The 144179-nt window shown below is 41.3% G+C and overlaps 5 protein-coding genes across 8 annotated transcripts; 2 read left to right on the top strand and 3 right to left on the bottom strand.

The window, feature by feature from the left end:
- The first annotated feature begins 11819 nt into the window (after positions 1-11819).
- CACNB3 (calcium voltage-gated channel auxiliary subunit beta 3) lies at positions 11820-50819 on the top strand. Its single transcript, XM_039330571.1, has 13 exons — positions 11820-12066; positions 24344-24466; positions 27698-27820; positions 31310-31425; positions 32908-32960; positions 34060-34079; positions 34567-34647; positions 34783-34841; positions 35051-35160; positions 42527-42678; positions 45142-45237; positions 46543-46701; positions 48340-50819. Exons 1-13 carry the CDS (start codon positions 12025-12027, stop codon positions 48652-48654), a joined length of 1449 nt encoding a protein of 482 aa, XP_039186505.1. The 5' UTR covers positions 11820-12024; the 3' UTR covers positions 48655-50819.
- Positions 50820-52828: 2009 nt separating this feature from the next.
- DDX23 (DEAD-box helicase 23) lies at positions 52829-66798 on the bottom strand. The gene is made up of 17 exons (XM_039330566.1): positions 66649-66798; positions 64605-64813; positions 64023-64127; positions 63125-63221; positions 62436-62501; positions 61992-62130; positions 61740-61873; positions 60920-61032; positions 59917-60060; positions 59170-59395; positions 58762-58907; positions 57703-57880; positions 57189-57431; positions 56615-56766; positions 55206-55314; positions 54562-54736; positions 52829-53764 (listed from the first exon to the last, which is right to left on the bottom strand). The coding sequence occupies exons 2-17, from the start codon at positions 64811-64813 to the stop codon at positions 53541-53543; spliced, it is 2460 nt and encodes an 819-aa protein (XP_039186500.1). The 5' UTR covers positions 66649-66798; the 3' UTR covers positions 52829-53540.
- Positions 66799-73382: 6584 nt separating this feature from the next.
- RND1 (Rho family GTPase 1) lies at positions 73383-80142 on the bottom strand. Its single transcript, XM_039330595.1, has 5 exons — positions 79921-80142; positions 79168-79255; positions 77362-77471; positions 76456-76590; positions 73383-75314 (listed from the first exon to the last, which is right to left on the bottom strand). The coding sequence occupies exons 1-5, from the start codon at positions 80038-80040 to the stop codon at positions 75066-75068; spliced, it is 702 nt and encodes a 233-aa protein (XP_039186529.1). The 5' UTR covers positions 80041-80142; the 3' UTR covers positions 73383-75065.
- Positions 80143-80288: 146 nt separating this feature from the next.
- Positions 80289-121277, top strand: CCDC65 (coiled-coil domain containing 65). 3 transcript variants are annotated; one of them, XM_039330558.1, is made up of 11 exons: positions 80289-80669; positions 103084-103144; positions 103652-104024; positions 108361-108517; positions 109722-109889; positions 111345-111514; positions 111619-111757; positions 113103-113300; positions 114421-114639; positions 119229-119381; positions 120084-121277. In XM_039330558.1, the coding sequence occupies exons 3-11, from the start codon at positions 103960-103962 to the stop codon at positions 120396-120398; spliced, it is 1584 nt and encodes a 527-aa protein (XP_039186492.1). In that variant the 5' UTR covers positions 80289-80669; positions 103084-103144; positions 103652-103959; the 3' UTR covers positions 120399-121277. The 3 variants fall into 3 exon arrangements, with proteins under 3 accessions (XP_039186492.1, XP_039186491.1, XP_039186493.1); XM_039330557.1 differs by lacking the exon at positions 103084-103144; XM_039330559.1 differs by lacking the exons at positions 80289-80669; positions 103084-103144; positions 103652-104024 and adding an exon at positions 105334-105727.
- Positions 121278-121634: 357 nt separating this feature from the next.
- On the bottom strand, positions 121635-128568 carry FKBP11 (FKBP prolyl isomerase 11). Of its 2 annotated transcripts, none has more exons than XM_039330560.1 (6): positions 128347-128568; positions 127942-128007; positions 125463-125550; positions 124239-124272; positions 122292-122377; positions 121635-121874 (listed from the first exon to the last, which is right to left on the bottom strand). In XM_039330560.1, exons 1-6 carry the CDS (start codon positions 128470-128472, stop codon positions 121657-121659), a joined length of 618 nt encoding a protein of 205 aa, XP_039186494.1. In that variant the 5' UTR covers positions 128473-128568; the 3' UTR covers positions 121635-121656. The 2 variants fall into 2 exon arrangements, with proteins under 2 accessions (XP_039186494.1, XP_039186497.1); XM_039330563.1 differs by having other exon boundaries at positions 122292-122362; positions 128347-128561.
- Positions 128569-144179: the final 15611 nt, after the last annotated feature.

Below are 144179 nucleotides of genomic sequence, written 5' to 3'. Positions count from 1 at the left end.
ATGGGAATTATACTCCAGCAGAACAAGGAGCACCAGGTGGGAAGTTTGGGGTACAGAATTCCCAGACACTAGATATTATTCAAGGACATTCTGTTACCTCTCATTGATCTTAATTGGCTTTCTTGCACATTGCAGAGCATCAGACTAGATCAGGGGTGTCAAACTGCCGGCCTTTGGGCTGGATGCATCATAGCGAAACCGCACCCACCCCATTGCCCGGCAATGGCAAAAAAGTCGCGATACGTCACAACATGTCACATAACGTTGCGAGTTTGACACCCCTGGACTAGATGATCCTTGCAGATCCTTCCTGTACTATAATGCTCCTTTCCTTAGAACAGGGCTAGCTCAAATGATTTTTCTCTGCAATATCAAGAAACATTTCCCCAGCTCTTTATTTACACCTGCATATTATATACAGATGCGATGGGGGACAAGGATTATTATATATTTTCTTTGTTATCTCCTGGCAACAGTTGTTTTCCACCTCTTCCAAAGGGAGTGGGCTTTTGCCTCCTCCAAATGACTAGAAAACCCTAAGGAAGGCTGTAACACTGGGAAAGATGGTAGGAAAGAAGAGGAAGACCAACCCAAGATAGATGGACTCATCTACAGCTGTGATAGGTACCCCACTGGAAGATTTGAAGGAACAGCTGGGGACAGGTTATTCTGGAAAAAATAGAGTTGATACCAACTTGATGGCACTTATAATCATTCAGAAAAATGCAGAGGCATGGCCTCCATATCACTGAAAGTAAAGTGGAAACATCTGAATATTTTTCTTATCAATCTAGCTTGGAACCCCATGAAGTTTGTCACCAAATCACCACCTCTGCAGTTGATCTGGAGAACCAAGTTAGAGAGGGTGCTGCAGCCCTCTTGATGGCAGAAGCAAAAATATCCTCTTTCTCTCTTGTTTTGTTTTGCTCTGCTGCTTCTCTGCTTCTGCCGCCTGACTCTTTGCCTGTGTCCACCCCCCAGCATTTCTGAATCCACCTGGATTCCTCTCAGCAGTATTCAATAATTCATATGCTGTCTGGAGCTGTTTGCAAGCTGTCCTTAATTTTTGAGATGATCTTGGTTTGAGGAGCGGCCTCTCCCTGCTTGTCTCTTTCCATAGCCCAATCTGCTCTGTGGCAAAAATGCAGGGGATTCTGAAGAACACACGAAGAACGAAAAGGAGCTCTCAAGCATTGTGTACTAGGCCACTCCATTTTGTAACAAGGAAGTGTATACCACCATTCATTTTAGCCTTTGATTATGGTTGGTTTCTTATTCTTGGAAAACCCAAAGTCTTCCTTATTGCATGAATACAGGGATACCTCTGAAGAGTGGGTAAGTTTTCCTTTTGCCCAGTCTACATGCAAAAAAGTACTGAAAAATAGCAATAGCAATAGTACTTAGATTTATATACTACTTCACAGTGTTTTATAGCATTCTCTAAGCGGGTTACAAAGTCAGCATATTGCCAAGAGTCTGGGTCCTCATTTTACTGACCTGGGAAGGGTGGAAGGCTGAATAAACCTTGTGCTGGTGAGGACTGAACTCCTGCTTCTGTGGGCAGAATTAGCCTGCAATACTGCATTCTAACCACTGTGTCACCACACCACCATAGTAGAACCACATTAACCACTTTCCAAACAAGTCTTTTTTAAAAATAAATATTTATTTTACAAAACTTGTACCCCACCTGATTCCACTGAGCCTGGGCAGTTTGCATAAACTATACCTTATTACTTATCGACTTGAAATCTCTTTCCAGTTGTCAGAGGTTAGCTTTATATTAGATCACTAACTGTCCCCCTTCAAAGAATATAAAGACAGAGGGTCTTTCTATGCTATATAATTGAATCATATAGGATTATATTAAATTTACCAGATTAAAGCAAAGAAAATACATTGACATTGGCAATCCAGATGTAGCACTCTCTTTCAATCTTGTACCCTCCTGGTATATTGCAACAGTGATTTCCAGAATTCTGAACTATTATAGATATTGACTTGGAAATCTGGGAGCTGTAGTCTTTAATGCCCTCCTGAACGAGCATTCTCACACTTCCCAAGGAAGAAAAATGGTAATGCAAACAAGAAGTGAAGCACATTCTTATACACGTATCATTAAAAGAGGACTCTATGTTGTTTGATGGAAGTTTGTCCAAATAAGTTAGGTGTAAAATTTAGACAATTAAATAACATTGAATTCAGTGTCTTACTTTCAAGATTCAGATGTTTTGTTTGTTTGTAAAACTCTCTTCCACTTAGATGTAATCTGAAGTAAAACCGGTCAACCTTCCAGATTATTCCTGTCCGTTCTTTGCGAGGAGGAAACTTAATTTGTAGTAATTTCTATTTGCTGGATCACATTTCATACTAGGGCTGTAATGTAGCATATCTTAAAAGTCCTGGTCCCCTACTGAGGGAACAGAACTTTTAAGGTATGTGTAGAAGAAGAAATTTCTGCAAGTATTTGACAAAATGCACTTTCCAGAATTCAAATTGGATTCGCACACTGCACAAAATCATAGTTTGCTTAACTAAGGGTCTTACAAAACCAGTTACAAACACACCAAGCTATTGTTTGTAAATCATAGGGTCGGGGTTCATGCAACTGCTAAGAGCCAACCCACAGTATGGTTTAGTGTGATATTTGAACCTGGTGTCTATACTGCTCTGTAAGTTACAGAAGCCCGTTCCTTTTTTGTAGGACTACTCTTCCAGTTCCAATCCTGTTTCACTACACCACTGAAGATGTTCAATATAATAGACGGATGCCCTTCCATAAAAGTTTTGGGACAGAGTGGAAGCCAGAGGAGTCTTGTATGAATATCAAGGTGGAAGAGACAAGAGTTGGTTTTGCTAAGTACACAATGGTGCTAAGCAGGACTTCATGGCATCTGTCAAAGCTTCTGGGAGTCAGCAGGAAGCATGCAGGCTTGATAGTGCTGCCTGGATCTGTTGCGCTATTTTTATATCTAGCAAATGCTTTGTCAGAGGACAGCATCCGGAGATGCTGAGCCTTTTGAAATACCAGCTGGCAATGTGACAAGATGGTCAATGGCTCCCAGACCAGTTAGAAGCAAAAAAAAGGGGCTTTGTTTCTATGCCAGGCCTCCAATTTGGGGGTCATGGTAAAAAGTCTGTTTTCTAAGCACCAGTGGAGTCCTTGCATTCAGTAATAGAAAAACAGCCCTTCCTCTCCTGCTCAAGTCTTACAGTGTTGCCTTAAACTGAGTCATAGCCTGGCTCTCCATTCTTATATCTCCTTCTCAAAAGATTATTTTTAGGGGAACTACAAGAAGGCTTTTACGTCACTTAGTTTTTGATGCTTTTTGAAATTTCCGGTGTTGATGTTCTGAATCAATTCACTTACTCTCTATTTTTGAGATATTTTATTTTCTAAATTAAAAGACCTAGAAGGACTTTCTAGGCCAGTGATGGAGAATCTATGACACATGGGTCAAAGGTGACATGCAGCAACATTTTGGATGACACACCACATTCACCAATAGTCGAGAACAACTATTTTTGAAAGCACAAGTCCAAAAGTGAGTTTGTTTTACTCATTTCATTTTTGTAATTATTTAACATTTCTTTATATAGTACTTAGCACAACACGTGATTGGACTATATTTTAAAAAATAAACAAATCTGTAAAGAATTGTTTCTCTTTTGTTGCCAGGGGCTGGGTAACAAACCAGCTGAGTCAAATTAGGTATTTTCTGAATATTTGACATGTGAAGCTCAAAAGGTTCACCATTACTGTTCTAGGATTTTTTAAAAATAGACTTTTTATAGAAAAAAATCCTTCAGTTAAGCTGGTGACTTCATGAACCACCAAGTAGTTTTCTTATCAGCAATACAAAAAATGATTTAGCATTGCCATCCTCCCAGATGCTTAAAATAATTTTAATACATTAATTTTATTAATAGATACATATTACTGTCACAACTTTGAGATTTCCTGGTAGTTATCCATCCAAGTACTAATCAATTAATATTCTTTAAATTTCTGGGGATCAGTCCAGGTGATCAAGGTCACATGCCTTACACATATAATTCCCTGTTCCCACAAAAAACTACTTCTAAGTTAGACCTATTCTAACTGATAACAGTTCTTCTAGGCCCTAAGAGGATATTAGGAAAACAAACCTAGTATCAGAAGGATCAAATTCCTTTTTCCCTGGTTCGTTTCCAAGCTGAGAATTTTAATAAAAGTCATCAGTGGAGGTCAAAGATATTATATTTATTCACCCAAAGTTGTCAAGTTGATCAGTGGAGGTCAAGAGTGTTATAGTTATGTTAGAAGTAAAGTCTTCATCCTGGTTCATCCAAGCCGGGAATAAATAAGCAACATGGCAACTGCTTTGGGAAGATGGATACAGTTTATTGAAGAAACAGAAAGAGCAGAGGAGAGAAGGAGGGCTGAGCACACGGGCAAGGGTTTTTTAAATACCCTCTCGAGCCTTTTGTTTGGAAGTTTCCTGTTCCTGTGGCATGAACTTTGAGGCTATTTCCTGTGTCACATATTCTGACCTGAGTTTAGGTGTGCCTCTATGGTATACTTGATGGTAATGAGTTAGTCCTATTATATCCCAAAAATCATCTCCTGCTTCCCTGGGGCTGGGCTAATGACTCTTAAATTTCTTTAAACTCTTACATTTCTTTGTCTTGAGTTCCCTGCTCCAACCTTCCTGATGGTTTTACATCTGCATTTGTATAGGGCTGGCTCTTGCTTGGGGCAGAGATTTGAGGCCAGAGAGATTTGGTTTCTGCTTTTCAAAAAAAATGCTTTTAAAAATCCTTTTGGAGAAAAATATATATTTTCCTGCCCTTTTAATATTTCCTTCTCTGGGCTAACTTCCCTCAGTTATTCACCCAAAGTTGTCAAATTGCTTTGAGTAGACAGCTGCAAAGGAATACCTCTCCATTTTCCCTTTTATAGATCTTAAAGATTTAGCCAATCATTATCAACACAATGGAATGCATCAGCTTATTGCAAACAAATGTTTCCTTATCTTAGAATGAAAGCAGATGCTTCTTTATTTAGAATTAAGCAATTGTCTCCTTATCTAGGGCTAAAATATATGTTTTTCTATGCATAAATTATATGACTGTCTTTACATGGGTTTTGCTACATCATATCTGTTCCATTTATACTGTCGGAACCAGCTTTTACAAAATTTAAACTTTTTGTAAACGTATCAGAAAAATATTCCAGCACTAGGATTTCATGTAGAAGAGCTTGTGAAATGGAACTTCTGTGTCATTGCCCAGTCCTTCTCCTGAAAAAAAGACAGCATCTTCAAAAATCCCATTATTACATCTTTGTCAATCAACTACCCTTTCCCTAAGAAGACAGGCCACTGGACCATCACTAAAATTATAATTTGATACAAGGCCTATCCATACAATAAGACGAATTCAGGACATTTTTTTAAAGGTTTGCTGGTAGCCCATTTAACAAAAAATGTAAAGCTTTACTCTTGAACAAGATCAAGATTAAGCTGCTCCAAAAGTGTGCCTTCACGTGCATGCACGCGTGCACACACGCACACATACAGGCACACATATACATGCTGATGCCACTGCAGAAAAACCACATGGGGTGAAACAAAATGAGAAAATACTTTCTACTCTCCTTAAAGGTCTCTGCTGCTCAAGCACAGTATTTGCCCATAAGAATGGAAAGAGCTAATGGACAGAAACAATGGAAGGATGTTCTTTGGCTCAGAGGTTATTTTTTGGTAAGGATTCTTTTGCCAGCTACCCATCCCGAGTGCCGGCATCCAGCCATCTCTAAATCAAAGTGGGAAACAGGAGAGAAAAGTTGGTGCTTGGTCCTCCCCCACCTCTTGATTCCAGAAGTGACCAGAGTGGACTGCACTCTCCCCCAAATGTTAAAAGTGGGAGAAGGCTTTGGCAGCCCCACAACGCCCCCCCTCTCCTTCCTTCTTTTTCCCCCTTCTTTCTTCAGACAACAAAGAGGCTTCTAACATCCCTAGGGTGTTCTTGGCGGCTGAGAACATCCATTAACAGGCATTCTGGTCTCCCCGACCACTCCTCTGGTCCTTTCAAGGAGAGTGTTTTCTTATTTATGAAGCCACTCTGAAGCAGCCAAATGGAAGGATTCCCCAGTACACAGATACTCCCACTTCTACCTACCCTCCCCCACCTTCCAAACTGAGTGCCTGCTTACAAGGGGAGGGGAGGGGGGAGCTGATCTTGTAAAAGCATTTCAGAGAAATGCTCCTCAAGCTTTTATGTCTTCAGGGCAGCAATCCTCTGCAGTGTAGGAGGAGGGGCAAGGGAGAAGAGGTGTAAAAGGGGAGAGATGAAAACTACTCTGTGTGGGAGACATGGCCTCAGCCCCTCTTGGCAAGGCATGGGTGGATGTGGGTGTGGGTATCTCTTCCTTGCCCTACAGTTTCCAGGGCAGGAGGCAAGTCTTTGCAAACAGATCTTCGGCTTTTAGAATTAAATCTGTTTTCAGCAAGATGCTGAAAGATGCTAATCAGGGTCCAGGCTCAAAAAGGATGGTCCAAGGAACTGAGGGGTGAAGTCAATGAACTACTGAACTGCATGGCCCATAAATTAATCTTGAATCCATTTATGCATTTCAAGAGATCAAGGATTCCAACCCCACTAAAACTGAACAACAGTTAATAAATACCCCTCAACGGCAACCAATGAATGTACCTTTCTTAGAAAGGAGAAATATTGAGGTGGCGGGATAATAAATTAACAGTAGTAGATATTTCTTTGTATTAAGTTTTTGTTCCAATTAAAGAAGTGAGAGTCATGCAGGAACATTTGAAGAATTACTGTAAGTTATCAGAAGATTTAAGGCAGGGGTCTTCAAACTTGGCCCTTTTATGACTTGGCTGAGGAGTTCTGGGAGTTGAAGTCCACAAGTCATAAAAAGGCCAAGTTTGAAGACCCCTGATTTAAGGAAAGATCCCTACTTTTTGCCTACTTGTGCTCCATTAATTCTTCCATTCCATTCCATCCACCTTCCTCAACTTCTACTTTACCTTCACCAGATATTTACTTTGTCTCAAGGTAAGTCATTGCCCACTGCATGCCACCTAAACAAGATTTCTACTGCCCAATGAGAAACAGTGTTTGTGTTCACAAAATGCATTAACTCATGTTGAACTAAACCACTGTTTGCAGAAATAGGCAAATTTTCTGGGTCCAGATGACACATGGAATCCTAAACTAGCCACATGGGAAGCTGAATTTGCTCAACACATTAAGCTAAAATGTGGTTGGCTAATTCATAGCTCCACATGTGGTACGTATAGAGTTAGTATGCAGTCCAAGAAGTTTCTTCAGTTCTCCAGAATGAAGAAGCTTCTTGGATAAGAAGCAAAACGTTTTCAGGATAAAACCAAGGAAGTCCATTGCCTTTTGAAGAAAAGCATCTTTGGGACAAACATGACCTGGATAATTGAGAATCTGTATAGACATTCAGGCCAGTGCATGGGCTTTTCTTCAATTGCAACAGTGCACCATAGTTTTTTTAATATTTTTATCAAATGTTTGAATGACCAAGGATCTAGGAAAGGGAATTTGCAGAGAGAAGCAAATCAGCAATTGGCAGGAGTCCTATGAACTCGGAAAAAACTGAGTCCACCCCAGGGTCATGAATAAAAAATGAAAGAGGAAAAACTCACTCAGGTTAACTTCTAATGACTACATCCATATCACTCTCTTGGCAATAGTATAGATATGGTTTATCATTGTCTTCTTCCACAATGTTTTTTATTCCTTTTAGCTCCCCAAAATGTTGAAAGAAAAGTATGCAAAAGGAATCAGGGTTCTGTTTGTCTGTCCATCTATCAGCAGGATAATTTTGAAATTCAAATGGGATAGTTCAGATGATTCTGAAAATGGGCCAGATCTGGCCGGGGGCTGTATGAAAAACATTCCAGAAGAAAAAAACTCCAATCCTTCCCATAGGAGCAGCAGTTGGGGAGTGACTTGGGATGTTGTTGATTGTTCTGTTCTAAGCCTTCCCACCTCAATCCTGGTCTTGAGACACAGAGCCACCCACACAAATAAAACACAACAGGAGATCGGAAGCACACATGCAAACATATATGCAAAAGAAATGTATATTTTTTATGTCGGTAAAAGGGTTGGAAAGAATCTCTGCATGTTTTTGCTGCCTTGTTGACTTCCCACTCTACCTGAAGTTTCCTAGTCATATCTCATCTACATGCCAACCATGATCTATGGTACTTAGTCAACACAGCTGAACTTTTGAGATTGGCTAGGTATTTTATTTTATCCCCGAAGAACTGCTAAATTTTCTTATGGGGAAAAAAAATCACTTGGGATGAAAAAAAAGAGGAAACCACTGGGTTTTCTGAGCCAAAAAATTGTGAAAGTGACTCGTGAAGCAGATAAGGAAGGCAAGCATCTAAAGCAGTGGGGAGGCTAACAGCTGAGAAATGTTACAGAGGAGAGGAAAATAAGCCTGGGTCCTCAAATTCTCCTTTTTGGCAATGAGTCAGGTTTGACCAACTAAATGTGATGCTGAACACAGATCAGTGTGAAGATAGCACCTGTTAGGAACACTTTAAATCAAATGTGCTTTTCCCAGGATCATGCAGGAGAGACACCTTTTGTTTCAAGGTGTTTCCAACTAGTGCTACATTCTCACTTTCTCCTACACATCATATTTTGCCCCTCAAATCTGGCTTGCTACCTACACCAGCTAAAGAATTTGGTCTGACCTCCCTAGCTGGATTCTTCTTGGGTTTGGATCCTACTAGACTAGAGAGGATGTTTTTGGTAAAGAAGAATGAAAAACATAAGACAAGGCATTCACACATGGATCTGTAATGCTTCTAAGATTCAGGATGCAAAATGGGGGCTAGGCACTGCACATTTGGAAGAACCCTCATAGTATAGGGTTTCCTGCCTGAGTAGAGGGTTGGACTAGAAGACCTCCAATGTCCCAATAACAACAACAATAATATTGTGGATGCCAAGGGCATCTGGGGCAAGAGTAAAAAAGAAGTTAACACTATGTCCTGCTGGATTCTCTCATAAAAAGTTGCCCTGATGGATTCTGTATTCACAAAATGGCTGCCAGGAAGAATGTGGCTTCCTGAAACATTATTTTACTGGAAGACAAGCAGGCAGGATTACTTCCAGCAATCCCTTTTTAGCTCTCAGAGATGCTCTTTACCTCTCTATCTTTTGTTGTCCCTCCTTCACGTGCTACTTGATTTTTGGTGACTGAATATTATCACACTGAAGGTGAGCACATCCTGGTCTGCCCATTGAGGACATGATGAAGAGAATATACATTCCAGTAAACTGAGGAAAGCAGATATGGGTCTTGATTGCTGCCCTCATAGGTTTGCCATTTTGGTACTTGCTGGTAAAAAGGACAACTTTCAAAATCAAAAGAGATCCTCACAAAAGATTTAATCTCTTCTTGGGTTTAATTTCAATCCTTCTCTGAGGACCAATTGCTCCACTGTATCATCCTTCCCAGCAGCCACTTTGGTCAGCTTAAGGATCCAGGAAACAAGCTGCAGTTAGAACAAGCACCATTCTTGGGGAACCATTCCTTCCAGAAGCCAAAATGCTGAGTCTTTTTTTTACAGCTTTCTTATAGTCTCAGAATTGTCAGTGAATAGCGTGGATAAATCTGTAGTGCTGGATGCTAAAAGAGGATGCACAGCTGACTTTGCAATGACACATGAGATCCTGTAAGAGCCTATCAGCTAACGAGATATTTCTGCATGGTGTCAGAAGGCAAAGAGCAGCAATAGAAAGCATCTCTGAGAATTAGAAGAGTTCGCTGAGGGGAAAAAAATCCTGCCTGTTTGTCTTCTAGTAAATAGGTTTTTGCAGCTGGCCATATTCTTCCTGGCAGCCAGGTACACAATTTGTTAGTGGCCCTGATTTTTGGAAACTGCACCCTCCCTGTCGCATAATAGTCCCTGTGAACTGGATTTCACACCTGCCTTATGAACTACTAGGTTGAATTTATGAGGAAGTTAGAGGTGGGGGTGCAGCAATCAGTGTTGTTTTCATCCAGCAAAGAGGCAGCCACTTCTGCATCTCTCCATATCCAGCATCTTTCTGCTCAACGAGGCAATGTGCCATGGTCTCTTGGGTTGAATTGGAAATGAGGAGGAAGACTGGAAGGAATAATCCAGAGCCTGGGTTGGGGCTGGGGAGTGTGTGTGTGTGTGTAGACTGGAAACCCAAACCCTGAGAAAAGAATTCAAGAGAGGCAGAATGAACTGGGCCCTGAGGTAACTGGCAGATTCAAGCAGGCAGATGGCCTTGGCTACCACTGTGGCTCACAGCTTCTTCAGCAGCAGAGAACCCAAACAGATGCTCTGCCTTTCCAGTTTGTTTGCCAGGACAACATCCAAGGCTTATCTATTGCAATGCTCTTTTTCAAATGAAGTCATTTGAGGGAAGAGCTCCCCATGAATTCAACAGTTTAGCTGCACAAAATGCCGAAACTGCTAAATTCTTTGTCTGCCACTCATGTTCCAGCTTCTGGCATTATTGCCCTCCCACAAGTCTGGAACATCTAGCCTCCTTGCCACTTGTGTCACCTCCAGATGTGTTGTCCCTTCACTCCCAGCCACAGCCATGCAGATGGGGATAGTTGTAGCCCCACAAGACTCAAAGGGCAGAAGATCAGAACAGTTGTTTTTGCATCTTTCTTTTTCCCCCTTCAGATTGTGCCAGGGTAGTGACAAAGCTAATTGCTTCCTTCTCTCCCCCCTCCCCCAAAAGGAAACAGTACTATAGAGACTTTGCTTGTATAGCTATGCTTTCCACTTAGATTCACTTGTCTCACATCTGCTCCTCTCTCAAGAGAATCAGGAGTATGATGCCTCCTATTCCTGTCCATCTTTCTCCAATCTAGCTGTTCATTCCAAACCGGTGTCAAAAATCCCACCTGATTTTCAAACCAGCTTCTGAGACAGGCCAACAAAAGGAGCGGGAGACTGGCAGAAAAGAGGTTGAAGGAATGGGCACCGAAGGAACTCAGGAAGGAGAGAATTATACGGGACATTTCAGAGTGATCACTTTACCGGTCCAAAGCAGGATTCAGAAAAGAAAACATCATTACTTCGGGGGGGGGGGGTGGAAAGGGAAAACTCTCCGGCAGGTCCAAGTAATCTGAAAATGTATTTCTCTGACTAACGGGAGCAGCTTTCCCCCATTCCCTATCATGTGGAGATTCTTAGCAGTCATTCAGTGGACATACATACCCCTCTGCACTTACTTTCAGTAAATGGCATCTTATTTTATCCCCGCCTAAGATTTTCTGGATCCCTGGAAGTCCAAGTTGGTTGAGCTCCAGGGATCCCAGACCAACCCGATGCCTGAGAAAATGCGTCGGGGATCGGAGCGAGGGGGAGGGAGGAGGGAGGAATGAAAGGAGGGTGGGTGAGCCGCTTGTGCCGCCACAATCTTGTCTCCCGGTTGGTAAGGTGCCCGCCCTCTCACTATTTCTACTGGATGAGCATCTGGGAAGCACGGCGAAAGAAGAAGCCGCCCGAAGAGTCAACTGCAGCTTCTCCCGACAGTCCCGGCTGAGGTGTTTTGCGAAGACGTGGCGGCGGTGGGGAAGACGGCGGGAAAAGGCGTGGGGCTGGGAGAGCGAGGAAGCCGGCCGCCTCCGCCGCCGCCGCGCGAAGTGAGCTCACGGGCTCGGTTGGGCGCACCCCTGCCCCTCCCCCTCCCCGAGTAATGTGATTATTTAGCGCTTGGCACGTCCCCCATTCTCCGAGCGGCGCGTAACGGGAGGAGGGGGAAGCGAAAAGGGGCGGAGAGGGATGCGCGGCGGCGGCGCGCGCGGCGCTGGACCTGGAGAAGGAGAACGAGAGAAGAAGGCGAGGGCGAGGAAGGCGCTTGGGAGCGGCGCGGCGGGGAAAGCAGCGGGGGCGGGGGGCGCCTCCCTCCCTCCTTCCTTCTTTCCCAGCTGGCACCGCACTCCGGGCCTCGCCGGCTGGCCGGCTCCCTCCCCGTCTGTCTATGTCTTTTTCTGACTCCAGCGCTACCTTCCTGCTCAACGAGGTAACTTAACAGGCACCGCGCCGCCGCCGCCGCCGCCGCCGCCGTTGCCATCGCCTATCACCACGCTGTTCTCCAACCCTCTTACCTTCTTCTCCTCCTCCTCCTCCCTGACTGCCTCCCTGCTCCGTTCTCTCCTGCTGCTAAGCACCAGGACCAGCCCGGGCGCTCTTTCCTAGCTCTCTTCCCAGATTCCCCGCCCGCCCTGAATGCAACTCCTGGCAGAACCGGAGCCTTTGCCTGGTAGAATTATGGACAGGAGACGTCGGGGAGCAGGAAAAGAGGGACTGGGTGTTTTTTGTTTGTTTGTTTGCTTGTTTCTTCTTACGGTCATGGTTCCCCTTTCCGGCATTCCGATGATGTTTTTTTTTTTAACATCTCAGCCGGGAATAGAGTGAAAATTCCTATTAGAAAACAGTGTGAAGAGATGATGAGATTGGGTCTGGTTTTTGCAAAAGCTGGTGTTAACCCCTCCTCCGCCAAATATATTGGACAGCTCCCCAACTTTGGGTGGGAAATAAGCGTGGGGCGGAGATTAGATTGTGCTAGCAGCTCTGGCACTGAAGTAAGAGAGGCAGATGGAACCAGCGCCTGGGGGATTGCAGGGGGAAAATCCCCATCTGGCTCACTTCTTGCAAAGTCCTCCCCTCCCTGTTCATTTCTGTCAGCCCAGTGCAGGTGGGTAGGCATCATCTATCCCAGAGTTGGTAGGGTCAGACGTAGGTAAGGATGGAAATTTGGTTGGATCTGGGGCATGTGCACGCAAAGTTGAAGACCTCAGCAAAAGTAGAATGGGTTGTACAGAAGTACTGGACTATAGCTCCCATCGCCTAGGGAATGGCAGAAGTTCTCCAACGCAGCGAGGGAGAAAAAGTAGGTTGGTGAAGTATGAATCAAGGCATCTGTCCAAGAATGCCTCTCAAGATTGTGAGAGGTTACAGAAAAGACTGTCTTGGCACGAGGACTAGTGTGCAGGAAATTAGGATTTTTGGTACCTGGGTAAAAGCTGGTATGAAGGAAACTGGTGTATGATCGAAGGATAGCCCTCTGTGATTCCTTGTCCATGTGACTTTGCTTGTCCCATGTTGCTATGCCCATTCCAGCCCACCTTGCATTTTCGTGGCAGGTAACTCAATGAGAGGTCACCACCCATCCGCAGGTTGGATGTCTCAGTAGGCTTTCCTGCATCTCACTTAACTCTTGGGAAGCCGTCTAATGGGGGATGCGTTGGTTGGAAAGTGTGGTTATACTTCTTGTTCTCCTCCCATCCGGTGGGGTTGTTCCACACTTCCAAGAACTCTCTTGATGACCAGTTCTTCCCTTGTTGTGTCCTGCTGCTTCATGTCCCCTGGCACCCCAATCCTACATCTTCCGTGTCGCTATAAGGAGGTGCAGATAGAGCTGCACTGTCCAGATGCCACTGCCTGCCTCGCCTCCCTCCTTACTTGCCTGTCTCTGTGCCTGCCCCCAAGGGAGGGCTGGTGGGTGGGCGCTATTGTTTTTGCTGTTGCTGCTCAGCTGAGAATGAGAGCATCCAGGGTGGGGAATCAGATCGATAGCAGGCTGAATTGCTTTACCACTGTGTGCCACCTGCTGCCCCCAACCCAGCTAGGGCAGGGGGCACGGCAGTAGACCACTGTCCATTTGGAAGAGCTCCTATTTTTCTTCCCTCTTGGCTTGGCTTCCTCAACGATTCTTTCCTTCCCTCATGTATGACGACTCCTATCTCCATGGATTCGAAGACTCTGAAGTGGTGAGTCGACAGGCTGAGAGAAAGGGTCTATTTTAAGCTAGGAGACACCCACTTCCTGACCACTTCCTAGTTGATTGTTTGGGGGGGGGGTGATGATCTCTGGGGTAATCGAGAAGGACTGTTGGAAAGTTGGGGCTGAGCAACCTCGGGGGTGCCAGGCTTTGCCATCAGTTCATTGCACAGTTGCAGGGGATTGGGTTAAATGGGCATCTGGGAGGAGAAGCAGTGTTTCCTTATTTATTGGGATAATATTGACTGGCTTCCCAAATCAAGGGACAATATCTTATAATGGAGAGATCTGTGGTGAAGAATCCCTGTGAAATGGATGGGGACTGAAGAGATTGCATTCCTCGGTTGGAACAAGGCTGGTAGATACCATAGCTTTGGTCTCAAAGTCTTCCTCAAGGAGCAGAAGAGGGATCTGTGGGTAGATGAGCCATTTGGAGATTCCAGTGCATTAACAGCTCCCTCCAAACAGCTCCACCTGCTGGCTGGTGAGCCTAATGTACAGTATATACTCCAGTCCTTTCAGAAGAGTGGCAGACATTGAATAGATCCCACCTATTCCCATTCGGACATTTTCTACATCCTACCTTTGTGAAGGAGGTGCTTTATGCCTTTCTAAAGCTGAGAGCAGAAGGGGAGGTAGCGTAGTCCATATAAATAGGCATCCCAGTTGAGGTTCTTTTACCCTGTTTTGGGGAAGCATGCGTTGTTGCTCAAGTGGCTCCCTTAAGACAATCCCTTTCTGAAAGAGGGAGCTTAAGCAGTAGCTTCGGAAATCCTGGCTGGGAGTGCGCGAATGATAGATATGGTTAAGAAGAGAGGTTATTTGGGAACAACAATAGGAGGGGGAGAGAGATTCCCAGGGAAGTCTCAACCAATATGCCAGTTCAGCAGTGTCAGTCACCAGGGGAGCCTTCAGGATTTGGGGTTTCCTGCAGGGGGCCAGGGCACTTCTTGTCATCTCCAGGTCTGGGGCTTCCTGCCTGCTAGGTTGGGGTCAGGCAGCCACAGTAGGCACATCTGCTTTGCTTTCAGATGTGTGGGTGGGAGCCAGTGGGGGAGGTGGATGATCAGATGGCATGACGGAACTGGGTCCGGAACTGGGTCGTGGGGGGGCTGTGGCATTTCCCAAAGGCTCTGCCTGAGCTGGAGGGAAGGGAAAGATGCCCTGCACATTCAGAGGGTGAGTTCTCTTCTCCCCCACCCCCACTTTCCATTTTTAAGAAGTCTTGTCGAAATCAAAAACTGTTTCTGAAGATTGTATTGAGTTATTATTTCCCTTCTTCCCCTTGATTGTGATCCATCTAAAGAAAAAGAGAGAAATGGAAGGGGGGTGTCTTTTTTTTTTTTTAGATAGAAACTGGGCAGATGATGCAAGGTCAAAAGACAATTGAGGGTCATCCCCTTTTCCTTCTCTAAAGGTATCGTGGTTTCTGCCAGATATTTTGGGGTGCAACTGTTGTAAATTCTAAGCAGCAAGACCATGAGTCAGAGATCATGGGAACTATAGTAAAAAAAAAAAAACACAAAACATCTGAGAGGCACCATATTATTAGAGAAAAGAACTCCTAAATGCTAATGTCAGGTTTCTAAGTTCTCAGAAATTTTGGCATTCTGTTTATTCTCTTTATAAACTTGTTGATTGTATAAGTTTTGTTATTAGGTTTATGATGATTGTGTATAGTGCTTATATGCCACTCAAATAAGATTTAGATTTTTGCTGAGCTCGGTTGTTTTCTTGCAGATGTTTCATTGCCCAAACTACATAACTTCAGTGTTAGTGTTACCTAGTTAGTTACGTAGATTTTACCTGGTTAGTGTTACCTAGTTAGTTACGTAGATTTTACCTGGTTTGGGTAATGAAACACCTGCAAGTAAATGTCTGTGGAGATTCTCAGTCATGCAGGTCCTGGTTGTCCCAAAGATGCTTTTTCAAAAGGCAATTGGATTTTCTTCATTTTTTCCTGAAGATGTTTTTTCTACAGAACTGCTAAAAAAGCTTCTTAGATGAGAAGCGAAATGTCTTCAAGGAAAAACAAAGAGAATCCAATTGCCTTTTGAAAAAAAAACCACACCTTTGGGTTTCCTCCAAAAAGCTGAAGGCAGACTATATGATTTTCTTCTGCTTCTTTGATCTTGCAGAATCCCAATATTGCAGGGCAAATTAGGCTGAGAAAGAATGACTGGACCCAAAAACCCTTTCAGGCCCTGGGACTGGATTGGTAGTTCAGTGGGAGTTTTCAGTAATAGACCCATATTCTTATCTTGCTTTCCATCGATCCTGGTTTCTCTGGTAATTGGGAGTACGTTAAAACCTGGAAGACCCTTAATTTGCGAAGATTTCTGGATCCACTACACTAGCCAAATGTGTACTGTGTTCTTGTTTGAGGAGTTGAGCCAGAAACAGGACAAACAGCCCTGATGATAAATTGAATTTGAGTGCCTTGGATCACAATCACAGCCGTTCCTCCTGTCATTTTGAATGTACCAAGTGTAATGGTAAATTAAATAAAATGGCTGGTACAGGAGCAGAAGATGGGCCAAGTTCATGACTCTGGATATGAATACTTTGAAAATGGTTTGTTATCTTCCTGTGTTTGTCTCCTCCTGTCCAAATATCAGTGCTCAGGAAAAAAACAAACCCATAGATTAAAAAAGAGCCCAATCCTGCCTTCTCAGTTTCTGTTCCTTGTTGTAATCCATAACCCCTCATTTATAGTATTTGCTTTTAGTATTCTCTGGAGAAAGCAGGTGGTTGGCTGCCATTTGCATTTGCCTTCAAAATAAGGAATCTTCCTTTCATTTTATACATAATATGAGTGATGGTGAATCTAAGGATTGTCAAGACAGTGGAAAACAAAATAAAGCTCAGCTAAGTGGCAAGATAAAAGGAGAGAAAAAGAGTTTGCATCTCTTTGATAGCGTGCCTTTTAAGCTCTTTGGCCCACATTCACTGTTTTCTTAGGGTTGCTCGTAGTTGCAGTCCTGACAACACAACTGGAACCAGAGTTAACCCTTCTCTCCTGTTACTGCATAGGTATGGGCATTAAAGATTTTAGATTGGGGGCTTTTAAATCTAAAGGCACCTCTAGAAGGAGAAAACATCCTTAATTCTGAGCACAGGCTTTCAGGGGACTCTTTGAAGTTCAAGAACTAAGTTTCCAGAAACAGGGAAGAGCAAGCTTCTGACCATGCTTGCTATGGAAGCCCTGAGAATTATCCCAGCCACCCAACATTATGAGCATGGACTGAAGGCTAAAACATATAAAGAACAGTTGCTGGAATTGGATATGTCTCATTCTCTGAAAAGAAGGACTGGGGGGTGACATGACAGCAGTGTTCCAATATCTAAGGGGCTGCCACAAAGAGAAGGCAGTCGACCTATTTTCCCAGGCACCTGAAGGCAGGACAAGATTCAAAGGATGGAAACTAATCAAGAGAGAAGCAACCTAGAACTAAGGAGAGATTTCCTGGTAGTTAGAACAATTAATCAGTGGAACTTGCCTCCAGAAGCTGTGGATGCTCCAACACTAGAAGTTTTAAAGAACAGATTGGACAACCATTTGTCTGAAATGGTATAGGGTCTCCTTCTTGAGCAGGGGTTTGGACTAGAAGGCATCAAAGGTCCCTTCCAACTCTGTTATTCTGTTATTCAGGACATGCTGTTAAGTTCCAGTTAAGCTGATTTATTGGTCATGCCTATACACAAGAATCTATCAATTAACTAGATAAGAGTTAATGAAATTCAACAGGGGCTGTACATGGACCACTTGTGGGAAGGTAAGGACAGCTTCAGCACAACTTTGTTTTTAAGGAATTATTTTCAACTCATCGTTTCCTCCTCCTCCTTTGCTGTGCTGATGGCCAGACCTGAACATATGAAAAGGAGGCTGGTTATTCCCATTAAGGTCTTGTTTGCAACAAACAAGATTGGGTAAAGCTCCAAGAGATGCATTCACACAACATGTTAAGTTTGATTAGCCTTAACCTTGGTTGTTTGTCCATATAATTAAGACTTAGTGTGTTTTAATGCATTGTATCAAGCACTTTATGCAAAGCAGAAAGAAGATGGATTCAATAACTAGCTTAAATGCCTAAAAATGTCCAGTGTTGGAGTATCCACAACTTCTGAAGGCAAGTTCCTCTGATTAATTGTTCTCACTGTCAGGAAATTTCTCCTCAGTTCTAGGTTGCTTCTCTCCTTGATTAGTTTCCATCCATTGATTCTTGTCCTGCCTTCAAGTGCCTTGGAGAATAGGGCTTTTTGAATTTTCACATTCTCCATATGTCCAAGTGACAGAATATCCAGTGGGGAAGAAAAAGATAATTTTGGGGGAAAAAACAGTTCTGGGTCTTCACCACGCTATATTTGCACAAACAGAGATTGAGCAGACGCTTGTGAAAAAAGGAAAAAGCATACTGACAGAGACGGTGAGGAACCAAAGGAAACAGGAGCACTCTACTATGTCCTACAGCATTCCAAAATAGGCTTTTATCAAGCCTTTGCAAAACATGGTGGGCAGAAGCATTTTGTTGCTGAAGGGGAGTAAAAAATGATCTTTCCCCAACACAGCAAGCTTCTTTGGACCTGAAGCATAAATGTCCATAAGCAAATATTTCCTTCATTGGGTGGGAATACAAATACAGTATGATCACCAGACTATGTATCCACTCACTGTAGTAAGGTAAACTGCCTGCCTTCATGATACTCAGCTGCCTTGACATATGACAATTTTGATCATCTTTAAATAAGATGCCCCAAACAATAAGTACTGGCATCTGCCTTCTTTGCTATAGGATTTGTTGTAACATTTGCAAATTATATGTTTTCTTTTCTCAACTTTTTTTGAAACTTGGAGTTCCTTACAGAGACCAGGAAGCTTCTAGCAACTTGTGGTTTGTTGTTTTTGTTACTGTCTGGTTATTGTAGTCTGGTTGAGGCTGTTGAGACATGGAATCCTACAATAACTAGAAGGCTCCAAGTTCTCTACTTTTTAAAAAAAATAAAATACATCCATTAAACCAGAGCATATTTCCAAAACATATGTTCCATTTACAGCCCAGTTCATTATTGAAATAAAGTATATCCTTTAAGATGCTTTGAGTATTTTAAAATGGCCCTATAAATTATTACTACTATTTTTCAAATGCTTTGAATATTTTAAATATCCCATATGCATGGTTTATTAATGTTGTCAGATAGAATTTTGGGATGCCAATTGTAAAGTTTTTCCTGGTGGCCTCACCGTTGGTGTCTGGTCTCAAATTCATCTATTGCAAAAACACTCCTGACTTTCAAGATCAGCAAACACTCCTTAAATCTGATCCCCCTGATAAGTGGCGCTTACAAAAAAAAATCTGTCCAAGTGGATCCTTGGCATTTTTGTTGGTTTAACATACACCTATAGGTCAAAAATTTCATTTATAAATACTCGCTGACTCCTTTCCTGTAAGAAAGGAAAACTCCACAAAAGAGAGATTACCCTTAGAAGGGAAAGGAAACTGAAGGGTTGTGAGGAATGAAGTTGTTGTAATTAGCATAGGGTGTTACATGAATTAATGTGGGAACTGTCATAAAAGAGCCGAGGTGGCGCAGCAGTTAGAGTGCAGTACTGCAGGCCACTTTAGCTGACTGTGTTCAGCAGGTCAGCGGTTCAAATCTCACCGGCTCAAGGTTGACTCAGCCTTCCATCCTTCCCGGGTAGGTAAAATGAGGACCCAGATTGTTGGGGGCAATGTAAATATATATATACATTGCTTACTGGTGTACACTGCTTAGAGAGTGCTTGCACTTAAAGCGGTATATAAGTCTCATAAATAAATAAATAAACAAACTGGAGTCTGGGGCTTGGCCAAATGGTGGGATGGGGGCAAATAGGTTTTGAGGAGGATTTTGTAGATAGAGAATGCTTTAATAATACCCAAATGCTGTAGTATGGTGGAAAGATTAGCTGTTTAATCATAGGAACATGATTGTTAGCAAATTAATAAAATCACGGACAGAATTTAATGCTGAGCTTGTCAGCTAGAGAGCTGACAGCCCAGATTCGAGACCTGAGCTCCGTGCAATAGGGTGAGCTCCCGTTCCTTGCCTCAGCTCTTGCCCATCTAGCAGTTCAAAAGCATGCAAATACAAGTAGATAAATAGGTACAACTTCAGTGGGAATGTAACAGTGTTCTGTACCCCTTTGGCATGTAGCCATGCTAGCCACATAACCACAAAAAATGTCTTCGGACAACGCTGCCTCCCTTGGCTAAGAAACGGCTGAGATAAACACCGTTCCATAGAGTCGGACATGACTGATAGGGAAACCTTTATCTTTACTTTACCTAGTCCTAGTGGATCCTTCAAGTGTTCAAAGTGTTTCATCCAGATTACTTTAGCAATCCTTTACATAACGTTCATAGAAGGCAAGCCAATACTGTTATATACTGATTGCAAATCAAAAGAATGGAGGGCATGGAGGCCACTGTTGAGTCAGTCTTTGGGGCATATTGAATTAGGACTTCTGAGTATTTTGGTCCTAGCATTTTGTTTGTGTGTAACAGAAGCCTCCTTGGTCCACATCAACACAGAAGGTTGAGCTGTTCTTGTGCTGGCTGAGAAAAACTTCAGTCACTCCAGTTACAAAATAGAATAGGAATAAAGCTGTACCAATCCAGCAATTACTACACTATTCCAGGGGTTGTATGCAATGTTACACCACAAGATAAATTACTTGACTTTAATGTTTCTCCCTTTCTCTGTCTTATTTTGCCTTCAGTATTGTTAGTACTGACATCTGAGACAATTGCAGGCTTTCCATTCAAGGCAGCCATGGTGAATGTGGCTGCAAATGGGTTTGACTGTAGCCGTTCCACAAATATAACTATATCACTTGCAAGTCGCTGCTTTATTATAGGGTAGGAGTGAGTCTGTTTTCTCCTAAGAGCCAATCTGACTCTGAGTAAAATGGTCAGGGAGGGGTGAGGAGGCACCTGAAACAAATGGGACAAAATAATCTAAATATGGGGGTCTGTCTCACTGCAGGCATACCATGTTTAAGTATTGATCTTCTTGAGTGCAGTATATACAACATACATAGATGTGTGTGTGGATAAGAATATCAACCTTGCTGTCAAGCAAAATCAAGTGAGTGCCCCAGTGCACTAATCAAATAGGTGGTAAGGAAATAGGGGAACTCAGGCACCACACAGGCTATGTAGAAAGTAAACACAAGGTCAGTCATAAAGGACTCAAATGTCTATACACTAACGCACAGAGTATGAGTAATAAACAGGGTGAATTAGAAATTCAGGTAAATGAGGACAGATATGATATTGTTGCCATTACGGAAACTTGGTGGGATGAAACCCACAAATGGAACATACAGCTAGAGGGATTTAGAATAGAATAGAGCTGGAAGGGACCTTGGAGGTCTTCTAGTCCAGCCCCTTGCTCAATCAGGAAAACCTATACCATCTCAGGCAAGTGACTGTCTAGCCTCTTCTTAAAAATCTCCAGTTTAAATTTAAATTATTTAAAAGAAACAGACCACATAAAAGAGGTGGTGAAGTTGCTCTTTATATAAGAAATAACTACATCTCTACAGAAATAGAGCACAACAATGATGAAAACTGTCTTGAATGCATTTGGGTCAATATAAAAGGGGGGAAATGACATTGCCATAGAGAGAGTTTGATAAGATAGAAAAATGTGGATTAGACAGCATCACCACCAGATGGATTCATAGCTGGCTGACCAACTGTACTCAGCGTGTGGTCCTAAATGGAACTGGATCTACATGGAGGGAAGTGTGTAGTGGGGTGCCCAAAGGCTCTGCTCTGGGCCCAGTGCTCTTCAACATCTTCATCAATGATTTGGATGAGGGGATAGATGGGGAACTCATCAAATTTGCAGACGACACCAAGCTGGCAGGAATAACCAACATTCCACAAGATAGGCTTAAGATACAGGAAGATCTTGACAGACTTGAACATTGGGCGCTATCTAACAAAATGAAATTCAATGGTGAAAAAAGTAAGGTTATGTTGAGACTCTAGAAAGAGTACAGAGAAGAGCTATAAAGAACGGTTGCTGAATTGGGTATGTCTAGTTTAACAAAGAGAAGGACAAGTGGGGACATGATAGCAGTGTTCCAATATCTCAGGGGATGCCACAAAGAAGAGGGAGTCAAGCTATTCTCCAAAGCACCTGAAGGCAGGACAAGAAGCAACGGGTGGAAACTAATCAAGGGGAGAAGCAACCTGGAACTAAGGAGAAACTTCCTGACAGTTAGAACAATTAACCAGTGGAACAACCTGCCTCCAGAAGCTGTGAATGCTCCAACACTGGAAGTCTTTAAGAAGAGACTGGACAGCCATTTGTCTGAAATGGTATAGGGTTTCCTGCCTGAGCAAGGGGTTGGACTAGAAAACCTCTAAGGTCCCTTCCAACATCATCATCATTATCATCATCATCAGAAGCCAGCATAGGACAAAGATAGTACAGGTACTTCTTGACTTATAACCACAATTCAGCCCAAAATTTCTGTTGCTAGGTGAGACAGTTATTAAGTGAATTTTGCCCCATTTTATAGCTTTTCTTGCCACAGTTGTTAAGTGAATTAAGTTGTCCACTTACAACTGTTCATTTATTGACCATTCAAAGTTACAATGGCACTGCAAAATGTGTCTTATGACCATTTTTCACAGTCATGACCTTTGCAGCATCCCCATGATCCTGTGATCAAAATTCAGATGCTTGGTAACTGGTTCATACTTATGACCGTTGCTGTGTCCCAGGGTCATGTGATCCCCTTTTGCAACCTTCTGACAAGCAAAGTCAGTGGGGAAGCCAGATTCACTTAACAACCGGGTTACTAACTTATCAACTGCAATGATTCATGTAACAACTGTGCCAAGAAAGGTTGTAAAATGGGGCAAAACTCACTGAAATGTCTCACTTAGCAATAGAAATTTTGGGCTCAATTGTGGTCGTAAGTCGAGGACTACCAGTCTTGCACTTGTTAAGTTAGTAACATGGCTGTTAAGTGAAACTGGCTTCCCCATTGACCAGCTTGTCAGAAAGTCGTAAAAGGGGATTACATGACCCTGGGACACTGCAACCGTCATAACTGTGAGTCAGTTTCTAAGTCTCTGAATTTTTTCATATGACCGTGGGGATGCTACATGAGTCGTAAGTGTGAAAAATGGTCATAAGTCACTTTTTTCAGTACCTTTGTAATTTCAAATGGTCACTGAATGAACTGTTGTAACTCGAGGACTACCTGTAGTAAGTATATCCCAGAGGAAAGGCCTCCAATGCTTTCTATATTATAGAAGATGGAATGTTTTTTGACAATAAACTTTAGTATGAAGAGAGGCCTGTTCTAAACATACAAAAGTGCCTTCTTTTTATCTGGGAATGAAACCTTGAGGAAACACAGTATTCATACTATATATTTAACTTTGTTGCTGTGTTAACAAGTTTTCTGTATTTATACTATATACTAAAGCATGAAATAATGCTGAGGGTCTTCAAACGTGGCCCTTTTATGACTCCCAGAATTCCTCAACCAGGCACTCTGCCTGAGGAATTCTGGGAATTGAAGTCCACAAATCACAAAAGGGCCAAGTTTGAAGACCCCTGAACTAATTAAATAAGCTGGGTTCTCAAAAATGGCATTTCCCCAAAATTCCCACAACAAATGAAGCAAAGTTAACTCTAAGCTTAACATGTTGAGGAAAAGTACTTGCTAGGTCCTGGCATGCCCTGGTTAAACATATAGTATTGTAAATAATATGTAATTTGCTTTATAAGTATGAAGTGGAAGACCATGGACTGAATAAATACTAAATTATGCTGAAACATACTGCAGCAATTCAGATTTAATATTTTTCTTTCAGTATTTTGAAGTGAATCCAGTTTACATAGATGCAGATTTCAACATTTTAATCACTTTCATCACTTGTTGGTGTTCAAGTGACCAATTGTAACCCCATAACTCCACTCCAGAATATTATAACCTAATCAAAACCCAAATCCTTCATTTATCCAGTAGCCTCTAAGGTTTGGCATTAGAAATTGCAGCATAAATCACAGTGGGGATGTAACTTATGGATGATTGTTCTGAGACTCTTGGTTCTTGGAGTTAGTAACAGAGGTTTGAGATTAATTTCAAAGTGTAAAATATCTCCACTGCTGAGATGTCCTTCAGCTGTGTTACTTGATAGTGTAATAGTATGTGGGAGTGACTTTGGGTGATAGGAGAGACAGGCACAGACTGGACAACCAGGTGTGAAAGAAGTTTTAGCCCAGAGAGGAAGGAACAGAATGGGAAACATTTCAGAAGGGACTCTCCCTAGTTTTCCAAAGAATGAAAGGAAAAAAGGAAGAAATCCCTTTAGTCTTGCAATATTCTGCTGATGTAACCTTACAATAAAGTCAGAGCTAGCACTTCTGGTTTTTCTTTTTGCTTGGCCTTAAATCACTGGGCTACACACATACACACACATATATATTTCTTACATTTGCCCCAGGGCTCTGCTGATTCCTACACTAGCCGCCCATCATTGGACTCCGACGTGTCGCTAGAGGAGGATCGTGAAGGTGTGAAGCGCGAAGTGGAGAACCAGGCCCAGCAGCAGCTTGAAAAAGCCAAGGTAATGGATGGGTCTTGGTTTTTTCCAGGACAGATAGAGGGTTGCATCATGTGAGAATGATTGCCCCTGCAACAGTCCAGTTTTTTATTGTTCAGTTGCTCTGCTTCAATTATGGAATTCCCCAGCTGGTTAGAACACTTGTCATCTTTCTCTGTTTTCCCATTCTTTCTGCCTTATTTTTCCTTTAAGCCACAGAGGATCAGCTAAACAGAGGAAGTTGTAACAGCTACACAGTAGCATATTATTGGCAATGCAAGAAGCTGCTGTTTGGAAGCACAGATTAATTCCTGGTAGCCCTAATGAATCTGAATTACAATTTGGTTAAAAGAAAAATAACGTAAGCAGTAGAGCTGAGATCATGTGACAACTATGAGGAGAAGCGGCAGGATTGCAGAAAAAGACAGCATCTTTAAAGTGTATGCAGGTGCTATATTTATACTTATTGTTGGAATAAAACCTGAATTAGTGCAGAGACCTGATAAGGAGAGGAGAAAAGCAACTACCAATACTGATCTGAGTTCTCTAAAATTACTTATGTAGCCAAAAAAGGCACCATCCTTGTTCAAAAGTTGATATCATCAAGTTTGAGGGAACTTTTTAAGATTTTCAAAACTACAAACTGCCTTGTGAAGAGATGGCATTATGACTATTACTAAGATGTCAGATTGCAGATTATAGACTCATGGTCCACATCCCCATGAGTGAGAGAAGGTTCTTTGTCTCTCATACACACCCAGCCCTTCCTTTTGGTAAATACTATATAGAAAGTGGTTTGATCTTCTTAAAACATGGAAGAAAATGTCCAGGGAAAGAAGCTGGCTGGGTAAGACACAAGATACCCATCTCCTGCAATTTGTAATGAATATTTGGAAACACAGACCCATTTGCTTCAGATGTATGGAAATAGATAACTGTATAGCCAAGTAACAGCTTTTAAAAAATTATTTCTATTTCTCTTTAGTACAATGGTTCTCAACCTTTTTAATGCCGCGACCCCAACCGGTCGTACGTCGAGGACTACTCAACTGATGCAGCACCGTTTGCAGAATGGGACTTTTGGTGGGCTCAGCAGGGCAGAGACAGCCTGGACAATTCCTACTGGCTTTTGAAAGCCAATAGAATTAAATTCTATTCAAGAGAGTCTATTCTATTGGCTTTCAAAAGCCAATAGAATAAAAGGGAGTAGCACAGCTAAGGAAAAGGGGAAAAAAATGGCGGACTGCGTTGTTTGGCGACCCCCGTGAAATGGTCGTTCGACCCCAAATGGGGTCCCAACCCACAGGTTGAGAACCACTGCTTTAGTATGTTGTGCTAGGTCATTTTCTTTAATTTGGTGCACCAGTTGTGGAATTTCAGCTATGTACATGAAAATATTTTTTTCTTTAGAATATTCCTGTGCTTTATAGTAATAATTATAAATCTTATCATCGGGGCGATGTTACATGATTTTTAGATAGAGAATTCTTTGTATGTAGTAGGCCAGTATCAACATGTGGTCTATCTGGAATGTTTGCATTTTCATTTGAGTGCTTCATTAACTACTTCGCAAGTATTACTGTGATCTGGGCAGTTCTGTTTTTATTTTACTTTATATGGAAGGTTTGCAGTTTGGTACTTAACATTTTTTATGTAAAAAAAACCTTGAAATAAAGTTTCATTTTCTTTATCTCCAGTGAGATTTGTCCATCTTCCAGGACACAGTTGAGGGGAGGGGGAAAAAAGGGATGAATTTTCCAGTCTTCATGCCTATATGCCACACGGCCAGGAGGTAGCACTATGGAAATTATTTCAACATTTGCCTTTTTAATTATTAGAAAGGCATTAGAGAATGTGAAAACCCCATTTCTAATGCCTACTGGGTTTAGGGACTGTGAATAGTAAGTGAAGTACCCTCTGCGATAGCTGAGCTACCGAGCTACAATGACAAAACTGGAGGTGGGAACCAGGTGTGAAGAACCAGGAAGCTTCTGGGAGAAGAATTTTGGAACCTCAAGCTTTCTTCTCTGCAGGCCTCCGCATTTACTAGATAGGGAGATATACTAAAAGGGAAAGCTTTCCTTTTTCTATTCAGGTTTCCATCTATCCATTCCATCTCTTCTCTCCACTTTTACTTTTTCCCCATCAATATTCAGCCAGCATTCCATATGCCCTGCCTTGTTTGTTTGTTTGTTTGTTTGCAATGAAAAGGATTGTCATAAAGCAGTTTAAAGCATGGTTCTGGGAACAGGAAAAGGATGATGGAACTTTGGGATGGCCAGAGCATGTTCCTGCAGGAGAGAGAGATGGACAACCCAGAAACTATCCCACCACACTTTAGGGCAGCGGTTCTCAACCTATGGGTCGCGACCCCATTTGGGGTCGATCGACCACTTTTCGGGGGTCGCCAAAGGCGGCGATCCGCCATTTTGTCCCCTCCGGGGGCGCCGCCGCGCATGCGCGCCGCACATGGGGGCGGCGGCATGCCTCCGGGGGGGTGGCGCTGTGCATGCGCGCCGCGCATGGGGGCGGTGGCGCGCCTCTGGGGGCGGCACCGCGCATGCGCGCCGCACATGGGGCGGCAGCACGCCTCCGGGGGCGGCACCGCGCATGCGTGCCGCGCATGGGGTGGCCCTGCGCATGCACGCCGCGCACGGGGGGCGCCCCCCATGCGCACCGCATCGCGCATGCGCATAACGTTTGTGTGACGGGGGTCGCCGTCACACAAATGTTGAGAACCGCTGCTTTAGGGATATATTAGAAAAAACATAGTCCATGTATCCATCTCATTACAGAAAGGCAGTGGAAACTGAAGAAGAATTTTAAACTCCTATGCTTAGACCCCTGTAACATATAGGTGAATCCTGCTTAGATATAGGTAATTTCCAAGCAGTGTTGTGCCAAAAGGATCAGCAATGACCAGGTAGTGTCTTCCCTTGAAGGCACGGTCTATCTTTCTGAGTCCCTGTAACTGTGCTTGGGTGTTCTTTGAGCCAATCAAGGTTACAAAAATAGAAGAAAGAGGAGGATAGACCTTTGATCTAAGGCAGTGTTTCTCAACCTTGACAATTTTAAGGCATGTGGACTTCAACTCCCAGAATTCCACAGCCAGCAATGCTGGCTGTGGAATTCTGGGAGTTGAAGTCCACATGCCTTAAAATTGTCAAGGTTGAGAAACACTGATCTAAGGTGTTATTTTACATGGGGGGCTGACCTGGCACTGATAACTCATATCTGATTTCTTCTGCTCCTCAGAGCAAACCGGTTGCATTTGCTGTCCGTACTAATGTCAGCTACTGTGGTGCATTGGATGAAGAATGTCCTGTGCAGGGATCTGCCATCAACTTTGAAGCCAAAGACTTCTTGCATATTAAAGAGGTGGGGCACTGGCAGTACCAGAGATGTGCAGAAGGAGAACCTGCATTTCAATTTGCGAGGAAAGACGTCGCATTACTGCTGCTAGGGATAGGGGTGGGTGGTTTACTGGTGGTCCTTGACTTATATGACCACAATTGAGACTAGAATTACTGTTCTAAGCAAGGCAGTTCTAAGTGAATCGTGCCTGATTTTACGGCTGTTTTTGGCATAGTTGTTAAGCAAGTCACTATAGTTAAGTGAGTCATTCAGTTGTTAAGTGAGTCTGGCTTTCCCCACTGACTTCAGAAGCCAGCTGGGAAGGTTGGAAATACCGTGATCACATAATTCCAGGATGCGGCAACTGTTGTAAATATATGCTGGTGCAAGCACCTGAGCTTTGATCATGTGACTGTGGGCATAAGTGTGAGGACTAGTTGTGAGTCATTTTTTTCAGGACCATTGTAACTTCAAATGGTCACCAAATGAACTGTTGTAAGTTGAGGACTATCTGTACAGCGGTGAGTTTAGCCCAATGTTTCTCAACCTCGGCAGCTTTTAAGAGTGTGAATTTAAAAGTCCCAGAACTCTGGTTTGAAAGTTGCTTCTCAAAAAATGTTCTCAAACTTCCCATGTGTGTGCAAGGTAAGCAATACCTGTACAAAAGGGGTGGAGCTTATGTTATGACATTGCAAATCGCTTTGCTCAATACCCCCCAGATGCCAATCTGCTCTGTGGATGTCTCTGGGTGCAGGCTAGGAAGGCAGATTGTACAACCCAGGAAAAGGCAAAGCTGAAGAACTTGTGTACTATTGCCAAGAAGACAACATAGGTGTATTGATGGAGATTCCAGGAGCTGATTCATTTTGTCTTTTTTGAATAGCCTAGAAAATATGGATTGGGTTGCAATATGTGAACACCTTTCAAAATCTTACCTGAAGTGCAAGTAATCCTTGATTTATAATTGTTGGAGTTACAATGGCCTTGCAAAGGATACTTTATGGCGGGGTCCTCAAACTTGGCCACTTTAAGACTTGTGGACTTCAACCCCCAGAATTCCCCAGCCAGACATTCTGGGAGTTGAAGTCCACAAGTCTTAAAGTGGCCAGGTTTGAGGACCCCTGCTTTATGGCCTGTAAGACATTTCCAGCTGTCATAAAATGTAACACACACACACACACACACACACACACACACACACACACACTGCAACTGGTTTACATCTACGATCGGTGGCAGCACCCCTTAGTTACGTGATTGCAATTTGCAATCTTTTTTGTCAGTTTCTGGAAATCCCAGTCCCAGTTGTGGTTGTAAAACAAGGATTACCTACATGGTAAATATGAACATATTTATTTACGGCTGTAATTTATGTGCTGCTCAGTTCCAAAAAGGCTTCCACTTGATTGCAGACAAAAATAGGAAAAGAGTAAAAGAAAATATAATACTAACCCCACTCCAATAATAGCAATTAATCTCCCATCCCTTAACATACCCGGTCAGTTCTTACTATCAAACTTGCAAAGATTTTCTGAAAGAGCAAAGTCATAGTGGCTTTTCTTGATCTCCAACAGGTTTGGGACTAACTGCTTCAAAGATATTATCTTGTTAAACAATTCCCTATTTAACTGGATATTTCAACCAAACCCAGTACAAGTTGAGGAAGAAAAAGAGGAAAAAGTAGTTATCCAGTAAAGGGTAAGAAAGAGAAGAAACAAAAGTCAGGTTTTTAAGAAACCTAAAAATGTAGACATGATATAGTTTAATTTAGACCTAGCATCTCATTCCTTGTTGCTGTATCCAGAAGATCAACTGTTTAATTTTAAACAATTTTTATTCCAGGGACGTAGCTTTCGAATATTGGAGGAACAGATGTTTAGCTATAATGGCTACCCACCAAATGCTATGTTTAATGTATTAATACTCATACTAAAATATATATAATTAGAAAAAAAAGCACCTTCTACTTTGATCGGAATAGCTTAAGAAGACAAAAGAGAAAGATATACGAGCAGATAGACAGACAGATCATATCCTCTCTTCTTTTTTTTTTAACAGAAAGGTTGAATTCACTATCTGGCTTGCACGTGACTTACCTAGCCAAGACAAGGGTTCACACATCATGCTAAACCTTAAATCATGTTCTGCAAACCACAAAGGCTCAAACAAATTAAATCACATTATGATTGTGTGTGATGCATGACCTTAGCCCAGTGTTTCTCAACCTTGGCAATTTATAATTTATTTATTAATTAAGCAAATTTATATAGCAGCCCAACTCACACCTGCTCTGGGTGGCTTACAACATTTAATTTAAAAAATCCATTGTATAATAAAACCATTAAAAAAAACACTTCCCCACTCCCGATGGCAGCCACAATACAGTCAGATTAGCCACATGATCAGCTCCATTTCCATTTGTAGTTGCTATGCCTGTGGACAAAGCCATGTCTTTAGGGCCTTTCAGAAAAACAGCAGGATGGGGACCAACTACACCTCAGGGGCAATGAAGTTCCATAAAGAAGGGGCCACTAACAAGGCCTTTTTTGTGTTTCCACCAGATCACAATCCCTAATTGATGGGACCCATATCATGCCCTGCATTCCTGCCCTGGTGGGCAGATGTCATAGGGCAGTGGTTCTCAACCTTTTTAATGCCGCGACCCCCAACCGGTCATAAGTCGAGGACTACTCAACCGGTCGTAAGTCGAGGACTATTCAGCTGGTGCAGCACCGTTTGCAGAATGGGACTTTTGGCGGGCTCAGCAGGGCAGAGACAGCCTGGACAATTCCTATTGGCTTTTGAAAGCCAATAGAATTAGACTCTATTCAAGACTCTCTTGAACAGAGTCTAATTCTATTGGCTTTCAAAAGCCAATAGAATAAAAGGGAGTAGCACAGCTAAGGAAAAGGGGGAAAAAATGGCGGATTGCGTTGTTTGGCGACACCCGTGAAATGGTCGTTCGACCCCAAATGGGGTCCTGACCCACAGGCTGAGAACCACTGTCATAGGGAGAGATGTTGCTTCAAATAAACTGGCCCCAAGCCAGGTTATAAGTTGTAGGAGCTGTGGTGGCACAGTGGTTAGAATGTAGTATTGCAGGTAAACTCAGTCCATAGCCACTAGTTCAATCCTGACCATTTCAAGGTTTACTCAGCCTTACGTCCTTCCAAGGTCAGTAAAATGAAGACCCAGATGGTTGGGAGCAATATGCTGACTCCGTAATCCACCCAGAGAGTGCTGTGAAGCGCTGTAGGATGGTAGATAAGTTTAAGTGCTATTGCTATTTAAAGGTGATAACCAGCACCTTGAACTATACCTAAACTTGTACATACAATTTTTGCATGTGTGGGCTTCAGCCCCTAGAATTCTCTGCAATGATTGTGTTGTTAAGTCCACACATTTCGAAGCTGTCAAGGTTAAAAACACTAGTCTAGCTTACATGAATAAAGGTGAAATGGAGATTAAGTTGGAAATCAAGCTTGTGGCCTTCTCCTGTGATATTCTCTCCAGAAATACAGCAATGACTGGTGGATCGGGCGGCTAGTGAAGGAGGGGGGAGACATCGCCTTCATCCCCAGCCCACAGAGGCTGGAGGCCATACGGCTGAAACAGGAGCAAAAAGCCAGGTGAGATGGGACAAGCATATACAGCGTTTAATTCTGGCAACAGAAGGAGATATAGAAAGTGTCTCTGGCCATAAATTTGGGAGTAGATCATGTGCCCTCCCACATTGAAGCTCTTGACTAACTAAACTCAGCCTCCAGTGTATAGAATTCTATGTGTATGCAAATATTCAGGATACTTTGATGCTTCTTTTAAGGGCAATATCAATGGAAAATAATTTGGAAGGTCAACAGTCATGTCAATATTTATTAATAAAAGTGGACCTTGGGAGGGGATGTGTCATATACAGTGTGCTGCAGCTGCCAAAAAAGCCAATGCAGTGCTGGGCTGCATTAACAGAGGGATAGAATCAAAATCACGTGAAGTATTAATACCACTTTACAATGCCTTGGTAAGGCCACACTTGGAATACTGCATCCAGTTTTGATAACCACGATAAAAAAAGATGTTGAGACTTTAGAAAGAGTACAGAGAAGAGCAACAAAGATGATTAGGGGACTGGAGGCTAAACATATAAGGAACGGTTGTTGGAATTGGGTATGTCTAGTTTAACAAAGAGAAGGATGAGGGGGGACATGATAGCAGTGTTCCAATATCTCAGGGGCTGCCACAAAGAAGAGGGAGTCAGGCTATTCTCCAAAGTGCCTGAAGGCAGGACAAGAAGCAATGGAAGGAACTAAGCAAGGAGAGAAGCAACCTAGAACTAAGGAGAAACTTCCTGACAGTTAGAACAATTAATCAGTGTAACAACCTGCCTCCAGAAGCGGTGAATGCTCCAATACTGGAAGTTTTTAAGAAAAGACTGGACAGCCATTTGACCAAAATGGTGTAGGGTTTTCTGCCTGAGCAGGGGGTTGGACTCGATGACCTCCAAGGTCCCTTCCAACTTTATTATTATTATTATGAATCATCGCACAGTCAGCCAGATGTTCAGACTGGATTTGGCATTTTGTCTACCTATCGAGTCCTTACCCAGGACCTGGGATAGGCAGATGTGGATGTTTGATGGTATTACAGATATTGTCACAGGATGGAAGCAGTTCCTAATAAGGCCGCCTTTTGCAATTGACTAATAGCGAATTTGTCAATGCCAATGGGGTTCAAGTGGTGCTCCAGTTGTTTTGGGATTGCACCTAAGGAGCCTATTACTATTGGTACTACCCTTGCTTGCTTTTGCCACAGTTTTTCTATTTCTATTTGTAGGTCTTTGTATTTTGTTATCTTCTCCAGTTCTTTCTCGTCTATTCTGCTGTCTCCAGGCACTGCCACGTCCACTATTCAGACTTTTTTGTCTTTCTTATCGACAGTTGTTAAGTCTGGGGTGTTATGTTGCAGGTGCTTGTCTGTTGTTGTTGTTGCTGCTGCTGTTGTTGTTGTTGTTATTATTATTATTATTATAGATGGATTCTGAATCTTATATACACAACACCACTTTTTAAATCCTAGGTTCTTACCATGTATTTGCTTTCCTCTCCTCCCACTAGGCAATCTGGGAATCCTGCCATCAGCAACCGGCGATCGCCTCCCCCGTCATTAGGTAAAGACATAAGTAGAACTAACTTGTAGAAATCTCTGCTGATTTTTTGTTTTGCAATTTTTTTTAACCTGAGAAAAGGTGTGTCGAATCGGGCCGCATATCATTATTTAGAAAAATCCAAACAGGTCATAAGTTGGAACTGATCCACCTGTGTGTTGGAAATGGGGTGGTGGTGGAAAAAGAGGGAACAGCTACTAAAGGAAGGAGGGGTCACCAGATGCGAGATGACTGTTATCAGGATTCTCAGAAAAAAATGTGTGGTGTGAAGTTGGTAACGGCTTTTAGGATTAAAGCAGTTGCAAAACAAAATCTTCAGTGGCTAAGAGTCTTTCCCCATAATTATCAAAATAAAAAAATGATAGCAGTTAATTTAAATAGTGCAGAAAAAGGGATATCTTAGTTCTTAGATTTTGCTTACCTTGGCTTGTCTCATATGTAATATTTTCAGTGAAGTTCTGAGTGCAAACAATGACTTCCAATGCTGTAACTTAAATACAGGTGGTTCTTGGCTTAAAATAATTCATTTAGTGACTGGTCAAAGTTACAACGGCATTGAAAAAAAGAGACTGATGACCATTTTTCCCCTTTATGACCACTGCAGCATCTCCAGGGTCACATGGTCAAAATTCAGAGGCTTGGCACCTGACTCATATTTATGACGGTTGCAGTTTCCCAGGGTGTGTGTGTCATGTGATCTCCTTTTGTGAACTTCTGATAAGCAGAGTCAATGGGGAAATCAGATTGACTTATCAACAGTGTTACTAGTTTAACAACTGCAGTGGTTCACTTAACAACTATGGCAAGAAAGGTCATAAAGATGGGCAAAACTCATTTAACAACTGCCTCGCTTAGCATCAGAAATTTTGGGCTCAGTTGTGGTCATAAGTCAAGGACTACCTGTATGTGTGTACATGTGGTGCTACATTTGGGAAATAACATGACATATTTTTCTGGGAGAAACTTCCTGGTCCTGTTGCAATTCCGGGAGATCAAGTCTCCAGCCCTGCAGAACTCCAGCCTTTCCCATAGTTTTTTTTTTTTTTTTCTTGCTATCTCATGACTATTGACAACCCTGTATCTCTTTTTCTCTTCCAACAAGCCAAGCAGAAGCAAAAGCAGGTAAGGCCTTAATGCTGGGGTTACCTTCTTGGATGCCACTCCTTTCTTCTCCAGAAAGAAAAAGGCAGGATGACTTCTGAGGCTTATCTTGTCTAACTTCATGTTGAGCAGGTTGGATGCTAGGACAAATCTGAGAGCAGAGCTTCCCAGAGGCAAAATAGCTGTTCAGCAGTGGTAGAATTTCCTGTATCACAGGACTTTCAAAAGGCTGAATGGGGCTGGAGTCTATTTGTCTTATAGAGAACCTGAAGCCTCCTCACCACCTGGGGTGTGATATTGTAGCAAAAGCAAAACAAAATGGATCCCAGAGGTTCAGGGTGGTCTTGATGTTTGTGTCACACGTGTATGATATTAGGTGAAATATGTGGCTTGGAGGAACCCTCTTTATCTTTACTACGTCCCCTTTTTCTCCTTACAATTAGCAGCAGACTTTTGGCTGCAGAATAGGGGAGAAGTCACTTCCTATGACACATTCTCCTTTTTACAGACAGAGCACATCCCTCCATATGATGTGGTTCCTTCCATGCGGCCAGTGGTGCTGGTGGGGCCCTCACTGAAAGGATACGAGGTATGGGGGATATGGAAGGGATGAAATTCTCCCCTATATCTCTTTTAAACCAGATATGCTAGTACTGACTGTGACCATCAGCTGACCACTGTCTCTGCTCACCTCCCAACTCACCTGTTCTTCTTTTTCTTCCAGGTGACAGACATGATGCAGAAAGCTCTTTTTGATTTCTTGAAGCACAGATTTGATGGCAGGTGAGGCATTAAAAAAAATCTATTTCTCTCTCTCTCTCCTCTCCAATCTCCCACCCACCATCTCTTAAAGCAGAGGTGGGGAATCATGGACACTTTATGACTTGTGGACTTCAACTCCCAGAATTCTAGGGAAGTCCACAAGTCATAAAAGGGCCACTATTCCCTACACCTGTCCTAAGGGCGTTTAGCAGAGCCATCCTATCTTTCAGAATCTCCATCACACGTGTTACAGCAGACCTGTCCCTGGCCCAGCGCTCGGTGCTCAACAATCCTGGGAAACGGGCCATCATTGAGCGATCTACAACCCGTTCCAGTATTGGTGAGTCCTAATTAATTGGGATTCATTTCCAGAAGAACTTTAGTTTGGAGAGTGTCTCTGCCACGTAGAAGCTTTATATCTTCAGCGATCAACACAACCTTTTAAAAATTGGGTTTACTATTGCTTTATAGATACTGTATAGAGATAAAAACTGGAGTTAGCATGAAATTTGTCTGGAAAATTTTATCTCCTAGAAAATAAGGGCAAGCTACATTTTCTTTTCTAAATTATTTTTTGGGTTCAGCTTCAGATTTTCATAATCCACTTGAGACCTGGCTACAGGAATTGCAAACAGAAACAGTTCAAAAGTGGCAAAGTGTTTATGAAAAATTAGCAATAGTACGGAAGTAGTTTTGTAAGCATTACACCTTGAAAGGCAAGGGAAATCCCTCTTTCCCATTTGTATTGTTGCTGCAACTATTTAATTAGTTAGTTGTGTGGAACCAGAGTAACTGTTTCAAATCTCCTGGGCAGAGATCTGTTCTTCTCTTCTTCTCCTTTGGGACTTCCCTTGTTGCTCAGGCAACTATTCCTAAAATGATATTTCCCATCTTATTTTTGTCATTTCAGCATAGGCATTTCACATCTATGTAGTTGAATGGGTTATATAAACTCATTTTCCCTAGATTTCAGGAAAGACATGGAGGAACTATTTCGTATCAGCTGTAATGTAAAGCATGTTTATTGGAATTTAAAGGCACATAGCCCAAAATAGGCATGAGTGGGAAGAAATAGGGGTATTGCTAAGTGAGTATAAATAGACAAAGAGGAGGGAGGGAAGATTTGGGAATAAGACCAGTACTAAAGTATTGCAATTTGAATCATCAATAGGGGCTTAGGACTAAATGACATTGCAACACTGAATCTTAAACAATAAGCCATGCGTGCATTTAACCCTGCTGTTGTGGGGAATGAGAATGTCATTTGGGCTTTTGAATTGTGCAAAGGAGTTTTAATTTTTCCCATTCTGCGAGCATCCCAGAAAAAAATAATCTCAGCTTGTTATCAGTTTAAGATGTTTAACACTCCTTTGTTCCTCTGCTTGTATTGACCAGCTACCTTTCAGATATACATTTGGAGAGAAACCTGATGCTGACAGTATATATATATATATGTATGTATGTATGTATGTATGTATGTATGTATGTATGTATGTGTATGTATATGTATATGTATATATATATACTGGAGCCCATTCTCTGTGTGAGGCACCCTGTTGATGGTATTTTTGCAAAATATAGGAGCTGCAAGTAATTACTATAACATTGTATATATTATGCTGAAAACCAGAGGGTAAGGCCCATGCTAATACATAGGAAGTAAAATATAGGTAAAGTAGTGTTTGCACAGGTCACAAATTTTACAACATGGAGCACTGCAGTTGAAGGTTCAAATTGCTGCAGTGTTTTTGTAATTCTAAAGTCTGTTTGTCCTCTCTTTGCATGCTGATCTATGCAGAAATTAAGTTTAAAATTGTCAATAATTCATTTTAAAATCTTTATGCACTGATATAATGGAAATAACTTTTAGCTTTTGAAGCACATTACCTTAGAAATGCACCCAAAAGAACCACTTTAAAAACAATCTGTGGGCAAAATGGAAGATTGATGGAAAATCTGTCTGGAGGATAAATAGGAATATATACCACAGTTCTGGTGAATGATTCAGATGTCACAGTAAGGGGATAAAATATTTGTAGACACTAATACCTTGTTGAAAGCAGCTACTACCCCAGATTAAGGCATGTCACAATATTAGTATTATTTATTAAATGTCTGTGTGTGGTATAAAATCTCCTGCAGTTTTTCCATGGTTATTCATGGAATCAACAACCTGTTCTAATACTTCTTGCTGATATCCATGTAGTTACAAATGTGGCAGGTGTGAGCAGCCCATAGATCTTTATGCCAAGTGCACCTCTTTTGAGGGCGCACTTAACTGCAAAATTATATTGGTGGGATTTTTAGCTTAAATTTGAAAAAGAAGAAGAAATGAACAGGCTTATAATAACTTTTCCCCTCCTCTTTCCTAATGGCCTCACTGCTATACCTTCTGTGGCTCTTCCAAATTGGGAAAAAAATATACAAACTTTTAGTTACAAAATGGTTATCCTTCCCTAACATGTGGGCATGGATTTCCATTCGATGAAGTAAAAGCAAAATTGGAAAATTGTAGAGATTTTACTTTCATTTGACATTGCATTTGCAAACATGAATCAGATAACCTCACCGGATCTCTCTTAAACAGCCATCTAATCATTCTCCTTGAATACACTTGCTAGCTCAATTTTCTCAATTTTCTGCTGTAGTCAACACATTGTATTTATATTCCTTTTATGTTCCATCAGTGCAAACTGCACTTTCTACGCATCCCAAGCATTGACTGAAGAGCAGGGATGATCCCAAATTCCATCAACAATGCAGTCTATGCAAGCCTATTCAAAAAGTAATCTTGAGTTCAAGGTGATTAACTCTGAAATTTGCACAAAACCAACCTTTGGAAATATCCAACCATATACCTTAAGCCAGGCACTGGAAGTTTATGTGTTGTTTCAGCACCTTGCCCAGTTGAGCTGCTTGCTAACATGGGACAAAAACAATATGCCAATATATGAATATTCTGCATTCAATTAGTTTCAGCATGTTTGTTTTGCTGTACTTTTACAATCACTGTATTATATAGGCCACCATTTAAGGTACTGTAATCCCCAAATTGCAAATTAGTTGTTTAGGAAAAATTGGTTGGTTACCTCTTGCTACAGTTGTGAAAAATGAATAAATAGAAAGTTTTTAGAAGTGTGTGTGTGTGTGTGTGTGTGTGTGTGTGTGTGTGTGAATAGATTCCAAGATTTTTAGAATCAACTAACGATATTATTTTCAGGTAGCAGTTCCCAAATAAATATTTTAAACGTTCTCAATTTTAATTTCTGATATAGTAAATATGGATAAATATAACCCACATAAACCAATTTTTTTAATGTTCTCAATATTTTTTAAGAATGGAAAGGATTCCTGAGGCCAAAATAATTGAAAAATGCTGTTGTAATATTAGCCTTGGTAGATGGCAACATCTGGCTGACATTTCTTGGTTCAGAAACTATATTTAGTATTAGGGTTCGTGGCACAGTCAGCCGGATGTTCAGACTGGATTTGGCATTTTTGTCTGCCTATCGAGTTTCTTCGCAAGGACTTGGGATAGGGAGATGTGGATGTTTGATGATATTACAGGTATTGTCACAGAATGTAAGCTGTTTTGAGTAAACTGTCTTTTGCAATTGATTGATGGTGGATTTGTATTCAAGTGGTGCTCCAGTTATTTTGGGATTACACCCAAGGCACCTCTTACTATTGGTATTCTCTTTGCTTTCTTTTGCCATAGTCATTCTGCTTCTATTTCCAGGTCTTTGTATTAGTATCAGTATTAGTACATCAATATTAGTGTCAGTATTAGGACGAGAGACCAACAGAGAATCTCAGTGCTATAGGCAGAGACTGGGAAATTGAAAAACATCCAAGAAAAGGGAATGTCAAATTAGTCCTTTACAGTTGCCAAGGCAGCTCCACGTATATATCCAGATCATCACCAAGAGTTGAGCTTCGCTTGACAGCATCTGTTTAATGTAGACTGAAGACAATTCCTATACAACAACTCTTCCCCCGGCGTAAAATGCTGCCTTCTGTACCCTTGTGTGAACATCCCCTTGCCTGCTTTCTGGGGATGGGAAATGGGTTTTCCTGTTGACCAATAGAGAAAAGGGGGAAAAAAAACCACTGGTGTTCCATCCAATGCCCTATCTCTTCGGCTCATTTATTTTCCTCCAGCGAAGACAAAATGCAGGGAAACAGCAAAGCCACTTTTCCAAGCATTCTTGAAAGGAGGCAGAGGAACAAGCCACAATTCTTTTCAGATGAAAGGAGGCAAATCTCTGGAAACAATGAAAAGAGAAGGAGGGAGAAACTTTCTCCTTCAGAGCTCAGGAGGAGATATTGCGAAACTAACTTTTCTCAAAGCATTTCGTCCTGGAAAAGGAGCCAAAGAAGTTCAGCCTGTGAAATACCTTTCCCCGCCCCCACCCCGGTGAAGCCCTAGGGCAGTGGTTCTCAACCTGTGGGTCAGGACCCCATTTGGGGTTGAACGACCATTTCACGGGGGTCACCAAACAACGCAGTCCGCCATTTTTTCCCCCTTTTCCTTAGCTGTGCTACTCCCTTTTATTCTATTGGCTTTTGAAAGCCAATAGAATAGACTCTCTTGAATAGAGTCTAATTCTATTTGCTTTCAAAAGGCAATAGGAATTGTCCAGGCTGTCTCTGCCCTGCTGAGCCCGCCAAAAGTCCCATTCTGCAAACGGTGCTGCACCAGTTGAGTAGTCCTCGACTTACGACCGGTTGGGGGTTGCGGCATTAAAAAGATTGAGAACCACTGCCCTAGGGAGATGCAATGAGTTGGCACCAGGATCTCACATTGGCACTTCCTCAGTGTATGGAAATGGCTCAAGAGAAAATTAAACTCATTGATCAGTTGTGAATTATTTTTAGGAAAGCATCAGTTCTATAACTAAATTCAGCTCTCTGAATAAAATATATGTTCATTGCAATGTCCTTAATTTACTTGGGTTAGTTCTCAAGAATCAGAGAAGGCAAAACCTCGGCTGTCACTTGAAATGGCTCTTTCATTTCTTGAGCTTTCTCCTGAAAGTTAACTCCATTTTCTGCTTAAATCTTCCTTCTGATTGAGAAAGAGGAGGCAAGTCAAGACATCATCATTACCTTCTCTGAAAGTGACTTCTGCTGACTCTGCCCAAAAGTTCTTCCATGGAACCATCTCTAAAGACTTCCTCCTGGAGTAGTTCTTGCAGCTTTTACTCTAGGAGATCGCAGATAATTTTCAGCCTTTTCCCAGACTTTGTTAGATACTATCTCTGCAGACATGCTACTCTATGTGTAAACCCAGAACTGTTTAGAGTTACCCCTTTAATACAGGTAGTCCTTGACCTATGAGTACAATTGAGCCCAAAAGCTAAGCAAGACAGTTTTAAAATGAGTTTTGTCCTACTTTATGACTTTTCTTGCCACAATTAATAAGTGAATACTGCATTGTCAAGTTAGTAACATGATTGTTAAGTGAATCTGATTTCTCCATTGACTTTACTTGTCAGAAGTTGCCAATATGATTCTGGGGACATTGCAATTGTCATAAATACATGCCAGTAGCCAAGAATCTGAATTTTGACCACATGACCATGGGGATGCTGCAATGGTCATTGGTGTGAAAAATGGTCATATGTCACTTTTTTCAGGGCTATTGTAACTTCAAATGGACACTTAATGAATGCTTGTAAGTCATACAAGTGTTACTGGTACTGTTCTTGATAGGCTCCTTCTCCACGAAGGGATATGAAGGCTGGATTGATGCCTTATCCAAAGACAAGATTTATTAAACACGACTGATTGAATAAGTAAAATATTGATTAAATAAAAGTCATTCAATGCAGTAAGCAATTAACAACAATACCTGGATTTAGACATCACATTAAGCATAGGCAAAACAAACCACATTGTAACTTAGTCTGGTATGTGAATTCAGTCACTCATAGTTTTATAATTTCTGTCCTTTCCGTGGCCTCTGGCTTGGAACCAATTCAAACTAATTGTAAATTCTTAACTGATTTGTTTAACCAGGAATTTTGATTGTGTTTAATTTATAACCTTTTAAATATGCAATTGTGAGTTACTAGGAAGCAGAAGCAGCACTAGTGGAATTTGGCAAATGGTCAGCAACAGGCCATCATCATAAAGTGTCTTATTAGTAATCTTTTCTGCAACTCCCCAATAATATTATCATAACAGTCAAAATATATTTATGAATCACGCCCCATACTTTAATCGCTTTTTACCTCAGAATTGGTGATTAAAAATTCCTATTATTTGCCTTAACCTTTCCGTGCAACTCAAGAGATATTCATTAGATTCACATGACATTAGATTTAAATGGGAATTTAAACTCATGACAAATCCTGATCATAAAATCAATTTTTCACAAAAGGAAAAAAAAGATAGGAAGGAAGAACAGAAAAGAAAGCAAACTTGAACACAAATTCTGAATCATAAAGCTCTTGTACTGATTCTTATACTGGATTCAAATGGCTTAAGAGCTGAACATGGCTGTTTTATTGGCAGAGAGATGGAGTAGACCTGCTTCCTTTCTCAGTCTCTGCAAGGGAGGCAGAGTAGTGAAACCGGGAGTCCAGGATTGTCAGTTTGGAGATCGGAGAGGTTCACTATCAAACAGGAAGAGAAAAGGAAACATGAGGGGTCCCTCTTTCCTTGCCCTGAAATTCAAGGGGGGCAATTATGAGGCATATGAAACACCCCTCCCCCCCAAGATTAGAGAGGTGCCTAAGACCAGCAGCAGCCATCACAGAAGCTATGCACACAGGGAGGAAGTCAACGTGCCCTCAGAACAGGACAGGGGAGTGAATAACCTTCGGCCGGTGATCCGCTGGCTGACCCCCCCCCCCCGCACTGAGTACTCGCAGCTTGCACAGCTCCTCCAGAGTCAATAGAGTGATCCAAGCGGGTATTGCGACTGGCAGGACAGCAAGCTAGGATCTGGCAGGAGCCGATTTGGTGTGCACTGGGGAGGGAGGGGATGGTTACTGGATGAGCAGGAGGGGCAAAGCCTGATGGGATGGCTCCCCATTAAAACCAAGGGAAGAAGCTTCCACTTCGTGTTACCTCATCATGGCAGCTTTTGCGATTGCAAGTGGATGTCCCTCTTCGGGACTTCTCCTGGGAAGATGGTTTCCAGGTGTGTAGTAGAAGAGAGAGGAGGAGGAAGACAAGGAGGATCTCTGGAGGTGAGAAACAGATAGTCCTTGACTAACAACCATTTGTTTACTGAGTGTTCAAAGTTAACAACAGCACTCAAAATAGTGACTTATAATCAGTCCTTTCACTTACAATCATTGCAGCTTCCCCATAATCAAAATTTGAATGCTTGGCAACTGGCATGTATTTACAATGGCTGCGGTGTCCCAGGGTCACATGATCACCATTTGCAACCTTCCCAGCTGGCTTCCGACAAGCAGAGTCAGTGGGAGAAGCTGAATTCACTGAACAACCCTGAGATTCATTTAACAACTGCAGTGATTTGCTTAACAGCCATGGGGGAAAAAAGGTTGCAAAAGCAGCAAGACTCACTTAGCAATGGTATTGCCAAGTAATGGAAATTCTAGTTCCAGTTGTGGTCTAAACGTCAAGGATTACCCGTATCTGAGATGTACAGAGGGAAGGAAGCTGAGAAAATGGCCTGTCCTCTTGGGGAGAAGAATGTCCAAGTCACAGTCTTTCTGTTGCTTTCACAGCTGAAGTCCAAAGCGAGATTGAGCGGATCTTTGAATTGGCTAAGTCCTTGCAATTGGTAGTGCTGGATGCAGACACCATCAACCACCCAGCCCAGCTGGCCAAAACCTCTCTGGCTCCCATCATTGTCTATGTCAAAGTTTCTTCCCCAAAGGTGAGCTGGGAATACAGGAATACAGCTTTGCTCACATCCAACACCAGCCTTCTCGGTGGTGCTTCCTTCTGCCCCCTTGTGGTGTTCCCTTGTGATGCTCCTGGGATTACAAAGCTCTAAGCCAGTGTTTCCCAACCTTAGCCATTTTAAGATGTGTGGACTTCAACTCCCAGAATACCCCAACCAGCAATGCTGGCTGGGAAGTGGTGGGATTCATCCAGTTCGCACCACTTCGGCAGAACCAGTAGCTAATATTTTGTTGCCCAGTCCCAGAATGGACTTCTGGAAGCGGCATCCACACAGAGAACCGGTTGTTCACATATTTGAATCCCACCACTGTGGCTGGGGTGTTCTGGGAGTTGAAGTCCACACATCTTAAAATGGCTAAGGTTGGGAAACACTGCTCTAAGCCTTATTTAACAAATCTTTAGAACAGCCCTCACAACAGAGAAACAGTTGCTATCCAAATAAAGTTAGCAAGTCAGAACAATCTTTGAATACCACACACAGAGAAAAAGTCCCCTCCCATTCCTTCTCTGAATTCTGCCTGTCACGTCCATTCTCTGCTTGAAAAGATTCCAGGTGCCTGTTCCATAGTTGATGGTGATGGAAAATACTTCAGTGTTTTATGCTAAAGCTGCTTGTAACAGGGTGACCTGGATTGCTCTGCCATTCTGTTTTTAAGGGAATTTTATTGGAAATGGTTATTTTCCATGATAAGAAGAAAAGGCAGAGTGATGCCAGCCTTGATCTCTGAGTGAATACACAGCCTGGTAGTCTCAAAGATGCTTTTTCTTGAGAAAGTCCAGTTGCCTTTTGTAAAAAGCACCTTTAGGATTACCAGGCTCTATATTTTGTAAAAAACACCTTTGGGACAACCATGACCTGGATGATTGAGAATCTCCATAGACATAGAGCCTGATAGCTCCATAACTAGCTGGTCTTCACAGCTACCATATCAGAAGAAGAAGCCACATTAGTTAAGAGAGCCCCCTCTCCTTAGGAAGCCCTTGTTCATTTCCCACAAGGGCAATCAACCTTTGGGTGATTGTGGGCTATATATCCTAGTTAGGAATAGCCGAGACTACAGTGCATGAGGGAGGGAGTCAAAGGGATGTGGACCAGACTGTTGCTTGAGGGGCAGACTTTGGAGATGTCTGTTTTTCAAGTTATTTTAGCCAACTCATATTGACTATGTAACTTTTTCACACACACCTTGCCTCAGAATAGCTGAAAACTGTAACACCAACATTGTATATTTGTACAGAGGAATATTTGACTTTCTGTGGACCAAGGAAAAGGGGCTAAGGACACATATGAGGTGGAGCTGCAGCCATATGGCTCAGCAGATCCATAGTTTTCTTAGTCGCAAGCAGCAATTGGCTGAGGCTGAGGAAAGGACTTGAATGTTCTCGAATGAATGGTCCTATCAAGAAGGCCACATTCATTCTTCGGCCATGGTCTTTCTTATGTACAGCAATAGCTCTAGATGAGCTCTTCCTAATGGAGGCACCTACCAGATGTTGGAGTTAAAGACTCCCAAGACAAGCAAGTAAGACTATTCTTGAGAATTAGTTAACCCACTTGGAGTTTCTTAAGTTTGGGTAAGGGTGCTCTAGATAAAGATAAAGATAAGATAACCTTTATCATTTTTTTTACTGTGGGCACAACGGCACACATCAAAAATGAAATTTAGTTGCCAGCTCTCAAAGTGAAACACATACATGACACACACCTAAATATACTATGTATAACGTATGTATAGACCCACATCCCTACATATACATAACAAATAAATATTAAACACTGTCCATCTTGAATATATAACGGAAGGAGGAAGCTTGAGAGTTCACAAGGTTAATGCTATATGGAATGAAACTATGGCTGAATCTGGATATTCTGCTGTGGATACCACAAAGCCTCCTCCCAGAAATTAACAAGGAAAACAGGTTGTGAAGAGGATGTGTAGTGTCCCAGATAATCTTACAGACCCTGCTTAAGCAACGCTTCTCTACTATGTCCTGGATGGGAGGGAGGGAACTGCCAATGATCTTTTCGGCCATCCTCACCACTCTGCACCGCCTTCCTGTCTGAAGCAGTGATGCTTCCAACCAGACTGTGATGCTGTATGACAGGATGGTCTTGATCGTCCGTGTAGAAAGTGGTAAGGATAGGAAAAAGAAGATGTGCTTTTCTCATGCAATGCAGAAAATGCAGGCGCTGCTGTCAAACTTGCGACGTCACGTGACATCACGCGATGTATTGTGACTTTTTCCCGATTGCTGGCAATGGGGTGGGCATGGTTTTGGTGTGATGCATTTGGCCCGTGGGCCGGCAGTTTGACATGCCTGCTCTAGATGTATTCTAATCCTTAACCCAGTCTGTTACTAAGACATTATAGCAGCCCTAGCTTTCATGTGGTGACTTTGAGCTCTTTGCCTGTATCTTCTTTTTCTGTGGAAGGTGTTGCAACGCCTTATTAAGTCCAGAGGGAAATCACAGGTGAAGCATCTTAATGTTCAAATGATGGCTGCTGACAAACTTGTCCAATGTCCTCCGGTGAGTCTTTTATGCATAATATTTTCGATTCCTCTCCATCCTCCTGGTCCTGGCTCTGCTTGTGTCCACTTTGATGGCATAAATTTGGTGACTGTTCAAAATGACAACATCACTGAAAAAAGTAACTTATGACCAATTTTCACACGACCATTGCAGCATCCCCATGGTCACACGATTAAAATTCAGCCAGTTGGCAACTGGCTTCTATTTATGACTGTTGCTGTGTCCCATGGTCATCTGATCCCCTTTTGCGACAAGCAAAGTCAATGGGGAAGCCAGATTTGCTTAACAACTGTGTTACTGACTTAGCAACTGCAGTGATTCAGTGATAACAACTGTGGCAAAAAAGGTCATAAAACGGGGCAAAACTCCCTTAACAAATGTCTCACTTAGCAATGGAAATGTTGGGTTCGATTGTGGTCGTAAGTCGAGGACTACCTGTAGTTTGCAATGTCTAGCATCCATACAGGGAATATATACGCAAGTTCTCAGTTAATAGATTTGTTTACTCAGGAATCCAGGCTGCCCATGAATTTTGGGGAACCATCGAAGTGTTAAATTTACAGTGATAGTTCTGTACCTGTTTTAAGAGAGATGTCATTTTCCAGGACTTAATCATGGTCACTACTGAACACTGGTACGATGCCTCAGCAGTTGCTGCCTCTGTTCCAGTCCTCCTTTGCCTACTGCCTTAAAGATGTGTGGGACCAGAATTTCGATTCTTCCCCTGCCATTGTTGTTCAGGTTTGAGATGATGGGAGCAGGAATACAAGGCAGGTAGTCTTCAACTTAGGACAGCAATGGAAACTTCCCATTGTGTTTGTAAGTTAAAAAGTAGGTCATTAAGTGACCGTCCCAATTTTATGACCTTTTTCACAGCGGTCCTGAAGCAGGTTCGTTAAGTAAATCTGCAGTTGTAAAGCAGATGTTGTGGTTGCCAAGCAAATCCATTGTTCGCCATGAGGTGCTTTTGTCAAAAACTAGAAGAAAATGCTGGTTTTTGGCAAAAACATAAAATTGCAGTCAGAGAATTGCGGGATGCTACAAGTGGCTGTAAAGTCAGGCCAGTTGTCAAGTGCCCGAAATGCGGTCATGTGACTTCAGGGGAGGGCAGCCAGTGAGAATTTTACCAGCGGGTTGTAAATACCTTTTGGGAGTCTGTTGTAACTTTGAACAGTTGCTAAGTGACTGGTTGTAAGTTGCGGACTAAGCCAGATAGAGATGGCAGCAAGACAGATTGTAGTGCAGTTTTTAACTCTTACTCCTTCCTCTTCCTTTTTATCTTTGCTGTTTGTTGCCCCCAAGGAACTCTTTGATGTGATCCTAGATGAGAACCAGCTGGAGGATGCTTGTGAACATCTGGCTGAGTATCTGGAGGTTTACTGGCGAGCAACCCACCACCCTGCACACAGCCTAGGGAGCCAAAATCTCCTGACTCCTTCCACTGCCATTCCTGGCCTGCAGGTACGACAAATTGCCTTCTTGCCCCAGCTGAAAAGTCTCCCTAGTACAACATCCAGTTTCTAGCAGTGAGTGAGACAGACATTTTGAAGCTTCTATGGGGACTCCAAAGGCAATAGGCTATCTTTGTTTCCAACCATTGGGTATTGCTCTTATATTGCCCCCAAACTAATCTTCAAGTGGTGCAGTGAACCTTGGCCCCTCCAGGCTTTGGACACCAGATGCCATTAGCCATTGCCGGCATTGCTAGTGGTAATTCTTTGTGTCCAAAAATATTTTGACTGGCAGAGGCTTTCTTTGAGTTATTCTCTTAGAGCAGTGGTTCTCAACCAGTGGGTCGGGACCCCATTTGGGATCGAACGAGCATTTCACGGGGGTCGCCAAACAACGCAGTCTGCCATTTTTTTCCCCCTTTTCCTTAGCTGTGTTACTCCGTTTTATTCTATTGGCTTTTGAAAGCCAATAGAATAGACTCTCTTGAATAGAGTCTAATTCTATTGGCTTTCAAAAGCCAATAGGAATTGTCCAGGCTGTCTCTGCCCTGCTGAGCCCGCCAAAAGTCCCATTATGCAAACGGTGCTGCACCAGTTGAGTAGTCCTCGACTTACGACCGGTTGAGTAGTCCTTGACTTACGACCGGTTGGGGGTCGTGGCATTAAAAAGGTTGAGAACCACTGTCTTAGAGAATGTCTATGGAGATTCTCAGTCATCCAGGTCATCTCTTAGAGAATCTTCAACTAGCTGCACTTCATTCCAAAAAGCTAACTTTGGGTGAAGATGAGGAGACCAGTATAGAGGTTGTTCTTGATTTAGGAACACATTTGGGACCAAAACTTCTGTTGCTAAACAAGCCGATTGTTGAGTGAACCAGGATCGATTTTATTAACCCTTTTTTGCTGCAGTTGTTAAGCAAATCACTGTGGTTAAGTGAATCACATGGTTGTTAAGTGAATCTGGCTACCTCCGTTGACTTTGCTTGTTGGACGTTGGCTAGGAATCTTGCAAATGGTTTCAGAATTTTGATCATGTGACCATGAGGACACTGCACTGGTTGTAAATGTGCGAGGATCAGTTTTAAGTTACTTTTTTTCAGTACAATTGTAACTTTGTAGGGTCACTAAATGAATGGCTATAAATCAAGGACTACCTATACAGCTAAAAAAAACCAAACCAACAACAACATCCAGCCTCATTAACTCGTGAAGAAATATAAGCAAATTTATTCTGTTTCTCCTAGCTGATTGATTTGATTAAAATGTTTGTAGGGAGACTAATTAGTGTTGAAGCAAAGAATCAGGTAGTCCTAATCCAATTGAAATGTCTTGATCATAAATCCTTGGAATTGGAAATAGAATGTATGAGCCATAACCCTATCCTGTACAAATAAAGAATAAATTGCAGGGCACTGGTAGAATTTATTTCTGGTCCACTTGCAAGGTTTCAGTAGTTTTGGTGAAAGTGTAAGTGCAATGAACAATACTATAGATGGATGGGGATCCTCAGTCTAGTCTACTCATATAGAAGCTCTTCGAGGGAGCAAATTAAGGGCTGAATTCCAGCCCAGCTCTGTCTGTCATGTTGGGAGAGCACCAGGCAGCGGAAGGCTTGCTAATGCCTTCTTTCTGTGGTTCCTTCCCACAGAGCCAGGCCCCAATGGGTGAGCACGAGAGTGAGCGCTCCCCGGTGGAGCATGATAGTTTGATGCAACCTGACGAAGTGAGTGATGCCTCGCGCAAGACATGGACGGCATCCTCTCAGCGCAGCTCCCGGCACCTGGAGGATGAATACTCTGACGCCTACACTGACCTGTACCAGCCTCATCGCAACCACAACAGTGGCCTCCGCAGCACCAACGGCCATGACTCGCAGGACCGTCTTCTGGAGCGCGACTCTGAGCACAATCACAATGACAGAAACTGGCAACGCAACCGGCCCTGGGCCAAAGATAGTTATTGAAACTTCCTGGCCAGGCATCCAGGGACACAAGACACAGCTGCTGCTGTCTTTGCCATCTCCCAAACTGAATTAATCTCAAGCCTTTGTCTCTTTCACTTTGTAGCTGAGCCCCACAGAGTGCAGGTCCTGCCCCAATACACAGGTGCTATCTAGGGAAGCCCAGACGTAGCCATGGCTGCCTAAAAGAGCTTGGGTGATTTGTCTGGTCCTCCTTCACTTTGGATTATGAAGGCCATGGTAATATCTTTGCAGGGTAAACTTCATATCCCGGTTCCATTTTGGGTGGGGTGGGGAGGTTAGGAGTAGCATTGGGCTTCTGAGGAAGAAAATTTTTCCAAAAGAGAAGCTGATTGCAGCTCCTTTTTTAACTGAGCAGGAGATCAGAGCTGAAGATTACAAGGGAGAGAGTAAGCCAAGCATGTAGAGACCTTAGGATGAGTTTACTTCTTCCAAGCGGGAGGCCCAGAGCCCCACTTTTTGCCTAGCTATACGGTTAGACTTGCGTGCACATGTCCCAAGATCTGTCCGGAAATTGAGGTTGGTGTAGATAACTAAGATTTCTAATTAAGAGGGATGCGCTCTAGAAATTGATATGAACAGCTAATGCTGACTCAATTACAGGGCGTGATCTTTATGGCATTGGCAACCATTTTGCACAAATGCTTTGGTGAATCATGTGCAATAAGCAGCAGGCGAAACTGAGCTACACTATTTCAGCCTGCGTAAAAAGAAGTAATACATCAGGAAGAAGGTAGAACTAAAATGCTCCCTGACATTGAACGTTCTGCATTTGGGGGACTTAGTTTCATTTAAAGTTGAAATGATGAAAAAATCATTCAGCTATGGCAGGGTGATCTAAGAGATTATTGATAAAGTTATCAGCTGCTAATTTGGATATAATCCAGGTGTCACAAGGCCAAAAGACATCTATGTGGCAGTGGCTTTTCTACAAGAATATTATAAATGTTTATGAATATCACTGAGAGGGCTACACAGCTTCCATCTTCTGTTACCCTTGCAACTATCGATAGATGAATAGGGCCAGATACAAAAGAAACAAAAATTGCTTCAGATTTACCTAAGGTTCTCTTGGTTTCCATATTCTTTTATGTAATTCTCATGACCTTGAAGCAAAGTTATTGAGTCTAAGGAAGTTGAGATGCAAACTGTACTGTGCACTAGCACATGTAATAAAGCCTCAAGGCTTTAGCAAGAACATTTGGTAGAGCAGCAGCACAAGAGAGGGTTAGCCCTTTCCATCCTAGCTCCAGAGTATTCTCTGTCCAACATATCCCAGCCAGCTGGCTGCCTTTTCTAGGTGGAGTGTTAGATCCAAAGGGGGAGCCTTCAGCAGAGAAAGTTATTTTGCACAGAAAATAGCCAATGGGGAAGGATTTAAATAGGCCTTTTCCTAACCTTTGCTGGCCTTCGAATCTAGTTCATCCCCAAAAGAGTGAAAGCCTTGAAACCCTTGTTTCTTTGCAACCACAACCCAACGCTCAGCCTTGTTCCTCTTGTCCTGTTAGGTCCTCTCCTGCACAGTCACTTCTGTTAGAGGACTAGGGGAAGACATTTTTAAAGCCACAGTATGAGATGCTTAAGTCTGTATCCGCCTCACTTTTTCCAAAACTCCTTGCTAATTGCATGCAACCTTGATCTTCCACCTTCCACTTGTGTTGCGGGAAGTGGAAGGAAGATGAGGTACCTAGTATCGGTGGCTCCTGCTCTTTCATGGTGACTCCTACCCTCAGCACTTTGGGCTTCCATCTTGTGGAAGTGGCCTACGGCTATAGCCATCCTACTTCCTGCTTTTTCTAACGCGCAAACCCTGCTCTTCCATTCCCCTCTTCCATTCTCTGGGCAGTGGGTGGCAACCCCTTCCTTTTCAAAAGCACGTACAGCTATCAGAAATCAGCCTGTAAATATTGCCCACTAGCATTGGGAGTTGTGTTGAGTGTCTGTTGTACCCCTGGATGGTCCAGAGCCAAAGGGGAAATGCTCATCCCTCTTGTGGCTTAGGTGGTTTGAGGACAGGGAAATGTTTCTATCCCTGTGGTGGTGGTTTGATGGGCTGCTGCAACAGCTTTGTTACTCTTCTTTTGTAGAGAGCACTTATTTCCCCAAAAACTTGTAAGCCGTTTGAAACAACAAGCATTTGCTATTTATAACATGTGGCTGAGTGGTTATTATTTTGAGTACAGATGTGAGGACATTGGAATGGAGAGAACTCAAGATGGTGTTTTGATTGGTATGAACACCCATCCCTGATGCAACATTAAACCCAGTGTGGTTCTGAGCCAAAGGTTGGGATGAACAGATACCCTATGACTTGAGTGTTCAGAATTGATCTACCACAATTTTCAGTTGGCTCCAGAGCTACTCTTTTCTGGGGCAGGAGTAAGACTTGGACTCCTCTAATTTGTAGGACTTTGGGCTATAGTTCTCAGAGTTCCTTGGGGAAAATCTATTAACAATTACATGGGATACATAAGCCACCCATTAGCAGTATAATTAATTGTCTCAAGAGTTTAGGCACAAGCAGCTTTCGTGTTAAAGTGGCAAAGGTTCAAATACCATAGCCAGAATAAATAAGGCCCTCTTGGTTCAAATGGCACTTGTGCAAAGGAGAGTAAAAACCAGGTAGGTCAATGAATGGGTTGCAATCAAGCTCTTGATTGATTTACCCATCCATTGCATTCAACCTAGGAAAAGTGCAGATTGAGTAGCATCTAACCTTCCTCAAATAATAACTGAAACACTGTAATTGCCTTTTAATTAAAATGTCAGATATCTGCCTATTAACCACCATATAAATAGCATTTCTGCTTGTTCTCTATGTATCAGTTCTCACTTTCAGAAATATTAGAACAAACCTAGCCTAACATCAACTTTTCCCTACGATAGGTATCCGTCAGAAGTCATCTTCTGAAGGGCTACTCCTTTCCATTCACAAAATTCATTTTGATGATTCTCACTTTGAACATTATCATTTTGAGGAGTGGGCACCTATAGAAAAGCTCACCATTTCTGGCTTTCAAGAAATGTTTTTAAAAGCGATGGTCTGGAAAGTTAGCTTGTTGCAATACTAGGTAGCCTGTAAAGCCACCCCTTTGCCCCCCCCCCCTTTTGGTACAAATTGCCTTTAAAGTGCAAACCTAAATAAAGGTACTTAACTAAAACACATCAGTTGCAACAAGACAAGCTCATTCTAGAATGCACTGTTGCTTAACAAATATCTGTTCTAGTTTTAGTCCCGCCGTAGCCATGGAAGCCAATTGGGTGACCTTGGGACAGTCATTCTCTCAGCCCAACCTACCTCAGGGGGTTGCTGTTGTGGGGATAATAGGAGGAAGATGCATTGAAGATTTTGCTTGAGTTATTTGTAAAAATAATAAAGGTGGGACATAACTAAATAAATACATTGGGGATGAAAATTGAGAACAATCATGCTCATAAGTATAGATACTTAAGTTTCAGGTTGTGCAATTTTGCATAGTTGGAGATTCAGTACAAGAAGCTTTTCCAAGACATTTCTCAAGCTTGTGCTGCTGAGTTGATGAACAGCCAGGAATATCACCTTAAGAGCATGAAAGTGTACATAAACAGGAGGCTCTATAGTAGCACTAATATAACGTACGGCACAATTGAAAACCTTCATCCTCAAACTCCTGGTATAATAGTAACACTAGTTTGTTGTAATAATGCAACAAGAGAACCCAACATTTGTCTCAACTACAGGTAAATTTTCCTGAGACTTTTGAAACCGATGTTGAAACGTAGCTATTTTGCACATGGTTATCACCGATAATCATTAAATGAGAATTGGTCAAGGGAGTTTTCCCAAATTCAATTTACAACCTATCTCAGAAGAAAACTCTAGCAACTACTGCAGAAGAAATTATTGGCTTTTCAGGAAACAAGACCTTTCCTTGATTTCTCCAGACTTCTCAGTTTAAGTATTATTTTGCTACAAGCAATGCTGCTTGTAAAATAGCATAGCATTAAGCAGCCAACTTATTCTTAGTCTAATTGATAGTCCTTTTAGTAGAACTGCTTCATTTAGTAGAACTGCTTCATTTAGTAGAAAGCAGCAGCACAGCTATGGCAGCAGTATTACAGCTCTTTACGACGTACATATTTCTACTTGTGAAAAACCAAGAATAAACAGGCAGAACAATGTTTCATATGGATTTATAGTAATTGTTTTTCAGATCATTGAAAAAAAATAGGAGTCTTTCTGTACATTACCTGCCCTTTCTATGTGGGCAGGGGGGCAGTTCTAGATAAAACAAAAACACAATTGAATAGAAACATAACAGCTTAGGTTTAGAAATGAAGAGAAGTCCTCATTGGAGCAGGAAAAGAGGATCTGGAGAAGTAGATGATCACAAACAGAATTCCCCTCTTCATTGGGCCAAGCCCCCAAAGTCCTTCTTGTCTGATTTATGGAGAAGATGGCAAATGTAGAAGTCGACAGCTGAATTCCCTCTCCCTTCAAATATGTTTGGAAGAATCAATCAAGAAGGCAAGATTGCTAGCCATTCTCAATCACCACAACAAAAAGAAATATAAGTTTTCTATAGACATCTTCAAGAAGAAGAACATTAAACGATTTGTGGAGATCAAGATTTGCAAGATGATACCCTATCTCTTGGAGAAATGTTCCCATTGTTCAGTCTTCAATGCAGGGTTATCATATATATAGTGAGAGAAGTGTATTTACGTTCACAGAAAGTGAGAAAATGAAACAGCCACTTCACTGTTAAAGACTGGAAGAGCCACTATGCTTTACCCTGTGTCATTCTCTAGACCTCAAATGGTGGTCAAAGGGTGCCCCCGATTATAATACCAGGGGGGGGAGGGCTCTTTGTAGATTAGCTGCACACTCAGGCAAAGATAGTCTCCTCCCGACGCTTCTTTGTGAGGATGGTTCCTGGTTTGTGTTGGGCATCTGGATGGTTGGCCAGTTCTGGGGGGCATGAAGACACTGGACTCTCAAGGATAGCTTGCTTAAGGTCATAGAAGACAGCAGAGTCCTCTTTGGTTACAAAAGAAATAGCTACCCCGCTTTTCCCAGCTCGTCCTGTTCGACCAATGCGGTGGATGTAATCTACAACAAAGAAGAATTAAGTTGTCAAGGCACAGACACTGCTGGTATATCAGATGCAATTTGGAGACCTAGCACAGAGTTCCCCAACCTATCCAGCCTTGCGGACAGCGCGGGGGGGGGGGGGGATGGTTCCATGCGAGCGGCTAGCAAGTTCACACGTGCAGCTCCATTTGCACGAGTGGTATGCATGTGTGCCCGCTGCTCACGCAAATGAAGTATGCATGCATGCGCTTGTCTATTGCTCGTACAAGTGGGGATGCGTGTGGACACGCTCGCCTGGTATTTCTTTGGCCTGGTTGCAAACGCCTCATGACCCACTAGTGGGCTACGGTCCAGAGATCAGGGACCCCTGACCTATCAAATTCTGGAGAATCATAAGGCTAAGAGAAGCATAACGTTTAAGAAAGCAATAAGCAATATATAGAGCACTTCAGGGCTCAAAGTGCTTTCCATACATTATTTCAACAATCCTGGTACTAGCTTGTAAGACAAAGTGTCGAGTGGTACTGCTTTGTAAAATCTGTCTAATAAGAATGCAACCGGAAGATGATTTAAATTACATATTTTATGGCTTATGTATTTTTCCATAATTCACCATCAGCAATGTACTGCTAGAAGAATTCACATCTCTATGGGAGTGACTGGGGGTAAATCTAATATTCCAATCCCCCTGCCTTACTGGTATTCCCACATGCTCACAAGCACTAGTTTGTCCAGATTTCATTCAGAGAAAAGAACTAAAGAATCTTCCACAGAGGGGGGAACTTGAATGAAAGGAAAAATAAAGCATAGCTTACCTTCGATGTTTTTAGCCATATCATAATTCACCACCATGGACACATCCTGAATGTCAATACCACGACCGGCTACATCTGTGGCCACCAAAATGTCCTTGGCACCAGCCTTCAAATTGGAGAGGGCAAATTCACGCTGCTCCTGGCCTTTACCACCATGAAGGGTGCAAGCATTGTACTGTAGAAATAGGGAGAACAACACATTAAGAAAAGCCAAATCGTTGTAGCAGGGGTGGTGGTGAAGAGAAGTGAGCGGGAACTAATACTGATTATTTCAAAGGCACAGATATTTGAAAGGGGGACTGCAGCGGAATTAGTTCCATCAATTTCCATATGATTTTAGAGCTATCTTGCAAGTTATGTTAGGAATAAAAATAATTGGCAATCAGCAGAGACAGTTCGTCTTTTAATAACAAATTTCCTAGATGAAAAGACAAAGAGTTGCCTATGAAATTCATGAAAACATACTGCAAATTATTTACTCAACAACCGACAGCAACAGAACAGAAGAGAGAGATGTCCAAAAAATAAAGAAGACTCCATTCTGGGAGCCTGAATGCCTCAAAAGATGGCCCAGGAAACCCTAACAAGCCTTGATCTCAACAAACATTTGCAATTTTGTAACTCTAAATAGGATTGTGACTCACCCCCATTTTCTCCAAAGATTTGGCCAATACATCACAGCCCTTCTTCTGGTTGACAAAGATGATAATGGGTGGATCAAAACCTTGCTCCAAAATAGCCAGCAGTTTCTTTCTGCGTAAATGAAAGGGGAAAAATGGTAAGGAATACACAGGAAGTAGGATCTTTCAGTTGAGACTGGACGGTATCACGTATTAAACCGAAATGTCCTGCTGCATTCTAGCTTTCTGCTCTAGTACTACATTTATGTCACAGTATGCTGAAGCCTTTTTCATCCCTGGGCCACCATTTCAGGAACAGTTTAATACCCTGTCACGTGGAAGCACAACAGACATAAACCTGCCTTGGAATATGCCCACATCATTTATTTCAAATGGAGACACAAAGAGCAGACATGAAGAAAAACCCTAAGGCAATTAACGACAGAATACTCATCTGTTGGTACATGTTAAAAATGTCTTCAAAATATTTTAATTTGTAATGGGGAGATTTTTATCTAAAATATCAGAGGAATGCATGTCGTGTAAGCAGAGGGTAAGCAGCACAGGACTGCTCTCCAATGAGTGAGAAAGATGCATTTCTGCTCCATTAGGGGCAGGGCACGGGGATTTTCACTCAAGAAGGTAGAGTGCTTATGGACATGTTGAACTAGAGATCAATGGGTCTCCTCTGGACCAGCCCTCAGGGGATGCCAATTAAACTTTAAAAACATTTTGAAGTAAACTTGACTAGTAAATGCAGTAAGTGTTCAAACTAACTAGCTTTCCATTGAATAAATATACAAATTATAAGTGTATGAGTAAACCAAATTATCCATACAGGTAATGCTCTCTTAACAAACCATTTGAATTAATGATGGCTCCAGAGAAGGACCTGTAAAGCACTTCTCACTGTTGCAAAATATTGCATACACCCTACGCAGTCATGTGATGGCGATCTCAATGCTTACCAATCTATTTGCATTTACGACTGGATTTAATCTCCACATGGAGCTGAAATTCTTTGGCAGGCAGGTCTTTTGCACCATCCACTTAATGACCCAGGAGACTGCTTAATGACCAAAACTGGGAGTGCCAGGATTGCGGTAATTCAACAGCAGTCATGTGGGTGTCTCACTTAACAATCATTTCGTTCAATGACCAGGATTCTGGCCTCAATTGTGATTGTTAAGCAAGGACTATCTGTAATGCAGTTTAATTTCTTAAAATAGGGAAGCAAATTTAGTTTAATAAATGGTGGCAGAAATGAATATTGGATATATTTCTTTTTTTTTCCCCAGTCCTGTTTTTTTCTTTAAAAAAAAGAAGAAAGAAATGGAACAAAACTCAATTGTTTTACCTTTAAAATTTCTGGAAAATTTATGTCTTTAAACAAGCTCAAGTTCCCATCCTTCACCTCCCATATTAATATTTACCTTTTCTCTGATTCCGACATGAGGAAGACCTTTTGCTCCACACGCTCATGTGGCTTGCCAGCTGAGCCAATATACACCACAGCTGGCCGGCGCAAGTAACTGCGTGCCAGACGTTCCACAGCAGGTGGCATGGTTGCTGTGAACATCACAGTCTATCATGGAAGCAGACACAGAGAGAAAGAAATAATATGCACAAAGATTCTTACTCGGTAGTACTTTTCTTCCTCTTATTCTACAGAACAAAAACCCCTTTTCTAAAAAACACTCTTGAGAGGTTTTCCCTATTCAGAAAGCCTTTTTCCTTTGTACTAAGACGTTTGAATTCTCAAGTGAAAAAAGCTTCCTAAGCATTATAGACTGCAATTAGCAAAAATAGTTCCATAATTACCACGACCATTCAACTCCCAGCCCGAAGAAAACTCCTTTTAATCATGGGTAGTTCTCATTTACATTTGAAAGCTGATCATATGAGATTAAGGGGAGGATTCTGGGTCAAAAGATACAACTCAGTTTAAATTGCTTAAAAAAAAAAAGAAACCCAGAGTTGGTAACAAGACATTCAAGCGCCACCAACCTGTCGGTATTTATGCTTGCCCGATTCAAAATTGGCCAGCATCTTCTCTGGGTCCTCAGCCTCATCGGTATCTGGTTTCTGATTAGTAACAGGCATGTGCTCCAGAATCTTTTGCACATCAGGTTCAAAACCCATGTCAATCATACGGTCAGCCTCATCCAATACCACATAGGTACAACGGCTCAGCACCAGGTAGCGGTTCTCCAACACATCAATCAATCGGCCAGGTGTGGCAATCACAATCTGGAATTCAGAGGGAGAAAGGCACTTGTGTCTGCCCTGCCACTCAAGGCCCAAACCAATCCTTCCCTTCCCTCCTCTAACAAGTTCTGGAAGCAAAGTACTTCTCAAGAGTTTGGTCTAGTCAGGATATGGAGCCAGGCTGGGGAGTTAAGGAAATATTAAGCTATGCATAGTTGTCATTTATTTATTTTTATAAGGGTGCACTTTGCCAATCTATAAAGCAAGCGCTTGTGACCAGGAAATGTGATGAATTTTACTACTGCAATCTCACCTCGCAACCCATGCGGAGGCGGAAGCCTTGGTCCTCACGGGAGATACCACCAATCACAGCCACGGTGCGGATGCCCAGGGGCTTTCCAAACTTAATGGTTTCTTCCTCAATTTGCTGAGCCAACTCACGAGTGGGAGCTAAGATGATAGCGTAGGGACCTTGGTCTGACTCCTCAATCCTGCAGCGATGAAAAATGGCAAGCTGAGTGGTAAACGGTGTCAAACTGAACTGTGAAAACTTGAATTTCTTTTTAACTTCAACATCTTTGCAGTCTAGAGCCAGCTGAATCATCTTGAAACATATTAAAGCACGGTTCTTGTCATTTTCACTCCTGCTTTAACAATGGACTTCCTAGAGTACTGGACTATCAAATTTAATGCGCTCCCATTGGACCAGATTGTTTCTAACCTGCTGTATCTAGTGACAATTGTTGAATGAAGTCATGCAGTTTTTTTACATAGATTGTTTCAATGTTTGTCCTATTGGGGCTTCTTCCAAGTGTACAGAAGTCTACTTATCCAGATGGTGTCCAGTTGGTGAATCATATAAAACAGGAACTCTAATAAGGTCATGGCAGTGAAGGGGGAGGAGGGGAAAGTAGGGGGATTATTTATGCACCGCAATCTGGTTTATATCTAACATGCCTTGTTTGTGAGCTTCCCCAAAGCATCCTGCTGATCTCTGTGGACAACCTTAATGCTGGATTAGATTTTGTCTGACCAAATCTTAACTTCTGTATCAAATTGTGACTATAGTCCTGCACATTCTGCACTATAATCTGGGAAGTGTCATTGATTGTGGAAAAAGCTTCATTCATACACAAAACACTTTTACAGCATTGAATCCCTTAGTGAAATTCTCTATTTTGCCATAACACAAGAGCTAAAAATTCAAGGAAAAGATTTGAGTTTTCCTAGAATGGCCAATAGAACATTGTTTATTGTTTCAGTACTTGATATACATGACAACTATCAACCCCTTAATATTTACTGCTTGCCCAATCTCCAACCTCCTCTATCGAGTTTTCTCCTCCTCCTCCTCTAGAAAGATGTCTCTTACCTATCAATCTTGGGAAGAGTGGTGATCCATACCAGAAGTGGAATAAGGAAGGCAGCTGTTTTACCACTCCCAGTTTCTGCTACACCGATGATATCACGATTCTGCAAACCAATGGGGATGGCTTGACGCTGGATAGGAGTAGGTTCCTGTGCAAAACAAGGAAGAGTTTGTCAAGATACATTTGAGCTCAAGGCACCATTAGCAGAATCCAGGAAATGCAATGTTCAGTTGTAGCTGCCGCCAATCACCACTATCATCCTACTACTTAAATTAAATGTCTTGGATTCTATGTCCATCTGCAATAGTAAGATGAAATTATTTGAAACCCTGTGCAGATTCTAGTTTTAAATTAACATCATATAATAAATCAAAGAACCCATCTGCTTCACAAACTGAACAGTCTCTCACCTTATAGCCACATTTGTCAATAACCTCCAAGATGTGAGGAGGCAATGAGGAGTCTTTCCAGGAACGAATGGGATTGGGAATCTTGCCTCCCTTGGTGGTGATGCTGTAATCTTCACGGAAGATACGCCAGTCCCTGTCTGTCATTTCATCAAGTTTCTTTTGAGACCAGTGCCGATCATCCCATCGCTGCTTAGCCTCCTTTTTACGTAGCTTGCGCAAACGCGCCCTGGCAAAGCAAGGAAGTTTAATCAAGAAATCAGGCAAAATTATTGCAAAAACCAATAAACACAAAAGCAGAAGGAAACACCCCACAAAAATACTCATGGGGAAAATCTTCTTAATTTTCTCCCAAATTAAGAGGGTTTGGTTATCAATACAGCATACAACATACGACAAAATTCATAACATTTCCATCAGTAAAGTTCTTTTAAATTTCTTAGATGAAGGGTGGGGTTTGTTGGGTTTGCAAAACTGTGGCAGAAAAAGAAATTCTGGCTGTTTGATCTTTCCAGTTCTCTGCCTTAGCCTAAGTTCTATTATTTTCTAATAGTAAGTAACTTCTCCACCATTTATTGCAACTGTAATATTTTGCAAAGCATTGCACTAGAATGCATTTACCACTTTCATTTGAACATCAAAATCCAATGAAGCTGTACAAGCATAAACCAGTATCAGCCATAGAGTGAGGATGCTTGTTTTCATCCTTTCAATTCCCAACATCTTTCATCAACCCTGCACGAAACCTACTCTTCTTGTTCCTTCTCTTCCAGCGTTCGCCGCTTCTCCATCAGATCTCCATAGAAACGTGACTGTTCCCGCTTCTGCTGTTTCAAGTCAATGCCAGCGATGAAACCACGCCCCAGCAACTGAACCTGGTGTCGCTCCTTGTACCTTTTAAAGAACATATCAAAAAGCCATGACACATCCTATCATGTAAGCCCTTACTTTTTAAAGAAATTTTCAGAAAGTTAGAAACCTCTAATCTGAAGTTTTGGTTAAACGGTGGAATAAAATTCCATCCTTGAGCTACATAAAATGTATAGGCAGCTTCAATGATGAAAAATGCTCTCTTTTGGTGGCCAGTGCCTTCTGTGCACATATTGTACAATTTGCTGTTTGATTTCTACCAAGCTATCTCACAGCAAATCTAACTTTCTGCTCTCTGTTCCGCATGCTAAATATTTATCCAGGCCTCATGCATATTTTGAATGCCAGCTGGACAGAGCCAAGTGAGATGAGTGGGATAACATCTTGCACTTCAACCCCTGAATCTTTTAAGCTTGTCAAATTTGACGACAAGGCTGGTTCTATTGTAGGAGCTCTGCCACCTTTTTGTTTATATATATGTTCCTCCTGGCTCCTTTGAGTACCTGGGAGGGATCTGTGCAGCTGGGTTTGGGAACAAATTTAACAATCAAATGCAAATGGCCTGCTGACGCAAGTAGACAAAGCAATTTTCCACCAACTACTTAACCTGCACAATTTATATCGATGGGAAATTCTAAATATTTGCAGACCGTCTAGTAAATCTAAATCCTTAAGACTTCCTTATACATTCCTTCCTCACAAAGGTACGTCTGTCCTTGTTCTTTTGCATTATATCAAAATCTGTTTACATGTTCCCTTCATTGGATTCTTCCCAGAAGAAAGAAAGCAGGCATAAATACTTTTTCACTCATAGCTGAGCTGAGACCGATCCATATTATGAAGCAGCATACCCTTCTGAGGCTCTCCTTGAAGAAATACTCACAAAGGATTATAGTCAATAGAAGTATCTTCTGAAGCATCCCATTCAAAGACAAATTTGCGGTCGTTCAAATGTCGAGTGCGTCTCCGCTTCTTGATCCCACCCAAATATCGCTCCTGGCGGGATGAAACATTTTAACATTCCATTTTGGTCCTATTCTATTTTCTCTATGAAGAAACAGTATAGCTAACAGGATCAAACAATGTGTTCATTTCTCTTTCCTATACTGCCAATAGGTAATGGTTGGAAGTGAGAGCTTAATAAATTTGAATAAGACTACTTATGGAGATTCTCAGTCGTCCAGGTCACGGTTGTCCCAAAGGTGCTTTTTAAAGGGCAATTGGACTTTCTTTGTTTTTTTCCCTGAAGATGTTTTGTTTCTCGAAGAGGTTTCTTCAGTTCTGTCAGAATGGTGGGGAATGGGAAGATTTATATGCAATCCTTCTATTCCCCACCATTTAATCAGAACTGAAGAAGCTTCTTGGATAAGAAGCGAAACATCTTCAAGAAAAAAAAACAAAGCAAGCCCAGTTGTCTTTAAAAAGCATTTTTGGGACATCTTGTGGCAGGTATGCAAAATTAAGATTTCCTAATTCACAGTTCAAACCCTTTATCAGTAGCTTTATTCATCTAGAGGTAATCTCTAAGCTGTGTTTATCTTGGGACTCATATATGGTACATATAAGAAGAATGGACTTTAGAAGCCAAGATTCATGAGAGAGTTGAAAGAACTACTCAGAACCAACTTGAATTTAAAGATATTCCACTGAACCCTATTCCCTTTTGAACAAAGGCTGCAACTGCTCAAGCCAGCAAGCATTACTTTGATGGCATGCAGCTCCTTGGTCTTGTCTTTCTCCTCACGGATTTTTTGCCGTCCTTCCTCATCTTCATTGCCATTGGTCTCTCGTTCCATGCGCTCCCTGCGCTCACGCCGCTCTCTCTCCTGAGGGTCTTCTGCAAGTAGGGAAAATAGGAAGATTTTCACAAAATTAATACTGTATCAGAGACACTAACTCTGAGCATATAATGGGCTGATAAATTACACAACACCCAAGGGAAAAAATATATATACCCAGCATTTTTCTTCCCATTTCTTGGAATTGCTTTCTCTTTTTTCTCTCTTCTTCCAGGAACCGCTGTCGTTCCTCGACTTCCTGCTGCCGACGCTTTAAGGCCTCAGCCTCTCGCTCGGTCTTAGAAAGGAACTTGGGCTGCAACGAATCACAAGCAGGTGAATACAAAGAAACATCTTTTTGTTGAAGTCGTAAAAAAAACAACCCCAAAAATAATGCTGAGACACATTTAGACTGCTACAATCTGTTTTTCTCTAACTTGGTGCTCTTTAGGAACGCTAGACTATAAGCCCCACCCTACCCCCAAATTTTCCCTGAGGTAAATACCACATCAGACTGGTCTGCAATAGTCTGCTGGAATCCAATATGTCTTCCAACAGGCTTTCCAAAAGTTAATTGATATCTGGAAACAGAGAAAGTGCAGATATGCTCCTTGGACTAACCTTAGCTTCAGCCTCTTCTTCAGCTTTCTTCTTGGCCAGCAGCTCCTCCAGAGAAAGTGGCTGAGCCTGTGAACAACATTGGCACTCACTGAGGCACCAAGAAAACTCACTAAAAAGAGGAGCTGCTATTATAAAAGCTAAGTGGCTTTCGACATGACGAGAAAAGAGCAGCCCACAAAATTGAGAAAAGAAATATCAGAAGAATACAGGTAATCCTCGTATTCAAATGAACGGCCAGTTCATTTGATGGCCGTTCAAAATTACAACTGCACTGAAAAAAGTGACTTATGACCGTTTTTCACATTTACAACCATTGCAGCATCCCCGTGGTCATGTGATCAAAATTCAAACGTTTGGCAAGTAACTCATATTTATGATTGTTGCAATGGCCTGAGGTCATGTGATCACCTTTTGCAACCTTCTGACAAGCAAAGTCAATGGGGAAGCCAGGTTCACATCACAACTGCAGTGATTCACTTAACATCTATGGCAAGAAAGGTTGTAAAATGGGGTATTTTGAAAATTCACTTAACTGTTTCACCTAGCAGCATAAATTTTGGTCTGAATTGTTGTCATAAGTTGAGGACTATCCATATATTCTTTTTAAGCAGATCACAGAAAAGAATTATTCTTTTAAATCAGAATGCATTTTTGACCATTATTATGAACGATCAAGATGCATGCAGTACCTTTTCCTTCTTGGACAATGAATCATCATCTTCATCTTTGCGAGCATCTCTATCTTTCCTTGACTTGGAATCTTTGTTCCGACTTGGGGAGGTGCTCCTGAAGCAGAGAGAGAAAAGGGTCAAGAGGGAACATCCTTGCTCCGCTACAGTCAGAATACATACATTTCACCTGGCACTGATAAAACAAAAATATTTATGTGTCAGTGTCAGGCCTCTCTCTCCCTTGGGAAGAATGTCATTCTGTTTCTGATATCACATACTTGTAAAATTTAATGCTTCTAAGTACTCATCTATCAGAAAATACCCAGAATGAAAATATGTTTCACCCTTTCCCAGCTGCAATTGTGCTTTTTATTGCAGGGTTTAGAGACTTGAAAATTATCCCCATATTGTCACAAAATTGGAAAGAATTTGACACCATGTCAATAAAGGAAGGCATGTGACAAACAAAATTATGGAGCCACACTATTAAAATATACTCCACAGACTTCCTAAATGCATTTTTCAATTATGACTTCATTTTAAAGGCAAACCTTGGGCCAAGACAAGATACAGTAGATGCCTCTCAGTGTCCTATGCAAAATATATGTACTAGAAGACCACTAACAGTATTTTTTAAAAAATCATTCAGCAAGAGATATTGGTCCATTTAATCAAAGCTGATTTCTGAATAGTGAGGAGCCAGCAAGACAACTTACTTAACAAATTTTCTAGTCTTATCATAGCTGGAATACAATTTCAGCAAGTGTTCTCTCTTAAATCTTGAATAAAATGTATTTGATTTCTTAATTCTTGTAAACCAGTGACGGTTATCTCTAGGCCTCTAGATATTGTTGCATTACTCTAAGCATCCCTCTAGAATTACTGCAACATCTCTTTCTTTCTCTCAATGTTTTACCTGGATCGTTTTCTGTCTCTTCGATGCCCATCTTTGTCCCGGTCTCGATCTTTCTTATTGCGTTCTCGTTCTTTGTCTCTTTCCCTCTCTTTATATCGCCGTTCTCTACAAAGATATGATTTGCAAGAAAAGTGCCTCTTAATACATGTCGCTCCAACCAATGCTTCTCGTTCCATTAAGCAGCAGAAGCCTGATGCCTTTTGCTTAAATTCTGGAGAGTTTATTTACCAAACAAATCAAATTCTGAAAGCAACCTTCTCTATGATCTTCTCATACCCACCAAACCAGCTTCTGTAGAAATACAGTTGTTGAATTTACACAGGAGACAAAAAAGCAGAAATTGTCAACAAATACATAGTCTCTCTCTCTCTCTCACACACACACACACAGAGGGAGAAAGATGCCAATTTCGATGCCACTGTGATAGAACTTAATTTGACAATGAATATAAAAACCACACTCTTATCTGAGCAATCAAATTAAAGTACATTTCCTATTATCATTCAAAATGGATCAAATCAAGTTATCCTAATGACAAAACAGACTGAAAAAGCCACCTCTCCATATAATGATGCATGTTACCTCTCAGCTGATTTGGATCTAGATCGGGATCTTGATCGACTGCCTCTCCTCCTGTCACGAGAGCGGTGTCGTTTTCTATCCTTTGCAACAGGAGAGGCTTTTCTATCACGCTCCCGTTCACGATCTCGTTCTGCTGACCGTGAGCGCCTCCGCTCTTCTTTGATGGGTGAAGAATCTCGCTCTCTCTTTTCAATAGTTTCCCCAGCCATCTAGATTAGGAAGATAATATTAATTTGTGGGAGAAAAGGAAAAAAAGTGGAAAGACAGAATGCAATTGTCTATTCTTGCATGCAATTGTTAACGATTTTCCATGCCTGTAATCCTAAACAAGAATCCATGGTATCTTCTTTATAAAGAAGGCAAGACAAGGAACCAAGAAAGTTAGTTAATATCAAACAATCCCATCTGACTGGCAGCAACTTTCCAAAATTTGAGATAACTATCTTTTCCAATTTAACTTTGAGATTCTGGGGACATAAGTTAGGGCAGAGATGCACAACATGAGACCCTCAAGATGTTGCTCAAGATCTCTTAAAATCTCTAATGATACATCAAGCTGGTTGAGAAGTTACATTTCAGCAATATCTAGAGAACTGCATGCTATATATTTTATATATTTTGCAAGTGTTCTTCTCAATACGACTAGCTTGCCTTCTGAGATGTTCATAGACTCAATGACTCAATTTTAGTCCTACTGTTTTAAAAAAACATTTTTCTGCTAAAAATAAATAAATCATTATGACATTATTTCAAATTAATTACCTCTACAGTATTTGTTTGTTCCATATACACTGGTAGTGGAACTTTGTTACAAATATTTTCATTTGTGAATCTGGGAAGTTATATGAGCATAAAGCCTACACATAGATCATGTTCTTGAGCACAGTTCAATATTTCATGTAATGAGAAATCATGATTTTCAGTCACTTAATTCCAGTATTATGCACATTCTGTATCCACAGTGCAAAACATGAAAATCTATTTCTCAATATACATTCATACTCCATAAAAATTACACTGTTTCCTGAAAGGATGTGATAATGGATGCTATTGTGAATTTTTGAGAGGAAAAGCCCAGCAAGAAGAGCAAAATTGAAAAATAAAAAAGTTCTCAAAGGAGTTCTATGCAGAAAAAAATGTGCAGTGTGCAAAGCAATAAAAATTGTAGTTGTCTGTTGATTTCTGAGGTAAACTGAACCATAGATTTTTCCTGTAAAATCAATTAGATCACTAAGGGTTCAGTTTTCTCTCAGAAATTGGACAGAAACCAGAAATATTGAATCTTATCATCATTTTAGGATTTTCCCACTATCTCACTCTAAAAAAACAAAACAAATATTGGAGGGGAGGGGATACATTATAGTCTGTCAAGAAACTTTTTCTGTTCCTGGAAATCTGTCCTTCCAATTCCAGAAGCAAGGGGCTGTATTAGATTTATATAAAATTTTTACACAGTAAGATAAATACTACAAAATACATCCATTCGCTTAGCATTAACTTGCTTAGTTTTGTACAGTGCTTTTTTCTAAAAAAAAAAAAAAAAAAGGTGCTGGAACTCACACACGTCATACAACCCGCCTTGCCTACCCTACAAGGTTCCATCCAAAAAAGGTGCCGGAACTCCGTTTTGGGCGTTCTGTGAGAAAAAAAAAGCCCTGGTTTTGTTGTATAAATGGGTGGATTAACCTGTTTTACAAATCGAGCCCATTTTGTTACGGTTCCATGTACTCTGTGGATATATAAAGACGTAAATTCAACAAGCCGCTTAAGCTGAAAACTGAAAGAAAACCATAAAAATGCAAGATACGTTTTGGGCTTCCTTGATGGCCCTTTTCGCTTTTCCTCCTCTTGCAGAAATACCGACAAACAAAAAAGAGAGAGACTAATCATCGGCACCCACTTCCCTAGGACTGCTGCGCTGGTCATCGATAACAAACTAATCCCCTCCCACACTCCCAATTTTCCCTTTCCCGATCTTAAAAACCCTCCTCTGCTTCTAGCCTCTAACAGAAAAAGATTCCTGGAAAAAAGAAATATAATTCACCTGTAACGTTTCTGGACGTCGGTAAACACTCACAGCGTTTCTATAGCCCCGCCATTTTAGCCAACCTCATTCCGATCCCAATAACCCCTTGCCAGGAAGCATGATGGGAAAGCGAGTCCATCCAGTCTAATGATCTACTCTTCATGCACTGGGTTGAAACTACAACTGCTAAGAGGCCTCACGAGAAAGGTTAACGTTCCAGCATGCACCGCACCAAATCAGCTTCTGAAGTTTGGAGAACTACAGTTCCCAGAAGGCCTATGTACGAGAAAGGAGGAAGAGGCGCGTCGTAGGGCGATATGTTGTTCTGCGCAGAGGCTTGAGCTTTTGCTCACTTTTTTTTGGCCTCGTGCTGGATGTGGCGTTTCCGCATGGGAACAGATGAGGGTGATGAGCGTTGACTGGACGGATGTAGGGCTGGACGACCGCAATGCGTTATAGAAGATTTTTTTCTAGTGAATTTCCAGATTTTTGCAGATCAGCTTTGGTAGTCCTAGTTGAATAGGTCACCAAAAAGAAAACAGCTCAACTAGCATGGATATGCCCATTTACGTTACATTTGTACATTTTCTGTCCCTTGGGGAACAATAGTAACGGCTGAGAACGCCACTAAATACTGTGGGAAGAATCCAGAGAAAGATATTTTGGGGAATATTAAAAAGGCAAAATATATTTCCCCATAGGAATAATGGAGAACTTTAAAAAAAAAAAAAGACAGAAACCAGCCCCAGCACCTCTCCCCCAAACAGTAAACTCAGCAGAGGCCAGTTTTTAGAAATGCAAATTCAATAATATTTTCAGAAAGCCTTCCAGCTAGAAACTGAAGAAATTAGGAAGACAAAGACAACTAAAATCTACATACCCCCACCCAAATTCTAAGGACAGGAAACAATAGGATTAACCCACCAATACAAAAAGGGCACACTCAGACCCAAATTAAAGTATATGACACAGGAAATACAAAGCCTCAAGCAGGAAGAACTCCAAAGAAAAGCTTAAGAAAAAAACCCCACCATGCCCAGCTATATATAGTCAGCTTTCCCAGAGCTATCTTTCTGTCTGGCTCTACTCTTTAATAAACTACAATCTTCTTTCTAAAGCAGTCTCCATTTTGTTTATTCCCAGCTTGGACTGGACCCTGATGAAGATTTTTCTTTCAACAACACATAAAATGAAAAATAGTTTAAGCTATGTAGAAGTTTGATCCTTATCTGCTTTGTTTACCAATCAACTCAGCTTTTCTTACTTTTGGCCAACAAAGTAGCATGTAGTTATCTCACAGCATTAATATTTCAACTTCCTCTTTTAATTCCAGCTCTCCTATCTTTCTGTCATTCCTTATATTGGTTGTATACATAGAAATGGAACAATAGGTCCCCTTATCTCACTGTGTTTCTTGTTCTAAACCCCTTTGTTTCTCCAAACTCATTTTTTAAAAGAAACCTCCATTGCAAAGGTTCTTCAAAAGAATGATCTGGTTTAGGCACACCCATTAGCTTTACAGTAATATATTCTAAATTCTGGTGTAATGATTTGAGCAATTTCTTGTCTGGTTTCTTGTATATACATGCACCAATATTTTCAACTCTCTGAGCGTCACAGTTTTGTTTCATGTTTCTTGATAAGGTCAGCTAGCACTTTATCTACCACTTCCCCAAGCTCTTATTTCATCTGTATCTAGGTAGTTTTCTATTTGATAGCTATAAGCTACCTATTATAAGTATCCAGTGGAATCTTCTGCTGAGCATATTCTTTCTCTGTAAATGAACTTATGTTGTAAATACTATGTGAACTCTTTTTCCTTCTCATTTAAGCAAAACCTCGATATAAAACAGTATATTTGCTCTAAAATAACAGGCACCATTTCTGCATTTTATTCTCTATGCCATTTCTCTTATTCCAAAGTCCTTGTGCACCTGTTCTTACTAAATGTGTTCTAAAACAGACCTATTGGCAGAGTGGAAAAATAAACTTATAAGATTAAGAGAAATATCTTCACATAACATTGAATTTGATCCTTTTCTGAGAGAAAATTTCTGATTTATAGCTTCCTTGACTGTTCATTAATCACACTGGCATTTCCTGAGATTTGTCTTCATGGTTCCTAATGCAATGTATGAATTCCAGTTTCTTCTATTCCTCTTATTTTAAATGATTACATCATCATCATCATTATTATTAATCTTGTATAAAAAACTGGTTTTCTTGATTTACTTTTACAACTCTTTTGACTAAAGATTTGAAGATTTCTTTTTTTGAAAATTAAATGCACATGCTAAATTCCTTTCTTTTGAAAATTAAAGGGAAGCACTAGACTTTCCTAACTATTTGCCAGATTATATCAGAATAATTCTGATTAACAGTATGTGATTGACCAAAAATTCTGAAAAGTTTAGTTCCTACACATTTAGGAACTATACACAATATACCTTATTGTCCATCAAAGTATATAGTCCTTGACTTATGACCTTTCATTTAATGATGGTCCACAGTTTCAATGCCTTGGAAAAAGTTATGATCTGTCCTTGCACTTACAACCATTACACCAAACTTGAGGTCACCTGGTCACAATTTGGGTGCTTGGTAACTGGCTTGCATTTACAACCAGTTTTGGCATCCCATGATCATGTGATCATAATCTGCAACTTTCCCAGTCAGCTTCTGACAGGTAGCATCAATTGGGGAAGCTGGATTCACTTAACATCCATGGGATCTTAGCCACATGATTTGCTTAATGTCCATGATAAAAATGGTTGTAAAACCAGATCCAGTCATGTTGGATACACTGTATCACTGAACTGCATTGCGTAGCAACCAAAATTCCAATCCCAATTGTTATAAATCGAGGATTACTTGTAATCATCTAATGTTATGCAATTAGCCCTGACTAACAGCAGGGAACAAAATCTCATCAAGGGAAGATCTTTTTCAGTCCCATTAATTATTGTCTTAAACTAGAAGAAGTCAGAGGCTACATCTTCTGAACATTAACTAGTACTCTGCTGCTAAATATTGTTTGGATCAGTGAAAAGACAATTTTTATCTTTTAAGAAATTACAACTGATATTAAACTACTTTACATCTCTGCTTGATCTAAGAAACGTGAGTCACACACTGCAAGCCATAATGTGCTTTGCCTCTTGCCACCTATTTTGCATATTTGTTGTATCCCTGATAACGGACAGCAGGCTATTCTCTTACTAGTGCAGAGTTACAATATTGCGCAAGTGTTTTTCAGAAATAGCTAGTGACTCAATTTTCATGGGAGAAAGTGAAGAAGTGAATTTTATTTAATAAAAATTAAGTAATGAAAATCATGTATCCTCCATCCCTATGTTTAAACTCACGGCTTTTTAAAAGGATGTCAAGGATGGATCTCACCACCTTCCCCAGTGAGTGCTGGAGGAAATAAAATCCTTATCTTGTTTTCCATAACCCTAGTCAAGCTTATACATTTACACTGCCACATTCAGGTTATTCCTTGTACTAGCCACAAAATTGTTTTAGATGCCTGTTGTTTCTCTGTGTTCCAACAAAACATGCTAGAGCATCCGTTGTCTGGAAATTAGGATCTCTCCAATTTTGCTGGCCACCTGGGCTGGAATAAGAAACTTTGCTGCCTGAAGCAAAAGTCAAGCAAATAGGCTGGTATCAAGACAGAATCCTCTTTATGTCCAATAGGAGCAAACTAACTTAGGAGATGAAAAGCAGGTCATATAAATCAGATGCATCACCTTCTTGCTACTCCCTATGTTCAAAAATCCAGCTGATCTACTAATTAATCTAGCACAGTTCATAACATGGGACTGTTTGATGAATTTAACTCAGGGTAAAGTTACACCCATGGAAACTGGTATGATCAGTCTTTTTTCCCACAATCCACTTGTGTACATCCATTTTGTGAACTAAACTAAATCCACATGAACGTTTCATAGGGAGGATGTTATTGCAGGCACCTGCTTACTCAGGGGATAAAGTCCAGGATGCTTTGTGTTAACGCCTAGCTGCAGTGTAGTATAGGACAAGCCAGCAAAGGTGTAGATCAGGGATGTTAAGCTGCCAGCCCGTGGGACGGATGTGTCACTAGGAAACCACGTCCACCCCATTGCCGGCAATGGAGAAAAAGCTCTGATATGTTGCGCGATGTCATGAGTTTGACATGTCTGGTATAGATGATTAGGACCTTGGATCTGAGGCAAGATGAAGTCTTCAGACTTTTTTTTGGGTCATCTTTAATTCCCTCTTAGAGGTAAGAATATGTTCCATTCCTACCCAAGAAAATACTTGTCATTGTCACTGATAGAATTTTAGATTTTTTTCTTTCCAATGAAAGAATTGTGTCAGCTTCCTGGAAAATGTCTCAAAGCTTTTACAAAATGAGGATGTATATTAAATACAATATATTCTGATTTCAAATAAAATATACTTTTATTTACCAAGCACAACTCTGCAACAGCAAGAAGATAATTCAAATGTAATTCAGATGTGGTGCTGTGTCCCAACAGCAGATTAATTGTGCTGCAGAAAGAAAAATATATATTCAGCTTGTAAGTACGATGGAAGCCAGGGGAATTAATAGGTTTAAACTCCAGCTTCTAAAAATGTAATAAAGGTGGCTACATTTTATTACTGTCTGCAAGAAGGCTAAAATAAACCCACTATTTTATTGGGCATGGTAGAATTCAGATTCTCCTAGTCACCCTGTCTATTTTCTCAAAACTTACAGTTACAATATGGCACAACCATACAGTAATACAAAGGTTACAAAATACAGGTGAGAAAAAATAGCTGCCTTCAAAGGCTAGCTTGAGGGAAGGTGACTACTAGTGATTTCGACAGTAGGAGCATCATTCAACTCACTTAGGCTTCTGTGATCTAATGGCTTTTCTAGATGTGCTAGGACTGCAGAATTACCTTTGGTTCTACTATTTTAAAATACTCAGCTGGTTGGAAAAACCAGGAACAGGTTCTCAGGTTCAAAGTATTTCAAAGTACTTGTTCTTCTATATTGCATTTTGCAAACAAAGTCAATGTAATAAGAGAAGCAGAATTCAAGGCTTGGTCTTTTAGTTGCATAGCTTTTAGCAATATTAAATAGATTTTATTTATCAAGCAGATTCTTTAGCTGGGCCAGCCTTCCTCAACTTGAGCAACCTTTAGTTGAATGGATTTTGAGTACTGCTATTTCCAGCCAACCCAGGCATTGCTGAGAGTTCTAGGATCTGAAGTTCAGACGTCTAGAAGGTAGTAGATGGGGGAAGACTAATGAATTCAAAGATCACTAGAAAACATGCACCTTCTAGTATTATTGTTGCCTGGAACTGCTATAACCTAAGCCTACAAGTGATGCTCAAAAGGTAACCTTTTTATAGTGCCCTCGCATATGGAGATCTGAGGTTCTCAATGTGTAACTGCAGTTTGTCTGCCTGAACCACCTTATATTAGCTAGGAAAGGGATCTTCTAATGAAGGAGTATGCTCTTGCCACCAACATTCAACTATATTTTTGACCTCTTCTGAACTTGTCTGGGTGAGCTAGGATTAGAATTCCAGATTTACAAGTTAGCCCAGTGCTCTCAATTTTGGCAATTTTAAGGTCTGTAGACCTTCACTCCTCAAATCCTCCACCACCTTGCTGGCTGGAAAATTCTGGGGTCTGAATTGCACACTTCATAAAGTTGTCATGGTTGAGAAACACTGGGCTGGATTCAAAAATTTAAAAAGTATCCTGGAAGGCATTGGCAATCTATCATGTAATTGTCATGGGAACTGCATGGCCATGTCATAAATTGAGCATAATTCAGCAAGTTTACATAAGCTTTATATATGCATTCAAGTTAGGAGACACCTTCAGTCTAGCAATAACATCTTCTGCCAAGTTTGATCTGCTTAATAACAGCAAAGCACTTGTCCTACTGTCAGGGGCACTTTCTATTTGAGCAGGGAATCACTGAAATCGGACAGATTTGGCCAACAGACTTTGCACCTACTACAATGAAGAAATGTGTAACATCTTTGTGAAAATGACCTCATCAAACTGTAAAGTTAAAAAACCCCAACAACACTGCTCTTCTGTGACACATTCATTTCTACCCTTTTCAGTCTGCAGGTATGTTGCAAAACGTTTCTAATGGATAATGAAGCTTAACCATTGGCAGATGAGTATCAGGCATCAGCAGCTGGTTTTAAACAAAAGAAAAATAATAAGAATCCATGAGAGAGAGAGAGAGAGAGAGAGAGAGAGAGAGGGAAAGACCTGGTCCCACATCCAAATAAGCAACCATTTTAGATCAGCTCGCCAAGGAGAACCACAGGTAGTCCTCAAAGGCAGTGCTATTCTCTTTCTGTTGCTTTCTACTTTCCCAGGGCTAAGTAATCTTTCCATTCCTCTTCCCTGCTTCCTTTCCAAGGCCAGAGCTAAATTCCCCTGAAAGCTACATAAGCTTTTCAATTACAGGTAGTCTCCGACTTACAACAGTTCATTTTGTGACCATTCAAAGTTACAACGGCACTGGAAAAAGTGACTTATGAACATTTTTCACACTTCCAATCATTGCAGCATCCTCGTGGTCATGTGATCAAAACTCAGACCCTTGGCAGTTGACTCATATTTATGACCAGCTGCAGTGTCCTGAAGACGTGATCCCCTTTTGCAACCTTCTGATGAGCCAAGTCAATGGGGAGGCCAGATTTGCTTAACAACCGCAGTACTAATTTAACAATTGCAGTGATTCACTTAACAACTCTGGCAAGAAAGGTTATAAATTGGGGCAAAGCTCATTTAACAAATGTCTCATTTAGCAACATAAATTTTGGGTTCAATGGTGGTCGTAAGTTGAGGACTACCTATACTTGTCAAACAAAAGTGGCCTCTTCCATGACAATTCCATTCAGGATTGTCTTGGGGAAATATAGAGGTGTGTGTGTGTGTGTGTGCTAGATATGTTCTGAACTCAACAAAATAAAATCTAAATAAATATATAATTAGTAGATAGGCTGATATGATAGAAGCAGCAATGTGTTTTTTCCAGAACCAAAGGATTTGTCCTACTGTGGTGGTTGTATCAATTTGACATTTTAAAGTCTTCAGATTCCATGGGGCCCTTAGCATTCACAGGATCACTGCAACCAGAAACATAATTCAGATGCTACTGGATAAAGGCTCAGTTTGTCCATTAAAACCAGGCCACAACCAGCCCACAAGAGCTACTGGGGCAGTTTATGATCACCATACTGAAAGGACATGCAGTTTAAATTAAAGATCACTATTTAAAGTCACGGACCTTCAGCATAGCAGCGTTTGCAGAATAGATCTCCAAATCTAATCCTGGCCTGGGAATACAAGGCTGAAATAAAAAGCTTGTTTCAGGAACCAAAACAAAGCAGCCTCCCAAAAGCTATTAATTGTAACTGTCAGCATCCTCTGTTGGCCAAAAAGACTAGGATTGATGGGTATTGGAATTTAATTAAAAGTTATATGTATTGCCTATCCTAGATCCAGCTGATTTCCTTTTCTTTGATTGACTAAAAGGTAGCTCCCAGAGTTTCTTGCTAGAGTCATCTGGAAATGCTAAAGATTACTTTAAGACTTTGACCCAAAGCTAGAAGAGGAACCAACCCCTCTGCCTTTGGAGATGAGGGAACGGAATCAAATTTGAAGTTTTGTAAAATAGTTTTGTCTTTGTTCCTTCTATCATGGGGAGAGCAGAAGAGAGGTGGTGACAAAGAAGAAAGCCCTTTGAATAAGACCGTTAATCTGTATTATATTTTCATTAATAAATAGGTTCTCTTTTAATAACACTGAACATTTCACAGACTCCCCCGCCCCCCCATTTTCTTTCTTTCAACACACATAAGATCAATAGAAGGTCATTCTCTCCTCCCACCCCTAGCTTTATCTCCACAAGGAAGGGTGCCTGGGCACCTAGATACAGAGAGGGATTCATGTGTTGGCATAGAGGGAGAAAGGAGAGACGCTTGCACTTAGTCCGCATCAGACAGGCAAATGACAAGCAGCAGATGGATGTGATAACCTAGGGCCAAAGGAAGATATTAACTGTGCATCGGCGAGGCAGGATAATGGCGGTGGCGATTCTTTTTCAGTTCCTTCTAATATGCACAATAGTCCCCAGAGCTGCTACGGTCCAAGATGTTGCTGTGCCAAGCCCCAAGACCTTGCAGAGCAGGCACGTCTTGCGCCAATCTTCATTCAAGCAGTCCAGCCACGTTTTGCTGTTTCCCTCTCCTCCCTGGACAGCAGGTCTGCTCAAAATGGGAAGAGAGGGAAACTGGATCTTTCTTTAACTTTCCAGCTCTGGCTTGGAAAAGGCAATCCATTCTCTGAATCCCACCCTGGAGGGGCCACCTGGAGGCCCAGAGTCCACAGCGGTTCCATCACCACCCTCTGCAGCCGGCCCTTCACATGACGGAACAACTTTTTGCTTTCTCCTTCTTAAAAGTGGAAGAAATGAGCTCTGATCGGCTGGGAAGATGGAGAAGTCTCTTGGGAAAACTTCGGGCAGGGCTCTTGGGGGGCCCTGGGAGGCCAGACTTGGTGAGGCAGAGGGATGCCACTGTCCGGAAGATGCTGTGGACGCTCTTCTCTGATGTGAAGGCAGAGCATTCTAGGTAACTTTCTGCTCCCAGCTGCTTGGCTACAGAACAACCCTGGAAAGGAAAGGAGGCATTAGGACTCCCTTTAGGGCTGTTGCAGAATATCCATCGGTCTCACAGTAGGGTCTTCAGGGGCCGTAAACCAATAAGGGGTCCCCATGAGGACTTTTATCCTCATCCTTCTGGAGCTGACCAAGTAAAATGACCTTTTGCTTTCTATGAAAGAGCATTTTTCTCACTCGATCGGGGGTCTTTTAAAGTTCCTTTCACAAATAAGAGAACAGTAGCCACAAATGCTGATGCAATGCAGTTTAGAATAGAAATCTAGGGTCCTCTAGGATTTTAGACTCCAGTTCTCAGAATAGCAATAGCACTTAGATTTATAGACCTCTTCACAGTGCTTTACAGTCCTCTCTAAGCAGTTTGCAGAATCAGCATATTACCCCCAACAATCTGGATCCTCATTTTACCGACCTCAGAAGGACAGAAGGCTGAGTCAACCTTGAGCCAGCCAGTGAGCAGAATTAACCTGCAATACTGCATTCTAACTGCTGCCCTGCCATGGCTCTTAGTTTTCAGTTTTCCTGATTAATTTTAGTAAAACTACCGGTCCAAAACCATTTAGAGGAGGGGTAGGCAACCTTGGCTCTTTTCTGACTTGTGGACTTCAACTCCCAGAATTCCCGAGCCAGCATGGCTCAGCTTGGAAACCTCTCACTTTCCCCTCAGCGTGGCTGGCTCAGGAATTCTGGGAGTTGAAGTCCACGAGACATAAAAGAGCCAAGGTTGCCTACCCCTGATTTAGAGTATAACTATGTTTCTACCTCTGGCCTAGAATCATCATCACTGGACTAATTTTATGGATTTAGATTTTACATGGCAACCCATCTCAAGTATGTGACTTTGACAACAGTGTGTTTGCAGGAATTGCGATCCAGCAAAGGTCTTATATTCTTATTCATTCCAGGCAGTTTCAACAACACAGCAATACTTGAAGGTGAAAGATGACAAGCTCATTAGCATATGCAAATCTAAGTCTAGCATTCCTGATACTATTTTAATCATCTTAGGAAAAATAAAAAAAGGTAAACTAGAGCAAGTTTGAAAATGAGGAAGCCTGATACTCCAGGAAGGGTCTGGGTTGAAAGAATGAATTGCAATAGATATCCAGACCCAGCATCATGCATTTCCTCACCTGTTCATAAGAGACTGGGGCTTGCTTTTGGTGGGACAACTCCATCAGGGTGCTGAAGTCGGTACGCAGGTCTATCTTGCATCCTATCAGCAGCACACGGGTATTGTGACAATAGTCCAAGATTTCAGTCTTCCACTGGAAAGAAAAAGCACAGTGAAGAAATGTTAAAGTCATTTAATACAAGTCTTAAAAGCACATCTTGGTAGAGAAACTGCCCTACTTTGTCATTGCAATGTCCTTCTATCCAAGCCCAGTTTTTAAAAAATACATCATAAAGCAAAGTAATTAAACCATTGGGTGCCGCCATTTTCCTTTTTGCCACAGTGAATGCAGGCTTTTTAAAATATCAAATGTCCTATGTGAAATATTAAGATCTTTTCAAATATACACAGAAGAACTCACTATAGCTTCCTTGATCTCAACAGTTCTAATTCTGAACTGAGTTGCACTGAACACAAACCCATTCTTCTAAAATTAGGGAAAGAAACTTACGGGGTGACATTTCTTACAAATGTAGCATTGAAAGTACCTAATAGGAAAACCTCAGAGTCTGAAACTTAGTTGTGATATTGTTTGCAGTGAGGCACATTAAAAAAAAAAAGTGTAGAATTTTCTTCTCAAAATATGATAAGCAGTTCTTCCTGCAATCCTTTTAGAGGCCTACATACAAGTTCCAGAGTATTCAAAATGCTTGCTACCACAATGAAATTTATTCTGTGGCAAAAAAGCAAAATGGTGCCATACAAAGTGAGCACTTATATGAACTGTATGTAAAACTACTGTATGTAAATTACATTTAAAGTAGGGTTTTAAAAACTGGAGCTACTTCTTTGTCCTGGTCCGCCCTACATTTGGCGATGTAGCTTCTCCTCCTCAGCGCCTCAAAGTCACTAATATTTCCCTTACCTTCTTCATTGCACTATCCATGGTCTCGGGGCGACTAACATCAAAGCAGAGCAGGACAGCATCTGAGTCACTGTAGCATAGGGGGCGCACGTTGTCATAGTATGGGGATCCTATGAGAAGCAGCAAGAAAAGCCATGAAGCGACTCAACACATCCTCTCTTCCCCTTTGCCAATATCGTTGAGAAAAAAAGTTGCTTGCTCTAATGCCAGATGATAGAACTGCCCAATGCACTGCCAGGTTTTGTGCTTTTAACAGCCTCCCCCCCCCCCCCAAAGGACTAACATGAAAAAGTAACAGGAACCAAATCTGCAGGGCTTTGCTTACTCATTCCCATCCTTAATATCCTCAGGAAATAGTTTGACCATGTTTTACATAACAAAGGCCATATCCTCTTTTCGCACCTGTCATGTAAGCAATACTGAATGTGAAAAAGGGGTACAGGCTTTTCCATTTATAGAGATTTATGAGGAGGGTATGCAGCTTATGGGGAAGAATGGAGTTGCCTAGTAACATTTCTCATTAAACATGGAGAAAAATTGAGTTGTGCGTGTTCCAGGCATGCCATAGAATGGACTACGGCAATGTATTATTGGATGGCTGCAAAATGGGGGAGATGAGATGAATAATATACACAGGCTATTCTCTCTCCCCCCCCCCCAGGAACCGCAGCATCCAAAATGTTTCTGCAGCCCAGACACTTCGTGCCTAGAATAGCAATCAGCCCCTGGTTCCCTGCACCAGCACGGTCACCATGGCAACAAGGGGATCCAAATAGCCAGGGTCCCCCACTTACAGTCCCCTTCAAAAGAGGGGATGATGCCCATTCCTAGTTGCTAGGAGAACTCTTTACTTGGCACCTCCTCCACCACCCGTAGAATACTTTCAAGAGCCCCTTATTGTAAAGGATTGCTTTCCCCTCTTGATTTCTCTTGCAGAATCCCCTGAACCCCCTTGCCCCAGGATTCTTCCTCAATGTGTCTAAACAATGGGCAAATCAACTTCCCCCCTCCCAAATTCCAGGAGAGAAGAAATGAAGGGATGAAGAAAATAGATGGGAGGGGGCTCAGCAGCCTTCACAAGATTTATCAGGACTGGGGAAAAAGCAGGTGTGAGCGGTAGAAGGGGTGGGACTGCTGCATTTTTACTTAAAGCCTGGGATACCAGAGCATCTTATTTAAGGAGCTAGAGAAAGTCTCTAGCCAAGGTTTGAAATCTCAAAATAAATGTTTAGAGCCACTTCCCTGGGATATTTGGTCAAGACGCAAGCCCTACAAATCTTACTCTTACCAATCTCTTCTAGTTCCCCATCACCCCCACACCCCAATACAAATCCTTAAGGAGACAGATTTGTTTCTGCATATATATGCAAAAATGTCTCCTTCCATTCCAAGATTGCAACACTACAATGTGCAAAACGCATTCTTTCTTTGTGCTAAAGCTTTGAAATACACATATACATTCTGACTTGCCTCAAAACTACCTACAGCCAGGCCATGTATTGTTCCTTCCTAGTTATGACAGAAAGTATCTTCTACCTGCAGTATAGTCTCCATGACCTCAAAACTAAATAGACTATAATGTCTTCTACCTCCCCTACCTCCATTGGAATCAGACAAAGATCTCCTTCTCATTTCATTCACCAAGCAGTATCCATAGCAAATGATTTTCAGTATTGATATCTCTTGGCCAGCTAACAGGTTCTACACAAGCTAGTCATTCAGTTAGACCACTCCATTGCAGCATGAGGAGAGGATGTTGGTTGGTCCAGAGCAGCAGCCAAGCACAGAAGGAAAGAGATGCCTTACCAGATGTGTCCCACAGACTGAGCTCCACCCGTTGCTCCTCCGTTTCCAGGCATGCTGTGTAGTTCTCAAAAACTGTGGGCACGTAGGTCTAGAATAAAGGGAAGATAGAGAAGAGTCACCAGGTGAACTCAACGGTGTTTATATTGCATGTGTGTTTGTTGGAATAAGGAGGGGGCTTTGCCAAAATGGCTTTCCTAGACCCAAAAGGGAATACGTGAGCAGAAATGGAGATGGGGGTCAGCTCCTGCGCAGGACTTGCACACAACCCGAAATCATAATTACCATCCAGCAGCAGCAGAGATAATCGGTGAATAGCTCTGCAACTCAAGCCGGTTGCAAGAAAGGGAAGGAATACCCACAGGCTGAAAACATGAAATGGCAGCAGCCCGCAACCGCCCCGAAAGCAACAGAGACCCTTCGCGCTTAAAGTACTCCAGGAAAGCTACAAGGGGCGCGAAATCTGCGCAGAGGCGGAAAGCGATGCTTTGCAACAGACCGGGGTTAGGTAAGACCAGAGCCCCAGAGAAGGGCTAGAAGCCACGTGATGCCATCTGAGCGAAGTTGATCTCCTGGCCGGAGGGAAAGCCGCATGGCAAGAAGCCCCTCCGAGGTATCCCGCAGGAGGATCGGATCCAATTCCCCGTGAAACCAGGAGAGAGGCAAATGAGAGCGCGGATGCCAAAGCCGCTGGGAAGCGCAAGAGGACTCTTTCGCCCTCCCGCAATCGCAGAGGAGCCCGGCTTTTCCTCTTACCTCCGGGTAGCAGTCTTTGGCCAGCACCTGAAGCATGGCCGTCTTGCCGCAATGTACATCCCCCACCAGAACCAGCTTGCACCGGGCCACTACTGGCTGAGGAGTCCTTCTCTCCCTCATGGCGATGATAAACGAAGCGGGTGAAGCAGCTACAACACCAGCGCTCGCGACTTGCAGCAAAATCCCAGCGTCCCCACCCGCCGGCTCAATTAATACAGCGGGCGGGCAGAGAGTCCCTATACGGAAGGTGGGCAGCCAATGAAACGTAGAGTTGGGCACCGATCAGCCAATCAGAAGAAGCTGGCCCAATGACCAGCAATTCGAGGGGGAAGCTGAGTCAGAATATTTTTTCCCCACCTCCGTTCTTACCTGGTCCGGTCATCTTTGCCAAGGGAGTCAATAATCAGCTAAGAGGCGACTTATCACTGATAAGGGCTTCCCCGTGTTTGTCTTTCCATAGAATACGCAGAATTATAGCCGCCCCTCCGCCCGTGACAATAGGTCGATTCTTTCAATAAAGCAATGGGTGACTAAGACTTCTTCCCGCTCCCTCCCGGCCTCGGCAGCAGGAGGAAGAGCCTTGGCAAACCTTTCAGAAACACCTGGACGGAATACAGGCTCTTCGGCGTACTCTTGAGAGCCTGCCCTCGTGTTTTCGCTTGATGTATTTCTAAAGAACGCAGGGTGGGGGTATTCCAGACCAAACACAGTCCATTCGGATGGTCTGCAACACGTGGCCCCTAAGTAAGGTAAGGCATGGGAGGAGGACCACCTGCCCTGTTTTGGGGGTCACCGAAGGCTGCCGTGAGCATACACTGCCCCCCTACTTTTTTCATGGGCGTCTGACTAGTCAGGACTCTCCCACTCTGCCAAAAGTGATTCCCGGCTCCCAACTTATTTTGCAAACTAGACCAGATCTGGCAGCAGATCTCCAAGTTATTAGGGCTGGGAAGGATGGCAAGGTAATTTTGCTGGGGGCGTGGGGAGAGCAGCTCTTTGGGCACCAAGTCTCCTATCCAGAGATCTTCCACAGGTGGAGAACTGTTGGGGGAAGGGAAGTGGGAGGGAAGCAGTTTGTTAGTGCCACCCTCCAGGGTGCAATTGCTTCCTGTTCCAAAGGTTTGGGTGAGGCCATTTTTTGACATGTGTCCACTGAGGACAGCTGAATATATGTTTCACTATGTGTTCAATGCTCTTCAATTCAACTGACACTCCAAATACATGCTTTTCCTCTATCCTTCCCCTCTCTTGCACACCCTGGCAAGAGGAAATAAGGTCTCCTTCTCTCTCCTTGCTGCTCATAGCTGACAGAGAAAGGGGTATGTGAGAGAGATGCATCAAAGATAAGATCCTTTGGTGCCAGTTCTCTGATCCTACAGAGCAGTGTTTCAAATAGGGAATTCTGGGACTTTGTATTGTAAGTGTGATAAAAAACAAGCAGTTTGGCACAAATTAAGCTGTAGAATTTCAGATCCTTTTTTATTACTGAGACATCTGAGTTTCAGTTAGTCTGCAGATTATGTGTATTAACACCAAATTGTAGTCTCTTCTCGTGTACTGGAGATCAAATGACATTTTTGCTTTTGTATTCTCAGGTTTGACAATGTCTTGATTCTTGATTCACATTTTGTTGTTTTGCTTTCATAATACTCCCATAATTATTAGCTGAGAGTTGCTGGTAACCTGAAGTACATTATTGAATTTAATTCAGGCCTCTTAAACCTAAATGCAACAAGTTCACTGCAACAAGCAAGTCAAAATCTGAGCAGATTGTGAAAAAGGTGCTTGGATCAAATTGCACATTAGAAACCAAGATATACTGCTTGCTTCTTAAAGTTGAATCATAGGCACAGGCCACGTTGCACAGTGCTGACCTAATCCAGTGATAAACCAGCAGCCTCTGACTTATTATGGCCAGGGAGAACTGTCTGAGAATAATATCCCACTTCCAGAGAATTGTATCCCCACACACAGTGGGTGTCCATGCACATCCTGTCAACAATAAGGACTATGGGTAAAAGCTGTGCATTTACTAAAGCTAAGAACTGCAGTTCTCCTTCAGTTCCCCAAGTTGGATAGCAAGTGTGTATCCTGTTTCATTATGAACCACATAATAGCCTGGCCTTCCTCTTCATCCATGTGAATGCTACTAATGTGTGGAGAACATGAATTCTTCCAAAAATCTGCCATAACCTTCTGTATTAGGATGTAGCTGAAAGTCAAATATGTATAAGAGACAGCTCATGGCTTTGTTACCTAGTTGAAAGCAAAGAGTAGGAGGTACTCAACATTCTCTGAGGAAGCAAGGTAAACTAGTAGGCAATAGCAGTAATAAATAACATGGTTCAATATTACCTTGGTTTCTGGACTCTAATCCTCTGCTAATGCTGAAATTTGAGTAGACAATCCTTGCACTTCAATGAGATTTCTGCTATTAATCTCTTTGGGAACAAATTTTGGTTGTGTACTGCCAGCAAGTCCATGAGAGAATTCATGGTGACTGTAATATTACTCAACTAGCATTTATTTTTCCTTGAGATGAAATCTGTCATGAACTCTACTTTCTAAGTTGTTCTAAATTGTTCCAATAACTGGATAAGGGGTTGTCAGTGGGGACTTCGTGTGCCAGTGTAGTTTTCTGCTGACTGCAAGGTAATAGATGCTAGTTCAGCTCAAGAGTGGGGGAAAGTTTTTTGTTTCAAATGACTGCTGTCTTTCTTCCTAGATACTGTGTAACAAAGCCTACAGCTTGTAATGTCTATGGTAGTATCAAAATAATAGGGAAAAGAATACTTGAATACCAGTGCAGTGAGGTTAGCAGCTTCAGCCTGTCTCATTCATGGACTGGGGATGAGATAAAGGGAACTTCATGGGGAATGGCAGAGGAAAGATATGGCTTCAGCATGGCTGTGTCATAATTATGTGTAAGGGGGAAAGGCGTAAAGGTTGATGTTGGAGGATGGAATTCAGTGAGTCTAAATAGGAATCTACTGGCCAATCTCTGCTTTAAAAATATAGGGGTAATCCTCGACTTACAACCACAATTGAACCCAACATTTGTTTTGGGTTCAATTTTGTTGTTGTTTCAAATTTGTTATTAAGTGAGATATTAAGTGAGTTTTGCCTCATTTTACGACCTTTCTTGTTCAGTGAATCACTGCAGTTATTAAGTTAGTAACACGGTTGTTAAGTGAATTTGGCTTCCCTATTGACTTTGCTTGTCAGAAGGTCTCAAAAGGAGGTCACATCATCCCAGGACGCTGTGACCATCATAAATGTGAGTCAATGGTCAAGTGTCTGAATTTTGATCATGTGACCATGGTCTACAATGGTCCTAAGTGTGCAAACGGTCATAAGTCACTTTTTTTCACTGACGTTGTACTGAACTGTACTCAACGGTCACTAAAAGAGCTGTTGTAAGTCGAGGACTACCTGTACAAAAGAAATAAGGCAAAGAGGAATAATTGTAATGGTTACTAAGCCCTGGCTGCCAGTTGCTTAACATTAGTTTTGATTTAAAATTATAGCTTGCTTTTTCTGTTCTCCAAGCAGACACAGTTAGACATGAATAAAATATAGCAGGATGGGAGTTTTAAAATAAAATCAGGAAGTGTTTCAAGTCTTTATTCAAACATGATCCAGCCACCAAAGTTTGGAGGAAACCTCAAACCTTTAATGGAATATAACAAGACGGATTTGGGAGGGGCAGAATTCAGTGGAAGGACGCACCATCGCCCTCTTTCCAGCTAACAGTGAGACAGATCCTGGCAGCCTCATTTTCTCTCTCTGCCATTTCTTCCTCTCATCCCCAACCCATATCTAATGCAACTTTTTAATTCTTCTAGTGTTAAAGCTGTCTTTTCTTCCTTAAGAAGGCAACAACCCATCTAGTTTTAACAAGAGTGTGTTCCAATGTTTCATGACCATTCTTGTCAATGCAAAGACGAATGATGTTTGGGGGAGGGAGATCAACCTAGCATGTACTGTATTGGCATCTAAGGGTGATGCTTTTATATCTCCCCATGTCTGATAAATGTTCTTAAGGGTCAGGGACAGCCTCTCACTTTTGCATGGGGGGAGTAGTTGAGACCAGTGTATTTTCATGTTATTAGTTGCTGACCTTGTTGGATCTATCCCCCAAACCAGGGCAGGATAGGAATTGGCACTGGGGCAATAACTTTATGATGATATACTGTATTTTCCGGCATATAAGACGACCCACCATATAAGACGACCCCCGACTTCGGAGATGATTTGCATGGTTAGAAAGTCGTCTTATATGCCGGAAATTACTGTATTTTCCAGCATATAAGATGACTTGGCGTATAAGACGTCCCCCGACTTCGGAGACGATTTGCATGGTTTAGAAAGTCATCTTATATGCCGAAATACGTAGTTTTCTGTCAGGGCAAAGAATGATTGGGACCACATTAACTTGGCAGGGGTAAAGGCTCTTGCTGTGGGGTTCAAGGGCAACAGAATTAACTCCAGTCAACAAGCATGACAGGAAATTCCCTGTAGTCCTTCTGAAATGATTTGGGAAGTTCCCAAAAAACGATAGCTTATAATGGAAAGTAACTTGGAATTAATAGACTTGTTTTTGCATGCATGCCTAGATCAAGGAAGTGTAAAATCTTCTGCTTTCTATTTTAAGGATTGATTCACAGCCTGCCCGTAATTAGCCATTTCAGACAATACACATCAGTTTGTAGACTTGCTGCAAGTACAGTATGTCCGAGAATTGTGAGATGAGAATTAAACAGTCTTATCCTAAAGTGTGCATAGACAGTGTAGCTTGTCAAAAACTTATATTTTGTGGCACAAGGAAGAAAGTGAGGCACTGAACTGTGAAGGTACCTTTTTAAATGCCATAGATCAGGGGTGTCAAACTTGCAACGTCATGTGATGTGTCGCGACGTATCGCGACTTTTTTTCCATTGCCGGCAATGGGGTGGGCACAGTTTTGCTATGATGCATCCAGCCTGTGGGCTGGTAGTTTGACACCCCTGCCATAGATAATTATAAATTACACTTACTTCCTGTTTTATAACATATTGGCTCCATTTTGAAAGCCAAGACTTGAAACTTGGATTCCTAGTAGTCTTCTTTTTGTAAATGGGACCAGCCCTTCTCCAGGTTGAACACATCCACAGTGACAGTCACTGGCTTCAGAACGGGGGCAGTCACTAGCGGCTTTTGGACTTGATTGTTTCCTCACGTATATCTAGAGTAGGCATGAATAGGCTTTTAATTCTTATTGAACAGCTGTGTATACTTTTTAACTTCTCCATCTTTAGTCTATGACAGGGGTAGGGAACCTTGGTTCTTTTATGACTTGTGGACTTCAACTCCCAGAATTCCTGAGTCAGTATGGCTGGTTCAGGAATTCTGAGTATTGAAGTCCACAAGGTCCATAAAAGAGGCAAGGTTCCCTACCCTTGGTCTATGTATATTTTAATAAACTAAGGGTGCAGCTGGGTGATTACAGGTAGTCCTCAACTTATGACCACAACCGCCCAAAATTTCTGTTGCTAAGCAAGACATTAGTTAAGCATGTTTTACCCCATTTTCTTGCCACGATTGTTAAATGAACCATTGCTTCTCCATTGACTTTGCTTGTCAGAAGGTTGAAAAGCTGATCCCATGACCCCAGAACACTGCAACCATCATAAATATGAGTCAGTTGCTAAGCATCTGAAGTTTGATCATGTAACCATGGGGACACTGCAACTGTCATAAGTGTAAAAAACAGTCATGTCACTTTTTCAGTGCTGTTGTAACTTCGAAAGGTCACTAAATAAACTGTTGTAAATCGAAGACAACCTGTAATGCCCTGCCCTCTACTTGGATGCATGCAATTCTTGCAACACAGTTTAAAAGGGGATAGGGCTTTGATTACCTGTGGACACCCCTGCCATATTGTCATTTCAGATGCCTCTGCCTTGGGCCTCCCTCAGTTGGTTCAATATATCTATATTTTTGTTTAAAATGCTGATTTTGGGGCAGCAGGAACATATACTTTAAGCAATGGTGGGATTCAAATATGTGAACAACTGGTTCTCTGTGTGGATGCCGCTTCCGGAAGTCCATTCTGGGCCTGGGCAACAAAAAATTAGCTACAGGTTCTGCCAAAGTGGTGCAAACCGGCTGAATCCCACCACTGACTTTAAGTGCATATTTCCTTTGATGTTTGAACGCCTCCTTAAAGTTATTTGCATAAATAACAAATAAAATATTTGCATACACAACAAATTGAGAACTTCAGCACAACATTCTTTTCAGCCATTTTATCACTTTGATGCCTAAGTTGCAGGCATGAGTTTTTGCTATATACGTTGGATTTATGCTGGAAATTAACAGAGTAGATTGCTCTTTTGGGGTCCATCCATCTAGCCCAACTATAGTCCTTTTCAAAAAATTATATTTGTCTTACCCTATTGTGCATTTTATCAACAGTCAGGTGACATTCAACTACCAATGACTTGTTTATTAATAGTGTCCACAGACTTCTCCAATCTGTATGGATGTTAGGTAAGTAACAGTTCCAATACACAATACATTAACAACCATAAAAATGAATTAAATATGATGGTTGCCCAAATATAACTAGGGGCTGAAAGCACACTGAAATAATATTCATTTATTTGCTTTCAAAGAGTTTGGGATATTCATGCATAATTCAAGAGAAATAATGTTTGGTAAAGCACAGGCTACCCCTGAAAAGGCTTGTCACCTGCTGCACCACACATGTGGCTCAGCAGACGGTGGGACTCCGAAAATGTTGTATTGGACAGGTGGATTCTATTTTGGAGAAGGCTTACCTTGTATATCTCAGTACTGCACTAATTTATTGTGTTATTTGTATTTATAATAACTGTTTTTTAAATCTCTCCCTCCCTCCCTCCCTCCCCCCTCTCTCTGTGTTTGTATCTGTACTTCTGCAAATCCTTTTCAGAAGTATCTTGCTTCCTTGCTGTTAGATCTAATCCTGAATGTAGATTTTTCAAATTCATCTATTATTCAGTGACAAAAAAAGAATTCAGTATTTTTGGAAACCCTATCAGTGGTTACTCCCATTCTAAAAAAATAAATAAATCTTGAAATCCATTACATTTAGTAATTCTTATCCACCCTCTCTTCTTTCTTTCCTTCCTCTTTATCTTACTGGCCCAAATTCAAATTCTTCCCAAGACATAAGATAAGAACATCATTGCTTCCAGTAATATTATTGTAGCCACTTTTTTTTTAAAGAAAAGAGCAACTACAATATGGCTCTTAGATGTGCTTTTCAATATAGGATTCCCTGTCAGTGTCTTGCCAAAAACGATCATTGCAACTTCCATTGGACTCCTATGTTTCAATAGCAGGGTGCAACAGTGGACTTCTCTCAACCCTCTAACTTTGACCCAAACATGTCCTACTATTTGTTTTTAAATGCCATATTTTTATAATGTTGCTTCTTCTTCATTCACAGCCCACAAGGGAGCATCTTATAGTCTTTTGCTTGTTCCGTGCTTAATGTAGTGCTTTCTCTTTCCTGCCTAGACAGATTTTGTTGTAGACCCAATCAAGTACACTTCATTGACAATGTGATTGCTGAACAGATCCCTGCTGGGATCTGCTTGGCATCGATTGGACACCTCCTCCCTTCCAGTTGATGGATCTTGCTCTCCATTCTCATTTTGGCTTTGGCTACAGGACAGACCAGACCCCTGTCTTCTGCCAAAGCATTTGCCCATGTAAAGTCTGATACTTTCTGGAGCCCTTAGCAGCTAATAATTCAGATTCCTTATATATGTGGGCTTAGTGTTCTTTTGACAGAATACCGGGACTGTTTTTTAAAAATGTTTTCTTGAGAGTGCTAATCTAATGTTGCTAAGAAGGGAGATTTAAAGTGGAAGTCAAATTCGGCCAGCTGTGGGTTGCTGGTTTTGGTTACCAACGAGAGCATTACAGGCTCCTTACTTGCCTCTGTTTTGTGTGGCCATACTTTTTAGGGTCAACATTTTTTTATAATTCTTGCTATTTTGCTTATTCCACAGGGTATTTCTAGTTGCTAATGGTCATGGCCACTCCCTGCCAGCTCTGATAATTCTTGGCAGGCATGGTAGAGGATGGAACTGGCTTGTTATCAAACAGCCGCTCCCTCTTCATCCTGTACCACTCTTCCGTGTCTCTTGACCTGCCTAATGGGTCAGAGGTACAACGGAAGGGTAAGGAATGAAACAAGGAGAGCTGTCCATGAAAGTCATCATGACCACAAACACTTTCATAAGAGGTTGGAAAGGAAAAGTGTGGCAGCTGAATTTGAATTGAGTCATGCAGTGTAATACAAGTTACTAGAGGGAAGGCTAACCAGTTGGAAAAGAAAGGAGTTAGCAGTCTATGGCAAAACATACCCCTGGATGCACTTTTCCTCCACATAGGGAAAAAGAATGAAAACCAGTGAACTGAAAGAAGTTGGGTTTTGATTGCTTAAATTACAAGCAGTCCTTGACTTACGACCACAACTGAGCCCAAAATGTTTGTTGCTAAAGAAAATGTTTGTTAAATGAATTTTGCTCCATTTTATTAAGTTGTTAAGTAAATTGCCGCAGTTGTTAAATTAGGACCACGGTTGTTAAGTGAAGCTGACTTTGCTTGTCAGAAGGTCACTAAAGGGGATCACATGACCCTGGGGCACTCCAGTGGTCATAATTGTGAGTCAATTCCCAAGCGTCTGAATTTTGATCATGTGACCATGGGGATGCTGCAACAGTTGTAAATGTGAAAAATGATCATAAGTCACTTTTTTCAGTGCCGTTGTAACTTTGAATGGTCACTAAGGGAACTGTTGTAAGTCGAGGACTCCCTGTACCTGCACCTTGCCCCTAAGCCTCTCTTCCATAATCTCCTGGAGATTTTACTACTGTATACAGGTAGAACGTGCTTAATAACTGATTGCTTAGCGACTGTTTGAAGTTACAATAGGCCTTCCCAGAGCTATTTCCAACCTGGGTTTTGGAAGTTCTGATGGCTACATCCCTCAACGGTCATATGATCAGTTTTTGGGTGCTTGGCAACCAGTTTGCGTTTACAGTTGTTTGCAGTGTCCCATGGTTGCGTATCTATGACTTTCAGCGTATTTTATAGGCTTCTGGCATTTACTTCCAATTTTTGGCAAAAAGTGACCATTGGGGAAAAACAGGCTTGCTTAATCAGCAGTGTATTCACTTAACAATCACCAGAAAAAGATCATAAATTTGAGTTCAATCATGTCGTGAGCTGCTTAGCGACTGTGAGAGCCAGTTTAGTCTGATGGTTAAGGCTCCAGGCATAGTCATGAAAGCTGCCTGGGTGACTTTGGGCCATTCACTTTTTCTCAGCCCAACCCACCTCACAGGGTTGTTGTTCGGAAAATAGGAGGAGGAGGAAGGTGTGTTGGATATGTTCACTCCCTTGAGTTATTTGTAAACATAATAAAGGCAGGTTACAAATAAATAAATTCCTGTCTCAATTAGAGTCATAAGTCAAGAAATACCTGTATATCTTGGCAAATGGAAGGAGGTGCTAGCAATCAGGGTCTCTGTGCATTGGAAATCAGCATGAAGTTCAGAATAGCTCCTTTGTCCTGCTAGTATGTACTTTTCTTGGTAATTCATGAGCAAGAAAGATGATTAGGGGACTGGAGGCTAAAACATATAAGGAACGGTTGCTGGGACTGGGTATGCCTAGTTTAACGAAGAGAAGGACGAGGGGGGACATGTTAGCAATGTTCCAGTATCTCAGGGGCTGCCATAAAGAAAAGGGAGTCAAGCTATTCTCCAAAGTGCCTTAAGGCAGAACAAGAAGCAATGGATGGAAACTAACCAAAGGGAGAAGCAACCTAGAACTAAGGAGAAACTTCCTGACAATTAGAACAATTAACCAGTGGAACAACCTGCCTCCAGAAGTGGTGAATGCTCCAACACTGGATGTTTTTAAGAAGAGACTGGACAGCCATTTGTCTGAAATGGTATAGGGTTTCCTGTCTGAGCAAGGGGTTGGACTAAGTGATCTCCAAGATCCCTTCCAACATTATTATTATTATTATTATTATTATTATTATTATTATTATTATTATTATTATTACTATTATTATTATTATTATAACAACTGGCATGAAGGAAGGAAGAGGAAACAGGAGGAAACAATGTCCTACCACTCCATCGAGGTGTGTTGCATAATAACCAGCTATAGTGGATGAAGAGCAGCACAAAGATCGCTTTGAAAAAAAATAATATATAGCCCAGCCAGCTGAAGGGACATTGTGAGGCGCTGGATGAAGTGGGAGGGATGTGCCTAAAATTTCAGCTTCACTTAATGTTTCCTCTGCATCTGCTGGGCTGCCTTTCAAAAGAACACTAGTTCAGAAATACTTAATACACAGAGGAACCACTAGGTGAACAGAAGGAATGTTCCTGATACTCTTTCCAATCTTTCATTCTTACGACTGCTGGGAGAGAGGTGGCATGTTGATTTAATAAATTATTATCATCATTATTTGGGTTATTTCTGAACACATGTTTAAGAAAAAGTCTAGCGCTCTTTTAAAAGAGAGCTAGAGCCATGGACAGATATAGCTTGGGCGACAGGACACACCTCTTTGTCCATAGTTTATCAGATAAGCAACCTGAAACGTGATTAAGTCTCTTCTGCACCCATATTCCTTCCCGCAACTCTGCCTACCACTCATTAAGGAGAGGAATTGATGATTGTTTTATCTGCTGGAAGAATAATGCTTAGTTGGAGAACCAAAGCTGGAGAATCTACTAATACTTTCCTTAAGTGTCCCAGATTAAGGATAGCACCCTTCATTGGCCTTGCTTTGGAAGCACAGTCAATTTATGCTCGTGTACTTTTCTGGAGGAAATCATGCTCATGCAGTCATGAAGAAGACCAGTCCGCACAAACAAGCAAAGCCCCATCCGCGGGATGCAGGTAGCACACAAAACCACACACCCTTCGGTCCGAGGCAAAACCTCTCTCCACAGAACCGGTCTCTTGTGCCCAAAAGGATGGGGACCTCTGGTTTAAACCAAAGAGGAGACCTCTTGTTCCTTGAAAGCAGCCATTTGTAAGTTTTTGTTGTTCAGTCGCAAAGTCGTGTCTGACTCTTTACAACTCCATGGCATGTCAGGCCCCTCTGTCTTCCAATGTCTCCCAGAGTCTGGCCAAACCCATGCCCACCACTTTGATGACACTATCTAACCATCTTATCCTCTGCTGTTCCTTTCTCCTTTTGCCTTCAATCTTTCCCAACATCAGGGACTTTTCTAATGAACCCTCTCTTCTCATTTGATAGCCAAAGTATTTGAGTTTCAGGAGAGAAGGATGATGGTTTCCGCCTCCCAGCACGCATGCAACAAGGACAAAGTTCTCTGTGAGCTAGAGAAGGAAGAAGCAAATTAAAGGGACATTCCACATTTCTTTAAAGTGTATTGTTTCGTGTTAATGACACCTTACTCTGATTGACCTAATAATATGAGCCTCTGGGAGCTTCAAATCCTTTAAATAAATACCATAAAATAAACCTCAGGCAGGAAAGCAGAATTAACCTTGACACATCTGAAAATAGGGGATATATTTTCAAGATGACGTAACTTCCAAGCAGCCTCAATTTCTGGCATATTTAGTGAAGAATTTAAGCTTCTTTGGTTTCTTCAAAATGTCACAGATGTTGCAATGCATATATTAAACATTAGCTACTCAGAAAGAAAATTCCCTGGCAGACAAACTAAAGGTTAAAAATACCCTCAAGTCTAGCTTAGCCCTGGATGGATGCCCTGCATCCATGTGATATATTTTTTTTGGCATGGTATGCCCATGGTATTCTGAAATACTGTTTTCAAAATTTCCTCATTTAACCAACTTCTCTGGAATTTCCAGGTGGGACCTCATCCAAGTATTAACCAAGTATTAACCAAGCCCAACTCTCCTTAGCTTCTGAGATCAGTGGAGTGATTAAAACACTCAAACAGCAAGAATACAAACAGTAAAATATAACAATAGACAACCTGGGGAAAATGAAAAAATATATGAATGCCATTATCTCTACAGAAAGTGGACATTAAGAAAAGAAATTCCTATAACAATATGCAGTATAAAGGACTTCTAGGAAAATTTTCCCAGAGGCAGAGCTCTACAACTGAGATGGCTCCTTTCTTGTGGCCAGCCACCTTACTTCACTTGGTAGAAATAGCTGAAGGACACCTCCACTTTTGGTCAAAGAAAGAAGAGGGGGCTGGTTATATTAGGATTCTTTTATTACTGTTGTACAGCACTGTGCTACAGACCTTAAAACTTCAGAAGTTACTAAATCCTAACTCCCAGAACACCATGCTCTTATGGCCAAGGGTGAGAAGATCGATGGTAAGCAGGCCAATGGTGAGGAGGTTGATAATCACCCATGCCTATCTCTTGTTAACCATAGCACATACCAATTTCTATGCAGAAGACTTTCTATTGGAGCTTCAGGGACTTGACAGCAATGAGTTAAAATTGGTGAAAATAACTCACATTGAGGTGGGTAAACAAATCCAAGGTGAGTTTGTTTACTTGGGATAATAATCCCAACATTAGACAATTCTATTTCACAATACCTTCCTCTGTTTATTCTTTCTCTTCATCTTCCCCTCTCCTCTCAATAAATAATGCAGATCAACCCATAATTGACAGGGAAAATGTATTACTTAATCCCCTTTGACCACTGTTGCTTCAGGGGAAAACATGGTTCTTAATTTAGCTAAGCTTTCGGCAGATCTACTTTCTGAATATTCATTATGAGCCCATTTTAGTGAATACACACTTACCCATATGTGCCCTCACATAGCTAGAAAAAATAAGGTTAATGAATCTGAATGAAAACATTTTATAGCCACTAGGTGACAGTAAAGAACCAGAATTTTCTACATCTCTTTGGTGCCATCTAATGGTGGCTTGGATGTTTGCAGTAGCTCTACATGAGAAAGCTAATGTACTTTCACATTCTTCAGCAACCTGTATTGACCATAAAGGTTGCTGAATCTGTTTTCCCAAGTTCTGATGAAAGAAACCAACAATTTTGAATCAACACAAAAGAACATTCTGTACAGTTGGGTGTAACATGGGAACTTTTCTGTCCCCAATTTGCATTTTCATCCAGTTACTTTCAGTCTCTAAGGATAGTAGAAGACGTGACAGAGAGGAAGTGGATGAGGCAAGGCAAAATTTTTGGCCCTCTTTTTGTTCTGCCGAGGTTACAGTAAATTATGTATATTACGTCTAGTAGAGGCCTAGCATACCTATTTTGCTTTAAAAATACAGTATGGAAAATTGTTCTACTAAATTTCAATATTTTGCTATCCAGTGTTAGAACCCCCACATGGGGGGGAGGGGTGTCTTCATGGTCTGCAAATACTGTAGGTGCTATGCTATATGATATTATCTCTAGACAAAATAGCATAGTATAGATGAATCCCCTAAAATATACACTAATATTTTTCAGTCTATATCATACAGCCCAGTTTAATCAGGCTTGCAAAATAATTCTTCCAATATATCAGTTAATTAAAAAAAAACAGTGATGTACAGGGTTTTAAAAATGCTTTGAACTTTTTTATATGTTTGCTTTTGTTTCACTAGCTTATGTTAGTTGATGGAGCTACTTGGATTTTGTTGTGTTTTGTTTGGCACACTGAAATATGGAGGAAGTGTGGGGCGGGGGAGAGAGACTTATGTAGAATGACATGAATGAAGTGATGAATAGGAGAAAAATGTTGCACAGCAGAGTTTCATTTTCTACCATTTTTTTTCCTGGCTTTGGGATCATATGCGGAAATTCTGATGATGTCAGTGTAAAGTGTGCAACAGTAAAAAAAACACCTTTGTTGCCTGGAAATGGTGAAATGGAATGTTTGAACTCAAAGTCAGCCAGATTAGAAAGAGGGAAAATTCTAGCTGAATTTGTTTTCCTTAGTAATCCCATATAGCTGAGTCTAGAAAGTCATGTATGGAACAAATTTAGTGGCTAACTAGTCAAGTTATTATTCAGGAAATCTCTGGTTCCAATCTCACTTCAGCCAAGAATTGACTAAGAGATCACGAGCAAGTATGTTTCAGATCCACATGTCATTTAAAATAAATGACTGGTATGGCAAGAATTACTCAACAGTTGCTTCGGTGAGCATTGTAATAATTACTCAATTGTTTATTTATTTAAAACATGGGTGTCAAACTCAACTGCGTCACGTGACATATTGCGATGTATTGCAATGTTTTTGCCTTTGCAGAGCCGAGGTGGGCGTGGCCAGTTTTACACCCCTGATTTTACAGCTTCCTAATGGGCTAGAGAGCAACCTTCCCTAAATGGTAGAAAACACCTATCCAACCTTGATGAGTATAAATCACCGGGACTCGATAGATTACATCCCAGAGTTCTGAAGGAGCTGGCAGATGTTATCTCAGAACCATTGCACCACATCTTTCAAAAATCCTGGAGCACAGGGGAAGGATTGGAAAAGGATTGATGTGGTTCCCATCTTCAAGAAAGGGAAAAAAACGGACCCAGAAAACTACAGATCAGTCAGTTTAACATCAATACCTGGGAAGATCCTAGAAAAGATAATCAAAAAACAGATCTGCGAACAACTAGAAGCAAACAAAGTTATAACTAGTAGCCAGCATGGGTTTGTTAAAAACAGATCATGCCAAACTAATCTTATTTCATTCTTTGATAAAGCGACTAAACTAGTAGACCAGCAAAATGCTGTGGACGTAGTATACTTAGATTTCAGTAAGGTATTTGATAGAGTAGACCACAACCTACCCCCTGGTAAGCTAGAAAAAGGTAGAATAGACAACATCACCACCAAATGGATCTGTAGCTGGCTGGCAAACTGTACTCAACGAGTAGTCCTCAATGGCACCACATCCAAATGGAGAGAAGTAAGCAGTGGGATACCACACAGTTCTTAGGCCCGGTACTCTTCAATATCTTCATAAATGACTTAGATGAGGGAATTGAAGGGGAACACATCAAATTTGCAGATGATACCAAACTGACAGGAGTAGCCAACATCCCAGAAGACAAACTCAGGATCCAGAAAGATCTAGACAAACTTGAACAATGGGCCCTATCCAACAAAATGAGTTTCAGTGTGGAGAAAAGCAAAGTTTTACATTTAGGCAGGAAAAATCAAAGGTACAAATACAAATTGGGCGAGACCTGGCTCAAAAACAGTAACTGAGAGGGACCTTGGAGTCCTGGTGGACAATCACTTGATTATGAGCCAGCAATGTGCAACAGCAACCAAAAAAGCTAATACATTCCTGGGTTGTCTAAACAGAGGCAAAGAATCAAGATCACACAAACTATTAGTACTGTTTATAAAACCCAGTAAGACCACACCTGGAATACAGCAGCCAGTTTTGGTCACAAAAAAGATGTTGAGAGGTTGGAAAAAAATTCAGAGACGAGCAACTAAGACAGCGTTTCTCAACGTTTGTGTGACGGCGACTCCCGTCACACAAATGTGCTGCGCATGCGCGGTGCGCATGCGCGGCACCCCCATGCGCGGCGCGCATGCACAGCACTGCCCCATGCGTGGCGCACATGCGCGCACCGCCCCCTGAGAGGGGAAAATGGCGGATCGCCTTGTTTGGCGACCCCCGTAAAATGGTAGATTGACCCCAAATGGGGTCGCGACCCATAGGTTGAGAACCGCTGAACTAAGATGATCAAAGACCTGGAGACTAAAACATATGAAGAACAGTTGCGGGACTTGGGTTTGGCTATTCTAAAGAAAAGAAGAATTAAAGGAGAAATGATAGCAATGTTCCAGTATTTGAGGGGCTGCCACAAAGAAGAGGAGGTCACATTATTGACCAAAGCACCAGAGGGAAGGACGTGAAACAATGGTTGGAAACTGATCAAAGAAAGAAGCAATCTGGAATTAAGGAGAAACTTCCTGACAGTGAGGACAATACACCAGTGGAAAGCTTGCCTCCAGAAATCGTGGGCGCTCCATTACTGGAGATTTTAAAGAAGAGACTAAGTCACTTGTCTGAGATGGTATAGGTTCTCCTGCTTGAGCAGGGGGCTGGACTAGAAGGCCTCCAAGGTCCCTTCCAGATTTCTATTCTATTCTATTCTATTCTATTCTATTCTATTCTATTCTATTCTATTCTATTCTATTCTATTCTATATAGCATAAGAGACTGGGAGGTTGAAAAAGAAACAGAAGGGACAATAAACACAAGTAATAAGTCTAATAAATGATATATCAGCCCATGTGACAAGAAAGCCGGGAAGAAGTGTTTCATGTTATTCAAAGGGACTCTTCCTGTTGAATGAATTCACAAAAATGAGATGGGAAATTCCTCTGATAGTTTCCAAGATTCTGTATTTTTCCTAAAGTTAGTATTAAAGATATTTTACTCGAGTCTTTATAAAAGGAGAACCATGTTAATCTATGGTAGTAAAAATGAGAAGATGGTTCTTTTTCACACTAATACATTTTATTAAAAACATCATGAGCTGCAATCCACTTTAGTGGATGCATAAAGTGGTTAGATTGATACAGATTTAAATAAGAGAGGGGAAAACAAGTGTGGCTGTGCAGAAGTAGGTTACCTTACCACAGTTTAAATCCTAGTGCATTAAAAGGTGTGTGACTTTTAATTAAATTTGTTAATCGGAAAAGGTGCCACCAGACTCCTTCTGATCTTTTGCTGAAATCTTTGTATGTCAGCCCCCCAAGATAGCCTGGGTCAAGAATCAGATACCAGAGGGATTCTAGGACTGCTTGTCCAAAACCGTCACTGCCCCTTTTTAAGGACAAGAGCAAGACAGGAATCTGAGAATGGGTTGCACTCAGTAACATTGTGAGCAATCTCACAGTCCATCCTTCAATATTCATCCCTACGGCCAGATCACCTATCCTTGATAGCCCCAGGCTCCAGCTGTTGCTTCTGAATTCCAAGTCAGTTTGTAATAAATTGTTCTCATTTGTTGTTTAATCAAAACAAGGCAGACAAATTATTATATATATAGTATAATGAGGACCAGGGTAGGCCTTGTGGGGGGTGTCATTCTCTTTCAAAGATGTGCGAGCTGGATTTCAAGCTAGCCATCAGCTGTGAATCCAGGGGAGAGGAGATAGGATGGCTATTGCTATGTGGGGGTCTGCCCTTAGAGATGTGCCCCATAGATAACTGGAAGGGAGACCCTCTAGATCAAGTTGTGCTCTAGGAAGACTTGGGATTGCTCCTGCTTGTACTGCATTCTCTTGCCCAGCATCATCCCTGCTCTATTTGCTAGACTTCATTGCCGGGTAATCAGCAAATTCAACCTGCCTCTGGAGACATTTATTCTGAGGCCACTCAGGAGTTGAGAGTTACTTTGGTAACCATGGACTTGTCCCAAGTTATTGAAGGCTCAATGCATACCAGTGGTCACACCTTTTTGTTTTAGGGCAGTTGAAACACGATCTGGCAGGGAAAAACATTACTGTTGGTCCTTGCCGTGGTCAGATCACTTTCTGATTGCTTTCTGGCTTGCTGATGCAGCTACCCCTGCCCCTGCAGAGAGAGAGGATCTGCTAAATTGGTCTATTCCAGGGGTAAGCAACCTTGGCTCTTTTATGACTCGTGGACTTCAATTCCCAGAATTCCTCAGCCAGCCATGCTGGCTCAGGAATTCTGGGAGTTGAAGTCCACGAGTCATAAAAGAGCCAAGGTTGCCTACCCCTGGCTCTATTCAATCAACTAATGGACTCTGTGGGGCTTCAGAGAGGGCTTGGGATTTTCCTTGAAAATTTGGTAGGCAGTTTGGTCAAGGATTAATTGCATCTTGGAATGGATAGGTGATAGGGGTCTTGGATTGAATTGCTCCTATGTGGCCTCTCAGTTGTGTCAATCTCAGAGTGCCCCTTGATTCTCCAAGGAACTCTGGGAAGTGCCAGAAGAGATGCCCAGAGCATCACTGAAGAAAGAGGAAGAGTGAAAACCAAACATGAATAAAAGCCCACACTGTAGATCACATCTTGGCAACAAGAATAGCAAAATGTATTTATTTCTCTGCTCTTATTGTGTATGCCAATAACTATCTGGCAGCTCTCATCAAAGTTGATTTATTCCTTGCTGGAGAAGAACAATCCATAGGACCATCAGATACTGGGGGGAAATCCAGCAGATAAGGCCGCTATCTGGAAGATAAAGTCTCTCTAATCTACTTCCAGTTGGACTCTTGATGTGGCAAGTATGGCCGAGGGGCCTGAGGCTTGGTCTTGTGATGGAATGATTAAACCTATGACTCCCAAGGCAATGAACAGGGTCCTTCAGATTATGGACCTGGCCATTATTAAATCCATATTCTTCTTGGCTTGTTAAGTCTCCTTGAGAGGTGTTTTGTGCTTGGGTCCATATTGTGAGGTAACTTCTTTGAGGGAGGGACTGGTTTTACTGGCCTTAAAGGAGGTGGGGGTGCATCCCTTCTCAGGAAGCTATTGCTGGACCCAACAATTCTGGGTAGCTTTAATCCCCAGTGTTCCTTTGTTAAGAGAAGGTGGTTTATCTAGACCAAGGGTAGGCAACCTTGGCTCTTTTATAACTCGTGGACTTCAACTCCCAGAATTCCTGAGCCAACCATGCTGGCTCAGGAATTCTGGGAGTTGAAGTCCACAAGACATAAAAGAGCCAAGGTCGCCTACCCCTGATCTAGACCAATTTTGGTTAAGGTTCAGACCAAGACATAGTATGAAGATAACACTGATCACCTTTGAGGATGACTTCTTGTGGAGCTAGCACAGGGGTGGTGTGTTCATCCTGGTTCTCCTTGATTTCTCAGCAGTTTTTGATACCATTACAGATTATTATGGGATTGGGAGGGGGGGGCATTGTATTGCACTGGTTCTCCTTTTCATGTGGGTTGGCTCCAGTCAGTGTGGAAAGAAGGGAGAGTTCAAGCCCATAACCCCCACCCCCATTTTTAGAGTACTTCAGAGCTCAACACTCTCATCCTTTCTGTTTGCATCTATCTGAAACCACTGGGTGAGAACTTCCATCGGTCTGGAGTCTGGTACTATCTACCTGCTGATGATACTGAACAATAAGACTCATCCCTGGGCTACCCAAGCAATGCTATCAATGCCTTGTGACAACATTGTCTCGCAAGCTGCATTGATTGCCAGTCAATTACAGTTCCAGGTGTTAGTTATCATTTATAAAACTTTTAAAAGCCTAGATCCTGGTCATTTCAGGGACCATGTAACTCTGATAATTTGTGCCATTCCTATGCAGTATGGCAGGATGGGCCTTTTGTTGGTTCCTTCACTTGTACAATGTGGTCTGTCAGCTCTAGAAAGCAGACCTTTTCTGTTGCAATGCCTCCTCTCTGTGTAGTGTTGCACACTGCTCAGAATTGTATGGAGTCATTGACCTTCTAATCCCAAATTAAATAAAAACAAAAAGGCAGTGCTATTCTCTTTCTGTTGCTTTCTACTTTCCCAGGGCTAAGTAATCTTTCCATTCCTCTTCCCCACTTCCTTTTCAAGGCCAGAGCTAAATTCCCCTGACCTTAGCTAGCTACGTAAGCTTTTCAATTACAGGAAGTCTCCGACTTACAACAGTTCATTTAGTGACCATTCAAAGTTATAACCAGCACTGAAAAATGTGATTTGTGATCGTTTTTCATAGTTACGATCTTTGCAGCATCCCCATGATCATATGATCAAAATCCAGACGCTTGGCTACTGACTCGTATTTATGACGGTTGCAGTGTTCCAGGGACATGTGATCCCCTTTTGCAAACTTCTGATAAGCAAAGTCAACGAGGAAGCCAGATTCACTTAACAACCAGGTTACTAACTTATCAACTGCAGTGATTCACTTAACTGTAGTAAGGGAAAGTCGTAAAACGGCGCAAAACTCACTTAACAAGTGTCTCAGTTAACAACAGAAATTTTGGGCTCAATTATGGTTGTAAGTCGAGGACTACCTATATAGCCTTTAATTTGTATTGGAACTACAGCTCCCAGAATTCCTCTCAGCAAGTTTCACAGCCATGTTGATTTGGTACTACTGAATAAGAAGCCTCATACATGAAGAGAGCCCACAGGTAAGAAAGACAAGGGTGGATATTTACCTTTTTGGGGGGGCTTCGGGAAGAATATATTCAGGAAACAAATCTGATTTCCACTCTAGGGTCAGTTTTTGGAATTTTTAAGATAGATAAGTATGCAATAAGAAAATAACTTCTCCCCCCCCAAAAAACATGAAGCAAATGAAAGAACATCAGAAACAAGTCTTATGCATTGGGACAGTTACAAGCGTGGTAGGAGTTCTGTATTTTATTTTAATTATTATTTTGCCTCATTTATCTCATTGTGTGCATTTTATCCATCCATCCATCCATCCATTCGTTCTATTTCAATAGCTGTCCAAGTCTAACTCAACCAAGTGAACATTGTTTGACTCAGTTTTGGGAGTGAAGCAAACCAAGCTGATTCTAAGTTACAAAAGGGGAGAAAAGAACAATAGCATGTTAACAAGAGTATTATTTCATACTTGCCCAATTTTTTTCTTTAAGAGCAGCCTAACTAAATATATTCCTGGGTAACTTATATGCTACTTAAGGTATATATTAAGAGATGGGGGGGCAAGTTGAAAAAAAGGAAATAACCTACAGCCATTTGGGACTGTAACAGTGATGGCGAACCTTTTAGAGACCGAGTGCCCAAACTGCAACCCAAAACCCACTTATGTATTGTTGAATGCGAGGTGGGCGTGGCCCATTGGGTGGGTGTGGCCCATTGGGTGGGTGTGGCCCATTGGGTGGGCGTGGCCCATTGGGTGGGTGTGGCTGTGGTGGTAAGGGCAGACTGAGTGGGACTAAAAAGTTCAATCAATCAATTCTGACTTTGTGAGATCTTTTTTTTTCCGTGAGAAGTTGAAATTGATTGATTGAACCTTTTATTTTTTGCACATGGCAGCGGAGGCCTAAAGCGAAAAGGTTTTATAAAACCCAGCTGAAGGCCTAGGACTAGGGCGACGATGCGTGTGCCCACAGAGAGGGCTCTGCGTGCCACCTGTAACACGTGTTCCATAGGTTCGCCATCATGGGACTATAACCAAGCCTTTCCTCCTCATTCCATTTTCTCACTAAGAAATACTTTTGCTGCTGCTGTTTCTCCCTGTAACAGCTGTTTACTTCAAATAGCATTTTTCAGGCCAGATAGTAGCCACAAGTGACACATTTAAAGAGGAGCTAGGTAGCATTTTTACAGGAACAAAGGATCATTGGCAAAGCATTAAGTTTTATCTGGAGACCACTTCACTGGAAATAGTAGCTTACTATGGACCATGTATATGTTTTAGGACAGCGGTTCTCAACCTGTGGGTCGGGACCCCATTTGGGGTCGAACGACCATTTCATGGGGGTCGCCAAACAACGCAGTCCGCCATTTTTCCCCCTTTTCCTTAGCTGTGCTACTCCCTTTTATTCTATTGGCTTTTGAAAGCCAATAGAATAGACTCTCTTGAATAGAGTCTAATTCTATTGGCTTTCAAAAGCCAATAGGAATTGTCCAGGCTGTCTCTGCCCTGCTGAGCCCGCCAAAAGTCCCATTCTGCAAACGGTGCTGCACCAGTTGAGTAGTCCTCGACTTATGACCGGTTGAGTAGTCCTCGACTTACAACCGGCTGGGGGTCACGGCATTAAAAAGGTTGAGAACCACTGTTTTAGGGCCAATATGAATATGATTTAAATGCAGAGATGGTGAATATTAAATGCAGAGATGAGGTGATTGCTGGTAGAGAATTTCAAACAGTTTATCGATATGGAAAGGAAAGCAGGAAGTAAAGTAAGATAGACTAGGTTTCAGAGCAGCTAAAAGGACAGTGCAAACTTTCCGTCCAAGAGCTCCCAAATTAGGCTATATTTGAATCATTACTTAGGATACCACTTCGCCCAACCCTCATAGTGCACAATCAGAAAAATTTCATAGCATCTTCAATCCCTGGCTGCCAATTATCTGTGGACATCTCAAGAAGTTGATGGAACATAAAAATTAATCCTCTTCAGGAGAGATTCAGTGTTTAAACTGATGGTTTGGAAATGTTGGGAAACATTTAATTTAGTCTTGCCTAACTTGGTAGCTTCCAAATATATCAAGGTCTCAATATATCTGGCAAGCAGAAGAAAGAAAAAAGTTGATGGAAGTTCTATTGAATTTGATGATCCTCAACAAAACTGCATCTGTGTTCATTAGGACACATCCTCAGACTAATACCGGTTGCAACTAGTTGAAAGAGCTGCCACCTTGTGGTATTTCATTTAGACATATTCTGGTGCTGGATAAAAACAGGAGGAAAGATTCATTTGTAGTTTTATTAAAGAGGCTAGTGATATTGTAAGCAGGGATATAACATTTTCAGAATAAGTCCAGTGAGTTTTTTAACTTCCTTCCTTACTTCTCCGAGGCAATGTTAAGTGCTGAACAGAATGGAGTCTATTCTTCCAGTCTTTCAGAACTTGGCACTGGCAATCCATCACTTCCATGCCTCCATTTGAAACAAATTACTTCATATCAAAGCCCACTATTTAAAGAAGTGCCCTCCCCTGCAAAAGTAAATTAGGAAACACATATGTGCATTTTATTTTTAATTTCATGGAGTACAGAAAGCTCTATTGCAAGGGAAAAACATTTTTTTTTCAAACTGGGATATGCAAAATGATTCCTTTTTTTTTTTTTTTAAACCAACAGTACTTTACTGTTCTTAGACCATGTTCTTTTAGGAACAGAAGAACCATCAGTATCCAGATTCTACCAGGGTTCATTTGACTGTGTTCCTCTAAAGCAGGGGTCTCGAATTCGCAATATTATGTGACATGTCACGACATATTGTTGGCAATAGGGTGGGCGCGGTTTTGCTATGATGCATCCTATGATGCATCCGGTCTGCGGGCCGGCAGTTTGACACCCCTGCTCTAAAGCCTTTTCTGAAACCCACTACATTTTGGCTTGTCATAATTCAGCTTTCCATTCTTGTATTTTTGAAATTCTAAAGAAACAGTTCTTCTGAGGTTATTTGTAACTGCTGGATGCTTTTTGTCATTTGAACACTGTAGAATTTTCTAACTCTTATTCCTCGGATATATACAAACAGGGTGCTTGAAGGATAAAGAAAATGGAAAGGCCCTTCAAGATTCGTAGAGAAGAACATTGTGGTGAGGCAGTCAGCTTCTTTTTTATTTGTATCCCGACTTTATTATTTTTACAAATAACTCAAAGCACTGGACATACATAACACACATTCTTCCTTTTATTTTCACCCAGCTGGCCTTCATGGCTAAGGCAGAACTTGACTTCACGATTACCCGCTTTCTAGCCTGGTGTCTTTATACCAATTTATATAGCTGCCCATCTCACAAACAGGCGATTTGGGCAGCATACAGAAGAGCTAAAAACATTAAAAGATATAAAAGCCAAGTTAAAAAAGAAAAATGATAGTGGAAGGGATATTAAAAATAGTGTAGCCACCTCACTAGTTTGTATTTTTTTTTTTGTCTCCCATACTGGATCAAATAGAAATGAAGTCATCTTAAGAAATAGTTGTTTCAGATTTTATTCCATTCTTCAAATCTGGCAATGAAGCTGGACAGATGTTCTGTCCAGAGAGTGGTTAATATGGTCCATGGCTGGTGGATAACCCTACTTTTTTATTCTTCCTGCAGCCGTATGTCTACTGAAAGAGCAAGCACCAAGCACCTGTTTTTGTGTTCCTAAAGAAGCTTCTTGAATAAAAAAATCAGACATTTTCAAGGAAAAAAACCAAGAAAGGCCAATTGCTTTTTGGGAAAGCACCTTTGAGACAATTGTTCTAACTATTCTTCAAGATAAAAGAAGAGGAAACCAGGAATATAAACTGAAGCTAAATGCAAAATAACGAAGAGAGAGATGGAGAGGAAGAAGAAGAGAGAGATCCAACTTCACAGATGTGTTTGTGTTTCATAGATGTGTGTGTATGTGAAATAATTCCTCAATGCCATTTCCTTTTCACTTTCCATTCTGGATCCTGACATCCTCCTCTTCATCAAAGTCCTCTGGGTATTTATAACACTTTTAATAACAGTTTTTGAAATAGAAACATTTCCATGTGCATTTCTTAAAATTTGAGATCGGTGAGGACTTCTTTGCTTTCAGTATAGGCTTCTTATTGCTTCCTGACAAATGGAAAAAGTAGCCAGGTATTAACACACATCTACTTGGGGATCATATCTTCAGCTGAGAAAATTCTAGTCTGGTTTTAATTCTTAGGAACAATCTTGTCAAGCACCCTCATCACCTCCAGGTACTAAAGTTTGCCTAGTCACCCAACTAAGGTACCTGACAAACTGCTTGGAAACTCCCTTAGAAATTGAGGCAACCAATTGGACCCACAACTGTAGACCATCTGGTAGAGATTGGTGGTAGCCACGAATCTCAAAGTCCTGAGAATATGTTACGACTGTGGTGCATTACCAGCTTCTAGCTTTAGATCATGTGTCTGAAGAACAGATTGAATGTGTGCCCTGCAGTGTAAATTTGGGCATCAATTATTTGGGATGAGCACAGCATTTTCATGGTGGTAATGAAATCCCAAGTTCATCCAGACCGAGCTCAACACAGAAATGCTGATCCGGTTTAATATTTTACAGGGGATTATCTCTTAAAAGATTTTAGTCCTGATTCTTTTCATCCCTACTTCACTTTCCCTTCTATTCTGGGTATTTTGCTCCCTTTCCACTGGAAATGTAGAAGATGACCTAAAACTAAAAGGGGGCTCCTTGGCTATATTTAGACTGCAGATTCCTAAGTAGGTCCAGGTTATATCTGAACAAGTTGACTACCAAGCGCCGTTGCCATAGCAACTGAGACTTTCTCATCTTCAGACCAGGACATCTCTGTTAAATACTGAAGCAAGCATTAAAATATCTTAGGCAAGGGAGTATCTATAGGAGCACGTATGATGTGTTAATTGGCTCTAGTTGGCAGCAGTTATTTTCCTGTGCTAAGGTTCAAATTCAGTAGATTTCATATGGCCTCTTTTGCCAAGGGGGGGGGGGGATCCCAGAAGCAAACCTTAAATACCAGAGTTTAAAATTGTGGGTTCCAAGAATTTCAGGTACATTTTGAGTCACACTGGAGAAAGGTGTACTGCTGATCACTAGATGATTCAATACTTTGCATTCTTTGTGGAGGAGACAGCATCTTGAGCTCCTGCACAAAAGCAAGACATAAACCTAATTAATACATAATTTTATTTATTTAAATTTATTAGCCACCCAGTGCCAGTGGACTTTTTTTTGGCTTGTTTCCAAAGTTCCATTCTACTTTTGTAAAGCTCGGGGTGCTTACTAGCTAGAGGGGGAATATCAAAAGCCTATCCAAAGAATTAACCACTCAAAATCTGCAAATACGTTTCCTCGAAAGGCCTGATCTTCTCTGAGGCGGTAGCTGCAAGGCTCTCCAGTCTCCCTCAATTTCTTAGGCGGCGCTTTCTCTTCGTCCTTCCTCCCCCCGGGGGGGGGGGGGCTTTGTACCAGCTGGGCGCAGTACTCTCTTTTAAGGCCGTCCTAATGGAAAGCCCGGCAAGGGGGCGCTGTGGCGCTGGAACATCTCTCTGGTGCGTTCCCGGAAAGAGGCTGTTGCTAGGAAACCGGGAAGACGCGGTTTGGAGCAAGCGACGCGCTCGCAGATGATACACGGCGGGGCGAGGAGGAGAAGAACGGGAGGGCCAGAATACACGAGCAGGGTCTTTTGGTGGAAAGGTCGGTGCCAATTCGTAGGGGAAAGTCTGAGTGGGGGGGGGGGAGTGCCGCTGTTTCATAGTCCATTCCTATGCTGGGATGACGGAAAGGGGATTTTTGGAAAAAACAAACAAACAAACGGAAACCAAATGAGTTTTGTTTGATCTGAATACCTACAGATCTTGATTTTCAGCAGTTCGTTTAATGACGATTCAAAGTTACAAGGGGCCTGCAAAAAGTGGTTTATGACCATTTTTCACAGTCACCACCTTTTGCAGCATTCCTATGATCATGTGATCAAAAGTCAGATGCTTGGCAATTGGTTCATATTTATGACCCTTGTAGTGTCCCGAGATCATGTGATCCCTTTGATACCTTCTGACAAGCAAAAGTCAATGGGGAAGCCAGATTCACTTAACGACCGAGTTACTAATTTATCAACTGCAGTTATTCACTTAACAATGGAGGCAAAAAGGACTTAAAATGGGGCCCAACTCACTTAACAAATGCCTCACTTAGCAATAAAAATTTGGGGTTCAATTGTGGTCATAAGTCGAGGACTACCTGTATTTGAGACAGGTTTGTGTTTTAGCAAGAGTTTTGACATGCCTCCTGTTTGGAAGTGGAGTCTAGACTGCTGGCCCCTATGGTAAAGAAACAGCTTCTTTTGAGAGTGAATTATTGTGCTGCAACTCCTCACTTCCCTTGGTGCGATTGAAGGATTTGGTCACAAGAAGAATTACTTGTGGAAAGTCTCAACCATAATTCAAACTGAGAAACTGTAAGCATCCTAAACCAAGCTAAATCCAAAAACATTAGGGAATTCTTGGAAGCTTGCCATTCAGACAAATCAGCCAACAGTAAACACATAGACATAAACTACATTTATGCACCATTCAGAAAATACAAAAAAAGCTAAGAAGAAAACAGACAACCAGAAAACATCCTCTTTGCCAACCAATACTCAGATAAGCAGGGATTAATGCCAGAGAAACAATCTAGCAAAAAAAAAAAAAAATCCTAATCAAGGAACTAGCAAGGAGAAAACTATACTCTCACAAATACAGGCACGGCAAACTACTATATATAAACAGAGAGCAGACCCCACACTCACTAGCAGTGATGATGTTACCTACCATAGTTGGATAATGAGATGTATGCAAAAAAACCAAGCGTGGAGAGCACCAAGGACTCTATGGAATTACCTCTTTGGTCAAGGCTAATTGGAAGGAGGCATTGATTAAAGCAGAGATTTAGAGCCTGTGTTGTCACAACAGTCTTAATCAGGTCACTTACAAATCTGGTGATTGTATTCCTATAAGTTTTTAAGTTGATTAGTTTATTTGTGGCTTAGATGTGCTACAAAGCCAGACTGTTTATCATTTTTAGTAAAGGATTTTATACAGTAATATACGTAAAAACTATACAGATATAAAGGAAAGAAAAAGAATAAAGAAAAAAGTGCCTCTGATAGCTTTAGGACATAAAGAGTTCCAGTTGTAAAGCTTGGAAAAGGTTGTACAGGTAGTCCTCAACTATGTACCACAATAGCTGATTCTCTATACCACTTAGAGAGGCTGTAAAGTATATAAGTCTTAAGTGCTATTGCTATTGAGCCCAACATTTCTGTTGTTAAGTGGGACATTTGTTAAGTGAGTTTTGCCCCATTTTAAAACATTTCTTGCGACAGTTGTTAAATGAATCATGAAGTTATTAAATTGGTAACGTGATTGTTAAGTGAATCTGGTTTCCCCATTGACTTTGCTGGTCAGGAGGTCCCAAAAAGGGATCACATGACCTTGGAATACAGCAACTGTCATAAATACGAACCAGTTGCCAAGCATCTGAATTTGATCACATGACCATGGGGATTTTGCAAAGGTTGAAACTATGAACAATGATCGTAAGTCATTTTATTCAGTGCTGTTGTAACTTTGAACAGTCATTAAATGAACTGTTGTAAGTCGAGGACTATCTGTACAGGAGAACATGATATTTCAAGTATCCATTTCTTATAAATCATCAGCAGAGCTTTGAGTTATGGAATGAACCAGAGTGACACTCAAAGAAGCAATTGTAACACTACTGTAGAGTCACAGCTCCTAAAACTGGTTCCATTCAATAATTTGGCCAAAACATTAGCTGATGCTTCTAATATGTTCAGGTTACAGTAGTTTATACAAGACGTAGCGTAGCATTTGGAAAATGGCTTCAAATCCTAGCTCATCTGCCCAGCACATTGTTATCTTTCTGTTTCTCAGCCTGAATCTCCTCACAGGGTTATGAGGATGAAAGGGTGGGATGAGGAAAATAATGTACTGTGTCTAAATATTTTAGAAGAAAGTGAGGATAATTATATATAAAGAATGATAAACAGACAGGATTAAAGGAATGAGTAGTACAATCATTGACTTTAGAGATGTATAGGAGCAACTTCATTTAGCAATCAGAATGGTATTTCTTAACTTAAAATAGGATTTCTCAATTTAATACTTTCCAAAAGTGTTAGCTTAATAATTCCTATAATTTTTAGACAGGATATGTCCAACTCCGAAAATATAATAGGAGTGCAATTGGATACCTCTAGACGGCAATATATTGGAAAATGGCTTTAGATCAACTTTGTTGATTTGGGTCTTTCCTCTATTTGACAGATCTCTCCATCTTCTAAGTATAACCATGCCAAAAAAGAAGGGACCCAAACGGGCTGTACTCAGTGAAGAAGATCGGCTGCTTATGATGCAACAAAAGCTGCTGGCTGAGGAGGAAATGAGTAAGAAGAAGGAGGACATGTTGATCCAATTTCTAAAGGTACTATTTGGTACTCAAAACCTAAAGAACATCATGCTACTACGAAGCCAAAAATAAGTGAGGCATACCCTGCTCTAAGGGGAGGATTGTAGGGCCAGCAAAATGTCCGGCATTCTATCAAATGTGATTGATGACTTTACAATATAGAAATAATATTTGTATTAGATATATAAACTTGCTCAAAATCAAAATTCATGTGACAGAATTCTCTTTACATTATAATTGAAGCAGAGCATTGCTTTGAAATGTGTATAGTATGTATCATAAAATAGTAGAAACAATATTAATGACTAATATTAATGTAGTCTGAAATGTTTTATGCAAACACATTAAATATAAAAAAGAAATGAGCAACATTTTTAGATATATTTTTGGACCTCAAGTTTTGATCAGCCTGTGACAGAGTTTCAAATTAATGAGGTGAATTGAATAAGAGGTGATTGTATAATAATAAATTTATCTGATGTTAAAAAAAAGATCAGGAATAGGCTATTGGTTCAGAGGGATATATATAAGACAAGGAAGGGTACGTAATACCGTTAGTATTTACTGAAAATTTCCAGTCTTATTCACATGGAGCTTAAAATGTTCAATCAGTGGAGTAATATTTGACCCAGAATAATATCTAAAATTCAAAACAATTGTTAAGATGATATAATTCCACTGAGGGGGATTATTTTCACTTTCCCCTTGCAGCATCTGATGTGCCATCAAGCTCTTCTCTGGCAGGAATTCTTTGGAACAGGGTGCAAAAGACTGGCTTAAAGGACAGGGTGCAAAAGGCTGGAGAGGCTAGGAGACATTTTCATTGTATAAACAGATTTCAGCTTACATGGCAATGAAGTTCACCCTTCAAATATTAGGCACCTGTAGGGAAAAAATCTTGAGTGAAGGTCTTTAAGTCTGTATTGGGATTACAGAACCAATAAATATATGTTTATATTCTTTCAGTGCATATTTGTTTCAGTTTGTCCAAGAACCTTAGCCAGGCAAATGGAGATAGTTGATGAAAACAGTTTCCATTATGAGTTTTGCATGGCCATAATTGTTTCATTTCCACGTATTTTTCTCAGTAAAAAAATACTCAAGATATTTTGATCTTCACAACCAGCTTCATTTAATATTTAGTCACTGTCTGCATTGTCTAACTGATTCATGGGTAAGCTCTGAGGGAATGCAGTATAAGCTGTGGCTGGCATTTCAGGACAAGTTGGCCAAGGAGGAACGCAACAGCTCGGTGAATCTCCATAAGATCAACTTGCAATGGCGCACTGTTCTCCGTGAGGTCAAGGCCAGGGAACTGCGTAAAGATATTGAGATTCTCAGTCAGACATTTGAACGTGTTGTGGATTGCAAAGACAATGTCATTAAGGTGAGCAGCTATCTCTAAAAGTCCATGGAAGAAGAGCGTGTTGGGGATATTCTTATAAAAAGGCAAGGCAGGTAGGAATAAAAAGCAACTCGTGAAACTCTCTGACTATATGGCATTATGCAAAAAGAGTATGAGCCGTGAGAACAAATTACATACCTTTAAATAAAAATTGTTCTCAGTTGGTATCATCTTGTCGGTATTTATCTCTTTTACATATTTTGATCGACTTTCAGGGATACACTGTCACAAATGGTATACAGTGAGGAAAGACAAGATTTAATAATATAACAGTGTGTTAGCAAACGTACAGAATTGCTTTAAGAAGCTTCTCTGAAAAATAGAAGCCCTTACTATCTCACATAAAACTAAGATAGGTAGTAGTTTGCTTCTGTTCTCTGTATTCTCAAGCACAAAAGACCAGCAACATGACTTGTTCCCTCTCATCTGTCTGAAGTTTAATTTTAAAATATGCACAGTTATTCCAGGCTGCATAGTACATTGTCCCATTAGGAGGCTTGGTCCTCTCTACAAGAAAAAAAAGGGGCAGGAAGTGCAGCACTCCAATTGTGTGAAGTTTTACCATGCAAGCTCATCATCAGGAGCCAGTGTGATGCTCTTCAAGAAAAAGCCACGAAAGACCCAAAGGTGGTTTTCAAAAGGCAGCTGTACTTCCTTTGTTTTTTTTTTCCTTGAAAATGTTTTGCTTCTCATCCAAGAAGCTTTTTCAAGTCAGAACTGAAAAAGTTTCTTGGATGAGAAGTGAAACGTTTTCAAGGAAAAAAAAAAAACACAAGAAAGCCCAGTTGCCTTTTGAAAAACCCTTTTGGGATAAACCATGACCTGGATGATTGAAAATTTCCATAGACATTAAGCCATGAAAGAAGCAAAGCACACCTCAGTAGGAAAGTATGCCATTACTTTGGGACCACCCTCAGAAAACTAGTGACCATCAACATAACTCATCTTTATGGGTTTAAAAGGGTCCTCTAAAGTTCAAAATTATATAATTCCAAAATGTTTAAAGCTTTAGTGCAGGGGTAGGCAACCTTGGCTCTTTTATGACTCGTGGACTTCAACACCCAGAATTCCTGAGCCAGCATGGCTCAGCTTGGAAACCTCTCCCTTTCCCCTCAGCATGGCTGGCTCAGGAATTCTGGGAGCTGAAGTCCACGAGTCATAAAAGAACCAAGATTGCCTACCCCTGCTTTAGTGGGTAACCTCCCACACTTTCAACTATCCTGGCAGATAATGTACCTTGTACTACTACTATTTTAGTAGTATTATTAGTATGGGGAGCAAAAAAAATAATAATCAGTATACATTATATACATTTGCCTGCCTGATATAATTGGTCCGACTACTGTAGACGTCTGATTCTTTTTTTAAAATGCTGATTTCTATAGTTGTTTCACACCTGCCTTTTATCTGGATGTTATGGTTTTCTTTGTCTTTCAGTCCTTGGCTAAAGACCTAGCCGAAGCAGAAGCTCAGTACACTCATGCTCTACGCAGCCACTTACACAACATAGATCAACTGTTGAAACTCCAGAACTGCCGCCTGGGCTACTTAGAAGAGGATTACCAGACAGAGCTGCAGGCATTGCAGAAGGAGTTTGACACAGAGAGGTAGGAATGTGAGAAAAGAAAGGACACAGGGTTGGGATAGATAGCCACGGGGCCTTGATTTGTGAAATTCTTGATGCTCATAGGACCATTTCCATTTCTGCCAGGAAGTTAATCTTAGAGCATCATGACGAGGAGAGTCTCTACCTCCAGGATGTATTGTTAGCGATGGAGCAGAACTTTGCTGAAAATGAATATGAAGCCAGACTTGACTTCCAAAGCACACGGGATGATGTCAAAAATAAGGTGGGAGTTAAGAGAGGGGAGCAAACTTTATGATATTTTTATATTTGCTGATGAATGGGGGAATCTGATCACAATTTAGAGCAGACAGATGAATCTGCAGGAAAAAAAACTTTACTCGCAGGTTTTAGCAGTTGTATGGCCCTTAATTTTTTCTTTAGTGAAGTAATGACATATTGATATGGCAGTCATTACCTATGAAAATGTTCTGTTCTTGAGCATTATGGCTTTATTGAGTATTATCTGTGAATTATATTTCTCCTATATATTGGTGTGTTGATTTAAAAAGGAAGATGCTAGCAGGAAGAACTTGGCGTTGTTTGCAGTAATCAATCCAAGACATCCCATCATGGTTCTAAACAGATCAGGTGTTTGATATCAGACATCACTACCTACTCTAACTACAGTGTTTGTTGTCTCTTGCTTATTAATACTCAAATCTATATTCTTTGCTGGGCTGTTCTTTTTCCAGTGCATTGTCATCATAGTTAAGATACACTAAATTCCAGGCTAGGACATATTGGCTAGATTAAACTAAGCCATGGTGTGGTTTGCATAGTCATAATTTAGTGTGTTGTATGAATCCAGATGGTGTCAACAGTAGTTTTTGGCTTAAGAAGTGTGAACCTGGCTGATTATGACATGTTCAGTTAAATAAAGATTATGGCACATTCAGCTAAACAAAACAGACTATGTTGAAACAGGCTTCTGTACTCAAACTACTTGAAGTAAACTCAACAATGTTTTTGTTATTTCAAGCCGATATGAATAGTTGAACTCTGTAGCTGAACTGGGCACAATCTGTTTAAAGATTGTGGATTGGTTCACTGGGTTCATACCATTGTGTGACCATGATATATTAAAAACAGCTATTATTGGGAGTGTTCATGCAACACAAAATCATATGCTATAAATTATATTGATCAAATTCTCACAGCTTGCCAAACCAAACCAAAGGGCTTGGTGTGTTTTGGGAATCAAGGCATTATAAAACACGGAGTAATTTCTGCTCTGCATTATTTTCTCTCCTCTTCTAGATAATGTGAGGTATAACATGAGTCATGAGCTAAAACTGAGGGACTATGAAATATGCTAGTAGTTTGGAAATCCAAACTGATTAACTCACTATGGATGCTGTCCTTATTTCCAATACTTTGAACTGCATCACAAGGAATAAGGGTTCTGCTACTAGGACTTGAAACAATCAAACAAATAAACTGAGTCTATTTTCTTGTGTCTGCAAGGAAGCTGTTTTTTCCTTGAGAAAGACCACCTGATCAGGCAGGTGGTTGGAGAACTCTAAAGGTGGCAGGGAGGGCATTTGTTGACCCATTTTCACTTCCTGCAGAACTTGGAGGACAAACATTACCTTCGCATACAGTTAGAAGGAAAAGTGGAAGAGCTGTGGAAGCGCTTTCAGCAGGCTTTACGTAACTACACAGAAGCAACAGAGGATCGTAAATTTGCTTTCGAAGCTCTCAAGCTCAGAGATGAAAGGAGCACCAGGGAGATAGAAATGCAGATGAAGAAATTGCAGAAGATGCAGGTAAGGTTTCTTCCTGGATGAATCTGAATGAGTGACCAAAACTGCTTCAGCTAAACCGGTAACTTACAACCACAACTGAGCCCAAAATGTCTATCGTGAAGTGAGACATTTGTTAAGCCAGGTTTGCCCCGTTTTACGCCTCAGTTGTTAAGTGAACCACGGCAGTTGAATCGGTTTGTAACCCGGTTGTTAAATGAATCTGCCTTCCCCATTGACTTTGCTTGTCAGAAGGTCGCAAAAAGTGATCATGAAAAACAGTCATAGGTCACATTTTGCAGTGCCATTGTAAATGTGAATGGTCACTAAATGAACTGTTGTAAGCTGAGGACTACCTGTATTTCCCCCCCCCCATATATATCTGTATATTCACACTTTCTAACTTCAGAGAGCCCTCTCTGTGTTCAACTCTCTCTACCTTTGTATTTCTGTCCTGGCATATTGCAGAAGATTCTGTGGCATCTTCTAGGCATTTCCAGTGAGATGCCCGTCTGGACCTTATTATCATGCTGCATGAATTCAGAATACCTCCTAAATTACAGCACAGGTTGGGCAACTACCTTTTGAGGATTTTTGTCCAGAGTTGCCTGTTTTCTTATTGATGAACTGCTGATCAGCTTTCACATACCCCTAAGATCCCATTGGGAAGCAGTTTGGAAACCACATCTGCTGATCATTTTTCCTTTCTTTTTCCCCACATAGTGCATCTCTTATCCTCAGTGTCCCTGCTATACAACTAGCCACAATGCCTCAGCCTATGATTTCTTTGACGTATAATAAAAGTAGATAGCATGTCTAAAACTGCCATTTAACTGCATTGCCAACTACTGTTCTATTTTTCAACTTATAGCATCGGTAGAAAAAACTTCCTTTTAAATCAAAGACTGAATTTTGGATGTGGGGACTTGTGGGGGGGGGGGAATCCCATTCCTGTGGTAGGCAAAGCAATAGCAGTCAGGATTGGAGCCAAAGGGTGGAGCCAAATTTGTAAGAATTATCTTTTGTTTTCTTTCTCTCTCTGTTCCCTTTTTTTGCTTCCCTTCCCCTCCCCCTTGCCCGTTCTCTGTCATCACATTGCAAAAAATGTCCTGTAGTCTGAAAATATCCCTTCTGTGGTCACCAGGATCTCATTATCACTCTGAAGAACAAGATTGTGATCCAGGCAAGGGAGAGCGAGGAGCAAAACCGGCGTGTTCGTGATGAGAAGGAAGTGGTTTTGAAACAGCTGCAGAAGCTGAAGAGCCAGATGAATCGGGCAAGAGCTAAAGCCCGTAGCAACCTGGCTAAGCTGACGAAGGAAAGCAGTGCAACTCTCAAGGCCTTGGAACACGTGGTGGGAAAGGTGGGCTCCTCTGTGATTAATTTTTTTTTATTTTAGACCAACAAAACCAAACAAAACACAACAAAACATTACACACATACACACGTAATATATCCTTTTTTTTAAACAGCAGTTTGTAACAGTACTCTTCTATTCTTTACATTTCCCCCCTCTTTCTTCTTTGAAATATTTGTCCTTATTGCCCCATTGTTTCTTATTTACGTTTTCCTTCTTTCGTATTCTACTACTTACTAGGAATCCAACATTATTCATTGTAGTAACTCTCATATTTTTTATAAGACTCGACCGGAATTCCATCTAGGCATGGTGATCGTACAAATATTCTTATAGTCCACATCCACTAACTTCTTATATACCTTATTTTATTTTATTTTTTAAAAAATTCTCCTCTGTGATTAATTCAGGGCACTCTTGGTTTGAGATTATTTCCTCACAGAGTATTATGACTCAGGTGGTCAAAGCAAGGCAGGCCTCTAGGGCAGAGGTCCCCAACCTTTTGGGCACCAGGGATCAATTCCGGGAAGAGAGGTTTTTTCTGCAGACCGGAGGGGGCGTGGTTTTGTGTGCTGCCTGCATCTCGCGGATGGGGCTTTGCTTGTTTGTGTGGACCAGTTGCTGGCATGCTGCAGCCCAGTACTGGTCCATGGACTGGGGGTTGGGGACCCCTGCTCTAGAGCAGTGCTTTATTTATCTCAACAAATGATCCAGTAACGGCCCTCCAACGACCAATAAGGCTCCACCCTCATGCTGCCTTGAGGGCAACCACCCTCAGTCCCCCCAAACAATAGCCCCTATGGTACAAATAAAGTCCCCAGAGTAAGAGTACGGTCACAGGGCAAGGCCTAGGGTTCCAAGTCCGGTGTGCAAGGCAGAGTCCAGGCACAAGACAATGGCAGTCCTCAGGGCAAAGAAAAGGTCCAAGGCAAGAAGCAGTTCCAAGAGTAGAGCAGATCAAAGGCCAAAAGCCATCAACAAAACAAGGGCGAGGTCCAAGGCAAAGAGCAACCTTCAAGTGAGGCAAGGCAAATAGCAACAGGCACAAGTCGAAGCCGGGGGAGTGTAAGCCAAAGCAAACAATTGTTCATAGGAAAGACTAACTCCTCGTGGTTTCCCCTTAAGTTACTCCCCTCCAAGTATTCCTTGTGAGGAGGGGTGGGGCGGCCTTGCCTACACTCTACTTCCTTGCCCTTGGATGTAGTGGAGGAGGCAGTTGTCCCTCATCAGAGGAGATTATCTGCCTATCAGCACCACTGCCTGTCTGTGTCTGTGAGGGCAGGCAGCTCTCCATCTGATCGACCACTTCCCGTAATGCCTGAAGGACAGGGGCTGAGGACAGCATCGTCCTCAGCCCCCGGCCTCTCCAAATATGCCAAGAGAGACGTGCCATCCCTGTTGGACGGTCCCAGTTTCAATTCCTCCTCCTCCTTCGAACTGGGCTCCAAGGGGGCCACGACACAGAGGCTCTTAAAGAAGAGATGGAAATACAATTATGCTTAAATATATTAAAATCTGCTTAATTTATGCACATAATACAAGTAGTCCTCGACCTACAGCAATTTGTTTAGTGACTGTTCAAAATTACAGTGGCAGGGTAAAAAAAATGACTTATGACAGTTTTTCACACTTATAACTGTTGCGGCATCCCCATAGTCATGGTATTCAAAATTTGGACGCATGGCAACTGACTCATATTTATAACAGTGGCAGAGTCCACATGATCCCCTTTTGTGGCCTTCCGACGAGCAAAGTCAATGGAGAAGCCACATTCACTGAACAACTGCAGTGACTCACTTAACCACCATGGCAAGAAAGATCATAACGCGGGGCAAAATTCACTTAACAAATGTTTCACTTAGCAACAGAAATTTTGGGGTCAACTTTGGTCATAAGTCAAGGACTACCTGTATCTGATTGGCCTGAGTTGATCCTGATTTCGTGAAAACCATTTTTCAGATTCCAGGCATCAAAGTAAGAAGGGATCGGTCAGAATTTTCTTCCCTGATTTCTCTTCCTATATGCTACGCGTATGACTCAGGAGCATTGGAGACATGGGTCAATGACAATATTTTTCTTCTCTACCTATATTTATTACAGTAGAAGGTGGTGCCTTGGACCTTTCCCCACTTGCCACTCATCCTCGGGTCAGCAAAAAACCATATCGGCATGACATTTGCTGTTCTCATTGCCAATATTTATTCTAACGTTGTTCTATCGATGGTCATCTGCCTTTCTTCCAAATAAAAACCTGACAGATTTTACATACTCTGAGGTTGTCCTCAGGTAGTGTTGGAATAAGGGAAAAATACCTGTCTTATATCAGTTTACTTGGGACAATTTAAGGGTTAGGGTTATTCATGGGATGAAGATGAGATAAAAAAAACTATCACAAGGCCATTGCAGGAAAAAAGAGATTGCCAAGTAATTTTTGTTCAAGAGGGAAACAAACTGGTCTGTATGTGTATGCAAGAATGCCTAGGCCAGGGGTAGGCAACCTTGGCTCTTTTATGATTCGTGGACCAACTCCCAGGAATTCTGGGAGTTGAAGTCCACGAGTCATAAAAGAGCCAAGGTTGCCTACCCCTGGCCTAGGCCCTAGAGGCTGGCCTGTGCACTAGGAGAACAACAGTGTTTGACTTTTATTGAATGTTCTTTCTTATAATATTTATAAATTGCTAATACTTCACACTGACTCCCAGGAACACTTCCCACAAAACTGTAACACCTGAAACCATTAAAATAACCATCATTCCTCTCCCAGCATCCAAAATCCCAGCAACATTTATCATGCTGGATGAAAGACACAGCACTCAGCCAAGCTGAAGTACAAAAGGGAAAAAAAGAATACATTAACTGGGATTTTCAAACTCAAGAGAAAGAATGATAGCTGGGGATTCCTACAAAAAGAAAAATCTGTGCTGATGATGGATAAGCAATAGTGATGAAGATCTTGGCTTCATTTTGGGCATGTCATTTTTATTCATCATTCCCGATAGATTTTTTTGGCTCTTGGTGGGAGATTGGTAGGCAACAAACTTTGGAGCATGTCTTGTTTGTCTTGAATGTCTGAAAACGTTTCCAGATATTATGTAGCGCAAAAGCTGTCACATATTCTTTAGTTGCCAAGGAACTGCTGTCACTTCTAGTTCTTTGGTGTCTGTGATGGATGCATTTCCAAAGATTTATTTGTCACATTATCATATGTTCTCTAAATAAGCAATTTAGCAGCCTTAAAATTCCATTTAAGGGAAAATATGTATTAACGTGTGAAAATTGTGCAAATATCTAAATCTGTCTTTCATCATCTTGGGAGTTACTTTCAGATACAGAAGGGTAGCCAGAAAGATAACACCCCACTAATAATTTTCCAAAGCCTACTCTGCTTGAACGAACAGCAATTGAACAACCATAAATATAGCAGCTTTGAAAGCCTAATCATGAACATCTGATGGTTATTACTGAAAGTATTGGCTTAACTTTTAAAATATTAAGTGGCTTATGGCTTAGTCTATCTGAGGAACTTCTGTCTTGATATCAGCCAGTCCAGAAATTTTGGCTGGCCGAAAAGACTCTTTAAAGATGCTCCACTTTAAGAGGCCCATTTGTTGGGTCTGTGAGAAAGGGCCTTCTTTTGCATTGGTCCTACACTAGGGAATGTACCTGTTTTCTTCATCTTTAAAAAATAATTCAAGGCCTTTCTCTGGAACTCGGTCATTTAATTATTATTAATGTCATGCATTTAGCCTCCACCACTGACTCCTGGTGACTACCTAGACTAATCCCTACAGTTTTCTTGGCAAGATCTTCAGAAGTGATTGCCATTGTCTTCTTCCTACGGCTGAGAGATAGTGACTGGCACAAAGTCACCAAACTAGCTTTGTACCTAAGATGGGACTAGAACTTAAGGTCTTCTAGTTTCTAGCCTGGTGCCTCAAGCACTGCACAAACTGAGTCTCTATTAATATTAGTTGTTGTTTGAACTTTGTTTTATATTTGGATAACTATTGTCAGTCTCCTTGAACATCCTAGGAGTTAGAAACAGAACATAGACAGATAATATGATGCTAAGAGAAAGCCAGGAATTATAATTCCTAATTAATTACTACATTACAGGTAGTCCTCGACTTACAACTGGTTGCTTGGTTTATGATTCAGAGTTACAACTGATCCGAAAAAGAGAATCTGATTCGAAATTCTGACAGTCAGGCCCCCTCTGTGGTCCCCACCAGGACCGAACTGGGTGCTTGGCAACATGGCTGCTTGCAGTATCCCATGGTCACATGACAATTTTTCTGAAAACCAGCACTTCCAGTTTTTGGCAAAACCTTACCCACAGCAAACCAGTGGTTTGCTTAACTACCCCGGCATTTTCTTTGCAACTATTGTGTTTGCTGAACAACCACTGCAAAAAGATCATAAAATGGTTTCACGACCCATTACAATGCATGATCGATGGGCAAGCTCGATTGTAGTCATATGTATGTCAAGGACTACTTGTATAGATATTCCATTAAGCTCCAGCACTCTGTAAATACACTGTGCCAAAAACCTAGAGAAAACCCTATCCAATCACCTTTTTCCTGTTTTTGCAGGCAGAGATAATTCTGCGCCTGGCGGAAATGTGCCGTAGGCTGGAGTCTGAGGAGGAGAAGGTGGTACCATTTTACTCGAGCTCCCTGAACTGGGAAGAACAGAAGGCCGTCGATAAGTTGGCTTTGGAAAAACCAGTTGAATCACTTGCTCAGGTGAAACGTCTGAATTCAGAAATGGGTGGGATACCCCTTTGTCTTCTTTGTTGCCACATGGAAGAAATATTTCCTTGGATTTTGTTTGGATTAATCCGTCCAGATGTTAAAATTAGCCTGCATCTTCGGGGTTTATTGGCTGGCATTTACTGTGGTTCTCCCAGGAGGGATGATAGGATTGAGGCAAAGATTCCTTGAAGCTAGTAGGGTTTCTTTTCCTGAGTTTGGCACCTGCTGCTCAGAAAGATTTTCCTTGGGACCTTAGCAGAAGAAAAAATAGTTAAGCCTCATCCTCTTTCCTGATCCTCACTTACCGATAAATCTGCTTTTCATAGGGGAAAATCTGATTCAGATGATATGATGGCATTTGGTACAGTTTGACTCTCTAGTATTTGGTCAGAATTTGCCTCTGCTCTTTTAACAAAAGGCATTTTGCTTTCCCCTCTGCAAAAGCAAATTTGTCTGAAGTGCAACTTTTCATTTTGGTATTGGGCCGTTACCCACCTAAAGGAAACTGGTCTTTATAATCTTCCTAGTGGTTGTGGATTTCCCACAAGGATATCCCAATTTAGAATTGGCTTGGGAATTGCATATTTCGCACAGCATACACTAAGCTGGCATTTTTATGTAGGCAAGTTCTTGAGCACTCAAAGTTGTGATGTAGTTCCTTGCAACCAGTCAAGGCTTTTCAACATTTTATAGATGATGCTGAACTACGTGGGCCTGGAGCGCTTTTGGCAAAGATACAACAAGGTGAGGCTGGAACAGCTCTCGCTAGAGCGGACTAAAGATGTACTGATGCAAGACAATTTTAAGCTGAGGCATCTTCTCAAGCAGTACTTGGATGGCATCTCAGTGAATGATGAAGTCCTGAGCCAGGTCAATCCTCTGATGATAATTAATCAACCTACAACTGTCTCAGATGGGTCTCAGGCAGCACCTGCCAGAGGGTCCCAAGCCAAGCGGCCCATCTATAATATTATAGAGGCAGCACACGAAGTTTCTCATATCCTCTGAATCGACATTTGGTGAGTTCAAGCGGTTCTTTTCTGTTATGTTAACACAGCTACTGGGCACAAAGAAGAGCCAGTCCATTCCAGTTTCAGTCTGTGCTGGGCCCTTTTTAGAAAAATTCCCACAAACTGCCATTAAATAGTTAAATAGTAACTAATGTGTCTTGCAGCTTTTTCTTCCATGGCCAATCCAATCCAGAGTCCTGTACAATGGAAGCTGAAGATATACCCCACGACTATGTGTACATTTTGAAACACATCTGTCTTTGTACCTTTGCAGAGTAGACATTTAATAAAGCTTTTTTTCCTTTACCAAACCCTCTTTTTCCTCTCAAACTTCTTATACCTAGTGTTTAAAATTCCCCTTTCAAGAGCTTGAAACACTCTACATGAGGAGGTGGGAAGTAGGCTTCATGGATGGAAACTCTATGAAGCTACTAAAGAAAATCCAACAAGGACATTATTTTGACGCCTTCGCAACCAGAACACTCAGCCTATGAGCTGCTGAGATGATCTTTATTCTAAGATCTTGTCTATCTTATAAACTTATACTTTATACCATGTAGTTGTCTCAGCTACAGAGTAGTAGTATCTTGATGCTGATGAATCAGTTATTAATCTCTCACTATCCTTATACGTTCTCAAGATTTTTTGGGAGATGAACACCAGTGTAAGTTTGGACTGTAAATGGAGTTAGGCTACCTGTTACCATTTAAGTCCTTTGGACAAGTTCCTATCATTCTCAGGCAGTACAAAGACTTGTTAAATATATCCGAGGAATTGTAAAGCGTTCTCTTATTTTTAATCATTTTGTAGTATGAATGTTTAAGTAAAATCTATACTATGAGGGCATATGATTAATAAATGCCCCATACAGACTTTATGCAGTGACCACTTCTTGAATTAACATGTTTAAATATGTAAAGAACACTCAAAATCACTCTTCTGTGCCATTTACTTGATTAAATTTTGTACAAAGTATTAGATCAGCCTTTGTGGATCCAGAGTTTTCTTAGAAGCTCACTGGCTATAAGGAACTGTAGTTGTGGTCTCACATCTAAAGGGCAATACAGTGAGGAACATCAAACTAGAGATCTGTGCAGTGATGGGAACTGGTTCCACATCCTTGTCCTTTTGTGCAAGAGTTATGTCTAATTAAGTTGTTTAGATACTGTGTATGTGTGGGAAACAGACAGTATGAGCACTCCCCCCTACACATACATTCCAGTGGGAAACAATGTTGAAAAAGATAAGGAACAACTTTATTTCTTTTTGGCCTTGTTTTTCTTCTCTTCCTTGAGTTTCTTCTTAGATATCCGGGGCATCTGGGCTTTCCTGTACAGGTAGTAGCCAATCAGTCCCAGCAGCGCTGGGGCAAGCCCAGTGCTCAGCAAGGGGAGTATATCGCTGAACAGCTTCTGCCAGTAATTGGCTCTGGAGAGCTGGATTAATTCCACCTCGAAGTGCAGAACTGCATCAGCTGGAAAGAGAGGAAATCTGTGAAACAAAGCTAGAAGATCCTAAGAGGTTACACAGTAACATCACCAGGCAAACTAAGCCTAGAAGTATTATTTTTGCGTTTGTATGTCTCCCGGGCTATCCTTTTGTGCGTTTCCTTTTCACCAGAGTTTTGTAACATTTTTTTTCTTAAATCCTCCCCTGGTTTACAAAATAAAAACTGCAGCACAGATGTGGCTTTATAATATTACTTCCTAAATGCCCACAGTCCGTTCCTTTCCAGTCTCCCTTTCCTGGCCCAGTTAGAGATAAAGTGTCCAATCAATGTTCTAAAACAACAGGACTGGACATCCTTGTCCAAACAGTGCTAAGTATCTGTTTACCTCCTGCCTCAGTAGGCTGGCCGGCCATTAAATAATTGTTGGTAACTGGATCCTACCTGGTATAGCTGGTGGGGAACCTCGTTTGCCGTATGCCTGGTGAGGAGGGATAATGACTCTTCGTTTCTCCCTGCCAGAAAACAAACTGAGTAAAGGCCAGGTCAGTATTCATAAGATACAGGAGCACAAGGCCATTGGTTTCAATGGGATTTTGCCAACTGATCACCTCTAAGCTAGAAAAAGATTGCAGCCTTCAGCAAAACAAGCTACGTCCTTGAGGGGAGGGAAGGGGCAGTCATAGGAAAAACTGAACAGACATGCTGGACCTGTTTTTCTGACTGGATTGCCTGTTTCCATGCGTAGAATGACATTTACATAACTGGAACAGAATTTTTGACTTTGATAACGAGCCTCTTAAGGCCTAGAGCACTTTTGAATATTAAGATGGGAACAGAAAAAAATTGGTGAGGGCTTGCATTAAGGTCTGAAAGAAAACTAAATGAGATTTTTTTCCAATAACATTTTGTCCTCCAAGCTTCTTAACATTGTTCTGTTTTCCTCTGTACATACTCCAGCCGGTTAATCTTCAAGCATCAGGCTAGAAACTGAGAGGAGATTCTGAGTTGTAGTCCCATCTAAGGCACAAAGCCAACTTAGGCCAGCTCCCTCTCTCTCAACTCTAGAAAGGAGGCAATGGCAAATCATTTTTGAAATCATACCAATAAAACTGCAAGGACTTGTCCAGGCAATCATCAAGAATCAAAACTGACTTGAAGACCTCCCTTGGCATCCCTCAAATCTTGATCTTTGGCAAGTGAAATCCTGTACTTAATTGTGCTTGCCATGTTTTATTTTTGCAATAGTGGCAAATATCTATAGCTCGGGTGGAGGATGAGGGTGAAGGTTCCTTCTCCGAGCTTGTGGGTTGGTTTCTAAAATGTTTCGTTACCAGGCTAGGTAACATCTTCAGCGGAGTTTAGGCCAGGGATAGGCAACCTTGGCTCTTTTATGACTCGTGGACTTCAACTCCCAGAATTCCTGAGCCAGCTGGCTCAGGAATTCTGGGAGTTGAAGTCCACGAGTCATAAAAGAGCCAAGGTTGCCTACCCCTGGTGTAGGCAATGTCAGTGTCAATAACTGTGTCAGTGACACTGACACTGACAATCCCTAAACTATGCTGAAGATGTTACTTAGTCTGGTAATGAAACATTCAGAAACCAATCCACAAGCTCGGAGAACAAATCTTCACCTCATCTTTTATTTTTTGATTTTATTATAATTTTTAAATAAATGTAAGCAGTCCAGAGTTGAGAGTTGGGCAGCATGCAGTTAAAATATTATAGTCAGATGTTTAGACTGCATTTGGCATTTTTAGCCACCCATTGAGTCTTTCCCAAGGACCTGGAACAGGCAGATGTTGTTTGTTAAAGATACTGTTACAGAATGTAGACTGTTCCAAGCATAACTGCTTTTTGCAGTTCTGATGGTGATTTTCTCAATGCTCATTGTGTCCAAGTGGTGCTCCAGATAGTTTGGGATTGCACTGAAGGTGCTTATTACTATTGGTGCAATCTTTGCTTTATTATTATTGTTCTTGCAAGCACTTTTTCAGCCTCTTTCCCTTCTCTATTGATCACTGCCCTTTTAATACTAGTTTCTCTTTGATGTCCATCTTTATATAAACACAAGAATGGGAACTATATCATTTTTCAGCTGTTGAATTCCAGGTCCCATAAATTCTAGCAATACAGTCTCTAATAAGGAATGCTGTTGACTGCAGCATTATAATACTTAAAGAACCAGAATTTTTCCACTGTGGTCTGAACAAGCAAATAAGAAAAATATCTCTGAATGCAGACGGTGCTTTTGTTTGTCACTTGGAAACTGCAGCCCATCTTGGCTCTACACAGAAAACAAACAGAATTCAAAACAGAGAAGGTTGCGGGCTTGACTGAGTATAGCAACTACCTATAAAGATTTCCAGTTACTTACTGGGAGTTACTTACCCAACACACATGTTCAGTAGACCTTGTTCTAAACCTGAATTGAGAGGGGGGAAAAAAGAACTTAATTAGAAGCCTTTGTGGTTTTTCCCCTAGAACATTCAGTTCCTCTAAAAGGAGTTCTTTATATTAAAATAATAAATCTCTTGTTTGGTTACCAGAACACAGGTTGAGATTAATCTATCAAACCAAAAATATAAACAGGCAAGAAAGTTGGGAACCTAGGACAAAATGAATGGCACATATAAAACATGCTGATCACAGTCTTATACAGTTCCACAGATGACTACTGTACTTAGCTTCTGCTGGAAGTCTTCTAAAAGAAAGCACCGTACCAGATTGCAGGATCTAATGCTTTTATCATTAAAGATTTCTTCTAATCTTCAACTCAAATCTACCCTTCTACAATTGAAGTATGTTGAGTTTGGGTCTTCTTCATGGCCAAGTGCTTTCCATCAATCCTTGAGTATAAAAAGATACTAGTGAAATATGTGCTAACTCCTTGCCAGCCCCTATCCTGTCACAGGCAAGATGTCAGCAAATAGTGCTGTCCTTATCTAAACAATACATAACAGATTAAGGAAAAAAAACTGGTGGTTACTTTTTGGTTTTATTTCCATCTCTTTCCTACCAAACATCAAGAAAACAGTCAACAGGAAAACATCCACTAACCATTCATCATAACATTGGATGGAGTTGGGTAGGAGATGAGTTTTGCCTGATGGCTAGACCAGCAGATTTAGCCACATGTCAAAACTTCTGGTTTAATACAAGTATTTTGCATGGTTACCATTCAATGGAAGACTTTTAAGCTACAGTCAGGCTCCATTCCTTTTGATATACTAAAAAGGCGTCCAAAAGCAGCCTGAACAGTATATAAAGGTGTGGGAGAGTTAGAAGCAGCAGAGGTATAGTCATCACTCCCTCTGTCCACCATGCAGTTTCAGTACTGCCCTCATGAGTGTGGTGAGGGGAAGGAGCATATCTGCACTAACAAGAGAAGTTAGGCTAATCTCACCTCCAAAAGTGAACCGAGTGCACCACTTCAACAATCTGTAAAGCATGCCATTGTATCTGGAGCAAACCCAGTGTTAGGATAAGGGAGGAAACTGCCTCAGCACTGATACAGCTAAAGATGACTGACAGTTCTTAGGTATAGGCTGGGGTCAAATGATGAAATCAAGCAAGGAGAGGTTCAAGAACAGAAGATAAAGAACAGAGGTCTACCTGGTATGACCTGTCTTTTGCCCAACTCCACTTGCAATGGATCACGAGAGAGTGAGGTATCAATAATGCGTCCATCTTCAAGAGTACCCTGTTTTAAAAAAAATCCTTAAACTGAGGGGTATGTGCACATATTTCTCACATCAATTGCCCTTTCTACAATTGTTTTGTTTTAAATCAAGAGAAAGTGCTGAAACCTATAACTTTGTAAGAAATGAAATATCATTATGTCCCATGATGAAAAAGTATGGACAGCAACTTCATGCAGGTCAATTTAATTTTCTATTATACTCAAAACAAAAATACTGTATGCAAGCATGGGGTGCCATTTTAGGAGAAGCCATTTTTCCTCTATAATCACAGGGATGTCTTTTTCATAACTGCATTTCCTGCAACTAACAGCATGGTAGTTCAGAATCATTACTTTTATCCGTATTTAAAGCTACGTAATCAATTTATGAATGGATAATTCCCACTGAGGTAAATAGTGCTCCTTTTCTTTCAGATGATTAGACATACTAATAGCTGGTTATGATGCTGCCCTGAGCAAAAATTACCCTTTTTTTACATACTGATATTTGGATCACTATCTCAGTTTGACTCTGGGCATGAAAATAGGAGGCCCCAGAGAAGCGAACTGTACATTTTCCTGCTAGGATAAGGTATCTGAAGATGACTTCAATTCTTATTCTGTACATAAAAAAGTGATAAAAAATTGCTTCAAAATAAAGCCAAGTCCAATGATGCACAATATACTCTGACTAGCCTAATAGTTACTAGTAATTACAGTTTGTATTGAGTGTTTCCACATTAGCTTCAAATATTTCCGCTCATAAAGTATTGTAGCAATTTAAACTAGAGGTTACCAGGCCTCTTTACATAATTGCATAAAATAAAAAGTGTGGGCATAGTCTGCGTTATTGGACTCTGACAAGATGGGTTTCCTGCCTTTCCAGAGCAGAGACTTTCCTATTTTTAATCTTTTCATCCATTTGCCTACTTTACACCAACTTCTGCACCTTTAACTGGCATAGCTCTTTTGCATTAGTATTACAGACATTTCATCCCATCCCATCCTAATACCTACTTCCATCAACCTTGGCTAGAAACATTTAGAGATATAGGCTTAACTATGCTGCATGTTGCTTAGAAGAGCCGAGAAAGCTACAACCCAGTGCTCTTCAAACTTGGTAACTTTAAGATGTGCGTACTTCAAATCCCAGGTGGATACTATTGGGGAATTCTGGGAGCTGAAAATTTAAAGTTGTGAAGGGTTTTTAAGATTTTTATCCTGCCCCTTTTTTTCCAACTCAAGAGGCAAACATACCAACAGTCCTACTACTATTTTCCCTACAACAATCCTGTGACGTGAGTTGGGCTGAGAAGCAGTGACTTTATTTGTAAAACATTGGCCTATCAGATGTTACTACATTCCTAGAATTATAATGTTCAAGGAGTTACATAGGCCAGGCCCTACCCTGGCTTATGCAGGAATCCAAATTAAAAAGGTAGAGGTTTCCCCTGTCCAGTAGTGTCTGCCTCTAGGGGGCAGTGCTCAGTTTCCTAGCAGAGGGAGCCAGTGTTGTCCAAATTAAAACCTTCTACAGGTGGTCCTCAACTTAGACAATTGAATCCAGAATTTCTGTTGCTAAGTGAAACATTTGTTAAGTGAGTTTGCCCCATTTTACAACCTTTCTTGCCACAGTTGTTAAGTGAATCACTGCAGTCGTTACTGGTAAATTAGTCAAACTTGTTAAACGAATCTGACTTCCTGACCCTGGGACACTGCAATCGTCATGAGTCAATTGCCAAATGCCTGAATTTTGATCACATGATCGTGGGGATGCTACAATGGTCATGTGAAAACTGGTCACGTCACTTTTTTCAGTGGCGTTGTAACTTTGAATGGTCGCTAAACAAACTGTTGTAAGTCGAGGATTACTTTTAGTTAAATGGTGCTCTACCTTCACTGAACACTCCTAGTGAAGGAGAGGCCGCTTCCTCCCTCCCACAGCCCAGGACCAATGATCAGAGACGGTGACAGGTGTCACCCATAAGTTAAACGGCCTCACATTCCCTCTTCTATTTTATGGGGGTAGGTAATATAGAAACTTATGGAATATGATTCTCACAGTAACTATGGCCATCCCAAGTTACGCGTCCGGCATAAAGCCTTCCAAAACTTCCAGAGGGCACATGCAGTTTGAACGGGTCACGAAGTAAGCCTTCCTCCGTCTCGGTCTCGCCCCACGCCACGAGATTGGAAGGACACTCCCCCGCCTCGGCACCCCACAGGAAACTCTACGGATTTTCGAGACTTCCTCCTCAATTTCGATTTGTGTTTCCGAAAGTAGAAGGTGGAGCCTTCGGAAACCCCACCCACTAGTAGGGAACCCCAGCGGGAGGAGGCTGTGCTGACGTGTTCGTGTGGCTTTGCTGTGCTTCCCGGCGACGCGCCTCCCCCACCCTTCGCTTTACTCACCGTGTAGTGGATTGCCACAGTGTCGCCTGTCGCCGAGCGCTCCGTGCAGCCTTCAGGGGACGCCACCTGCGGAGAAAAACAACCGGCCAGCTGCTCATCCTCTCCTCGGTTGAAGGGAGTGCGGGTTAAGACTTTGTCGGACTGCAGCTTTCATCCTGGAGACACGCGCGTAGAGCTCCGTCCCAAACGGGTTATTTTTCTTGCCCTTCCTAATCCGCACGGGAGGCGAAGGATTCACACGTGAGGGAGCGCCTGGACCGGCTGCGAGTCAGGGATTCTCTCCCTTCGAGCTGTCATTTAAGCAGTCGGAGGCCCCGAGACGTGCCGGCTTCTCTCCCCCCCCGCCCCAAACAGCGGAGTCAACGGCGGCGGCGTCTTCCAAACAGATGTGCCCCGCACACTTACCAGGGTTTCAATCTGCAGCGACTGGAGCGGAGTTTCGCTTTTGCTCGCCTGCTTCTGCTCCTGCCCTCTCGCCTCACAGCTCAGGAGGAGGGCGAGGAGGAGGCTGACGTGGAGCCGAAGCAACATAGCGAGTGGAGGCGGCTGGGGGCAAAGAAAGAACAAGCAACTACCCACCGGGCTTATACCTCAAGGCAAGGGTGCCTCCTGGCGCCGCCCCTTGCTGCCCGCTTCCCCGCCCCAGAGGGAGGAGAGAGTAAGCGGGGCCCTCCTGGCAGCGGGAGCGAGAGGGGGAACGAGGGCTTTACGCCCTAGCTCCATCCAAGAAGTAGTCCGATGCAGCGATCGGCCCATTTATAGTACCGTAAATCCTGAAAATTGGGTGGATTAAACCGTGGTTTTACAAGGATGGGCGTGGGGAAAGAGGGTAGTGAATGAAAATTGTGCTCGGTAACATTTGCCTTTTACACAAATGGTATACATCTTGGCAATTTAAAGCTGAGTAGACTTCAACTCTCAGAATTTTTGGCTGTGGAGTTCTGGGAGTTGAAGTCTACATCTTTTAAAGTTGCCAAAGTTAAAAAAAAAAAAAACTCTGGTTATGTATGTTGGCACGAACAGCATACACTTTGGAAATATATACAGAAAAGGTGCCTGGGGGAATAGGAAACTGTCTATGGATATAATTAGTGAAAAGTCACTCTGCAAGCTCAAAAGCCATTGTGGGTGTGGGTGTGTGATTTACAAATACAAGACCTAGCTTTGATGCTGAGAAACTAGCTCTAATGATGAGCATGCTTCACAATAAAAAAAGGGTTTACTTTATAGAGTAGAACACAATTGTTTGGATTTGCACAACATGCTAAACCAGGGGTGGACACCCTAATGACCCTGTGGCAACTTATGGTCCTTGATCCCATATTTTGAGGGCCCTGATATTAATTCCAGGGTTTCCAAAAACAGGTACTGTAGTTGTTTATCAAATTTATATAGCCACCATCTCATGTATGTAACTTTGAATCATGTACACAATCTAAACAAAGTAATTAAAACTTTAAAAACCATTAAAATAATTAAAAACAAATATATAAACCAAACCATGGGAAGAGTGTCCTCGAGATCTTACATACAGAACTATCAATTTACGAGCTCCCTATTTCCATGGGATTCCTTGGTTGACAAAACAAACTTTTAGAGCAGGGGTGTCAAACTGCCAGCCCGCGGGCTGGTTTCATCATATGGAAGCTTTGCCCACCCCATTGCCAGCAATGCAAAAAAGAGTCGTGATACATCGCAACACATCACATGACATGGTGAGTTTGACACCCGTGTTTTAGAGGATTTCTGGAAAGTCAATAGGGTTGGAGCCAATCTCATCCCGGGGGAGGGGTGATGTTCCAAAGGGTGCATGCAATGGGAGAGAAGATTTGCCTCCTGGGTCCTATCATGGATGGACCTCTTTAGCAGATGAGGCCCATAAAGTGCCCTTCCTGCTGGACCTGGTGAGACAGGTAGATGTAACTGAGGAGAGATGGTCCCTCAAATAACTTGATCCCATAAGGCAGTGTTTCTCAACCTTGACAATTTTAAGGCATGTGGACTTCAACTCCCAGAATTCCACAGCCAGCAATGCTGGCTGTGGAATTCTGGGAGTTGAAGTCCACATGCCTTAAAATTGTCAAGGTTGAGAAACACTGCCACAGGCTTTAAAGATCAATGCATCTTGATCTGAAAGCAAACTGAGAGTCAGTTTGGTCTGCTGGTTAAGGCACCAGGCTAGAAAGCAGGAGACTGTGAGTTCAAATCCCACCTTAGCCATGAAAGCCAGCTGGCTGACTTTGGGCCAGTCACTCTCAGTCCAACCCATCTCACAGGGTTATTGTTGCGGGGAAAATCCTCCTATTTGTGTTGGGTATGATTGCCACATTGAGTTAGCACTAGCACTCTTAGACTTATATACCGCTTCACAGTGCTTTACAGCCCTTTCTGAGCGGTTTACAGAATCAGCATATTGCCCCCAACAATCTGGGTCCTCATTTTACCGAGCTCAGAAGGATGGAAGGCTGAGTCAATCTTGAGCCAGTCAGGATCAAACTGCTGGCAGTTGGCAGAATTAGCCTGCAATATTGCATTCTAACCACTGTGCCACCATTTTTTTTAGAAATAAGGCTAAACAAACAAACAAACAAATAAATAAATGGCAACCAGTGCAGCTCATGGAGTAGAGGTGTTTCATATGCAGTTTCAATATATAAACTGTCTGCACCACTATGTTTTGCACCAGTTGAATTTTTGGATACTCTTCAAGGGCAGCCTCATATAAAGCACATTACAGTAGTCAATTTGGAAGTGACCAGAGCATAAGTACTGAGTAACTTTTGTTGTTTTGAGATGGGAAACAAACCAAAATATAGTGTATGTTCTAAAATGGATAAAAAAATATTTATTATAGTTTATATAAACTACAGTTCAATATAAAATAAAATTAGGCTTTTTATATTATACACTCAATTTGTTTCCTCAAAAAAACCCCAAAACTTTTACTTCACATTTTTGGCATCATCATCATCATCATCATCATCATCATCATCATCATCATCTCATCCCACCCAAGCTGTGAAAACAATATATACTCTGTGCCTGCCCATGCATTGGTAACATTGGAGAGCCAGTTTGGTCTAGTGCAGTGATTCTCAACCTTTCTAATGCCGTGACCCCATAATACAGTTCCCCATGTTGTGGTGACCCCCAAGTGGGTGTGGCTACCAGTAAGAGGGAGTAGGACAGCTAGGGAAAAGGGAAAAAAATGGCGGACAGCATGGTTTGGCGACCCCTGTGAAATGGTCATTTGACCCCAAATGGGGTCCCGACCCACAGGTTGAGAACCACTGGTCTAGTGCTTAAGGCAACAGGCTAGAAAGCAGGAGATACTCACTATCTCCTGCTTTCTAGCCTGTTGCCTTAAGCACTAGACCAAACTGGCTCTCCAATGTTACCAATGCATGGGCAGGCACAGAGTATATATTGTTTTCACAGCTTGGGCCCTATCTTAGCCATGAGAACCAGGTGGGTGACTTTGGGCCAGTCACTTTCCCTCAGCTCTCAGGGGTTATTGTGGGGAAAATAGGAGGAATGTGTATTGGATATGTTCACCGTCTTGAGTTATTTGTAAAAACAATAAAGCGGGATACAAATAAATAAATAGATAAGGGACATTCTTGGTTACAAATTCAATAGAATCTTTAATAAAAAATGAAATATTTATGTGATCTGAAGATAAACTGTTGGAAATATGTGAAATAAATTCAGTTATGACTCAAAGTGGTCTGAAAAAATTGTTCTACCCCCCTCCCCCAGCAAGATGAAAAACAAAAAAAAATCATAAACTAAAATCCAAAAGTTAGATTCTTAGATCTCACAGACCAATTTTCATTGAAGAGATCAACAGAAGGAGACACCATAGAACATAGAATAATAAAGTTGAAAGGGACTTTGGAGGTCTTCAAGTCTAACCCCTTGCTCAACCAGGAGACCCTATATCATTTCTGACAAATAGTTGTCCAGTCTCTTCCTGAAAACTCCAGTGATGGAGCACCTACAAATTCTGAAGGCAAGCTATTCCATTGGTTGATTGCTCTCACCATTAGGAAATTTCTCCTTAGTTTTAGGTTGCTTCTCTCCTTGGTTAGCTTCCATCCACTGTTTCTTGTCTTGCCCTTTGGTGCTTTGGAAAAAAGTTTGACTCTCTCATTTTTGTAGGAGTCCCTCAAACATTGGAACACTGTTTCATGTCTCTTTTTCAATAGACTAGACATACCCAATCTCTGTAACCGTTCTTCATATGTTTTAGCCTCCAGCCCCCTAATCGTTCTTATTGCTCTTCTCTGCACTCTTTGCAGAGTCTTAACATCTTGTTTTATATTGGATGCAGTATTCCAAGTACTAAGGCCATCTGTTCTTTAAGTTCTAATAGTACATAGTAAAGTTATATGCATATAAATTTTATATTGATTGTTTTTTAACACTTACACTTCAGGCTGCAAAATACCTTTATCTAGTCACACAACTGCTAAAACCTCAGATAGGTTGTTCTATTGTTTTATGACAATTGGGGGAGGGGTGGGGTTTTTCAGTAGCAACCTAGTATTTTTCTAATATGTAACACTAGCCAAAGACTTATAAAAATAATTAGGAATACTAAAGATATACATCTTGCTGCAAATATTGGAATATTGACTTTTACTATAAGGTTTTGGAATTATAAAAATAAATAAATTCTCATGGAAATCAGAATTATTTTAGCTATCTTGGCTCATAGTAGATGTTTCTAGAAACTGCAGATTAGAGGAGATTAAAGATTCTAAGTAGAAGGAAAAAGAAATACAAGCCTACTTTTGGTGTTGGTTAACTAAGATATACAAAATTATACTATCATAACATTGAAAATATTGAAGAACATCTTTGAAGAACTGAGCCAGAAATCAATATCTACAAGACCAATAGTGTCAGTAATGATGTTTGAATCAAGGGATAGATTATGCCCAAAAAATGATAATGAGGGAATGACAAATGTGGAGGAAATTTTGGCTGTCAAGACACAGTACCCAAAGTAGAACTGCAAATGATATGCCAAGAGATTGATTTGGAAAAGGAAGTTACAAGAGACAGTGAACCATTTGATGGGATTGAATCAACTGTTCTTTGGCAAACCATGGCTTAGCATGTCTGAAACCTAAGCAATGATCATATCTCTTTACCCTGTCAGATAATTAAATCCTTAAGCCAAGGTGGCACAGAATGAGTTATGTAAACAATCTTTTATGGACTTCTGGTTTTATATGAAAATTGATATCATACTTAAATGCAGACATTCTACAAACAAACTATTCATGATTCAAACACCACACCCGACCATAGAAATATATTGGGGTAGAGAGACAAATGATCACATGCCTTTAGAATTCAACATCCATTCAGCTACAAAGTTTCTCCAAACATACAAGTGAAAAGAATTTCAAAGTTTACACATGCGCTTTTTCAAATTGCATAGCATTTGCCAACGTTTAAGGATGACGTAGAAAGCAAACAAGCTAGCTGTTTTGTAACACCTACTGTTTTACCTTGAGACAGGAATAAAACACTGTAAAGAATTAGATGATTGCTAGAAGAAAGAGTGAAAATCAAGTCTTGATGGTTCTTGAAACAGTTCACAATTGGTGCCTTGAATCGCAATTTATCTGTGAAAAAGATAAATTTCATGCTGAGAAAAAAATTAAAATTAATTTACCAATGTTGTAATCCCCCTGTACAAATATTGAACTGCTCTGTAGAGATCAGATCAGTACACTCAGCAAGGTAAACTGGAAAAAGTGTAAAAATGTTGTTCTGAAAAGTTTTCTCTAGGATGATATTCTCTTTTTCTCAACATACTAGATGAGGGTGTGGGTTGTGGGAGTGAGATAGAAGTGCATAAAAGTATGAGTGGTATAGAGAAAGTAGATACAGGTAGTCCTCAACTTACAACACTTCTTTTAGTGACCATTCAAAGTTAAAATGACACTGAAAAAAGTGACATGACTATTTTTCACACTTACAACCATTGCAACATCCTCATGGTCACATGATCAAAATTCAGATACTTGGTAACTGACTCATATTTATGACGGCTGCAGTGTCCTCTGATCATGTGATCTCCTTTTGCAACTTTCTAACAGGCAAAGTCAATGGGAAAGCCAGATTCAGTTAACAACCGTGTTACTAACTTAATACCTGTAGTGATTCACTTAACAACTGGGGCAAGAAAGGTCGTAAAATGAGACAAAACTAATTTAACAAATATCTCAGTTAGCAACAGGAATGTTGAGCTCAATTGTGGTCGTAAATCAAGGACTACCTGTACTGTATCTTCAGTCTCTTATTGTACTAGAACCTCTGTAATTATTTGTAGAATAGATCATAAAACAATTGATCTGTACACATTGGAAACAACGTGATGATGGCTAGAAGCTAGAATGGATTTATTAAGAATAAGGCTTGCCAAACAAGTTCCTTATTTATTTTTATTGTGGACATAATACATCTTGATTCAGTAAAATATTAGAGGAACATTCTGACTAGCAAGCTAGTAAAGCATTGGCTGGAAAGCATATCTTTTAGGTGAATGCTTATCAATGCTTACTTATTGGGGTAGGGGATCAAGTGAGGTGCTAGAGTGTTCAGTCCTGGGCCAGGTACCTATCAACCCTTTTATTGATGAGGTGGATGCAGAGGTGACATGAATAATTATCCCATTTGCAGATTCCATAAAATGGAGAATATAGTATTACAGTATTATAGAAGATGGAAACAATATGATTTTGATGGGTTCAAATGCAAGACGAAGTAACAGCAATCTATAACATTTACAAGTGCAAAGTTCTCTATGGAAAAAAATATAATTAAACACACAGATACTATAGGACAACAGAAATTCATTTTTGGTGTGTGTCACTGTGCTCACAGTAAAAAAATGATAATAAAGATTATCTTATCTTATGATGGGGATTTTTTAAAAAAGAAAGTTTATGTGGCTACCCAATTCACTCTCAGTGACCGGATAGGGATACTATCTCGTAATAGTATACATGAAAAAAGACTTTAACTATAGCTCATCACAGGCTGAACACAAGTTAGCAGTTAATAACAGTAGATGAACTTTTAAGATGGCCTCAACAGAAAAAGACTTTTCAAATTACAGCCTGATTGCTGCTATATTTTGCATTAACCAGATCTCAAATATATGTCCAATTGTAGGGATCCCATTTTAAGAAAGATTCGGAGAAAGTAGAAAGCCTGCAATTGAAAGGTGATGAGGATGATCAAGGAGCTTTAAACTAATTCAGAAATATTTATTTTACTAAATAAAATGTAGTTTGATTTTTAATTCTTAAAAAGAGGCTGAGGAAACTCGGTATTCTTAGCCTTGAAGCAAAGATGACATGATAGCGCTTTTCAAATAACTGAATTACAGTTTGCTTTAATTAAGAGTGCAAGACACAGAATAATAGTCTGAAGCAGGAATGTAGAAAACATTCTTTACATTGCAAGTTCAGGATAGTCTATGTTTGCAACGAAACAGATGTTACAGGCAGAATCATATATAAAAATAAACTTCCATAGCCTAATCTTAGTGGCAGCTAAGCAGAGGTAGCAAAATGAAGCTGTTGGAAAGACTGTGGAACGGATGGGTCTGGTTGGATAGCTTGCCACCCAATATTCTTGGCTTTAAGGATAAGAGGTGACAGAGAAAGGGAGGGGCCAGAATATTGACAGATGGTTCAGTTCACAGGCTATGGAGCAGAGGAGAGAAGAGAGAAGCAAGGCATGCCTGCTCTGTCCTACCTAATTGCCCTATAAAAGAACCTCTGGATTTTATTTAGCAGAAATCTTGAACAACCAAATATTCCGGGTTCTGATTCGGTGGAATCACAGCCCACCTGGAACAGTTTGACAGAACATTCACAACTCAGTATGTTTATTTCAGATTGAAAGCAAGGTACCATCTACTATAGTATTTCATTCATGCTCACCTTACATGGATGCCTATTCCAGTTAAACATTAGGAAAAACATAGAGGAGCCTGACAGCGAAACCAATCATCAGGGGAAATAACTCTCATCTAGTGGATGACTTCAAGAAGAGGCTGGCAGTCATTGGTTAGGGAGATTTCAATTTGAATTCCTGCCTTTTAAAAAAATAATAATATTTATATGGTCATTTATATCTCACAAAATATGGTTCTTGGCAGCAAACAATAAAAAACCCTACAATAGGAACAATATTAAAAAATAATTCCACAATTAATACAATATTATTAAAAGGCTAAGAAAAATCATTGGGTTCATTAGATGTTACAGACAATGTAGCTATCTTACTTAATCACAATTCCTTTGAAGACACCATTTCCTTACGCTGGGCTTACTAAATCAGCCCTGAATATCTTTAAATGATGGCTGGTAATATGTCCTGTGTTGTATAGATTGGAGCTTATAAATCTTCACTAAATGTAATTGTATACATAAATACATTAAAAACTAGGTGGCCCCGAGTACATTTATATGGCAGTACATTCTCAATTTAGTGGAATTTATAAGTCAAGATACTGCAGATTTGGATAAATGTGAAGTTGCTTGCTTCCTTGAAAATATTTAGGAATTGTCATTAGATTTGAACCAGTCTTGAGCACTTAGTGGCCCCTTGTTGGTAGTATGAATAGAGAAAGTTTAAGAGAAGTGAAAAAAGGATATTTTTTCACAAGCAGTTAGCTAATGCTGACTGAGGAATTCTGGGAGTTGAAGTCCCCACATCTTAAAGTTGTCAAGGTTGAAAAACACTGCCCTAGCCTGTGGCTTCATCAAGTAACTCACTGGACATCACTAAAAGAGGCTTATTCCGGCCTCCTCTCAAACTGGTCTCCATAATACTTGCCAGGTTAGCACCGATCCTGGATATTAGATGTTTTCTGAGCAGCCAGTCTGCAACTAAAAGAAAAAAACTTGAAGAAAGCTACCATAATTACTTTATAGTTATGAAAGCTATTAAAATAGAGCCAAACCATGTAGAACTGGACTTTTGATAGGGGGTTTGCTTTATTATTTATTTTCTATCACAAAAGACTCATGTGTCTAATTTGTGGCATTTAAATAATGGGATTAGAAGTAGGCCCGCCTGAGGTAAAACATTCTTAACAGCTTACAGCTTTGTAAACTGTGAATAGTGTTCCCACTTCAATCATATCTGAATGTGGCACAAAAACCAAGAACACATTATTTATTTCTTTATTACTTTAATTTATATAGCTGCCCATCTCACACACATGACTCTGGGTAGCTTACAACAGTTAAAACACAAAGCAATACAGTATAAATACAGTACAACAGACAACTTACAAAAGCAAATAAAAACATAAAAAGATATTGTGTTCTACTGATATTGTGTTCGGAGTGTTAATCTTATCCCATTCCCAGGAGTTAGATGTCATGTTTTTATATTAGTTATACAAAACAAAAAAAGAGGGTAGGAAATATTGTGCCATATTTCCTGAAACATACTCTTCTGGTTTGGCTTAAGGTCTTTGGGCTGGATCAATGATCAATTAATTTATGAACTGCAATTACAGTAACATGAGCTGTTACAATAATATGCCATTTGGCACTGCCACCACTATGTGGCAGCAAAATACCAAAATCAGTTCACCTATTTATTTTTTTTCCTTAGAGGAGGTATGGGGAAGTTTACCATATATCTGAACAGGCAAAGGAGGACAGGAACAATTAGAAAGGAGGACAAATGGGGTGGGGTGGGGTGGGGTGGGGTGGGGGGAGATAATCCATTAATTGTTTAACTTTTTTGGTCCACAACAAAAGTTACAGTGGAAAACTGCCCCCCCAAATGTACTTAGACCTCCACATGTTTGAAATTATTTTGTTCAGCATCAAAAAGACTGGTTCTTCAATATTTTTCCAACAAATCTTTATTTTCAAGAACATATTGCTAGAAGCCAACTCCTAGAATCAGAAAATCAAATAATATAAATCTAGGCTACTGAATGCCAATTGATGGAAGGGAGATAAAGTTTACAAAGTCACAATAACCCAAAGTTTGAATGACTTCTTGTTGTGAAAACGGTCCAGTTTTTTTTAAAACACTCAAAAAATCCAGACAATATTTAAGGCTATGCCTGGCAGATAGAAGACATGAGGGCAAAAGAAGCCATGTCCTCCTTTTGCTGGACATTTGGTAACTCTAGATGCCGAGTTTATTAGGCCAATCTAGTACACAACAACTCTGCTACTATTCTTGGCTGATTTCCAACCAGAAATCATACAGTCAGAAATCACCATTGTAACCATCAATGATGAAGCTTGAATAGGCAAGAACACATATATTGTATGTATACGCAAAGTGTAATGTCTCATTCACAAGGATCAACATGATTTCCATCTTCTGCTTAATATCTAAAAACATGTTCCACAGAACTCATTGGGGCTTACTGCTGTGTAGGAACAGTTAGCAGCAACGTAGACCTACAACCAGCTGCAAGGTATCCTTGAGTTTTTAACTAGGAATGCAAACTGTCACGTGAAACAGCATTATTAAGAGTAATTGTTAATGGTGTCTACTTCAAGGAAGAAACACTGTCAAAGAGAAGAAATATGAAGCTTCTATTTAATTGTCTTATACCCTCTCCCACTTCTTTGTTACAGTAATAACTACTTCTAACGCTTCTTAAGAAGAAGAAGAATGGGATATTTTAAAGTAAAGAATACTTGAATATCTTGTGGTCATTGTCTTCACTTGCTAGCATAGACCTTTGGTGCTCTCTGGCAGACAGTATCATTATGATCGGACATGCTGTATGATTGTATTATTTTATTGTTGATGATTGTTTTAATTTTGCACGCCGCCCTGAGTCCTTTGGGATTGGGCGGCATATAAATAAAATTAAATAAATAAATAAATAAATAAATAAATAAATAAATAAATAAATATCTCTGTCCTGGAAATGTCCCTGAGTTGTCCATCCCAAACATTTCCCTTACTACAGGGCTGTCAAACTGCCAGCCCATGGGCCGGATGCATCATAGCAAAACCGCACCCACCCATTGTCGGCAATGGCAAAAAAGTCACGATACGTGTGACATGTCACGTGACGTTGCGAGTTTGACACCCCTGCCTTACTATAATACTGGTACTAGCATAGTTCCTAGCATAGATGACAAGGACTTAATTCATATTCTGTTGTAGGAAAATGACATGAGAACTTCCAGACAAGGGACAGATGCTCTAGGAATGAACCATGAGATGAACAATTATTTCTGCCGATGATATGAGTTTATCTTTATACATCCTACTTATTTAATTGGGGAGATAGTGAATTTTAAATTTGATGACAACTGTAAATGCTGTTGTCTATGGAGATTCTCAGTCATCCAGGTCATGGTAGTCCCAAGGATGCTTTTTCAGGAACTGAACTCTAAGTCAAACTGAAGAAGCTTCTTGGATGAGAAGCAAAACGTCTTCAAGAAAAAAAAAGAAAGTCCAGCTGCCTCTTGAAAAAGCACCATTTTAAATGTTGTTCTAAATAGAAATACTGATGTTTTATTTTCCATCCACGGCCATATGTAGTAAATAAATAATTCCAGCCACTATGTCTTTTCTCAGTTTTTTCTGTTATATACAAGTAGTCCTCAACTTACGACCACAACTGAGCCCAACATTTATATTGGTAAGTGAGAAATTTGTTAAGTGAGTTTTGCCTCATTTTATGACTTTCCTTGCCATAGTTGTTAAATGAATCACTGCAGCTGTTAAGTTAGTAACAGGGTTGTTAAATGAATCTGGCTTTCCCACTGACCTTGCTAGTCAGAAGGTTGCAAAAGAGGATCACATGATTCCAGGACACTGCAATCGTCATAAATGTGAGTCAGTTGTCAAGCATCTGAATGTAAATCACCTGACATGGGGATGCTGCAACGGTCATAAGTGTGAAAAATGGTCAGAAGTCACTTTTTTCTGTGCCATTGATACTTTATAACAGTCACTAAGCAAATTGGTGTAAGTCGAGGACTACCAATAGTCACTTATTTTATTCTCTAAATCAGAGGTCCCCAACCTTTTGGACACCAGGGACCAGTTCGGTGGAGAGAGGTTTTTCCACAGACCGGAGGGTGCGTGGTTTTGTGTGCTGCCTGTATCTCATGGATGGGGCTTTGCAACTGTGCAGCCCAGTTGCTGGCATGCCGCAGCCTGGTACTGGTCCACGGACCAGGGGTTGGGGACCCCTGCTCTAAATGCTTCAAAATAAAATTATAAATTTACAGTATATTTAACAATACTAATATCCACCCCTTTCTAAATATTCTCCCTGGCCCTCGTGCAACCCATCCTGCTTTGCTCCACTGCTGCTTTGGGATACTTGGCCATCTGCTGACATTGTACTGTGGGCAGGCCCAGACTTAGCTGGTTCTTGGAAAGAGTCAGACCAAGATCCCTCGCCAGGGTGGATTGGTGGGCGGGCAGATGGATGGACGGACGATTGGTGTCCCCGGTGACAAGATAAGCATGCCAGCTATTTCCCCTGCTGGGTTGCTGCCTCCATTGTCATTCCAGGGCTGTGGCTGCCTCTCTCTGTCCTGGCATACCAGCCTTGGTTGCTGTGATGTGATGAAGACGGAGTGGCGGCTCTTAATGGGATTATGAGCACTTTCCCCTCCCCTGCCAAGAGGCGTCGCAAGATGGATGAGCCCAGGGTTGGTGAGAAACAAGAGGCAGGCTCCAGCCCAAGCTGGGGAAGGAGGGAGGCCTCTGTCTCTCCAGTTGGCGCTGTCAGACCTCATGAGGCTAAAGACCAATGGCTTCTCTTGAGGGGCAACAAGAGAGGACTTTCCTTGGAGAAATCCATCCAGGGTTGTCATGTTCTTCAGCTGGTGATGGTGATTATGATGATGATAATGTTGACTATTAGCACTAGTGATTTGATATATCATCTCTTAGGAAGTATCAATGCTGAACAGTAGTCCTAAGGATGCTCCTGGATGAAGAAGTCTTCAAATAATACATCTTCCAAACAAGCTAGAGCCACCCCCTTACTACAACCCCTCCATTGCCTTCCCTCGTGGATTAATCTGCACTATCTCCTATCTGCACTATGCTCCATGGAGCAAACCAAGAGCAGTCAAAAGGAAGGAGCTCCTCTGCAGGATATTGCCTCAGCATTTTCCTGAGGTTGCTGCCCCTGGTGCCAAGCTTAATCAGTTCACTTTACAATGGCCAGCTACAAGTTGGTGATGGGGTAGAAGAGAGAGGAGGATTAACATCTGTTCAATACCATTAGCTTTCAATGTTAATAAAATTTCTACACACTACTTCTTTTCATAACTGGAGGATGGCTAGAGCCACCAGAGAAGGTAGAGAGCAATGTTTTTGCGACAGACCTGAATTGTATTCTGCTGGAACATTGATCTTGCAACAAACCATAAAGAAACACCATAAGCTTCTTATAATGCTCTCAGTCTACCTTACTGTAGATGTTACAAGGCAGAGGTGTTATTTTGAAAAGGGTCCATGTGGCCCAGTGCTTTTTTTGTCATAGAACCTTTTTTTGGATGGAACCTTGTAGGGTAGACAAGGCGGGTTATATGACATGTGTGAGTTCCAGCACCTTTTTTTTTTTTTTTTTACAAAAAAAAAGCACTGATGAAGTCCACTCTTACCAGTTATGCTCCTGCTGGAAAGTCCAGTTGACTCATGAAAAAGCAACTTTGGGACCTGGATGACTGAGAATCTCCACAGACATAATGGATTCTATGTTACAGAGCCATAATAGGGCTCGCTTGGCTTGATTTGTTTTGTGAGCCCAGACATTATGCCTTGTAAAGCATGGTTTAGGGCACAGGGCGAAATCTATGGTTCTCCGGACATTGCCAAACCACTATAACCAGGGCGCATAGCCAGCATGGGCTATGGTGAATGCTGACATTCATAATTCTACTACATTTGGTGGGGCCCACATTCCTGGCATATTGAACCCAACCACTCATGGTTTATTCAACAAGCCATGGTTTAACACAATGTGTGAATTCACCTACCAGTCGCAGTTGAGACATGTAACTAGATTCACTGGAGAACTGGAATCTTGCATTATAGATACCTGTATGAGATGTTTTGTGACTCAGACATTCTTCGTTATGGACATGAAGTAGGCAGGAGGTGTGCAGAAGTGGAGACATGGAAAGCATGGGGCCAACTGCAGGGCCCCGATGGTCTTGCAACATATCTTCATGAATTGAGGAAAGAATCAGGAGTAATCAGACTTATAATGGGATGGTGTATCAAAGAGAAACATGGTGGCGAATGATTAAAATAAGGCATGGTTGGATAAAGCCAGAACAGGGTGGCCCTCCAAGGATAACAGCTAATCTTGTGACATAATACTATACCAGCAAGCCTAAAACAATTGGGGTGGCTGGGGATTTTAATTTCATACAAAAAGCAAGCAAACCAATGTTAGCTTACCACAAATATTTCTATCCCACCCTTTTCTTTTTTGCTTTCCTGTTATGAAAATCTATATAGCAGACCTAAGGGATTGTTGACTACTCATCTGACCCTCAGCTGCTTCATCTCTTTAGGAGGCAAGATTTTGCATAAGTGAGAAAGGAGAGTGCAGCAACTTATTTACCATCTCTTTTTTCATGCCACCTTCTTGCACTTTTATATAATACAGGAGCAACAGGATTTATCTAGGCTGCTAAGCAATAAACCATTTCATTGTTTGGGCTCAGACTGGCTGCCTCCAGTTCTCTCAATCTTTCCAGTTACCTAAAGAACTTTCAATATCAATCTAGAATTGATAAGAACAGTAACTTTTTTTGGGAGGGGAGGTGAAACTGCAGTCCAATTCTGACTGATTCAGAAAACTTATGTGATCTGAACATCCAAAGTGACTGGTCAGATCTGCTCCAGAAGCAGTTTTTCTGCACAAGTGACAGGGAATTCAATCCAGTTTGAAGAGGAAATTTAGAGTTAAGGGTAGAAACATTGTGCAGAATGACCTGAAACAAAAGCTTTCAACTCTGCCCATATTCTGCACTGCTTGCCCTTTTACCTCCTTAAGCTACACAAGAGGACTTTGTTGGGAGAGGGCAGCATTTAAGACCAGGTTACCCGAGGGACTGCCTTTTCCCAAGAGTCTCTGCCTGTCCAGTTTGATTTAGAGAACTGGGCATGCTGCAGATTCTGTCAGCCAAAGAATGCCAGCTGGCAGAGACTAGAAAACAGGCCTTTTCTGCAGCAGCCCCTGCTCTGTGGAATATCTCCCCTTCCAAGAATAGAATGGCCCCATCCTATTGGCCTTTGGTAAGGCTTTAAAAATCTGGCTATGTCCCCAAGCCTGAGATACTGAATGGTGTTCCTGGCTTTACTGTTAACTGGCCAAGTATCTTGGCTGCTGTGTATATTTATTTGGGCTTTTTAAAAAAACAATAATAAAATGTTTTTTATTGTTTTTAATTTTTGGAATTGTAAGTGGCCCAGAGTCATCAATTGATATAGGTGACTATAGTAATGGAATCATCTCAGAAACAAATGGCTCTTCCTTGCATCCTGAGAGGAAAAACATGCCACATAGACTGACACTGTAAGGCTCTGCCTTAGTTATCCCCTCAGGAAAGCACAACTCTTATAACAGGCATTGTTTCAAAAGGATATTTTACTGAAAGAAAATGATTGCAGAGAAGTAAGGCGAAATCTGAAGTTCCCGTGCAAAAGCACTAAGCTAAAAGTCCCATCTCCTCATCCTTGCTAGCTGGCAGGAGTCAAAGCAGATGGCCCAGAGGGCTCCTTCCTCCCTCCCTATTTTCCATGCAGTTACATCAAAGCGAAAGCAGAAACAATTTGGAAACATCCTCAATCCACAATTTGTGCTCCCCCTCCCTTTGGAATGGCAGTGTTCTGATAGGGACCTGACATGCTGCCCCCCACAGATGAAGGGAAGATCCATCTGGAGAAAATAAGAAAGAGGAAATGAAAAATAGTGATTAAGCATTCATTTTGGCTTATTGGGGTAGTGGTCATGAACATGTTTAAGTAATCTAGGGGCTTTCACATGCACCCACTCATTCTGAGCCCCAGGGAGGTTTTTTTTGTACTACTAGGTATTGGTTGGCACCAATTAGGATTTCCTTAATCTCAAAATGTTGTTCCCCCTCTACGATAATAGGTTCAGATATTGGAGGGGGTGCTGGCCTTAGGGGCGAAACCACCTCTGGTTTAGGGAGACTGCAATGGAAAACAGG

The sequence above is a fragment of the Crotalus tigris genome, unplaced genomic scaffold, assembly GCF_016545835.1.
Source record: "Crotalus tigris isolate CLP2741 ecotype Arizona unplaced genomic scaffold, ASM1654583v1 scf7180000024429.2167931701:2281839, whole genome shotgun sequence".
Classification (NCBI taxonomy): Eukaryota; Metazoa; Chordata; class Lepidosauria; order Squamata; family Viperidae; genus Crotalus; species Crotalus tigris.
This window is presented reverse-complemented; position numbering and strand designations above follow the sequence as displayed.

Bases quoted from the DNA above. Each gene is read 5' to 3' on its own strand.
- CACNB3 (XM_039330571.1), top strand. From the start codon at position 12,025: ATGTCTTTTTCTGACTCCAGCGCTACCTTCCTGCTCAACGAG. The intron at 31,426-32,907 runs GTGAGATGGGAC...TCCTCCCACTAG, and splicing joins AAACAGGAGCAAAAAGCCAG to GCAATCTGGGAATCCTGCCA. The intron at 34,842-35,050 runs GTGAGGCATTAA...CCTATCTTTCAG, and splicing joins AAGCACAGATTTGATGGCAG to AATCTCCATCACACGTGTTA.
- DDX23 (XM_039330566.1), bottom strand. From the start codon at position 64,813: ATGGCTGGGGAAACTATTGAAAAGAGAGAGCGAGATTCTTCACCCATC. The intron at 63,222-64,022 runs GTAAAACATTGA...TCTCTGCTTCAG, and splicing joins AGAGACAGAAAACGATCCAG to GAGCACCTCCCCAAGTCGGA. The intron at 61,874-61,991 runs GTATATATATTT...CCCTACTTGCAG, and splicing joins AATGGGAAGAAAAATGCTGG to AAGACCCTCAGGAGAGAGAG.
- RND1 (XM_039330595.1), bottom strand. From the start codon at position 80,040: ATGAGGGAGAGAAGGACTCCTCAGCCAGTAGTGGCCCGGTGCAAGCTG. The intron at 77,472-79,167 runs GTAAGGCATCTC...TGCTTCTCATAG, and splicing joins CAGTCTGTGGGACACATCTG to GATCCCCATACTATGACAAC. The intron at 75,315-76,455 runs GTGAGGAAATGC...TTTCCTTTCCAG, and splicing joins CCCCAGTCTCTTATGAACAG to GGTTGTTCTGTAGCCAAGCA.
- CCDC65 (XM_039330557.1), top strand. From the start codon at position 103,960: ATGCCATTTCCTTTTCACTTTCCATTCTGGATCCTGACATCCTCCTCT. The intron at 108,518-109,721 runs GTACTATTTGGT...CTGGCATTTCAG, and splicing joins TGTTGATCCAATTTCTAAAG to GACAAGTTGGCCAAGGAGGA. The intron at 114,640-119,228 runs GTGGGCTCCTCT...CTGTTTTTGCAG, and splicing joins TGGAACACGTGGTGGGAAAG to GCAGAGATAATTCTGCGCCT.
- FKBP11 (XM_039330560.1), bottom strand. From the start codon at position 128,472: ATGTTGCTTCGGCTCCACGTCAGCCTCCTCCTCGCCCTCCTCCTGAGC. The intron at 128,008-128,346 runs GTAAGTGTGCGG...TTTTCTCCGCAG, and splicing joins CGCTGCAGATTGAAACCCTG to GTGGCGTCCCCTGAAGGCTG. The intron at 125,551-127,941 runs GTGAGTAAAGCG...TTTTTAAAACAG, and splicing joins CTGTGGCAATCCACTACACG to GGTACTCTTGAAGATGGACG.